The 143,859-nt window shown below is 46.4% G+C and overlaps 1 protein-coding gene across 2 annotated transcripts; it reads right to left on the bottom strand.

Moving 5' to 3' along the window:
• Window positions 1-26,729: 26,729 nt before the first annotated feature.
• On the bottom strand, window positions 26,730-121,992 carry Scn10a (sodium voltage-gated channel alpha subunit 10). 2 transcript variants are annotated; one of them, XM_041676945.1, is made up of 27 exons: window positions 121,723-121,992; window positions 119,068-119,186; window positions 115,140-115,220; window positions 94,583-94,711; window positions 94,043-94,134; window positions 92,701-92,892; window positions 92,261-92,324; window positions 87,830-87,971; window positions 87,009-87,206; window positions 85,863-86,033; window positions 81,741-82,034; window positions 78,793-78,907; window positions 71,154-71,392; window positions 69,588-69,761; window positions 57,262-57,618; window positions 55,442-55,894; window positions 53,733-53,873; window positions 51,725-51,848; window positions 50,343-50,497; window positions 47,339-47,512; window positions 41,162-41,284; window positions 40,019-40,303; window positions 36,620-36,673; window positions 35,615-35,759; window positions 33,701-33,801; window positions 31,481-31,751; window positions 26,730-27,946 (listed from the first exon to the last, which is right to left on the bottom strand). In XM_041676945.1, the coding sequence occupies exons 1-27, from the start codon at window positions 121,990-121,992 to the stop codon at window positions 26,730-26,732; spliced, it is 5,880 nt and encodes a 1,959-aa protein (XP_041532879.1). The 2 variants fall into 2 exon arrangements, with proteins under 2 accessions (XP_041532879.1, XP_041532880.1); XM_041676946.1 differs by having other exon boundaries at window positions 33,701-33,805; window positions 35,619-35,759; window positions 53,733-53,870.
• Window positions 121,993-143,859: the final 21,867 nt, after the last annotated feature.

Genomic DNA, 143,859 nt, shown 5'->3' with positions numbered 1-143,859 from the left:
GTGCACATGTTGGCACAGACTCACACACTTGCTTGTACAGCCAGTCGGACCCACAAGGAACAGGTCACTACCATAGACCATTGCAAAGGGCAGGGCCCCTCCCCCTTTGCTGCGGCACTGTGCAGGGCTGACACAGGAGTACAGAGGTGCACACACGCACACACACCAGAGGCAAGCTGGGACCATCGCTTGTTTGTTTTCTTTTGAGACAGGGTCTCACTAGGTATCTCTGGCTTGCTTGGAATTTGCAATAGGGATCAAGCTGGTCTCGAACTCACAGTGATTTGCCTATCTTAGCCTCCCAAGTGTGGAGATTAAAGGCTTGTGCCATCTTGCCTTGTCTAGCAACTTCTTTATAGGAATTTTGAGGTGGCTATGGGCCAGTGGTGTCTCCAGAAGTTTCTGGAGGACATATAAGAAAGTGATGTTCAAGACACAGGACTCTGGCTCTGAAGGGGTTGGGGTGTCAGGAGGGTCTGACTGCTGGACCACAGATCAATCTGCCATCACCAGCCGGTAGCTCCAGCCGGGTCTGAGGTTGGTCAGCAGCTCCCACTAGTGGTCAAAGTGAGAAGTGCATCCAACGTCCCCGTAGCAGATCCCACTGTGGGACCCGCCTTCCAGAGCTGAAGCCCACACCCATCAAGCAGGAGGCAAAAGCACTGACCCAAAGGTCCCTCTCTTCCTGAGATCTTTAACCACCAAGCTTTCAGATTCAGACTTCCAAACGGACTTGGAGAATGGAGAGAGGCTGAAACTAAAAGTGCTGGGGATGAGAGGGGAGACTCCCTTACTCCTAATCCCAGGCAGTTTTATCCTTTCTCCTCAGTGCTGGGCCAGATGTTGCCAGGAGAGGTGGGATACACAGTGACTCAATACACTAGGTTTAAACCGTGTGTGTGTGTGTGTGTGTGTGTGTGTGTAGCGTGTGGAAGGAGAAATGAAAATCTATACCCAGTGGAGATTTCACCAGGAACACACATCTGGAGCTCTGAAACAGGATGCAGAGTCTAAGACAGGGTAGCCAGTGTCTGGAGTAGTCACCCTCACTAAGGAACCATACAAAATCCAGGGCATTTCTTTCTTCTTTCCAGACCTTGTTTAGTGAATGAGGACCACACAGTGATCAGTCAGAGGCAGCAAGATTTTTCTTTGGCCCCTTTATCCCCCTCCCCAGGTTTAAAGCTGGAATTAGCAAACTGGCTTTAAGACTCATCTCTTACATGACTGTGTTGGCCTCTTTTCTCATGGCCAAGGCACAATACCTGATGAAAAACAACTTAAGGAAGGAGGGAAGGGTCCTATTCCCTCACAGACGGAGGATACAGCCCATGGGGGCGGGGGGAAGGCCTGAGCAGGGGCAGAAGGGAGTTGATAACATTGGGTCTGCCGTCCGGAAGCAGAGACTTGTGGGTGCTGGGGCTCAGCTCACCTCCACAGCCCATGGAATGATGCTGTCCACGCACTACTGAGCATCTCTCCTAACCTAAGGGAGCTCCTGAGAATGCACATGCCCCTGAAGGGAGGTGTTAGCACTCCTGTGCGTGCTACAGGCTTCTGTTTTGTTTCTCACTGCCCCAGGCTCTAAATTTTATGTGTCCTTCTATCAAACCTGCACATAGAAAAGTATACAGGTCTTAAACCTTTAATATCAGGGTTTCTCCCAAACATACCTTTAACAAGCACATGGAGACCAAATACTACCACATCCCTGAAATCCTGTCTCTCACCACCAGGCTTCCACCCACTCCCAGTGCTAGCGGCATCAAAGTCCCTTAGCTAGCTCACCCCCTTTAAATTTTTTTTTTTGGTTTTTTTCGAGACAGGGTTTCTCTGTGGTTTTGGAGCCTGTCCTGGAACTAGCTCTTGTAGACCAGGCTGGTCTCGAACTCACAGAGATCCGCCTGCCTCTGCCTCCCAAGTGCTGGGATTAAAGGCGTGCGCCACCACCGCCCGGCTAAAGATTTATTTATTTATTATATGTGCAACATTCTGCCTCCATATATGCCTGCACGCCAGAGGAGGGTGCCAGATCTCATTACAGATGGTTGTGAACCACCATGTGGTTGCTGGGAATTGAACTCAGGACCTCTGGAAGAGCAGCCAGTGCTCTTAACCACTGAGCCATCTCTCCATATTTTGTGTATGTGTGCATATACACATGTGGTATGCCATGCAAGAGTGCGTGTATGTAATTCAGAGCAATTTGAAGAGTCAGTTCTGTCTTTCTACCATGTAAGTTTTGGGGTTCGAACTTGTGAAACATTTTAACTGGGCAAAGATGTGTTACATTTGTTTGTGCTGCTGAATTTGTAAAGGTGTGTTACATTTGTTTGTGCTGCTGAATTTGTAAAGGTGTGTTACTTTTGTTTATGCTGCATTTGTTTAACAATGTAATGATATCTGTTTCATTATGTAAAGATGTGTTACATTTGTTTCACCTTCCTGCCTAAGGCACCTGATTGGTTTAATAAAAAACTGAATGACCAATAGCTAGGCAGGAAAAGGATAGGCGGGACTGCTAGGGGGAAAGAATAAATAGAACTCTGGGCTCAAGAAGAAGCAAGGAGAAGAAGACAAGGGACAGGCTTGGGCCAAGAAGTCAGGCAGCCACATCCAGCCAGACAGTGAGAAGCAGTTGAAAGAAAGATATACAGGGAAAAGAAGTAAAAAACCTTGAGGCAAAAGGTAGATAAAGAGAGGCAGAATAAAGTCAGTTAAAAGAGCTAGCCAGAAATGAGCCTAGGTTAGACAGAGCTTTCATAACTAATAGTAAGTCTCTGTGTCATTATTTGGGAGCTGGTTAGTGGCCCAAAAGAAAAAATCTGGTACAAACTCGGTTGTTAATTTTGGTGGCAGGAGACTTTACCCACTGAGTCATCTTGCTGACTCCACCTGCTTAAATTTTTTTATTGATGATGATGATGATGATGAAGTGGGAGGTGGGTGCTGATGCCATGGCCCACTCGGACAGCTCAGGAGTCTACTTTGTGGATTTGGTTCTCTCTTTCCACCTTTGTGTGGATTGGGTGGTGTGGTAATATTTTGTTTATGATCTAACAAATAAAGCTTGCTTGAAGATCAGAGTGCAGAGCTAGCCACATTAGTGAGCCACAGAGGCCAGGCAATGGTGGCAGACACCTTTAATCTCAGTGCTCGGGAGACAGAGGCAGATGGATCTCTTTAAGTTAAAGATCACCCTAGGTTACATGTGACTGAATCAGTCTAAAAGAGAAACAGAGCCAAGTGGTGGTGGCTCACACCTTTAATCCTAGTATTTGGTAATTACATGCCTTTAATCCCAACACTAAGGAGGTGGAGACAGGAAGGGATATGGCTGGGCAGAGAGAGGGATATAAGGCAGGAGGAGACAGGCACTCAGGGTAGGCAGTCTGAGGACAGGACTCCCCCCTCCCTTTGGTTTGAGCATTGGTAGAGGCTAGAACTCTCTAGTGGCTGGTTGCCCTGCTTCTCTGTTTCTTCAGCTTTCACTCCCCATAGCTGACTCTTGAGTTTTTTTTTATTAAGACCAATTAGAATTTGGGCTACAGAGTGGAATCAGCTGAGATTGCTGGCTTATGCTGCAAACCTTTGTTTACCCACTGACCCACCACCCTGGCCTTCAGTTTGCTTACTTTGTAGATGTGTCTAAAAAGGAATCACGAAGTGGAAACATGTTTATGTCTCATCTTTCAAAATTGGTTTTATATTCGTCAATCCATCCAAATTACTGTTTTGTTTTTGTTCTAGTCCATTGGCCCTTCTGTGAATATGTGAACATCGATTTGTTTATCCACTGTACTGCAGATGGACGTTTGAGTGGTTTCTAGTTTAGGGTGAACATTCTGGAACATGAACTTGGGTGGACGTGTGTGCCCCCAGCCTGACAAGAGTGTCTGCCTATGGTCAACGTTGACAGTTCCCCAGGCTGGTTCTACCAGCATTCACAGCACTTACTGGGAACACGCCAGTTCATCTCCCTTCTCTAGCACGGGGTATTTTTGTTATTTTTGCCTTAGTCGCTTGAGTGGGTGTGCAGAGGTTTCGCATTGTGGTTTAATTGACATTTCCCTGGTGACTAATGAAACGGAGCGCTTTCCCATGGTTTATTGGCCATTTGTGTGTTTGCACTTTTCATTTATATAAATGGGCATTGTTCAAGATTCCATTCTTTTCCTCCCCCACCCCCACCCTGTTCTACCTTTGAGCTCAATCTATGGCTGCAGTGGTGAGGCAGCCCACTCTTTGCTTTCGCTCAGCTGCAGCGCTTCCTGTGTGAAGACCCCGGCCTTTCCCTCCATTCCCACGGAGGTGGGCTTGGGGCTGCCTCGGGGATGATAGAGTAGTCTTGTGCCTCTGTTCTCTTCACCTTGTTAATTCGAGAGGTAGAGAAGGGCTAAGACGTGAGTGCAGCGGGATCTGAGAATCCAGAAACCTTGCCAGAGGAGATGGTGCAAGAAGCCAAAGCCAAGTTTTACAGACCGCATACAGAGGCCCCGCCCAGCCACCTCCCTCCTGGCGCTGATTCTCCCAGTTGAAGCTGCTGGATCTGAGCTCTGTAAGGGTTATCCGCATCTTAGAGGCAGGAGATGTCCTGGGAGGAAGGGGCTTTAACAAGACCCCTGAATCCTGACATTCTCTTGACATTCTCTTGTGTGCCAGAACCCTCTCCCCAAACCCCTCCTCCGTTGCGTGCGTGTGTGTGTGTGTGTGTGTGTGTGTGTGTGAACAATCTCCGTTGTTGTTCCACATGGTCCATCTGACTTTTAAAATCGTTGTTATTTTGAGACAATCTCCGACTGGCCTGGAAATCACGCCTTAGATGATGCTGGTTGGCTAGTGAGTCCCCGGGATCCGCCCACCTTTGCCTGCCAGGCCCTGGTTGGTTAGTGAGCCCACGGATCGCTCACCTCTTGCCTGCCCAGCCTTGGGATTCCGAATACACACCGCTACATCTCATCTGGGGATGAAACCTAGGTCTCCATGCTTGCACAGCACACTCAGTCACCTCCCCAGCCCCAGGACGCTGGTTCTTAACTCTGACTCCACTTCGCACTAAGCGTTCTGCCAGTCGGGAAAAAGCTCTTGAGACTGGACGACTCCCTCAGCAACAAAGCTGCTGTGTCTGGAAACTCAGTCCTGCTCCTCCCCATCCCCACCCTTCCTTCTCTGCCAGTGTCTCTTACGAAGGCTGCAGCATCTGCAGTTTGGCTCTCACACTCCCCTGGATTCAGAGTAGACGTGGAAGTTGAGGTTGGCCAAGGGTTCTAGCACACCTTAGCAGGGAAGGCAACTTTCCTCAGAAGAGCCCTTGAGCCATGGGGCTGGTTGCCATCCCTCTGCCATCCGTCCTGCCTCCAGCAGGGGCGGAGCACTGACAAAGCCTCTCTACCATGAAGTTCCTGCCAGGGACCTTGACTCCAGGGATGGTGAGCATGGAGCCAATGCCTGGACGCTTCTCTCTCTTCACTCTGGAGATACCAGCTCTCCTCTCCAGGCGTTTTTGAATCCCACTCAAACTTCCAGAAAGTTCTTCCCAACTCCGCTCTTGGTTCCTTTTCCATTTTTCCTTTATAGGCGCCTATACACAATGGAATTTTAAACTATTCACTATTAGTGTGTTTGCGGTGTATTGGGGGCCACCGTCCTACAGAGCATGTGTGGAGGTCAGAGGACAACTTGGTGGAATCAGTTCGTTCTCTACATCCATGTTCACCTGGGGTCCCAGGATAGACCTCGGGAGTCAGATTTGTGCAGCAAGCATTTTATGTTCTGAACCATCTCACCGACTCCCTCTTCCATCCCCATCTTTGTCCATATGGGGTGTGTGAGTTGCTGACATAGCTCACTGCCATCTTAGAGAAGTTTCTGGAGAAGTCATTGATTTTGAAGACTGCCCCTCCCATTTTGTTTCTGGTCCAGATAGTAGCAGGTAGGCGATGGATGCTACCCTCCTGGGTTATCACACTCCGCTTTCTTTCCAGTGCCCTGCCAGCCAAGGCCCTCTATCTTAGAGTAGCAGAGGTGCAGAGAGAGGGATAGGAACTCATGGCCAAGGGCGAGAATATGCCCTCCCGAGAGGGAGATGGTGATTTGATCCCCACTTGATGTCTAGTTCTCAGACACATGGGTGCTTTTATCTGAGGGACCACTGTCAATCAGGCAGCATGGACTATTTCCTGTGGACACCCAAGTCAGACACACATGTCCAAAGATGCCCATCTGTCCCAGAGGATGTCTCTTCCTCAAGACCTTCCACGGCCACAAGCTGGAAAACCAAGAGAAACGGAGAACCTCTGACTTCAGACGTGAACCATCCAGCATTGTGAGCCCCGACTCCTGCCTCGGTTTACCTACCTCCTCTGCTGTCCTTCACCCAGCAGCTGTGGCTGCCGCAGTAACCAGAGTGCAGAGCGTGGGGACAGCCAGAAGCTTAGGTCAGTTCGTCTCCTGCAGGAATGAGTTTACGTCAGACACGTGATCTTTCTGCATCTTCTACTCACTGAAGAGGTGGGATAATTGTCTGTCTGCCTCGTGAGTTATTGAGGAAAGCAGACAGGGTAACACAGTGAAGGGTTTTTAAGATGGAACATATGTTTACAGATGGAATTTGACCATCCTGGTAACCTAAAGCCTGTTCACGCAGTACACAAACACATAAACCCTAGGCTTTCAGGGATAGATGTGCTAGAAGTTTCTTCTCTTCTCTTCTCTTCTCTTCCCTTCCCTTCCCTTCCCTTCTTTCTTTCCTTCTTTTCCTCCCTTCCTTGCTTTTTGTCAAGGTCTCATGTAGCCTTAGCTGGCTTGAACTCCCTATATGAGGATGGGTGACCTTGAACTTCTTGTTCTCCTGCTTCCTCCTTTCAAGCCCTGGGATTACAGGCATGTACGACAATGTACAACACATTTATGTGGTGGTAAGACTCAAACCCAGAGCCTTATGCTTGCTAGGCAAGCACGCTACCAACTGAGCTACACCTCTAGCCCTTTACACATAGGCGATTTCTATTGAGTCATATCCTCAAGGCTGAGAAGGTAGCAGGGCTGGGGAGAGGAAGACACTGAACATGGATGCTACATTATACCAGTGGGTCCAGCAGCCAAGGTTTCAGGAAGTCCCTGACCCTTAGTGTAGTATGTAGAAGGCAAAGAGACGGGGCAGCCTTGCTGCCTCTCCCGCAGCCTGCACTTGACCAGGGGCAGTAGCGTTGGATGAGACGCCTTGTGCTGGGCAAGGGCAGCGTGAAGGAAGAGGTTCTGCTGTAAACCAGCAGATGAAGACTGCAGGATCAACAGCGTTTGGATCCTAACAAGAGTTCCGAGCATCTCCTCCAAGTCCATCCTCTGCCCTTGTTTGTGGTAGATTGAGCTGCTCTTGGTGGCAGCAATCTGAAGGAACAGGATGAGCCAGGAAATGGTTCTGGTCTGGCTGTGGGCAAAATGCACTGGATTGCTGGAGTGGGTTGCCAGCATGTCCCAGGGTCCCCTCCCCGAGCCAGCACAGCCCACAGAAGCCCACACTAGGCACCTGTGTCCCCGTGGTCGTCCCCATTGCACCGGGGACATAGGCCACCCTGAGCCCTGCCGCCCCCATGAAGTTCCGTCACCTTGTGGTCCTGCTGTACTTCACTTTAATGCAGTATTTCACGGAGAGAGAGGGTCAGGGTGAGAGGTCAGACTGCAGATGGAGTCCTGGCGCCAGAATTCAGCCCACAGACATTCTGGGAGCTAGTGGAGTGGGGGTTTCAGGTGTGTTGTATCATCACGAGACCAGCCTGAGCCGAAACAAGCTTTCTTCAGACTGCATTTGCTTCTTAGTAGGACTGAGTAGTGGTTGTGGAGGCTTCCCCCCACTCTGGATTAGGGTCAGCTGCCTGCAGGGATTCGGGAGCACCTAGTGTGGCATAGGAAGTAGGCTCAGCACAGGTGGGTTTCGGGAGGGAGGGTTAGGAGGTCAGAGCTTTGGGGATCTGGGTAGGACATGGGCAATTAGAGCTAGAAGATCGGAGCCGGGCTAGGCTGAAGATGGCTGGAAGGCGGAAGGAGTACTTCCGCTGGGCGGGGACTGAGTTCCCACCAGACTTTTCTTTTGTACCTTTAAGAAGCATTTGTTTTAGGGGTGGAAGGCTGGGGAAATGGCGCAGCCCAGAAAGTACTTGCCTTAAAAGTATAAGGACTTGAGTTTACCCCCAGAACCCATGGAAGAAAGCCTGACAGGGTGACTCTAGCCTGCAATCCCAATGCTAGAGAGGTAGAGACAGGCAGGTCCTTGATGCTTGCTGACTGGAGAGCATCATCTGTTCAGTGAGCTCCAAGCTAGTGGCAGATGGCGTATCAAGGTAAAAAAAAAAAAAAAAAAAAAAAAAAAAAAAGGAAGAAGGCAAAAGACTGACTTCTGTCCTACACACACAGAGATGAACAGGTAGCCAGAAGACACTCAGAGACAGAGGCACACACAGAGACACACATACACAATCACACACCATGTGTTCCTGCCCAAACACAAATACACACGTGTGCATATACACGGAAGCATTTTCTGTATATGCAGAACATACAAGAGTCTAAGAAAGATTCAGTGTGGAGAGAGAGAGAGAGAGTTCAGTTCTGCAGCTTTCAGGAGATGCAGGAAGTAGTTCTGTGATTGCCAGGGATTGAGGTAAAGGGAGGAGGACCACTGGCTTGAGGGAGGGGGCACCTCAGGGGGCTGGAGTTTGTCTGGTGTTGAGTGCACTGCTGTGTGTTTGTAAAAACTCACGGGCGCATATGCCAAAAAAGAATTTGCCTGAGGGCCAATTACAATATAAATAAATAAAAATGAAAATGTAAGCACGGAGGCATTTTTGCCTTTTTGAATGGTAACGGTGCCCCTGTTAGGAGTGTGTGGGTGCGTGGTGGCGAGTGGTCTGTGGGCATCAGGGAGGTGTGTCACAGCCCCTGCTCTCTAGGGGAGGTTCTGAAGGCAGCTGTTGTGGTGTGGTGACTGGCCCTCACGGGAGCCTCAGAGCTCTTGGGCTTTCCCAGGACCCACAATTCCCTGCAACACAGACATCATGGCTGATGGTAGAAGACAAACGGTACAGGCTAGCCAAGCCTTTGCCTTCCGTCAAGTCTCAGATTCACTGGAAGGCGACTGTGGATCGGTGTCCCCATGCCTATGGGAAAGCCGACTGATGGCAAAGTCCTCTGGAGAGCAAGAATGCCTGTCTGTCACCTTAACACAGACAGGAAGGTTCTCCATTGTGTCGTCCCTGTTCCAAGACCCCTTCCTTCATCTCTGCAGCTTAGTGCTGACAAGAGCCCCCAGTGTCCCCTCTCACCCCCCGGAACCTGTGTGCTCTGTAAGTGAATGAAGCCAGGTGCCGCACCTCTGAAGACTTTGCCCCCATCCCGGAAGTCAATGCTCAGAGCCAGAAAACACTCAGACTGGCATCGGATGACAAAAGCTGCCTCTTGTCTTGAGCACATCAGAGGCAGAGACTGGAGTGCAGGCTTCTCAAGTGAACACTGACAGGAGAATAGAAATGCTACCTCCCACACTCCCCGTACAGCATCCCATCCGGGCTCAGACGATGCTGTCACTGCAGCCCCCACCCCGGTATGAGAACCTGCCCAGGGCCTGTCAGGGACAGTGCAGTGGTGGGATCCTAGGGAAGGGCTGGCAGGGGCAGTTGGCATGACACGGGTGACGTAGAAACGTGGCGCTCCTTGTACCACTGCCTTGAATGCAGGCAGCCTGTTAATTTGGACAGCAGCGGGATGAAGGACCAGCTCTGGGTCCCTTTCTGGGAAAGCGGTGTTAGGGCCCAGGGTAGCCACATTTTTCTCCTGCAGGGCCACTCCATCTGCCTGTGCCTCTCCAAGGGACTCTCGGTGAAACCCTGTTCTTCATCTTTGCTCTTTCAAAAGTGCCTACTGAATAGTTAGTTCTCCCCCATCCTCAGGGCTTAATTCCCTTTCTCCAAAACCTGGGGCCCCATCTGGGGTGCCCCTCCAGGCGGATGACCTGGGGCAGGTCACCTCTAAAAACATTCCGTCCACTGCATGCTCTCCTTTAGGTTTCTGAACGAACAAATGCTCATCTTCCTCTTGGATGAGTTCCTGCAAGTAAAATGGCTGATCTGGTGAGAGATGTACGTTTAACTTTTAAAGAAGGGGTCAAACCGAACAGGGTGTAGTGGCTCATGCTTTCAATCCCATTGTTAGGAGGATGGGGGTGGGAAGATTGCCTTGAGTTCAAGACTAGCCTGCTTGGCCTATACAGTGAGTTCTGGAGTAGTGAGAACTTGTCTCAAGAACAGTGTTGCTGTGGTGACACGTGTTGTAGTTGGTTTGTTTGTTTGTTTGTTTTGTTTTCTCTTTGCTCTTGTGGGGAACACCATCCAGCTCCCAAATAAATTGATGGCAACTTATTCTTACTTATGAATGCCCAGCCTTAGCTTGGCTTGTTTCTAGTCAGCTTTGCTAACTTAAACTATCCCATCTACCTTTTGCCTCTGGACTTTTATCTTTCTTTCTTGTACATCTCTTTCTTCCCTTACTCCTTTGCTGGCCGTGTGGCTGGCCCCTGGTGTCCTCCTCTCCTCCTTTTCTCGCTCCTCATCTTCTCTTCCCAGATTTCTCCTTCTGTTTATTCTCTCTGCCTGCCAGTCCAGCCTATCCTTTCTCTTGCCTCCCTATTGGCTGTTCCGCTCTTTATTAGACCAATCGGCAAGTAACACAGCTTTACAGAGTTTAACAAATGCAACATAAAAGAATGAAAAACATCTTTGCATCATTAAACAAATATTCTGCAGCATAAGCAAATGTAATACTTCTTTAGCTAATATTTAACAACAACATGCTTTTAACCTCAGCACTCAGGAAGCAGAGGCAGGTGGATCTCTGTGAGTTCCAGGCCAGCCTGGGCTACTAAGTGGGACCCTGTACCAAAGAAAAACAGCCAACGTGGTTTTTTAAGTGGCTGTTCTCCTCCCATCAGAGAGACTCCTCTTCATTGCCCCCAACATCCACTGTGGTCAGCAATGAAAGATTTGAGCTATCTATGATATGGCCCGGCAGGCTGGTTAGTGTGCAGCCATTTGCTCTGCTTGTAGCTTTTACTTCCAGTGTAAGGAATGTTCAGATCCTTTGCCCACTTATTCTACTAGATTTTTATCTTTATCAGCGAGCTTTGAGAGTTCCGTGTGTTTTCTGCGTCTAAATCTTTTGTCAATGTGCTTGACTTGCCTTTTTGTTTTCTTCTCTCCTTTGTTCCCTTCCACCATCCCTCTGTCTTTCTTACTCATTCCCATGCCTGCTCTTTGACAAAGTCCGAGTCTGGTTTGATCAAGCTGGTCTTGCATATATGTGCAGCTCAGGCTGGCGGCACTGACCCCCACCTCAGCTTCCCAAGTGCTGGAATTAGAGATGTGCACCACCACATTCAATTCCTATCTTTTCATTTCCTTAGCAGTATGTTTTGCAGAAATTTCTTTTATTTGTTATTTTTAAGACACGGTGTAGTTGTGGCTGGAATTGAAGCTGTCATTTCTCCTGCTTTGGCCTCTTTAGTGCTGTGTATCACTACGCCAGGCTCTTAAACTTTTAATGAAGGACTATATATCAGGTATTTCAAAAATTTCTTTTAGATTTATTTATTTTATATTATGTGTATGAATATTTTGTCTGAATGTGTGTATGTGTCTGCAGAGACCAGAAGAAGGCATTGGATCCCCTGAAATTGGAGTAACAGATGATTGTGAGCCACCATGTGGGGGACAGAAACAGAACTCAGGCCTGTACATAGCTACACATGTGAAATTCACATGCATATTTACACATACGAAATTCACCAAGTATTTGATCACTTTTGGACCTTTAAAAGAAAATTTCTGCTAGTATGTCACCGTGGAGGGAATATGTTAAAATGTTTCAAATAAAGGGACCCCTAAAACTACTGAGCTATGCATACTTGCATTCTAATGGGTCTATCATCCATACAGTTCATCCTTTGGGTTCATATCTGTATTACTGATGAATCTAAAGAGTCTGATGAATCTTTGTCTTCAGACCCAATCACCATAATATAGAAACTAACACAATGGAACGGATGGGGTGGGTGGATGGGTGTCCTTGAATTCATGGAATTCAAGATAAATATTTCTTCTATTGTATCAGTGCAGAAACGGGTTAGTTTAAGGAGCACGGTGGCAAACCATTCAGGTATATTGCTGGTCACACCTGGTAAAGACGAGATACCTCTGGTGACCCGCACACGTTGATCAGAAGGTAAGAACATGTTTTAGTTACCTGTGTCCAGGTGCCAGGGGCTGTGTTGGTTTATACCAGCGAGGCTGCGCCCCCTGATATTGCTGCATTTGGATACACTACCTGATTAGACACTCTGAGGTCCTTCCACACAGGCCTCACTAGTGAATGAGATGGGGTGCGGTTCATATTGCAACCTCAGCAAGTTTAAAGTCTTGCTGGTGGCACTGACCTGTGACATTTCCTAGGCACACAAAACCACTGTCCTGATCAAGAGAGCCAGCTTGGGGGCTTCCTCTGGGCTTTTTCTACAGTAACGGCCCTGGCATCAAGCCTGAAAGAACCAACGTGGGGATTCTGCCTCTTGCCAAATACATCATTCCAGCGGTTGGGGCCTTGAATTGACCCTTCTCTGTCTACTTCCTGAGTGCTGGGGTTGCAGGTGTGACCCCCACACTGTTTATGTGGTGCTGGGGATGGATACTAGGACTTTCAGATCCTAGTCAAATGCTCTAACTACCAGACTGCATCCCCAGCTCCGTCCTCGCTTTAACTCTGTAGGAGGTAAGGGGTCCTTGATACCAGGCTGCTCAAAAGGAAAGTGGTGTTATAGGCCAGATTTATCATACTACAGTTTGCCAACCCCTAAACAGATACAATATAAATAAATAAAACTTTCAGTGGTTATGGAAACTGAAATAGTCTTCTGTTGCTGGTGGCAGATCTCGATCAGGAGGTGGGCAGGCAGTCTGACTATACATGTACTCCGCTGGGATTGGTCACAGCTCCATTTCCACCCTATCCTCACAGGGCCTCACTTTCCCACTTAGACTGTAGTAGAATTTGAGTCCTGTGATGTTTTCTGGGACATGGTAGAACATGTCTTTAATCCCAGCACTTAGGAGGTAGAGCTCTCTCAGTTCAAGCCCAGCCTGATCTACAGAGCTAGTTCTAGGACAGTCAGGACTACACAGAGAAACCTTCTCAAAAACAAAAAGCAGAGTCCCAGCCTGTTAGTCCATGAAGGGTGTTTCTCCTTCCCCAGTGCACAGATGCAAGAGTAAACGGTTGCAAGGCCTTTAAGTGGAAGACCGGTGGAGTATTTAGAGTCCATACCTGAGGGTCTTTATCAAGAACAGTTTGTTCCCCTCCAATCAAAGAAATTCCAGCCTGGGAAGATGGTGCATTTTAGGAAACAATTGAGAGCTTTGTTGCAACAACTCTAGGGATGTTCCTAGCTACTTCATCTGGAGCTTTATTTTGGGTTTCCAGTGCCCACACTGGACAACTCACCACGACCTGTGGCTCCAGCTCCTGATGCCTTCCTTGGGCTTAGGATTTACATCAAAACAATCCACAGAAGGAAAACTTGGAAAGTGGCTCCCAGCACTGTGAGACAGGGAAGGCTCTGCTGTGCAGCAGAAAAGGCAGACTTAAGATTGGGGGAGGTTTATTGCTGGTCACACCTGGCGACGGGCAACTATCTGTAATATCTGAAGTACTGTCAAGCCTCAGCAGTGAGCAGTCTCAAAAACGATCAGACGAGAAAATGGGTAGCAGATAAGAATAGGGTAACAACTGCTGTCAAGCCAACAAAACACTCATTGTTTTTAAAGGCTTCTTTAAAAATTTTATTCATGTGTTTGTGACTATGGGTGTGTGTAGGATATTATGTTAACTAGGTGAGATGTTACATTTGTTAACTCATGCTACATTTGTTTAATGATGTCAGGATGCGTGTGTAATTATGTAAAGATGTATTGCATTTGTTTCACCTTCCCTGCCCAAGGCATCTGATTGGTCTAGTAAAAAGCTGAACAGCCAATAGCTAGGCAGCGAAAGGATAGGCGGGGCTTGCTGGAGGAACCGCTTGTTCATTCCCAGCTGCCCCAGCTAGCTTAGACCCAAAATAACCACACAGAAATTATATTAATTAAATCACTGCTTGGCCCATTAGCTCTAGCTTCTCACTGGCTAACTCCTACATATTAATTTAACCCATCTCCATTAATCTGTGTATCACCACCTGGGCAGTGGCTTACTGGCAAAGTTTTGGCATGTCTGACTCTGGCAGCAGCTCCATGGCATCTTCCTGACTTTACCCTTTCTTCTCCCAGAATTCAGTTCTGTCTTCCCCACTATATACCTAGTCTCTGCCCTGCTATAGGTCCAAAGCAGTTTCTTTATTTGTTAATGGTAATCACAGCATACAGTAGGAAATCCCACATCAGGAGCTGTTGGGAAGAAAGAATAAATAGAAGGAGAAATCTAGACTTGGGGAAAGAACAAGAGAAGATAGGAGAGAACTAGGGAGAAAGAGGGGGGCATTCCTGGGGCAAGAGGCCAGGCAGTCACCAGTCAGCCAGACATGCAAAGCAATGAAGATAAGATATACAGAAAGAATGAAAAGTAAAAAGCCTCGGGGTGAGAGGTAGACAGACGGGTGAAATTAAAAGAGCTAGCCAGAAATGGGCCTGAGCGAGGCTGAGCACTCAAAACTATTAAGTCTCTATGTCATGATTTGGGAGCTGGTTGACGGCTTAAAAGGCCTGGTACACGGGTGTGCGTGTGTGTGTGTGTGTGTGTGTGTGTGTGTGTGTGTGTGTGTATAGATGCCATGGACATCAGAAGATGGCATCAAATCCTCTGAAGATGGAGTTATAGGCAGCCGCGAGCTGGCACAAAGCTGGGAGCTAGGCCCTGAATCTGGGCTCTCTGGAAGAGCAGGAAGTACTCTGGAGACATCTCTCCAGGGCAGAAATACCTTTGCGGCTGACAAGTAAAGGAATGCACACCAGTACTGTAATGGGCACATTGCTGCACACCTTTTGCGTGGCTAAAATGTGTAATAATGATAATAAATGCTAAATGGAACGGGCAACCTCAGTCAACAGGAACAATGAACCCAGGTAGAGGACTTGACTATTGGATGTGAAGGGGCCGAGTGTGTATTGGATGAATAGCACCTTAACTAGGAAATATGGATGGTGAGCTGGAGGCCGTGGCCTTGATGAACAAGCCTGTTACAACTATAATCCAGAGTTTATTAGTGGATCAGGACCTGTGATCATGGGGCCCAGAACAAAGATGAAGCACTCAAAGCGCTGTGGTGCTAATTTAAGGCTATATCATCAGGCTCCTGCAAGCTCAGAAGCAGTGTTTAAGAATGAGCATCCAGCTAGAGAGATGGCTTAGCAGTTAAGAGCACTGGCTGCTCTTCCAAAGGACCCAGGTTCGATTTCCAGCATCCTCATGGCAGCTCACCACCACCTGTAACTCCATTCTCTGGGGATTCGACTCCCTCTTTTGGCCCCTGCTAGCTCTGCAGGTGTGTGAGGTAGACATACGTATCGCTTAAATTTTGTGTCCATGTCTGTGTTTGTGGTGAGCGCTTCCCAGAGGGCCGTTCTCAGATCCCCTTCTCCTGCAATCCTTACACAGCAGTTTTACCTCCTTGGAGTCTCTTTGGGAGGCTGGCGTGTAGGTTAGCTTTTGGAAACTTGACACAAACTAGGGTCACTTGAGGAGAAGTAACTTCAACTGAGAAATTGCCACCATCAGAGTGGCCTGTGGGTGAGTCTGCAGGGGGATTTTCTTGATTAATGATTGAGGTGAGAGAGCCCAGCTCAGAGCAGACGGTGCCACCCCTGGCAGGTGGTTCTAGGTGCTATAAAAAACACAGACTGAGCGAGCCACAAGGAGGAAGCCAGTAGGCAGTGTTCCTCCATGGCCTCTGCATCAGCTCCTGCCTCCAGGTGCCTGCTTGAGGCCCCTGCCTTTGCTGATGGGCATTAAGCTGCAAGATGAAGAAATCCTGTTGTCCCCCCACTTCAAATGTTTTGATCAGTGTCCTATCACAGCGGACTAACCCAGAAACCTAAGGCCGCAGAGCAGGGTCTTCTGCTTCCATTGTGTGAGTGTCAAGGTTGTGATTGACAGAACAGAAGGCCTTGACTCAAACTGCATCATTCTTCCTCTCATCGTGGCACTTAGCCTATGAGCTGAGTGTGGACATCTTCAACTGCCAGGTGTTTCTGAGGCTCCCTGTTCCAAACACAAGAAAGCATCTTTACCCAGAACACACTCACACCCCACACACCTCCACACACACACCCTCAGGTCTACCTTATAACATAGTTACATCTGGAAGCAGGAAGCACAAACAACTGGGTTTCTCCTCATCAATTAACTGAGTCTCGACTCTGGAAAATGAGCCTTCTCCACACACAACCCTCCACAGTCGTTGTGGCAGGAGGAAGAACGGCAATGGTCAACTTTGCTGTTGCTTGAAAGGTCAACGGTAGCTGTGAACTCAGGAGCTGCATATCTGATGCCGACAGGTGAACCTTGCCTCTTTCTACCTGACTCACGGCAGATGACTCATGTCAAGCTCTTCAAGAGGACATACTCCAAATGGATTTCCACTTCAGAGGATGGATGAGCCACCTTCTGGAGCTAGAGTCCATTGCGGGGCAGAAGGAATGCTTATCTGCCAGGAAGTACTTGACTTTTACCACAGAAGAACGCAGGGGTGGACTTCTTTTAAGGATGTATTTTATTGTTTGTTATGCACATGTGTGTGTGTGTGTGTGTGTGTGTGTATGAATATATATGTTATGTGTTTCTGGAGGCCAGAAAAGGAGGTCATTTATCCTGGAGCTGGAGTTACAGGCATTTGTAAGTTCTAGGAACCAAACCCCAGTCCTTTGCAAGAGCAGCAAGTGCTCTTAACCACAGAGCCCCTCCTGCAGCCCCTGGCAGATTTCTATCACTTACAGCGAAGGCTGAGATTGGGCCAGTATGTACTTTAGTTTGCTTCAGTTGCTGCAATAAAATACCCTGAGGAAGACCAACGTTAATGAAGAAAGGTTTTTATTGGCTACAGGTTGCACCGTGGGAAAGTCAAGGCAGGAATTAGAAAGCAGCCAGGCACACCACAGTCCAGACCAGAGAGGATGCAGGTATGGGTGTACATGCTTGTGCTCAGTTTGCCTTTTTCCATGTTTCCACAGTCTAGGACCAAATCTGGTGGATGGTTCTACCCACTTAGAGACTGGCTCTTCCCGTATCAGTTAACATAAATCTAGATATCTCCCCCCCCCCCAGGCATGCCCACAGTCCAGTTTGATCTGGACAACCCATTATTGAGATTCTTCTGTGTGGTTCTAGACTGTGTCAAGTTGCTAAGAGAAGCTAACCATCTTAGTATGTCTAGGTTGAGTAAGATATTCCTGTGATCCCATCCCGGGTGGTGAATAGCCTCTCAGCATGGAGGCTTGTTGCAGCCACAGTGTTTGAAGTAACCCAGGGATACCAAACTTCATTCCCACCGTGAGCCTTCTACTGGTCTCCCTCCCTCCACCGTGGCTGCTTCACAATGGCTTGGACTGCCTGCACGTCTCCTGTGCCGTTTGCAATTGTGGTTCACTCTGCCCAGAGTTTCCTGTTTTAATCATCCACTCCTGAACTCCTACTCGCTCTCCAGGCACAGACGACCTAACTCCAAGATGCAAATGCCATGATGGAGAGCAGGTGACAGGTATTGCTTCTGTGAAGAGGGAGGGGACGCGAAGCTTAGCCACTTGAAGCCTCTTTCTTATTTTTACAATTGGGAGGTAAAACACAGAACGCTCACTAGACAAACATGCTCGACTTGCCGTAGCTATGAAGATGATCACAAAGAGCTCTAATCAGCGCGTGCCAGCAACCGGTCACCAACCCCCTCTGCCTGGCCTGAACTCCTCCCTGGCTTTCATAACTGATCTTTGTTTTTCTGTGTGTGTTCCTAGACAAAACAGTTTAATTCACCCTGTTTCAGAATCTGTTAGAGCTGTATAGCGTAGTTTTGTGTCTGGCTTCTTTCATTCAATATTACTCTTATAAGATTCATTTATAGACTTGTGGGAGGCTATTTCTCAGTCACTTTCATTACCACATAAGATTATATTCTTAAAAAAACGACATTATTAAATTACTCTATTGCCGATAGACATCAAATTATTTCTAATTTGGGTCTGTTTAATCCATAAGAAATATCTATTTTTGTTTTAAATTCTTATGTGTATAAATGTTTTGCCTGCATTTGCATCTGTGCATCACACATGTGCCTGGTTCCACAGAGGCCAGAGAGGGTGGAACTGGACATACAGATGGTTGTGTGTAGAGGAGCCGCATAGGTCTGGAAATCGAACCCAGGTCCTCCGGAAGAGCAGCAGGTGCTCTTGGCCCCGGAGCCATCTCTCCAGGTTATTTGCTTTTGAGACAGGATCGCAGATAGCTTAGGCTGGCCTTCAACCCTGCAGCTGAGGATGACCTTGACCTCCTGAGCCTCCTGCCTCAGTTTCCGAAGTGCTGGGGTTCAAGCATGCACCGCCATGCCTGGTTTCATAAGAAGCCATGGCGCACATGCCTCTTAGATCATGTGTGAATGGATTTCTTTGGATACATATCTAGGGACAGAAATGAACTACCTGCAGCTCCTCTAGATAGAGTGATGCTGTTTTCTAAAATGCCTGGATAATTTATGCTCTCCCCAAAAGCACACAAGAGCACTTGTCTTTTTTTATTTGCACAAAATTTAATTTTTGCTAGACCCTAACATTTTTGTAGATTCAGTCAACATATAATGGCATTTCACTGTGGTTTTAATTTGCATATTACTTGATTACTAATTAGGTTGTGTACCCTTTTATATGTTTATTAGATATTCAGATTTCTTCTATTGTGAAGGGCCTCTTCAAATCTCTTGCTATTTTTTATTTTATTAATTAAATTTGTTCGTTGGCAATTTCACACATGTACATAAAGCATCCTGGCCATTCTCGCCCTCACGCTCTCCCATCTCCCTACTCTACCCTGCCCCCCCCCCCCTTCCCTGCACATCTCTTTCTCACACACGTTTATTGGTTTTATTTTGCGAACCTCTGGGTTTAAGCAGGGCTGTCTGTGTGACCATGGGTTTGGAGCTATCCATTGGATTCTAGTGGGCTCAGTGGTGGATATGCAACAGAAGACAGATTTTCCTTTATCTACTGGGAACCAATAGCTCAGCAGTGTCGGGTAGAGCCCCATAAGCCACACCCCTTCTCTGACTGACTGTTGACAGGGTCAGCCTGTGGGAGCCTGGTGCAGCAGTTGTGTTACCGTGCTTGCAAAGGCCGTCGCGAGCCCAGAGGATCGCGCGTCACAGTGCGTCACAGCCCTTCGCGCTGACAGCCCTTTGTGCTGTTTTCTGGCTCTTTTAGTCGGTTGATAGTTACATGATTCCACTCATCTTTTATGTGTACCTTTTTGGAAACCTTAGACTTGAAGCGAGTCATTTGAGAGAGATCTTATGTTTGAAGTCCGAAAGTCCTGCCTGATATTGTCCGTCTTTCTTCTGTTTTTATTTAATGGGATTACTGGTGTATTTATATATAAAGCCTCTAAGTAATTGTTTGAGGAGGTAGCTCAGTTGGCAAAGAGCTTGCTGTGCAACCTTGAGGACCCAAGTTCCTCAGGACCCATGTAAGAGATGAGTGTTCCCAGTGTGCTTCCACAACCCAGCTTGGGGGTAGGGGCGTGGAGGCAGGAGGATCCTTGGGACTTGCTTGTTAATCAGCCTAGCCAACCAGCGAACTCCAGGGTCAGTGAGAGACCATGACTCAAAAGATAAGGTGGAGACAGTCGAAGAGGTACATGGGCTAGTTTTATGTCAACTTGACACAAGCTGATGTCATTTTGTCAGTTAGGGAAATCCTACCACCAGACTGGCCAGTGAGCAAACCCATGGTATATACCGCCCCCCATTGATGATTGATGTGGGCAGGCCTAGCACACTGTGAGTGGTGTCGCTCCTGGGCTGGTGGTCCTGGGTACTGTCAGGAAGCTGCCAACCAACCCATGGGGAGACGTTAATAAGCTGCACCCCTCCATGGCCTCTGCATCAGCTCTGCATCTGACTTCCCTCATTGACAAACTGTGGTGTGACTCTGTAAGCTGAAACAAACCCTCTCGTCCCCAAGTGGCTTTGGGTCACTGTGTTTATCACAGCAGTAGAAGCTTGAGCTAAGGCAAGAGGACATCCATGTCAACCTCTGGCCTCCGCACACATGCGCAGGTCCATGTGATCACAACACTACACAGCTGCTTCCTTTGTACTGGTTCCTCTCCCCCACCCCCTTTTTAACCATATCGTGTGTGCATACATAGTCATGTATGTGAAGGTGCATGTGTATATACGTGTGGAGGCCAGAGCTCTACCTTGGGCATCTTCCTCAACTGCTTTCCACCTTCTGATTTAAGATGGGGTCTCTCACTTCTACCACTAATTTGGTTTGGATAAGCTGGCTGATCAGCAAGTCCAGGAACCCCCTCTTCCCCAGCTCCCCCTCCTGATGGCTAGGATCTCAAGCCTACGCCACCATGCCCGGCAACGTTCTGATATATGTTCAGGGGGTCAAACTCGGGTCCTCACGCGTGCACGGCAAGGATTTTACTCACTGAGCTGTTTCCCCAGCCCTCTTAGCTTATCTTCTAATTGCTTCTTAGTGTAGCCTCTCTGTCCTATTTTGGAAATTATATACTCTCTCTGCTGTGTTAGTGGTGACTCCGGTAATTAAGGCATGCATTCTTAACTTGCCAGAGTCGAAACATAATAAAAACCTCTCTTCCTCCAAGCTAACACGGCAGCTTTCTGAGCCCGGCTCTCCTCACACCCTCCCAACTTGTTGCTTATCTGGTACTTGTCTCCCACCACCACTGTTTTCTGCAGCAGAAGTGTTTAAGGATGCCACCCTGTTGTTCCCAGAGTCTAAGAACTGCCCTTTACCTATGTGAGGCCTTCAGCCTGTGCCTACTCCCCACTGAGGATCTGTCGAATTTCGCAACCTCAGAACCAAGGAAAATGTCCTAACCTTTGTCTTAAGGTGAATAGCTATGCCTGGCCTTCCATGTTGGCAGTGTTCTTTGTTAACAATGTCTGTGGATTAATTGGTATAAAAATTAACAGTATTTTTTAAATTAAAAATTTTAAAGCCTTTTCATACCTTTCTTTCCCCATTCAACCTGCCCGTGTCTCCCCAACTCCCCTTCAGGCTAACAGCCTCTTGTTCTTTAATTTTTATCATCTCCCCCCCCTCCATGTATAGAAATACACCCTGCTGGGTCCACTCAGTGTTGTTTGCATATATGTTTTTAGATATGTACAAAAGGGCTGGTCCCCCAAATCCCGCTCCTCTCAGCAGCCATCAATAGCTCTTCATTCAGGGGTGGAGCCTGGTGAGATTCTACCATTCTTCCTGACGATTCAGCTGCTGTTGTCATTATGTAAGTCTTGCTTAGGAAGCCTATTTGTGAGATGCCCTGGTTGTCTGGCTCTTAGAATGTTTTCCTTTCCTCTTCTGAGATGATAGCCCCTGAGCCTTAGAGGGGCTGTTTTGTTCTGAGATAGCCCCTGAGCCTTAGAGGGGCTGTTTTGTTCTGAGATAGCCCCTGAGCCTTAGAGGGGCTGTTTTGTTCTGAGATAGCCCCTGAGCCTTAGAGGGGCTGTTTTGTTCTGAGATAGCCCCTGAGCCTTAGAGGGGCTGTTTTGTTCTGAGATAGCCCCTGAGCCTTTGAGGGGCTGTTTTGTTCTGAGATAGCCCCTGAGCCTTAGAGGGGCTGTTTTGTTCTGAGATAGCTCCTGAGCCTTAGAGGGGCTGTTTTGTTCTGAGATAGCCCCTGAGCCTTAGAGGGGCTGTTTTGTTCTGAGATAGCCCCTGAGCCTTAGAGGGGCTGTTTTGTTCTGAGATAGCCCCTGAGCCTTAGAGGGGCTGTTTTGTTCTGAGATAGCCCCTGAGCCTTAGAGGGGCTGTTTTGTTCTGAGATAGCTCCTGAGCCTTAGAGGGGCTGTTTTGTTCTGAGATAGCCCCTGAGCCTTAGAGGGGCTGTTTTGTTCTGAGATAGCCCCTGAACCTCAGCTGTAGGGCTGTGCTGAAGATACACTAGTTGGTATTGGGCTTCCCACAGTGGGTTGTTCTGTGAATTTTGACCGGGCGGAAACTTGTCTGATGGTCTTCCTCAACTGCAAGAGCCTGCATCTTTGATGAGAGCGAGAGATGTCTGTAGGATCCGCACATTACAGGAAACACACACTCTGGACATTTGCACACACAGCGCCATTATTCTGTGTCTAATCTCCCTCCAGTGTTGAAGGATTCTCACACATTCTAACCACAGCAGCTCTAGTGCTGTCTCTGGCGGCGTGTGTGTGTGTGTGTGTGTGTGTGTGTGTGTAGTGACTTCCATGTGGCTGCGCTTTTCACACCTGCTCCTCCAAAAGACTAACTCCTTTCTTGTAATGTGGCCACTAGGAAAACTTTAGAAGTGGATTGAGTAGCATTTAAAAAAACTACAATGATTTATTTTGAGTGTGTTGGGGTAGGAGTTCATGGGCCACAGTGCCCAGGGGGAGGTCAGAGAACAACCTGTGGGAGTCAGTTCTCTCCTTCCACCACGGAGGTCCTGGGAGCGTGTGCTCTAACCCACCGAGCCATCTTGCAAGTCCCAAGATTTGATGAAAGAGGTGCTCTTGCATTTGCATTAAGCACACTTCTGAAAACTAAGAGGAATGAGGTCCATGTGACATATCTTCGCTAATGGTTCCCTCTGGAACTTGACAAATGACTGTGTAGAAACATACAGAGCATATTAGTGTTCTAGGTTTGCTATAACAAATTATCACAGGTTAGGAGGCTTTAAGAGCAGAAATGCATTCCCATCCCTTCCATTTAGAAGCCCAGACATCTAAAACCACGGCCCTGGGGGTGCTATGCTGTCTCTGGCATCTAGGGGAGAGGCCTCATCTCCCTCATCGTCTCCTGGCTTCTGAGGAATGTCAGCCGATTTTTACACTCCTTTGCTAGCAGCTGGCTCTGTCTTCACACGGTTTCCTTTGCATGTGCATTGCCCCTTCGCAGTCTCCCCTCTGTGGATGTTCAAATCTCCCCCATGTATAACACCAGCCACAGTGTTAGGGCCTATGTGATTGAGTGTGACCTCATCTTGACTTGGTTATCCCTGCAAAGAACCCGCTTCCAAATAAAATATTCACAGTCTCCTGGGTTAGGATCTCAAGAGATCTTTTGGGAGAACACAGTTCAGTCAAATTGGGGCAGAAGATAAGATGAGAAATACTGTCATAGTTACTGTCAGCTGTCAACTTGACGTATCTGGGAAGTAAAATCTGTCTTCCTAAGACTGGCCTGTGGCCATGTTTGTGAGGCACTTTCTTGATTTCTAGTTAATATAAGGGGGCTTGGCCCATTGTGGGTGGTGCCATGCCTGGGCAGATGCCCTGGGTTGTGTAAGAAAGGAAGTGGGCAAGTCTGTAAGCAGAATTCCTCCCTGGTCTCTGCTTCAGTTCCTGCTTCCAGGTTAGTTTCTGCCTTGACTTCCCCTGATAATGGACTATAAAGTGTAGTATGGAATGAACTCACTCTTCCTCAATTGCCTTTTTGATCAGAGTTCTATAGTGACGGAGAAGCAAACTAGACCAGATACCTTTGAGAATAACACCATCTAGTCTGTAAAATCCAGTCTAATATTTGGGAACTTCTTATATTTTTGGTTGTGAGCCTAGCATTAGCGGCTGAGCCATCTCTTCCAGCCTGATACTCGGGAACTTGTAATTCTTTCACAACACACTGTAAAAATAAACCAGTCCCCAGGCTGTCTGTCTGCCCAGCTGTGTGTCTACCCACTGTCTCGTAAACACTTGTGTGAATATGATTTCAGACAGCTTCTGCCTTGACCGCATGGGATTCAGATGTCGAGAGTACTATGCAGTCAGTATCTGTGTTTCCATCATCACCTTGTTATCGTGTGTCTGGGGATGCCGGCAAACCCCAACAAGTACCTTGAAATGTTCTGGCCATTGGTGGCCTGATGGTGGCAGAGGAAGGAGGGATTTGCATCCGTGAGAACAAAGTCCCTGCGATTTGTGCCCATACAAACAGAAAATCTTACCAAGCCAACACAGCCAGTGAATTGACCTGAGCTCTTTGATTATGGCTAGGAATGTCTCGAGAGTTAACAGAAGATGGTAACTGTCATTAAGATTTCTCATGTCCTATATAGTCAGAGGATGGCTAATCTTCACTGTCAACCTGACAGGAATCAGAGTCATCAACAAAACACATCTCTAAGTGTGCTAGTAAGGATGTTTCTAGAGAGCTTTAACGGAGGAAAAAGACTTGTTCTAGGTGCGGGCAACACCATCCCATAGGGGAGACTAAGCTGGGCATCAACGTTCATCTCTCTCTGCCTCATGACTCTGGGCACGATGTGCCCTGTCTACTCATGCTCCTGCCACTGTGCCTTTTCACCACAAAGGACAGTGTACCCTAAAATTGTGAGTCAAAAGAAATCCTTCTGTAAGTGGCTTCTGTGGGGAATTTTGTCATGCCAACATGAAAAGTATCATGTAGTTCTGCTATGCTCTCTGTGGTAACAAACACCATGACCCAACATAACCTGAGGAGGAAAGGGTTTACTTGGTTTACTGCTTACATTCCTTTATTGAGGGAAGCCAAGGCAGGGCCAGGAGGCAGGAACTGAAGCAGAGACCATGGAGGGATGCTTTTTGCCGGATTGCTCTCTCTGACTCATGCCTAGCCAGCTTTCTTATAACCGAGGGCCCCCTGACTAATGATGGTTCTGCCCACAGTGGGCCTGGTGGCCCTTAGACTTTAACCATCAATCAGTGCAACTCCTCACAGCCATGACCATAGGTCAACATGACGTGGGCAGTGCCTCAGTTGAGGCTCCCTCTTCCCCAGTACTTTCAGTTGTGGCAAGCTGACAATAAAACCTCACCAGGATGCACCTTCTGAGCGCCAACTCGTCTATGGGGCTCACCTCACTTCATCTCCTGTTCTTGGAGGAATGGTTGCCGTATAATAGGAACTTCAGAATATATTTGCTGGATGGATAAAATCTATGGCCACAATCTTTCATCTACCAGATTTTTCTCAAAATATCCATTTGCTTTTAATTATACTAACTATGGGGTCCTGGCCACATGGGACAGTGATGTCCTTCTTAAAGTTCTATTATGAGCCACAAAACTGAATCTGCAATGTAATCAAAGTCTGTCTTTGTCACCTCACAGAAGGAAGACGTGAACATGCAATGTCATCTTCCCCATCTAATGGGGCAGAGCACATGTCATCTTCCCCATCTAATGGGGCAGAGCACCACCAAGATTTAAGCATGATATTTGAGAGCTGTACACAGCATCTAGTCTGTTTCTGTCTCCAAACTTTACGAGCAGAGAAACCGAGGTTCATGGGGGACCAGTCTTAGCCACAGCTAGCCAGGCAATCAGTGAAGAGGGCTGGAGAGATGGCTCGGTGGTTAAGAGCACTTCCTGCTCTTGCAGAGGACTTGAATTTGGTTTCCAGCACCCACACCGGGCAGTTCACAAGCATCAGTAACTCCAGCTCCAGGAGATCCAATGCCCTCTCCGGCCTCTGCACTCACATGTACTTATTGTATATTTTATAACTTATAAAAATTAGAACTAAGCCACCCAAGCCCTAGGACAGTGCTTCCTCTGGCCGTGGCCACAGTCAAGTTCTGATTGCAAATCATCAGGAGCCCTGAGAGCGAGGGAGAAGCAGCTCAGGCACATGTTAGTATCATACAATTAAGAGAAAACCCATACAGTGATACTTTAAGATATAATTCTAGGGGCTGGGGAGAGATCTGTTTGTAAACAAGCATGGGGACTTGAATTTGAACCCCCATGACTGATTTAAAAATAGCAGGCACTCGGAGTGCACCTGTAATCTTAGACAGGGGATGCAGAGGTAAGGGGACCCCTAGGGCTGTTGCCCAGCCAGCCACATGTATGTGGAGAGCATCAGTGAGAAACCTCATCTCAAAGAGTGCCCGAAGAGTGACATCCGAGACTGACATCCGACCTCCAAATGAACATGTATCTGTGTACACACTAACACACACACACACACACACACACACACACACACACACACATACAAAACATATGTTACTCTCGCCATACCTTTAAAAATATACATTTTTCTCACAGGTGTTGTCCAGCAGCTGTGACCATGCAATCATGCAAACCCAAATTAGTAACACCATCCCTACCCAATGTGGTTTCTCTAAGGCTACCTGAGACCATTGGAAATGTCCTTGCCCTTTGTCCCTAGAAGTTCTGGTTCTGAGAAGTTGGCTACGGTAAGTCACATCACTCATCACAACCAAAATAAACGGGGCAGTGACGTTTAATGGAAATTTGGAAGGGCTGTCAAAGCAGAGATGTATTTTTGTCTTTTGATTCCTGTTGGTATGGGGGCTTTCTCAAGGATGTCCCCATTCAGCTCTGACACAGTGACCAGAGGCATGCATTGGTGAGGCTGAGTGCCACCCCTAGAGGGAAGGAGTTCACAGCAGAGGAAGACATTTGAACCTGCCCCGTGCATGCCGGAGTGTCTTCACTGAGGTTCAGGGCTGTTCCCCTCCTTACTGGTGACTTCGTCTTCATTTTGCATTGAGCTGGATGTACTAATGTTGACCCTGTCACTCAGGCCCCTGGTGACACTATCATAGGATGGTGGGAAAGATGTGGCAGAAGCAGTTTCTGATTTGTCTGGGAGCCCTCCACCATTATTTGCTATGAATGGAACATAGCCTTCACCAGGGAGTGGTCCATCGTCCTCTTCAGCCCTGGGTACAATAAGGGGGTTGGAGAGCGTCAAGGAGCGTTGTAACACATAGCTCCGATAGGCCTTTTGAATGACAGTGGCTGAGATGGCTTCCTGCTTCCATCGGAGGGTGGTTGCTATTGGTTCATAGGACTCTTTGGAAAGATTAGTGGCCATAAATTTCTCTTCCATATTAGTCTTCAGAGAATCCAACTCTCCAGATTCTCCCAAGACATTCTTCGTGAAGGCAAAGAGGATGTCCAAACAGTGGATCTTATCTCCAGGGACCAGTGGCAGGTCCATCTGGATCAATATGTTCTGGTTTGGCTTTGGGATTCTAAGAGGGCCGGAGAGTGTGTCTGCAAAGTCCGAGAGGGCAGAAAAGGCAATGAACTGAGTGGCCTTGGGGTCGAACTTCTCCCAGGTCTCATAAAACATGTCAAAGTCATCCTCACTCAGGGGCTCTGTGCTCTCTTCCGTGGCCACATTGAAGTTCTCCAGGATCACGGCGATGTACATGTTGACCACGATGAGGAAGGAGATGATGATGTAGGTGGTGAAGAAGACAATGCCCACTGCTGGGCTCCCACAGTTCCCCCGGGAGCCATTGCTGTTGGGCAGATTGGGGTCACAGTATGGGGGCCCCGTGTTGAGGATGGGGCTGAGGAGGCCGTCCCAGCCGGCTGATGTGGTGATCTGGAAAAGGCACAGCATGCTGTTGCCGAAGGTCTTGAAGTTGAACATGTCGTCAATGCCAGCCTCTTCCACAACATTGGCGAAGCTGGCCATGCCGAAGATGGAGTAGATGAACATGACGAGGAAGAGCAGGAGGCCAATGTTGAAGAGGGCGGGCAGGGACATCATGAGGGCGAAGAGCAGTGTGCGGATCCCCTTGGCCGCTCGGATCAGCCTGAGGATGCGGCCGATTCTGGCCAGACGGATGACCCGGAAGAGTGTCGGGGAGAAGTAATTTTCAAGTGACGTAAGGATTGCAGAAAACACCAGACCTGCAACACGGTGGAAAATTATTAATTAGAGTCTCAAACCATGAGCTCTGGTTAAGTTGGCTATGAGCATGTGTCCTCCTCTTTTCTCAGTATAGACGCCCATATTTGAAGAGTCTGGGCCTTAGCCTGACCTGCTCGTCAGTAACTGTCCATGGTGGTAACCATTCCTCCCTCAGGCTATTTTTTTGACCTTTCTACTATGTTCTTATCATTCTCCCAACCCAGAACAACTTATTAGTCAGCCTCTAAAACCCTGTCGTCTTCAACACACCATGCATGTGTGGGAATATCACACAGTGAATCCCATTAATTTGTTCAGCTGATACATGTCAATCATCATAATAAACAACCGTCTCTCTTCCACAGCCAAGTTCAGCCGGAAATGACTGTATCTCCTCCACATGCCCACAATGCTTTGCTTCCAACGTGACATAGCCCACCACGTTCATTTCCCCACCCTGGTTCTGTGCTCTGGATAGGTTAGGACCCGCTCTGATTTGTCCCCTTATTTCCTACTGTGAAGATTGACTCAGTTCCTGGCACACGGTCCCACAGATAATTGTATGGAACTCACATTAATTATAAGGAGGCCTAGGAGTTGGGCGACTTGCTGACAGATAAACAAGAAGGTTCTGAATGGCCAGCTGTCTACACAATGGTTTTAATTTATCTCCTTCATTCCCAGCTGTACTTGAACTCTGTGTTAGGGTCTGGAGATAGGATTTTTCGGGGTCAGTTATGCCCTGTAATCCTAAGCATGAGAAGGGAAGAAAGATGAAGGATGCATGTACCACTACATGGCATCTAATATGAGATCATGTATATGTCAAGTGTGCATCTATGAATTTAATATGAGATCATTTATATGCCATGCATGCATCTATGACATCTAATGTGAGATCATGTATGCATCATGCATGCATCTATGTCATCTAATATGAAACAATGTATACCTCATGTATGCATTATATGACATCTAGTATGAGATCATTTATATGTCACATATGAATTTATGACATCTAATATGAGATTGTGTATGCACCATGTATGCATCTATGACATCTGAGATCATGTATAGATCATGAATACACCTATGACATCTGAGATCATGTATAGATCATGAATACATCTATGACATCTGAGATCATGTATAGATCATGAATAAACCTATGACATCTGAGATCATGTATAGATCATGAATACATCTATGACATCTGAGATCATGTATAGATCATGAATACATCTATGACACCTATAAGAGATCATGTACACATCATGTGTGCGTCTTTAGTTTTCTTGGGATTGTTCAGAAGAAACAGAGAATGCAAACTTCCAACAATAAATGTCTTTCTGGTGTGAAGGCAGGATGGGGGAAAAGAAGAAAGATGGGCAGGTGATTCTTCAGGTGGTTTCCAATCTGCGTCTATAGGGATTCCTGCCCAGTGCTATGTAGGAACCGGGAACTGTTAGCAAAAAGCCCTCACCATAGGGCATGTGGTTTTTCTGTATCGTCAATATGGATATCTATAAAGCAACTCCCATCAAAATGTCCTCTCGACTCTCTTCTTTTGAAAGACAGATGAAACAAAACAAACAAATGAAAACCAAAACTCACTAGCCAATCAACATCAGAAGCTTCTGTTGCACTCGGTCACAGAGAAGTCATAGAGGACAGATCTCCGTAGAGTTCTTCTCATTTGCTGCTGTCTACTTGATGTTTTTGAGGGAGTGTCCCTCCACAGCCCAGACTGATCTCAAAGTCACAATATTCATCCTGCCTCAGCATCTCAAGGGCTTAGATTATAGGCATGCAACACCATTCCCAGCCAATAGGGTGGGTCTCGCACTAACGAACCAATGAACTGATTGATTAGGAGAAGACTTTCAGAGGCAACTGTTATGTCTATGGTGTTGACAGCGGAAATGCTTCCGTGGACATACAAACCTCAAACCTGAAAGGTTGGATATATTAAATACATGTGTATTTTTTTGGTATGTCAATCTTAATAAAGACATTTTAGAAAATCCACCAGCAATACCAAGATAAAGCAAAGCCAGATTAAAGCCTCAAACAAAGGAATGCAACCCAAGCCTCTGTTTTGCCACCAGGGTAGGACAAGTGACGAATTGCTGTCAGTTGTCTGGAGATGCCATTAGCTCTTGATAGTAAATCAATGGGAAATTAAGCCCACTGCTGGCTGTGCACTGACACGAGCAGTAGGTGGGTCAGAATATAACTGGCAAAGATATTTTTATGATTCAATACAAAGTTGGTGAGTCAGGATGTGTCCTGTCAAGAGTCAAGCAGCAGCTAAACAACTAGTCCCAGGACAATGTGACAGTCTTCATTGTCAACTCGGCTGGATTTAGAATAACCTGGACACAGTTCAGACGTGTCTCAGGACCTTTCTGAGAAGCTTAGCTTTTAGACCAACCCTAAATGTAGGTGATGCCATCCCATGGGCTGGGGTCCTGGACTGAATGAATAGGAGGAAGTGAGATTTACACCAGCATCCATTACTCTCTGCTTCCTGACTGGGGATTCAACCTGATCTCACACCTCATGCTATTGCTGCTGGGTCACCCCACCACAGTGACCACATCCCTTCTTAAATCATGAGCCCAAAGTGGTCATTTACTCTTCAGTGACTAGTCGGGTATTTGGCAGCATTAGTTGGAAGAGTAACTGATACAGACAGTTTCTCAGTTGTTGTGGGAGGGAGCTAGGTCATCAGAAGAACACAGGCTGGTCTAAGTTCTGATCTGCCTCCTGCAGAGTGTGTTACTGCATAACATTCCTAATCTCTGAGGCTCCATTCTAAACGGGTAAGATAAGTCAACGGCACCTCCTTCAAAGGGGCTGCCAATCCGGGGCACCTAACCCAGCTCAGAACTCAGTAAGCAATCAGTAACAGTGACTCCATTTCTCAATCCAGATTCCGACTCTAGACACCACTGCACCCAAAATATAGAACCTTCAACAAGACCCCAGTGTCTTTACCCCATTGATCTCATTGCATTGAGCCCTTCACTTTTCTGTCACTCATGATCACACAATGAAGCCCACCGACTATCTTCTTTTCCTGAGAACACCATGGGGCATTACCACCTACTGCCTTTGGAAGACCACAAAAATTGGGCTCTTCTAACCCGTACCAAGTGTTTTGAAAAAGCAAGCTGAGGCTGGGGCGACGGCTCAGTGGGTAAGGTCCCACAGAGCCGGGTGTGGAAGTGTGTGCCTGTAATCTCAAGGCTCTTACAGCAAGATGGGAGGCGGAGACAGGAGAATCCCCCACAGTTTGCGGGCCGGCTAGCCTGGTGTACGAAGCAGAGGACAATAAGGGACTCTGGATCAAACAATGTGGAAGGTGAGGGCTGACACAGAGGAGCCCTGACCTCCATCATGGTACACATGCACCTGCACACATGCACACAGAGTTTTACAAGTGAGTTGGCTGCTTCCTTGGTTTTAAAATAATAGCTAAACAACCCCAAGCAGGAATGAGGCTTCCCCAGGCCATGGCTGCCACTCACTCCCAATGGACAGGATGACCACGATGAAGTCAAACACATTCCAGCCGTTGGTGAAGTAGTACTGCCGCAGGGCGATCATCTTCAGCACACACTCGCCCGTGAAGACGGCCACGAAGAACTGATTGATCCCACCCAGGACCTTGGTCTTCTCTTCACTCTGGTCGTCAGTCTCCACCATCATGGTGACCATGTTGAGGCAAATGAGGACCATAATGGCGATGTCAAAAGCTTGCCTGGTCACGATGTCAAACACAAAGCCCTGGTACTTATTCTGAGAAAGAAAGGGTAGTGTCAGGCCAGCCTGTTCTAGTCTCCTGAATCCAGCACCTCATTATGAGAGCTCTTTAAGCTCCAATCTTGGGCATCCTTGGCTTCTGACCCCATCCTTTTCCCTTGATCTCTCCAGCCTGCGAGTTGACATGTGTGTAGTGTTTGCTAATTATGTGCCTCTATCCCAAACTGCAACATCTCTGAGGGCGGGAACTGTGTCCATCTTGCTTACAGCTCTGATTCTAGCGTCTGCATAGTGCCTGCCATGGAATTTGTTGTGAATGGAAGATAGAATGAGCAGCTGCGAGTCAACCTCCCGACTAGCTTTACTAATCCTGTACAGAGTCACTTACAGAGTGGACTGACCAGGGTCCCTCATGTGTGGCACCAGGGGTGGGGCCAAAGAACCTGCTATAGCCTTACCAGGATGCTTCAGAAGCTTCCAAGTGGGCGAAGGGAAGCTGCCACAAGGCTGATGCCCCCTGCTGCTTCACAGCACAGAAGGTTTGCTGCCCTGCTGGGTTAGAGCAGAGAACCTGACCACAGAGGGCCTGGCTCTTGGCTTGACTGTTGGCTGCTGTCCTGGGAGGGGGTGGCTTTGCTGAGCCACTAAGCCCTTATGTGTCATCGTGAAAATGGAGAGAAAAGAAGAGGGCCATTCATGGTTACATGACTTCTAACTAAACCAAACAAGCCTCAGATGAGGGTTAGATATTCCAACGTTTGGCTGTTCCTGGCTCAGCCTGTGGGCGGGGCTCACATCTCGGCAACCCTCTGTGTGCTTAGAGACGATGGAGGGTGAATGATAACATGACAGACAGATGTTGAATTCCAGGAGCAGAGCCAGGCAGTGAGGTCTATTCTCCTCCTCACGGGGAGGACCGACCCAATGCCGTCACTGGAGGACATGGAGGGTCAGGGCTAAGACTTCATTGGAAGCAATGGTATCCACCTACAATTCCTATTCTGATCATGTTGCCTGGAATTCCAACACTAGCCCATGCCTTCATATCTATGGGATACTGTTTGAGATTGAGCACACCCTATCCCAGGGACAATGAGAAGAAGAAGCTCCAGTGACTTGTGGGCTGGAGAGGCCAGAGAAAAAAATATTAAAAGTTTGATTATTCTAAACAGAGTGGTCCAAACGCAGGACTCTCTGGCTCATCATTGCTGTGAGGTCAGTGAAGGCCACGGAACTCAGCACTGTCGTGGGGGCCAGGAAAGGCCATGGAACTCAGATGCTTGCTTCTATGAACCTTGACATGAACCCATTCACTGGGCACAGCCTTTATCCCGAATTGTTTAATTCTGAGCCTGCTCCCACCCATTGGAGTTTCTGCATGTGTGGGTGCTTGTGTGTGTGTGTCCTGAGAGGCCCGCAGAAAGCCTTGCACTCTCTTGCTCAGACTTATCCAAAAGCAGTTATTTTCATCTTACGGGATCTGGAAGGAACATTCCACCCTACAGAGCTGGAGCCGCCTGCCATTCCTGATCAGGGCTTCATCAGAGATGTTTGAACAGCCTCAGATCAACACACATTGTTTACAAATAAAGTGTGCTGAAGATGAGCACTCTCCCTTTTCCTCCTGCAAACGTTCTGACGCCTTGTACTCACCAAGCCTGGAGTAACTTATCTAAGGACCACCCTTAGAAAAAATTCTAACTACTCTTTCTATTCCATGATTGTTTCCAAATCCACAATAAAGCCTTCAGTTGTTGGGAGATGCAGAGCTCGTCAGACAGGCTTATTTGAGGCACTCATCGGAGCTGTTTTCACTTCATTTAAACTTCTCATCTTTGGGGGCCTGGGAACCTCATCACTTCCACCCCTGAACTTGTCCCGATCTCCTCCATACAGCGATGCTCAAGTGTCTACTCCGTCCGCTTCCACCCCTGAACTTCTGAATCAACAAACCTCCTCTGATACAGAGAAACTCAGGGGCTCACCCTGGGCCGCGGGATGGGCTTCTGGGGCTTCTTGGAGCCCAGCTTCTTCATGGCGTTGTAGTACTTCTTCTGCTCCTCCGTCATGAAGATGTCCTGGCCCCCTAGGTAGAGGAGAGGGACACACCAATGTTATTAAAAATAACGAGATCCCCCAGAGATGCCAAAGCCAGAGTGTTGAATAGCAAAGACCTTTTCATCTTCTCCGCAGGAAGGATCAGGGATGTCTGGACCGAGAGGGGATGAACCCGTTGCAGACTCCCTGCCTGGGTGTCTGCAGCCAGATGCTCTACCCAGCACCATGCCCACTAAACTCTGAGAGGAGCACCTGGATATGAGCCACGGGCTGGGCTTCTTGAGCAAAGCTGATTTCTGTCCTACAGTACGAGAGTGAAGAGGGCTTGGGAACAGGAGACTATGTAGGCACAATGAGAAAACCTCTTATACCTTTAGCATTCATATTTTATGGGTGAACCAAAGGAAAAGCATATAGTTGTCCTCTTGGCTATGGGAAGTAGACAAAATTGCCGGGGAGAAAATTGAGATCTTGGGGGTGGGGTGGGATGGGGGTAAGGAGAGATGGGGAGAGAGGGGGGATAGGGGGAGAATGGGGGGAGCTTGGGGAAGGGGGAGGATTGGGACGAAGGAAGGTTGGATGGGGGAGCACGGAAGCACGGTTCTTAGTTAAGGGAGCCACCTTAGGGTTGGCAAGAGACTTGAACCTAGAGTGGCTCCCAGATGCCCAAGCCGAGGTCCCCAGTTAGTTCCTTGGGCAGCTGAGGATGGGGAACCTGAAATGACCCTATCCTAGAGCAATACTGACGAATATCTTGCATATCATCATAGAACCTTCATCTGGTGATGGATGGAGACAAGAGACAGAGACCCACACTGGAGCACTGGAATGAGCTCCCAAGGTCCCGATGGGGAGCAGAGGGAGGGAGAACATGAGGAAAGAAGTCGGGACCACGAGGGGAGCACCCACCCACTGAGACAGTGGAGCTGATCTATTGGGAGCTCACCAAGGCCAGCTGAACTGTGACTGAAAAAGCATGGGATAAAACTGGACTCTCTGAACATGGCGAACAATGAGGGTTGATGAGAACCCAAGGACAATGGCATGGGGTTTTGAACCTACGTAATGTGCTGGCTTTGTGGAAGCCTAACCAGTTTGGATGTTCACCTTCCTAGATATGGACGGAGGGGGGAGGACCTAGGACTTACCACAGGGCAGGGAAATCTGACTGCTCTTTGGGCTGGAGAGGGAGGGGGAGAGGAGCGGGGGGAGGGGGAGAAGGGTGGGAGGAGGGGGAGAAGGGTGGGAGGAGGGGGAGAAGGGTGGGAGGAGGGGGAGGGAAATGGGAGGCTGGGAGGAGGAGGAGGAAATTTTTTTTTCTTTTCTCAATAAAAAAAAAAGAAAGAAATATAAATAAGTGTTTGGGATTAGGTTTCTATGAAGCCAAGGAAAGTATGGAGGCAAGAACCTTCTTTTCCATTCCAAGAGGGTTGGGACTCTGCCAGTGCCTGAGGCCTTGGCCCTTCCTGAGATGTCCTAACTCAGGCCACTGGGGGATTAAAGTTCTAGAGTCCCAGGTGCTGGAGCCTTTATCTCCCTGGTTGTACTTAATGAGGCGTCATCTGTGTGGGGTCACTCGGCTCCAGCTGAGAAGACCAAGGTCACTTTACTAGATGATGGGGAACCTTGGGGAGCATTGATGACACTGCAAATAGAGCTTCCCCAGCAGTGGCAGCATCAGGCACCAGACAGTGGTGAGGACCAAACCCAGGGGACAAATATCAGCTTGGCGCTACAGACGGGAAGCGCTGTTATCACTGGCTTTTAGCCACGAGGCCACAGCTGTCCAAGGGATCGGAAGTGCGGGATTCATCACCACGGCCGAGACACTCGAGCCCCACTTATCTTTTTTTTCTGTTGATTGAAGTTGTCAATTATGACCCCAACAAAGAGATTCAGCGTAAAGAAGCCACCAAAGATGATGAAGACGACGAAGTATATGTACATGTACAAGCTGTACTCCCACTGAGGCTGGCTGTTGATCATCTGTGGTCGAGACAGGGAGATGTGAGGAGGCACACGCCTTAGGTTTCCCCTGAGAGCCAACCCTGAGTCAAGGCCCCGGTGCTTTATCCTGTAAAGCAGGATTGCCTGAGGGGTTGGGAGAAGCAACAGATGATAAAAGGCTGGTGGGGGGGTATTATTTATTAGCTAGGCCACGCTGTAGGCAACTGAAGCTCCATCCTGACGAGAACACACCCCAGTGTGGGCCCACTAAGGAACAGAGAAGCTGTAAGCCTTGTCTATCAGCTTCTGAGACTTATTAATGAGAGTTGCCTGGAAATGTCCCATCCCCTGTCCTGCTGGGAGAAGCCACTGAGTAACATCTGATGGACTGAAGAATCGCTTCAAGCAGAGGATGGGAATCCCAGAGGACTCCAGGGGTTGAGAGGGCCGGTCAGTCGGACATCAGTTGTGCCTACCATGGCAGGAAGGGACCTTAGCCGTCAGCCACATTACCGCTTAGGACTGGAACGTGAAACAGCTTCCGCTTCACTAGTGTTTGGACACTGGGGCCCCAGTTGGTGCCGCCATTCCTTCTTGTCAGGTCATAGCAACAAGAAAAGTAACGAATAAAACCACCGCTGTCCAGCTGTCTGTCCATGTTCTCAACAGTGAGCGATAGACGTACTCGAGAAGCCTAAGGAGCCCACATGGAAGGCTAGTTGGGCTCAAATGCCCCAAAACGTAGCAGTTGGATGCTGCTACAGGGATAGGCTGTGGGAAGCTGTGTAAGCCTGAGTCTTCTGGCAGGACGGCTATTTAAATCTCATCCCAGATACAGTCAGCATCCCAGATATAGGACACAGAGGGGAAGGCTATGGGTGCCAGGAGCTGAGACTCACCTCTCTGGAATCCACAGCAGCATACATAATTTCCATCCAGCCTTTGAAGGTTGCCTGGAAACAAGAAGTGGAGGACAATTAGCATCTGTCCATCTAACTGGACCCTTCCTAGTCCATGGTGGCTCAGGGAAAGAGAGCAAGATGTGAAGAGACTTGGGGAGGAAAAAGCATAGGCAGAAAGGGAAGGAAGTCTCTGGGTGACTGGACCAAACTCACATGATTTTAAGTAACCCAGAGTAGTGTGGTATTAAAAACCCGGAACTTTCTAGAATATGGCCTCAGCTGGAACTCTAGTCACTATAGAGACACCTGGCACAGGCTGTTCTGTGCTCTGCTGGGGCTGCCATTTTCTCAATCAGTTTCCCAGATGATGTACATGACATAAGAATAGATACACATTTTTTAAAAAGTTCTCCTGGATTTTTTGTTTTTCCATATGAAGTTGAGTATTGATTTTCAAGGTCTGTAAAGATTTGTGTTGGGATTTTAATGTGGATTGTATTAACTCTGTAGATTTCTATTGTTAAGGTGGACAGTTTTCATGTTAATCCTACTGATCCATGAGCATGGGAAATATTTTTATCTTCTGTGTATTCTCCAGTGTTTTTCAAAGACTTAAAGTTCTTGTCATGCAAGTCTTTCACTTGCTTGGTTACAGTTATACTAAGGTATTTTATGTTATTTGTGGCTATTGTGAAGGGTGTTTTTTTCTCTGATTTCTTTCTAAGCCTGTTTATTGTTTGTATATGTAGAGGGATACTGATTTTTTTAAGTTAATCTTGTATCCAGCTACTTGACTAAAGGTGTTTATCAACTATAAGAGTTCCCTGGTAGAATTTTTGGGGTCACGTATGCATACTATCATCTCACTGTGAATAATGATACTTTGACTTCTTCCTTTCCAATTTGTATCCCCTAGGTCTCCTTTAGTTGTCTTATTGCTCTAGCCAGAACTTCAAGAACTATGTTGAATAGCTATGGAGAGAGTTGACAGCCTTGTCTTGGTCCTGATTTTAGTGTAATTGCTTTGAGTTTCTAACCTGGAAACAACCTAGATGCCCCTCAACTGAAAAATAGCTAATGAAAATGCTGTACATTTACATAATGAAGTACTACTCAGCTGTTAAAAACAATAATATCATGGAATTTGCAGGCAAATGGATGAAACTAGAAAAAATCATCTTGAGTGATGTTGTGGGATATTTGTACACTGTGTGAATATATATTGCTATGATTGCTTTAATAAAGAGCTGAATGGCCAATAGCTAGGCAGGAGGTATAGGCAGGACTTCCAGGAAGAGAGAGGGAGTAGAAAGAGGAATCAAGGCACATGAGAGAGATGCCAAGACATACAGGAAGAACAGGAACAGTCCCACGCCACGTGGCAGCATGTATAGAAATGGGTTGATTTGTAAGAACTAGTTAGGAACAAGCCATAGCTAAGGCCATGCTTTCATAGCTGATAATAAGTCTCCATGTCATGACTTGGGAGCTCATTGGTGGGACAGAGAAAGACTCACTATAGAGTGAGGTAGCCCAGATCTAGAAAGACAAACATGGTATGTACTCACTTATAAGTGGACTTTAGTGGTAACGTAAAGGAGGACGATACTACAACCCACAGATCCAGGAAGGCTAAGTAGCGAGGAGGGCTCAAGAGGGGACACTTGGATCTCCCCGGGAAGGGGAAGTAGAAATTTCACGGGTGGACTGGGGGGTGGAAACATAAGGGATCAGGCAGGGGAGGGATGGAGAGGGAGAGTACTGAGAGACATGACTGGAAAAGGGGGTCATTCCATGGTCAGGTAGAAGCCTGCTGCAAGGGAAACTCTTAGCAATCTACAAGGATGACCCCAGCCAAGACTCCAAGCAATAGGGAGTGTGGGGCCTAAACTGGCCATCTCCTGTGACCAGGCAAGACTTCTGGTGGAGAGATTGGGACACCAACCCAACTATATAACCTTCGACCTACAGTCTGTCCCGCCTGTAGGATGTGTCGAGGTAAGTGCGGCACAGAGATTTTGGGAGTGGCCGAGCAATGGCTGTACAGCCCGAGACCCACACCATAAGTGTGAGCCCACCCCAGCATTGTCTGGAGCACCAGGACATGGAGGCTGGATGGTCCAGAGCCCTAGGGCAGAGCCAAACATGACTGGAGAAGAAAATGTCAATGAAATGATGCCTAACGATATTCTGCTGTATTCATAGGTGGGTGCCTAGCCGTCATCAGAGAGCCTTCATCTAGTAATGGATGGAAACATGCAGAGACCCACAGCCAAATATTAGGCCCAGCTTCGGGAATCCTGCTGAAGAGAGGGAGGAAGAATTGTAAGAGCCAGAGGGGTCAAGGACATTACAAGAAAATGCACAGAATCAACTATCCTGGCTCAGAGGAACTCACAGAGACTGAACTGACATCCTGGACACCTGCCTGGAAATGACCCAGGCCCTCTGCATATATGTGACAGTTGTATAGCTTGGTCCTCTTGTGGGGCTCCTTACAGTGGGAGCAGGGGTTATCTCTGACTCTTTTACTGGCTTTGGGACCCCATTCCTCATACTGGGTCGCCTTGCAAGCCTTAATACCAGGATGTACTTAGTCTTACTGCAACTTTTTATGCCATGCTTTGCTGATGTCCATGGTAGGCCTGCCATGTGGTTGCTAGGAACTGAATTCATGACCTCTGGAAGAGCAGCCAGCACCCTTAACCTCTGAGTCATCTCTCCAGCTCCCCTTTTCTGAACAGAAACAAAGGAGGAGTGGTTTGTCCATTTTTCTCATGAAGCCACAAGTCCTGCTTCCAGTTCTGACTGTGATTTCCATTGGTTAAGCGCAGTGCCTAGTAGAGCACAGCTACAGAGGCTGTTTGTTCCCTGAATGCATGAGCAGAGGAGGATACTGAGGAACTCACAGGCAAACAGATGTCACAGATGTGTAAGTAGCTGTAACCACACTTCAACAAACACAGTGCTGGACGAAAATGTAGATGTAGACAGACGAGGTACAAATGAATAGGGTGAACGTGCTTCACTGCTATCACCAATATTATCCACCATTGCAGCAAACTTAATTAGCTATAATTAGTTATCGTGCAGGAGATAATGGGAAGTGAAAGATGGAGCCATGTGGACATGCCTGTTCTGGGCATCCTGTTGCTTGGATGGCTCACCTTTTAGCCTTCCATCTCAGGCAGACCTAGCCAGTATTAGCCCTGTGAGCTCACACTCCCCAGTGAGGGCCTCTAGTCTAGTGGTGTCCATGGAGATAGAGACTGACTCCAGCTTAAGCTCAGTGCTGACTCCTGTGATGTCTCTATGTAGCATCGCCAGGAAGAACCTGGAAGCTCCCTTTACTAAGCAGCCAAAGGAATGGAAATGATGGATTCAGGGTTGACTCACCACCTGAAGAAGAGCCAGGTAACCCATAGCAACATTGTCAAAGTTGACTTTCACGTTGACCCAGAAGTAGTTTCCGGTGTAGTTTTGGTTGTAACAGTCAGACTTATTTGTCACAAGGCTTGAATTCACAATAGAAAACGGATTATCGCTGGTGTCGATGCACTTTGAAAATTTCCCCGCAAAGAAGTTCACGCCCATGATGCTGAAGATGAGCCAGAAGATGAGGCAGACAAGGAGGACGTTCATGATGGAGGGGATGGCGCCCACCAGCGCATCCACCACTACCTGGTGGGACACAGAAAAGGACCTGAAATCCCCCAAATGTCACTTCTCTGTCATACATATACCTGTACACGGAGGCTGAAGACAGCCTGCGGTGGCATCATTTCACCTCCTCCTCTGAGGCAGTTTCTCCTTGACCTTGAACTCACCTAGTAGGGTAGGCTGGCTTCCAGTGAGCCCCACTTGACTCTGCCTCGCCAGCAGAGAGTATAAATGTGTGTCTCCATGCCTGCCTTTTAAAATTACACTTTTCACATGGGTTCTGGGTTTGAATTCAGATCCTCATGCTCATGAGGTGGGAACTGGAGAAATTAAGCTCTCTCCAGCTCACAAGCCAATTTGAAAACTCCATTGTTATTTGTGAAGCTATGGCCACTGCTTCAAGTCAGTGATGGAGGTGGGACAGGGAGGAGAAGCAACGGGGCAGGTGGCAGAGACACGCCATAGGATGTAAAAACTATCCAGAGAGATGCTGGAGCTGAGCTGAGGTTATCTCTGCATTTATTCAGAGTGTCAGGGAAGAGATTCACTTGTCACAGGGAAATGGGACAGTAGGTACTCTGTGTGTGCTCAGGAATAAGACTAGAAGCCAGGGAACAGCCAGGACCACGTCTCCAAGGGAGTGAGATCTGAGGCCTGGAGCCGGTGGTACTTGTGGGAGATGAGAAAAGAGGGTCTTACAGTCTGACGTGAGGGAGACAAGAGTCAGCCTGCGCAGTGTCACCGAGGAAGGGACAACACAGATCTGATACCTGGACATGTGGCCTGCCCCATGGGTCAGTGGTAAGGAGGACAGGGGTGGGGGAAGCAGGGGAAGGTTTGCCAAATGCTGTGGGTGAAAAGTTCTGAGATGGGTCTTACCCTCATGCCTTCGAATCGAGACAGAGCCCGCAGTGGCCGGAGAGCGCGGAGAGTCCGAAGGGCTTTGATGGACGCCACATCCGAATATTCGAGGATCTTGGCTATGAGGCTTGTCAGGGAGATCTGGTTCAGGCAGAGAGCATAGCATTATTCTGGATGTCTAGAATGTCAGCCGCTGGAAAGAGAAAGCACCTCTATTCCCCGTCTCCCAGGTCCTGCTCTGTCTGTCTAGCCCAGGCGAAGTTCTAGAAAGTCCTTTGCTTTTACTGAATTAAAAGGTTTATTAGTATATACTAATTATATACAATGGCTTCATTATGTTTTCATAAGTATATATAATAATATGGTTTATATGGTTTGGTCACATCCACCTCCCGTGATTTTCTACTGTCTCCCCCATCCTCCCCTGAACCCCTTCTCTTCCAATTAGGTACCTTTTTACTTTCATGCCATGTGTGTATATGTGTGTGTATTTGTATGTGTGTGTGTCTGTCTGTCTCACTGAGTTTCATTGGGTTGCCTACAAGAGCAAGAGCATCTAACTAGTGGCTACACCACTAAGAAAATGTCGCTCCTTCCTCTAGCAATCATGAGTTATCTATAGATCCTTGAGGATGGGGGGGGCCTCGCGAGCCCCTCCTCAATCATGACAGAATGTTGATGGGCCCAGTCTTGTGCAGATGACAGCTGCTCTGAGTTCAAGAGTGCACTGTTCACGACACGCCCCAAAAATGGCATTTCACAACATTCTGTTCCTTCCTCTGGATCTTATGTTCTCTCCTCCCTGTCTTCCGTGATGGACTCAAAACCCATTCTTTACTCACATGGACTTCTGGGTAAGTGTCTTAGTTAGGGTTTCTTTTGCTGTGAAGAGACACCATGACCAGAGCAACTCTTATAAATGAAAACATTTAACTGGGGCTGGCTTACAGCTTCAGAGGTTCAGTCCATTATCATCATGGTGGTAAATATGGCAGCGTGCAGACAGACATGGTGATAAAGAAGGGGATGACAGTCCTACATCTTAATCCACAGGCAATAGGAAGTGAACTGTGTCACTGGGCATAGTGTGAGCATAGGAGACCTCAAAACCCACCCCCACAGTGGCTCACTTCCTCCAACAAGGCCACACCCATTCCAACAAAGCCACACCCCCTACTAGTGCCACTCCCTATGGGGACCATTTTTTTCCCAAACCACCACAGCAAGAAAACGTATTCTCACTCATTGCTATCCCCAGAAACATGTGGTCAAACTTCATTTTTCCTCCAACGGTGCTAGCTGGGCCCCAAGAACCTTGATATTTTGATTGACTTTCAGAGATTTGGGAAGCTGATGCCCCTTCATTGGACCTATGATTAAAGCTGATTGTGGTGGTTTAAATGAGAAATGTCCCCCACAAGTTCATGTGTTTGAACACTTGGCCCCTAGCTGGTGATGTTGTTTGAGCAGGTGATGGACCCTTTAAGAGGTGGAGCCTTGTTGGAGGAACTGCATTGCTGGGGTCACTGGGGACTGGCTTTGAAGTCTTATATCCTTGTCCTACTTCTTCTCCCCACCCTGCTTCTCTCTCTCTCTCTCTGCTTCTTGTGTGAGGGTGAGAGTGTGACCATCTAGGTCCAGCTGCCGTGCTTTCTCTGCCTGTTGTCATGGTTCCCTGCGGTGATGGATTCTATCCCTCTGGAACCATAAACCAAAACAAACCCTTTCTTCACAGCAACAGAAAGGTAACTAATATGCTCATTTTGAGGGATCTAAAAATTAGTCTTGATTGTATCTGCTTAGAAAATTGGGTTATGAAGAATCCTGCTTGTGTGTATCTGTTTAGGTCCCTCTTGATTCCTGGCTTTGTGGCCTGCTGGATTAAGACACTTTTGCCCTTTTTAAAATATAAGATTCAAGTGGAAAGGAGGGGGTCCGACCCCAAGTCAGCTAGTTCTCGTAGCTGGGCAGTTGTCTGAGCTCTAGCTTCAAGAGACATCTGAGGTCCAGCTGAGCAGTGAGTCCCTGTTGCTCTGCCGGTTCTCTTTAGATGCTATCCAAAGGACATCAAAGGACACAGGCTGTCATGAAAAACAGCCACTTCTTGCAGCAACTCTCAAGATACTAGGGGGAAGCATTCTGGGGACAAGCTTAGCTTTATGGGACTGAGAGCCAGACCCACAACACCCTGGATGGTGCTGAATTAGGGCTTAGATTACTTACCCTGGCGCCAGTACCAGGACTCTAGAAAGCAAGGAGTTGACACGTAGGTCCCTGTGTCTGAAACAACACCCATCCTCTGAATGGGTGGCCTATTCTACCAGGCCAACAGCGACCACAACAAACAGGATAGAAAGGACTTCCTTCTTGCATTAACACAAGGCTCCAGACACCATCAGGCCCCCAGCTGTCTGCCTGGCTGAGGACAGCATGGCTCAGGGCCAGCTTTATGTCAGTCTTTTGCACATCCTTCAGGAAAAGCTGTTTCTTGTTCAAACTTTACAGACGGAGCAGACAACCCTGGCCAAGCCCACCTCTTGTATCTCTCAGAACACCAGCTCCACAGCTTACCGTCAGGACTAATACTGTGCCTGTCTCCTCCACACTCTACGGTAATTCCGGCTAAGACCCTGGCTCCCTCCCACTTCCACTCTTCTCTAGGACCTCAGCAGTCTGGGTCATGTGACCACAGCCTATCTTTCTAGCCACATCCTGCTCAGGCTGAATGGTTCTCCGTGTTGAACCTGTGGCCGTGCTTTCAACTCGGAATGGCCTTCCTCTGGCACCTCTCTGCTCTCACTTGTGTTCCTACAGGAAGCTTTCCGAGACACTCTGCTCACCGAGTGCTTCTGTTTCACCTCAGTGGTGACTGTCCTCAGCAGTGTCCACCACACCCACCCTTTGGATACATTTACTTCTCTGAGTATGTCCCGTCTAGGAAGATCAAAGCGTAAACTCCTAGAGGAGATCTCTCTCTCCTCCCACCCCTCCCTTACTTTCTGTACTCTTCCTTTCCCTTCCCCTCCTCTCTTCCTCCTCTCCCCTCTTTTCCTATCCATCTTCCACTCCCCCCCCATCTCTGTATCCTCCTTCCCTTCATTTCTTTATCCTCCAAATCACTCATTCTTCCTCCCCTTCCCATCCATTTTATCCCCTTTCCTTTTGGGGGACAGGTCTTACTATGTAGCCAGGCTGGCCTCAGACTCCCAGTATTCCTCTGCCAGCCTCTCCGGTGCTGGGATTCCAGGCATATAACACTGTGCCTTGCCGACTGTCTATTTCTTGCTTCCCTGTTTCCCAGAGCATTCCATGTAGCAACTTTGCATTTAAAAGATTTTGCAAATAAATATTTGATAGATGCAAGAAAAGAAAAAATCATGTCGGCATGGGTGAAAAGATGGGAGGAAGAAAGGATCAAAGGCCACAAAGATTGGTAGGATAGACAGCTGAGTGCCAGGGTCAGAGAAAGAATCAGAGAAAGGAAAAAGTATGGATGAAGGGAAAGGATGGATAGATGAAAGAACGAACGGCTAAGTAAAATGATGGACAGATGCATGATAGATGGAGAGCCATAGATGAGTGGAAGAAATTAGTGAATGGCTGAAAGTTTGGTTAGGTGGATAGCTGGAAGAAAAGGGGATGAATGGACAGTAGGGGGAACATGGTGGGGGGGGGATAGATTGTGCTCTGCTTTCCTTCTGTGGCTGAGATGAAGCATCTCAGGCAGCCAAGGCGAAGAAGGGTTAGCTTGGCTCATGCTCCAAGCCACAGCTCATCATTGAGGAACTCAAGGCAGAACTCTAGCAGCCATCACATCCCACCCGCAAGCAGAGCAGAGAACAATGAATAGCTGCTGCTTGTCTTCTCGCTGCTCCTAACCAGCTGTCTTCCCTGTTGTACAGCTCAGGGATCAGCCCACAAATGGGTGCAGCAGACATTCAGGGTGGGCCTTCCAACCCCAGCTAGCAATCAAGGCCATCTCCACCGACATGCCTACAGGCCAGCTAGCTGTAGATAATCCCTCAGTGAAGACTCTTTCCAGGTGGTCCTCGGTGGGGGGCATTTAAAACTGACAATCAGAGGTTGGCAAAGGAAGTCTGGAAAGATGGTAGACCACATGGATAAAAGGACGCATGCCTGGAGAGATGGTGAATGAGTCTTTGGACAGAAGGGTAAATGCCTGGATATTTGTTTAGAAGAGACATACAGGGGTTAAACACCAATTGGTGAGTGGACAGAGGAAGGCAAGGATGAAGGGTGAGGAAAAGGTGAGTGGAAAGGGATAGCTGGAAGGAAAAGGGCAGAGAGAGGACTCTTGGGAGGACGGAAGAAAGGAAGGAAAGAAGGAAGGAAAGTAGGAAGGAAGGAAGGACGAAGAAGTAAATAGTGGAATAGATGGGAAGACGGACACATGGAATGAAGGACAGACATGCACAATAAAGAAGAGTCTCCTCTTCCTTTTCCCTTTTCTTCTTTTCAGGACAGGGTTTCTCTGTGTAGCGTTGACTGTCCTGGAACTCACTCTGCAGACCAGGCTGGCGTAGAACCCACATAGCTCCACCTGCCTCTGCCCCCTGAGTGCTGGGATTGAAGGCATGCACCACCACACCCAGCTTAAGAAGAGGCTTCTTACGGAGATGAGGGCTGGAAACCAATGAAGTCTACACAAGCAAGAGCTCTTGGCAGAGTGCGAGACAGAAGAAAGCATTGTCTTCTTATTTGTGAATAATTTCTTGACATGCAGAGGACTGTCACTTGGGACTCAGATTCCAGGCTTCTCAGAGTCCCTATGGCACAGTGACCTGCTACCACTGGCACACTGGTATCAGGAAAGCAGGGAGTTACATGCAGGCCCATTGTGGAGATATTGCCAACTTAGGCTATGATGGAGGAGGGTCATCTTTCTATCTGTTGCTTTCATTGGTTAATTAATAAAGAAACTGCTTGGCCTTTGATAGGACAGAAAATTAGGTAGGCAGAGTAGACAGAACAGAATGCTGGGAGAAAAAAGCCGAGTCAGGCAGTCGCCATGATTCTCCCACTCCAGACAGACGCAGGTTAAGATCTTCCCTGGTAAGCCACCTCGTGGGCTACACAGATTATTAGAAATGGGTTAGATCAATATGTAAGAGCTAGCCAATAAGAGGCTGGAACTAATGGGCCAGGCAGTGTTTAAAAGAATACAGTTTCCATGTAATTATTTCAGGTGTAAAGCTAGCCGGGTGGTGGGATGCAGCCCCGCCGCTCCATCAACAAGGCTAGACAGAATATTCTGCACTGGACCCCAGCTAGCTTCAGGAGGCACATAGCAGACACAGACATGTTTCCTGACATCTCTGGTGTGCATGACCCTGGTGCAGGTGGCTGCGGGTGGAGGGAGACAGAGACAAAAGGGCTTGCCCTGCTCACAAAAACCCCCATCTAGACATCAGCGAGCAAGAAACACAGGCTGCTATCTTGAAAAGCCAAGGAGATTTTCACAGGGGGCAGGGCAGTGGAGTAGTTAAGATGTGGAGTGATGGCAGAATGTGTGGGGTACACATGGCCGATCTGCTGACGCAGAGGTTAGCAGTGAGCTTAGCAGAGTCCCCATGTATAAGCTCCAGCAGACCCTGCCGCTGCTTTTGGTGTCAGAGAGGAGCCGGTGCTCTCGGCCCAGAGGTTCACAACCACAGCTGCACCTGGGCAATGACTGGAACCATCTACAAATTACTGCCTGGAGCTTGCCTCAGACAAGAAGACCAGACCCTCCCAGTGTCCTGCTTGCCCAGGGTGTTTTTAAAGCTCCATGGGATATACAGCACAGCCGGGACTGGAGACCATGCAGTTAGCAGGCAGCTTCTTTTTGTAGACCACAAGGCCCTGAGGTCCAGAGCCCCGGCAAGGGGTGAGAATTCAGGGCAGCCTGGGTGCCTGTGCCATCTTGCTTTAGATATGAAGGCAGAAGGCTGCAGCAGTTAACCTGACAGAGTCTCCAGGCCTGCAGCTTCACCTGAGGTCACAACAGTGTACAAACTGTGAGCTTCCCGGTCAGGGCTCACCATTCACTGACATGCAAAGTTATCCTGACTTCTAACTCAGTGCTCAAAGCAGCCCCATAGAGACCATTGTGAGAGCCACATCGGTACCAGCTACGGCACCCGTGCATGGTGAGATCCCCAGCTCCACCCCCACGGAGTGCCTAGAGCCACTCACATTCACAATGAGGAAGTCCAGCCAGCACCAGGCATTGGTGAAATATCTTTTGAAGCCATAAGCTACCCACTTGAGCAGCATCTCCAACACAAAGATGAAGGTGAACACTCTGTCGGTGTACTCCAGCATAGCCTTCACTCGGGGCTTTTGATCCAGGTAGTTATCCTCAAAGGCCTGCAGGGAAGAGAGAAGAATGGCCCATAGCAGTGGGGTCCTGACCCACCGCAGGACCAGCCAGCCCTACCCATGGCCTCTGGGGAATAGCCTTAGTAGTCCTCGTGGCCAAGTTTCTTTTCTTTGCTCTGAGGATTAAGTGGACCGTGGAGGATGCACTGTGGGATAGGAACTAACACGTCGCAGCACACAGGGACACGCAGTCCTGGTGCCCCGTAGGGCTGTTGGGTAGAAGTGAGAAAAGGAACCTTGGGTTAGATTTTGGAAGCAAACCAAAGGGATATTCGCAGTGACTTATTTTAAAAATAAAAGCACAGAAGGATGACCACAGGCAGTCCACGAGAAAGAAAAGAATCAGCAAGAAACTTCTGAAAATGAGTGTTCCATCTCACAGGTAATCAAGGAAATTCAAGTTAAAAAGAGGTGCCAACTTTTCCTTCCACCAGAGATAAAGACGGCCCCAGTGTTGGTGTGTCTGCTGGGGATTCACTCTCTGGAATGACTGGTAGGAGTGAAACAACAGCCCATGTTTGGGAGCCAAAGGGCTGTCAGGTAGTGAGTCAACCTAGCTTTAAAGACACACTAAAGACGCTGGGTGCTCTCAGTGTCCACATGATTCTCTGCATGAGGCGTCAACACCCAGCTGCTGGTAGCAGTTCTATGGCATGGATCAAACTGAGTCCATTTTGGGAAGTGCTTCCTAGGTTAGATCCCCACCTCTGGGACAGTACTAGCCATTGGCGTTGGTCCCCAGTTTGCCTCCATGTGGGGCAACTCTATGGTGCCCCCAGTAGTGAGGGCTCCTGTGCAATCAGCTGAGGCTGGACATCATCTCTCAGCTGCTTTCCCTGACACCCTGCTGTCCTCCTCTGCTTCATCCACAAGTAAGCCCCAACAAACTGCTGGATCAAGAGACATGGCTCCAACCTCTGGATCTCAGACCAAACCTAAGCCAGGTAGGCATTCAAAAATCGCCAACAGTCAGTGTCTCCAACCATTACTCAATAGCTTTGTCTAGTATTCAATATTCTTAGCAATCATTAAATACCTCTGATCATCATTCAACATCTGTAATAGTCATTCAAAATCTCCAACCGCCATTCAATAACTCTGATAGCCATTCAACATCTCCGGTGATTATTCCACAGCTCTGAAACCACTCAGTATTTCTGACAGTCATTCATTATTTCTGATTTTCATTTAAAATTTCCAACAAGGAAGATGTGTGGTCCATGTGAGGTGTGAATGTAGGCACCAACTGAGTAAATGAGGGGCACGTTCCTATAATGAAGTATGTTGTGGCTGTTAAATGAGTTTGTATGAGCATATTTCCTGAAGAAATTTCTTGAGAAACCATAGAACACATACATACATTTATTTTTTAGAATATTTATATGTTCTGTGTATAAGAAAGCTGGGAAGAGCCACACCAAAGTGTTTTCAAAGTGAGTTTCTCTTTGAGTGACAGGAAAATGGTGGATTTTTTCCTTTATCTTTTTCTATAATTTCCAAGTTCCTTTTTCTCACTTCACTTTGTCAGATGAAAATCCATGTTGCTTTTTTTTAAGCACTCAAAGCAAAAGCATAAAGAAGACTAAATTTGGTGTCTGTTTGGTCCCATAGGAAAGGAGATAGGGAGCGAGGGAAGCTGCTGGGGGTGGGACTGAGGCAGAATGCTGCTTCAGGATTTGAGTGCTCCCCTGGGAATGGGGAGCTTGGCACTAGACTGTAGAGAGAGAGGAGAAGAGAGAAGGGAGCAGCAGCAGGGTACAGAGAACAAAGAAGGGCACCTTTTGGGGCAGGCCCATGGGAAGACAGAAGCTGTGGGTGCTGAGGAAGGCAGATTAGCTTGGACCCCATCTGAGTCTCTGACACCAGCATTTTCGTGTGTCAAAGTATTGGCTAAATGGGAACAGTAAGTCCCTTCCAATGCCTGTGTCCACTTGGCTTAATTAGACTGGGCACTTTCCCTTGTCTTCAGGGTCCAGCATTTGGCCAGCAGCCTCTGGAGTATTGCAGAGCCCCACAAGTTTCTATTCCCTAAAACCCTGCTGTTCAATGGCTGTCAGCTGCCCGTGTCTGTATCAGCCTGCAGCTTGTCGGAAATGCAAGCTCTCGGGTTCTGTCAACTGGACCCGTGTTTCCACACTCCAGACGACTGGACTAGAGAAAATGATGCCTGAGAAGACTGTGAGACCGAAGAATCAGCGGGCACGTGGTTTGCTAAGAAGGGGAAGTTGAACTTGGTCTTCCGAAAAAGCCAGTGTTTGGAAGACCAGGGGGTAGAAAGCTAAGGGTTTGGGGATCCTTTATGGGTAAAGTTAGGTACTGCTGCTTTCTAGCTGGTGGCAGTGGGAGAGTCCTCCAACCATCTGAGTCTTAGTTTTCCATCTATAAAGTGGGAGGCATGCAATCATTGCTGGAAAAGCTTGTATCTAGGTTTAGAATGCTATGGGAGGGGCATACTGAATACCTCCCATGTGGTGTACTGGGGAAAGCTTTCCCACCATCTGTGGCCTGGGGATTTTTTGCTCAAGTCTTGGGGGCAGCCCCACCGAGGCAGCTCTAAGGTCTTTAGATGAAAGCCCAACCCAGCTGGAGGCCACTAAACCGGTGGGTGTCCGGTTTCCCTTACCAGCGCCCAGCTGGAGGCCATTGAGCCCGGGAACCCAGGTTTCCCTTCCCAGCACCCAGCTGGAGGCCACGGAGCCCGGGGACCCCGGTTTCCCTTCCCAGCGCCCAGCTGGAGGCCACGGAGCCCGGGGACCCCGGTTTCCCTTCCCAGCGCCCAGCTGGAGGCCATTGAGCCCGGGACCCTAGTTTCCCTTACCAGCGCTCCACTGCTGAGCAGGATCATGAAGATGATGAAACTCTCGAACCAGCTGTGCTCCACGATGCGGTAGCAGGTCTTCCGCAACTGCCAGCCCGTGGCCCACGGAAACTTACTGGTATTCACTTTGCAGCAGGGGCAGTGGCGAGTGCAGCCTGGAGGGAGAGGTGGTGGACAGGGTCCTAGTTAGCTCCAACTGTCAATTCGACACATCAGTAGCCTTATGGGTGTATCTGTATTGTCGTGACTGCTAATTGATGTTGGAGGGCTCCGCCCACTGTGGGCAGCACCATCCCCTAGGCAGCCGGTCCTGGACTCTGTAAGAAAGCTAGCTAAGAGTGAACCTGTGGGTAAGCACACACAGCATGCTTCACGTTCCTGCTTGAGTTCCCTACTCTGACTTCTCTCAAGGGTGACGGTGACTTAGAAGCCAAATAAATCCTTTCCTTCCCTCAGTTGCTTTTAGTCATGGTGTGTGATCATAATACTGGAGGGGAACTGGACTATATCACGAGGGATAGTCCAGCAGGATGACAGCGTTCTGGCCTGCTGGGAAAGCCCGTTATGCTCCATGGGGAAGACTCCTTTCCTGGAGTGGTCCTCCCCTTTCAGTCTAGCTCATTAGGTGCTCCTCCCATGCTGGCCTTACCATTCAGATGCTTTCCCAAGGCTTCTTCCTTTTTATAAATGAACCTGGTGGTCCCCATCCTCATGCCCACACAACCCTTCGAAGACTGACAAACAGTGAGTCCTGAATCTGATGGTACCTGGGAGGCTACAGCCTTACCCGTGCTGGACCTGGAGAGCCACATGTCTGGGGCAGGGTCTGGGTCCAGCTTAACCCAGTTCAAATGGAAGCAGGGACTCAATGAAACGTGGTTCCCCATAATTCCTACTTATTTAAAGTTACTGAGGCCACAACTACCTTCGTGATAGGAAGTATTTGTGTATTCATCTGTCATGTGAGTGTCTATGGAGACTGTAGTGTGCCTCGCTTTTGTAAATGCCAAGGGGGGAAGTGAATCAGCACAAGCCCCACTTTTCAGAACGACACCGAAGATGTAACAGAGCAGACACCCCGTGGCCCTCCCTCCTGTGGTTCTTCACATCTCCAACCAGTTCAGAGTGATACCCTTTCAAACTCAAGAGAGCTGGTACACAAGGTGTACCCAAGGGGGAGGAGGGCGGACGGTACACCGAGTCTATCTTTGTGGCATAGACAGTACTTGTGTCTGGCACAGGTGCCTCAGGCCTGGAGCGAGCCTGTTTGTTTGGTTCCCCTGGATGCTGGTTCATGGTTCTGCTCACACAGGCGCTGAGGTGAGAGCTGGGGCGGGACTCTAAACCTGATCAATGCGAACAGAGGTCCATGCTCCTTATACCTTCTGTGAAGCAGTCATCTGGCTGATCCAGCTCGTCTGCCAGCTCAGGGATCTTCCTGAGGATTGCCTCTGGATCCGGGCAGTCCACTGTGCTGCCCTCAGAAGAGCTTGTGTCGTCCTCTCCCTGTGGGGCAGAGGCGCAGGGCAGTGAAGGTGGCTCTTTGAGGAACCTGGGACACCTGTCCCTTGCAAGGTTAGCCCCCTCAGGGCCCAGGCTCTGCTGTCAACTGCCTTGGCTTGGGACTCAGCAGAAAGGCCAGGACACGGATGCTCCGTGCGGAGCCCTGTGGCTTAGCTGGGGCCTGATGGAGAGCTGGCAATGGCCCGAGACACTGTAATTACACCCATAAAGATGCTCAGCTTTCAATGCACTTGAATATTTAATCGGGGAGCTGTGTTGTGGGGCCCTGCTGTCCTCCCAGCGGCACTGGCCTGTAATGTCTCCAGACGAATTCAATTAGGAGGCAGAGCAGCTCTCCTGTTAGTGAACCTGATCACTTGGCTAATGGAGCCAAATGGGAGGGTGGGTCCCCATCTGTCACCGATAGCCCCTCCCTGCCTGGCCAGGGTTATGGCCAAGAAAACAAAAACAGAATTCAAACATACACCCAGAAGTTATGTGCGAAAGCACAGAGGAGGGAAAGCTAGCCAGGTGGTCCATAGATCAATTTAGAAAGGGCATGATACCCACAGGCAGAATGTGACAACCCTCAGCCACCAGGGACTAAACGGCTTGTGTCCAGGGCCCCCAAACCCCATCGCAGCCCATGCCCTTCTTATCTTAGTCTGCTGTGGTCAGCCTTGCCTGGGCTCAAAGCCAGTCGCTGACATTCCTCACGCCGAAGGGCTCGATAAGCGTGTGTGTGGGTGAATTGTGTTTGCCTTATCTTGGCCTGGTCCAGTGGCTGTCACACAGCTGCACTTGGGGGTGAGGTGTGAAGTTAAAGTCTTGAGTTCCCTACAGTGGCAGTGAAAACTCTAAAGTTCTGGTGCTTGTGTGTGTGTGTGACCGTGTGTGGAGGCGCATGAGCACTGACGTGCGTGCTTGCGGGAAAGCCCGAGGCTCAAGTCAGCCATCTTCCTCAGCTGCTCCCTCCTACTTTCTAGGCAGGATCTCCCACTGAACGTGGAGTTCGCTGACTTGCCTAGACTGGAGGACCACCAAACACCAGGGATCCTCCTGCCCCTCCCCCTGCACAACACTGAGATTATAGGAGTGGACTAGCGTGCCCAGCTCTTTACTTGGGGGCTGCGGATACAGAGTCAGGTTCTCTGCATGCCCACCAAGTGCGGTACCAGCTAAACCATCTTCCTCGCCAGAGACACCGCCTCTTCACAGGTAGCTCTCTCCACAAGCCTTTCCCCCAGGCTTTGTAGGTGACTCCATGGTTTATTTTTACCTCCTCCCGCATCCCACGGCTGAGTGTCCTCCCTGCTTGGTTTCTGTGAGGCTGTCAGCTTACCACGCACCTGGAGACAGCCTCCCTCCACCCCAGGCTGTTTTAGGCTAGAGAGAATGATGCGGACAAAGGAAAGAGGGAGCGCCCCCCAGGAAGACTCTCTCGCCCAGGAAACACCTCGACTCTGGCTGTTGTCTCCGAAAGATTACTTGACTCTCTTTGTTCGCTGCCTTTGTTCCTTTCTTTCTCTTGGCTGTCATTTTCTGGGCACTTACTCCATTTCAGACAAGAACTGAACATTTGATGAGCAGTATCTCATTTAAGCTTCCAAATAACCTTACCAAATAGGCACTGCCATGCAGTTCTATAGAACGAAAATGCAGAGGTTTAGGGGGCAGGAGCTGGCCCTGGGTCCCGCAGCCTGGGGGGGAGCCACACTCTCTCGTCCCATCCTTACAGCTGGGGTGAGGTTCAGCTGCATAGCATCACGTGTGATTAACCAGAGTCTGGAGGAGGAGGCCCTGTGGTTGGGATGCACCTCTGGTCCTGCCCCCATCCTCCAAGAGTATCCATTCTGTCGAGCCTCTCCAGGGAGCGCACATACCTACCTCAGCAGGGACCTGAGGGGTGCAGTCACCCTTCCATCTGTCACCCAGGTACGGAGCCAGGTCCTCCGAGGACATCCCAGAGCCTGGGCTCTTAGGCACTTCAAGGCCTTCGTGCCTTTGTTCTTCCGGCAGCTGTGCCTGCTGGTGAGAGAGGGTCCATCTGGGTAACTGAGTTAATTTCCATTGCTCATTTCCGAATCTGAAGAGCTTTGGCAGCTGACAGGCCTCCAGAGCTGAGGCCCTCACACAAGCACCTCACACACATGTGTACATGTGTGTGAAGTAAGCATGGGGGTGTATGTAACTCCTGGCTCCATCTGCATCTGTATGACCTTAGAAAATATATCTAATTTTTCTGATCTTTTTTGTTCCTTCTGTAAAATCAAGAAGGTGAGATTCACTTCATTTCGTTCTTTTGATCACTAAATATATTAATACATTTTTAAGTACATTGTAGGAGATTTGGTTCCACAATAACAGCCACGGCCCTCAGTACCTTGCCAGAAGTCAAGCTGGTCACGAACTAAGGTCATCTGAGCACGCTCACCCCACGGACTCCAAACTAACTGAACATGCGCTTGAGTGGCAGACAACCATCAGAGAGTTCATGTCCCTCACTCCCGGGAGGTGACACTGTGGCCTCGGCTGTCACTCAGACAAAGGAATCTAGAAAATGATAGTTGATAGCAGCAGCTGCTGGGTATAGATGACAACTGCGGGGGAGGAAGGCGATGGGAGAGCTGTGGACACCAGGCATAGCTCTAGTGGCCTGGCCAGCAGCGCTGTGTGTCCCTGGGGATGCTCGGGGGCCCCCTGTACCCCTCGTGGAACACAATGGATGCCCCGGGTCACTGAGGTACCAGCTTATGGCACTAGGACCCTGTGCGTTATCAGAAGGCATCAGGGTGCCTTAAAGTCTTTGGTTCTGAACATTTCCTCCCGACATCTCTTGTCTGGAAGAACTCTGTAAAGGTGTCAGAACAGCCAGGAGGAGGAGCTGAGCTGAGCCTGTGTTCTGATGACACCTGGTTCTGCGGCATACCCTTAGCCACTCATGGAAGAGCACAGGTTGCTGGAGTGAGGGCATCATACGTGAAAGATTTGTAATGGAAAGCGCCTTGGAGTGGTCTGGGCTCACCTGCCCCTGCCCCCATTTGTCTTCCTAAGGATGCTGAAGCTTTCTCCTCGCTGAGGTGAAGTAGTGCCTCCTCTGGAATGCAGGGCATGGTTTCAGTTTCTGTTTGGCAGGGCTGCCTAAGCCTGGGTTGCCAGGAGCTCAGCGTACTGCCACCCTGATGTTGGAGAGCCTCTCAGAGGGTTAATCTTCCTTGTTTACTTGGCTGGATTTCGAATCACCATGGAAACACACCTATAGGTGTGTCTTTGAGAAGGAAAGCCCTACCCTGAATGTGGGCAGTATCCCTGTAGACTGGGGTCCTGGGCTGAATAAAGAAGAGACACCAGCCTTCATCTCTGTTCCCCAGCTGTGACCCAATGTGACTATGTCATCCATCCATGACGGAGCAGACCTTCAGACCAGGTGACAAAACGAGTTCTTCTTCTCCCTTTAAGCTGCTTCTATCAGATATGTTGTCAGAGTGATGGGAAAAGTGACTAACAGTCACTAACATTTCTCTTCTGCCTAGGGCCACTCTCTGCTAAGGCTCCGCCCACTTCCTGCGGCTGTCTGCCCACTGAGGAACACTTACCTCTCCTTTGGGGCTCTCTTCCTTCCAAGAGCTCTGAGAATTCTGTTCAATGTCTTCCTCGAGCTCCTCGAGATCAGATTCTCCCTCGGCAATGGGGACTGAGACCCACACGTTAGCATCGGTGATGAAGTCCCTGTGGTCTTCCTTGGGGCCGTTGAGAGCTGGCTTTGCTGGGCTCCCCACTGCATTGTTGACGGCATCAGCAGCAATGTGGTTCTCAGCTTTGGAGTTGGGGAGGGAGGGTTTTACCCCGAGCTGGGGCTCCACCTTTGGCCAGAGGAGCCAGCAGTGGCTCCTGAAGTAACTGGAAATGGCCTGACTGGACCGATGGCCAAATGCCTGAATCCTGGCCAATGCTACCTGCAAGTTGTTGACCTCCCCATCATCCTCCGGGGCTGTGAGATTGTCAGCACTGAAGGAGTTCAGCAGCAAGGCGATGAAAAGGTTGAGCACCTAAGGGAAGGTGTGGAAGGGGAGGCACATCCATCACTTTGCATTGGAAGCCGAGAAAGAGAGAGACGGATTCTGGTCCTTGGTCTTACTCCTATTCAGTGTTGCTGGCTAGCATGGAAGATAGTGTCACCGCATTCAGGTGGCTCTTCCCTCCTCTGTCAAACCTCTCTGGAAATGCCTGCATGGGCACACCTAGAGGTGTGTCCTAGGTGGCTCCTACCAAGTTACAATCAATACGGGCCACCACAGAGGCTCTCCAGCACCTCACTGGCAGAGTCTTGATCACTCAGGCCTCCTCTGCCCTGGGCTGTCCCTGCTCACCTGGAAGACTCATGTCTTCGCAGAATGCATGCCCTGGGTACCATGAGGAGAGTTTGGCGATGTCTTGGGAACCCTGCCTTGTGAGGACAAGGATTCCTCGCCACAGTAGGGGGCAGTGCTGCTGATGTCAAAGAAGCAACCAGAGGGTGGTGCGTTAGGTGGTCTGCCACGAAGAACTAGCAGAAGGCATGTGTGTCCCCGGGGAGCAGGGTGGGAAACAGACAAGTGTGAACGTGTGTTTATCCTCTCAGCGGAGCCTTCTCAAGTCTTTAAGACAGAGGCAAATTGACTGACTTCTAGAGGACAAGGTTCTGCTCTTAGACCATACCTCCCTCCCAGAGCCCGAGGCTGCGCACAGACATTCACTCACAGGTAGAGGGGGTGGAGATGGGGTGGAGAAGGAGGGCTGGGACTAATTGGTTCTCCCGAGGGACATCCCCTAAACTTGAGAGCAGATTCAAACAGTGTGACCATTCAGACCCAAGCGGAGAGCCCTTTACTCTCCTTTGAGCACTGCAGACCAGGGAAAAACTTCCTTTCCATGATGAAAAGCCATGTCTTTCACCCCCTGTAATTTAATTCTGCCCATCCACCCATGAATAAGCATTGCTTTCTTGGTTTAAAGCAAATTAGGGCCTAAGAAAGCCACTCTTCCGTCCCGAGTCACTCAGCTGGAAAATGCTGGAGGGGGGTTTTCCTCCTCGTCTACAGGCTTGTTCCTGGAAAGCCAGGTTGTCCCCTGAAAGCACACGCCCAGTGTGTGTCCTACATGACTCTGATGAGTCTGAAGGCCCTCCAATCATTCCAGAGTGTTTGTATGTCTGTATGTGTGAGGGTGTGCCTGTGGATGTCTGAGGACAACTCCTGCGGCCATTCCTTAGAAGGAATATACCTTGTTTTTGTGTCAGAGTCTTCCACTTGCAAAATAAATAATAACCCACTAAGTAGGCGAGGCAGGCTGGTCAGCAAGTCCTAGGGGATCCGCCCATCTCTGCCTCCCCAACACTGTGGGGGTGTCACTCAGCCTTTGTGGGGTCCCTACTCACCACCAGGTTCCCCAGCACCATCACAGTCAAGAACAAGATGAGGCAGATGGATTTCTCGCCGACTTCCATGCAGACCCACATGTTCTCAATCCACTCCCCGCACAGGATCCGGAAGATGACGAGGAAGGAATGGAAGAAGTCACACATGTGCCAGCGAAGCTTCTCGTCCTTCCACAGAGCGACGCCGTCCTTGCACCCGTAGTACTCCCCGAGAAGCTGCTTTCCGACCAGGGCGAAGATGAAGACGATGATGGCCAGGATGAAGGTCAGGTTGCCCAGCGCCCCCACTGAGTTGCCGATGATCTTGATGAGCATGTTCAGGGTGGGCCAGGACTTGGCCAGCTTGAAGACCCGCAGCTGTGGAAAAGCAGACACTGTCTCAGGTCCTGGTTGCTCTTCTCGGCACCTTCTAACTGAAGTCCTGACTATAAACCAAGCTTGTGGTACAAGCATCAGGTCATCGTACAAGTTTGGGGAGCTCTCCGGAGGCTGCTTTCAAAGACTTTCCTTTTATAAGTTACTCAGCTATGATCATCCTCCAGTCGTCCCTAAGTTGAATGTACTCCCCTGATCTAAGTGGCTCATATTGGAGAGGTCAGTCTGTCATCTCTAGTCTGTCTCATAGCCATAGACTGGACTCTTCCTGGACACGGGCCTGCTGTCTCTCTTGGCTTAGCTCTGACTGGGACTCACAGTAAGAACAACCTCACTCTTGACCCAAAGAGGAGCTAGCCTCCCTCACTTAGGGCACAGTCCACTGCCTCAGACACGCATTGGTTAACCATCTGTTGTGTCTTGGGATAGCTGACAGCCTCTGTTGTCCCTACCGGCTCCGAAACACTTAAGTATGGTTTCATGAATCCAGAATTCACACATTCGTTGGATTGACCAATCATCCTCCTTCTCTTACTGAAGTCCAGTTGTGCTTGGCATGGTCCTGAACTGGTTTGGGGGTGTGTGGAGAAAGGGGGTGGGCTCCTTCTTCTATGGAATTAGCGGTTAGGGACTGAGATAGGATGAAGACTTAAACTCTTCATGGCAGGGCATGGGGTCACAGCTTCGATGGTAAAGTGCTCGCCATAGAAGAGTAAGGAACTCAGTTCAGTCCCCAACACCCAAATGAAAACCGGTGCAATACTGGATGGTAGCAGTGCACGCCTTTAATCCTAGTGCTCGGAAGGCAGAGGCAGGTGGATCTCTGAGTTCAAGGCCAGCCTGGTCTGCAGAGTGAGCTCCAGGACTGTCTCTATAACTACTGAGAAACCCTATCTGGAAAGAAAACCCACAAAAAACCAACCAAACAAAAAGAGCTGGGTGCAGAGGTGAGCACCTCTAGTCCCAGCACCTGGGAGACAGACAGGAGGGTTTCTGTGGTTTGCGGGCCAGTCAGCCTAGCTGAACTGGTGAACTCAAGATTCAGCTGGATAAAAGAGTAACGTAGATCCATTAGACTCATAGGTGAGTGCCTTGCTCAGCCATCAACATAGAAGCTTCCTCCGGCAGCAGATGGGAACAATACAGAGAGAAGCTTCCTCCACAGGCAGACGTTATTCACAGAGTGACAGACCTTGGGACACTCAGTCTCTATCAAATTCCTCCCCTTGCCGGGCGATGGTGGCGCACGCCTTTAATCCCAGCACTCGGGAGGCAGAGGCAGGCGGATCTCTGTGAGTTCGAGACCAGCCTGGTCTACAGAGCTAGTTCCAGGACAGGCTCCAAAGCCACAGAGAAACCCTGTCTCGAAAAAGCAAAAAAAAAAAAAAACAAAAAAAAAACAAAAACAAATTCCTCCCCTTGAGTCAGGGAACCCTGTGTAAGAGGAGGCAGAAAGAGTGTAAGAACCAGAGGAGATGGGGGACATCAAGAAAACAAGACTCTCTAATTCATTGTGTTTAAATTTCATAGGAACTCACAGAGACTGAGGCAGCCTCTACAGGGGCCTGCACGGGTCTGCACCAGGTCCTCTGTGTGTATTGTTAGAGTTCTTATGGGATTCCTGTGTGAGAGAACAAGTGGGTCTCTGGTTCTTGTGCCTTCTCTTCTCCTTCTGTTTGTTTGTCTTGTCCAACTCCAATGTGATAGTTTTTGTTTTATTTTATATTTTATTTTGTTATGTTTCATTACTATACCTTAGAAGCCTGTTTGTTTTCTAACGAGAGACAGAAAAGGAGTGGATCTGGATGGGAGGGAAAGTGGGGAGAAGCTGGGAAGGGTAGAGAGGAAAAATTGTAATCAGGATATATTACATGAGATAAAATTCATTTTCGATAAAAGAAAAAAGCAGTAGTGTGGATAGTGATTGAGGAAGACACGTGATGTTGACCTCTGACATTCACAAACACATATGTGTATAGTTGCCCCCACAGGAACATATAGACATGAACACACACACACACATGCGCACATGCACACACACATACAGTATAGATCTAAATAGACCGAGGTCTACAACAGAGCAAAAGTACTGTGCACAAAGATGCACAAACATTTGAAAATCCATTCATGTGATCCCCTAGCTCTCCAGCAAGAAATACACAGGCTCCGCTGTCAGCAATCAGTCAACGTGTGTGCACAGAGCACCTACTAGGAGACACACTCAGGCCCAGGCGCTAGGATGGGGGGCTGAACAGAAAGCATGGCGGCCATCTCATCACCCAAACGCAAGACAAACCCTGAGACAGTAGGTGCTGTGTCCACACCGTGTCCGTCGGCTTGTCTGTGGGAGGAGTAGCCCCTCTGAAATGGACTGTCCTCCCAGTGGACCCAGAGATTAGAGGAGCAGCCCTGGGCAGAAGCAGTGATAGACACAAGAGAAGATGGAGCAGCAGTCATTCAGTGGAGCCCTTTGCGGAGGCGACAGGGAACCCCGACTTCCCAAACAGAAGTCTTCATTCTTAGTAAGTTCTGGACAAATGGAAATGGACAGGGAAGATAAGGCCCGACACTGGATAGCAGCCACCCACCACACTGCAGAGCCTTGGGGACAGTGAGGGACACGGGGAGGTGTTTATTGGCACCTGAGCAAAGATATCAGGTATCACACTCTAGTCAGAATAACTATGAACGAAAGAGAAATGGCAGGCCAGAGAGATGGCACAGCAGTTGCAGAAGACTAGGGCTTGGCTCCCAGCACCCCGCTGAATGGCTCACAGCTGCCTGCATCTCCAGTTCCATAGATGATGCCCACTTCTGAACTCCAGGGAGATTGCATTGACAAGTATACACACACGCACACACACACACACACACACACCCATCTATCTATCTATCTATCTATCTATCTATCTATCTATCTATCTATCATCTATCTATCTTCTATCTATCTATCTATCTATCTATCTATCATCTATCTATCTATCATCTATCTCTCTACCTATCATCTATCTCTCTATCTCTCTATCTCTCTATCTATCTATCTATCTATCATCTATCTACCTATCATCTATCTATCTATCTATCTATCTATCTATCTATCATCTATCTACCTATCATCTATCTATCTATCATCTATCTATCTATCTATCTATCATCTATCTATCTACCTATCATCTATCTATCTATCATCTATCTATCTATCATCTATCTATCTATCCTCTATCAATCACCTATCTATTTATCATCTATCTATCTATCTATCTATCTATCTATCTATCTATCTATCTATCTCCTATCTATCTATCTATCATCTATCTATCTACCTATCATCTATCTATCTATCTATCTATCTATCTCCTATCTATTTATCTATCTATCTATCTATCTATCTGTCATCTATTTATCTATCTACTTATCATCTATCTATCTATCTATCTATCTATCTATCTATCTACTATCTATTTATCTATCTATCTATCTATCTATCTACCTATCATCTATCTATCTATCTATCATCTATCTATTTATCATCTATCTATCATCTATCTATCTATCATCTATCATCTATCTATCTATCTATCTATCTATCTATCTATCTCCTATCTATTTATCTATCTATCACCTATCTATCTCCTATCTATTTATTATCTATCTATCTATCTATCTATCTATCTATCTATCTATCTATCTATCATCTATGTTAGGCAATGACACTCACCTTAATTGGACTTGGCTAAGAAAATTCATGGTTTCCTTAGGTAAAGTGAGAGGGTTAAATATTAATATTAGAACCTCCGTAGTGAGATTGTTAATTGCCATCATTAATCTCTTGTGAAACTATAAGCAAACCGTGTATTCTCCTCAACCCAGTACATGGCTTGAGTCATCGTCTATTACTTTTGGTCTTTATAAAGACAAAACAAACAATAAAAATAACCAGGACCTGCCTACTGTGTTCCAAACATATCTGGGCTTGGAGTTCCTGATTCTCAGCTGGTCAGTCAGTACACAGTAGGGAGTGTCCGCTGTGGGACTGTGGTCAGTCAGCATACAGTAGGGAGTGTCTGCTTCTGGGGCTCTGGTCAGTCAGTCAGCACACAGTAGGGAGTGTCCGCTCCTGGGACTGTGGTCAGTCAGCATACAGTAGGGAGTGTCTGCTCCTGGGGTTCTGGTCAGTCAGCACACAGTAGGGAGTGTCTGCTCCTGGGGTTCTGGTCAGTCAGCACACAGTAGGGAGTGTCTGCTCCTGGGGCTCTGGTCAGTCAGCACACAGTAGGGAGTGTCCACTGCTGGGGCTCTGGTCAGTCAGCACACAATAGGGAGTGTCCGCTGTGGGGCTGTGGCCAGGCAGCACACAGTAGGGAGTGTCCGCTGTGGGGCTATGGCCAGGCAGCCCACTGGCTCCTGCTCATCCTGAATGAGCAGAGATGAGCACTAACTGCCCTGTGTCCTCGCTCCCCACAGCCATCACCTTTGCCCCGCCCAGCTAATTATTCTCCACAGTCTTTGTCCAAAATATATTATGACAAAGAAATTCTTCACAGATCATGCAATAACTTATAAACAATCATTTTTGGCAGGTGCTGAATATTCATCTATAATTAATATACCACTTCTTTAATTAATCTCAGAATTAATATAAAAACTTCACTTTGAGGGAAACAGGCTAGAAAGAAGCCATGGTATTTATGCGGCTAAAAACTGACTTGAAGCCAATTTATCTTAAACTCCCCCTCTTCTTCCCTCTTGCTCTTTTCATAATTATCTCCCCCCCCCCCGTTTTTCTCTCCTTTTCCCCAACCCCTCTCTGAATCTCATGTAGCCAGTCTGGTCTCAAACTCACTATTTATCCAAGGAAGCCTTTGAATTCTTGATTTTCTTATCTCCACGCCACCAGCCCTGGGATCACAGGGCCACTATACCTGGTTTTATGTGGTACTGGGGACGGACCCGGCTCTTCATGTGTGCTAAGCAAGCACTGATCTACAGTTTTCTTTAATGAAGATCTTTTTTTTTTCTAGAATAGAATGAAAGGCAGATCTGATCTCCATGGAGGAAGTCACCATTTGATGATGAAACAAGTCTTATGGTTGTAAAAGAAATCAGAAGACAGGGCTACCTGATAGAGCATATTGAGTTCTCCTCCCACAAATACTGCAGAAAATGTAAAATCTTAATCACACCAATAACCCATAGGTAAAGTATGCATTTTATCTAAATATTAAACAAACGTGAAGGTTCAATTTACTTCCTTTTGGACTCAAAGGAAAGCAGTTTCCCGTGTCCCTGGCAAACACTCAGCGTTGAGATGCTGGGTTGATGCTCGGAATGGAGATGGAGGCAATTCAAAGCACAGTACTTCCGGGCCCAAGCGTGACACCCTCTGATTTTCTATGCCTCTCCCACAGCCCCCACAGAAGCCACCCACTGAGGTGGGGATATCATGAGATGGGATAATCCTGAGACCCGAGTTACCCTGGAGCAAACTCTCCAACCAGTGACAAGTATGCTATGCCACTTCACAGACTAATTGTTACTGAAAATAATTGTATTTATTCTGACTAGCATAGAAATTGGTTCATTGAAAAGAGATGACGCCATTTAAAAACCACACTGTGTGTGCCACTGGCTTTGTGGTTATACTGTGAACAACCGGAAAACTGACAGAAAAAGACTTGGAAAGTGTTATCTGTTATCAGCGACAAGCACATTGCTTGTCATAATTCCAGGGTAGACTCTGAGTTTCCTGAGCTACCATGAGAGAAGGGTTTGTACAACCCGAGAGTTGGGAGGCTGGGACTGAAGGCCGTTGGGTAGAGGGCTTGCTTAGCATGTTCAGGATGCTAGGCTCGATCCCCAGCATTTCGTAAACCGTGGTGGTGCAGACCCATAATCCTAGCGCTTGGGAGGTGGAGGATGGAGGATCGGAATTCAGAGTCATTTTCAGCTACAGAGCAAGCTGGAGGCTTGTACTACAAGATCCCACCTCAAAACCAAATCCAAAGGAAACATCTGTACTTGAGTATCAGTTTGTGGCTGACTATGTTTATCAAGATATTCTAAGACAGACATATGATTCGGGAATATCTTACCAATGTATAAGAAATGAAGGAAATAGAATCCAGACATTTTGCTCCTAGAAGATTTGGGGAAGCGCCTTGCTTTTCATAACTAACAATGAAATCGCGTCTTTGGGTATTAGAAACGAGATCACACTGATGATGACTCACCATTTCTATTGAGAAAGAAAGGCCATGGTGAAAGGAAAGAACTGAGGATCACGTCAGAGAATGCGCTTGTGGGTGCGTGTGTGCCATAATACAGCCCTGGAGCCAGCTACGTGGTTAAGGAAATGGCATCATATAGAAAATCAGGAGCTCTCAGGACTTACGAACCCTGCCTCTCGCTCTTCCTAAGAGGGAAGCAAACCATGAGGATGGCAAGGCTGTCTTCAGGGGCAGCAGATCCCATCTGCAGAAGCCCAGCTAGGGCCTGAGACTTGCACCAGACTGGGATATGGGTGAGAAACAGAACTTCGCTGGATTCAGTGGCTGAGATTTGGAGTTCTCTACTTAACTAATGTTTTCTTTTGGAGCTGAGGGGTGGAATCCAGGTCCTTGTGGATGCTATAAAAGCACTTTATTGCTGAGCACAGCCCCCAATTAAAAATATATAAAATCAAAATACTTGCTATGTAATGAGCTGAAACAAACAATTGTTATAAAATGTGGCTGTCCTGGGAGAAAGTAAAGATTTTAGCTAACTTTTAATTTTGCCTAAGCCAACAACTGAAGCTGTAATTTCAAAACCAACTGCTCAAAGAATTAAAACAGGACATTTAGTAAAAAAAAAAAAAAAGAGGGGGGCATAATCAAAGAGAGGTGGGGAGGGGAAAAAGACAGCTGAAAAAAAGGAGGGAGAGAGAGAGATCAAGTTAAGATAGATGTTCATTTACTTTGAGATGGATGTACTCAGTGCTTTGGCTCAAAGATGAAGACTGGCTTGCCGGAACTGAGCAAGGACCCGACGTCTGACTGTATGTGATCTGCAAGAGGCACACGAAGGTGGAAGTAGGAGCATGGATACAAAGATGCTGGGCGAACTCTAAAGCAGAAGAAAGCAGGCTCCGTAATTACTGTCAAGGAAAAAACAGACTTATAAAAAAAGGTAAAAACAATCTTTATAGCACAAAGAAGGTTATTCTTAATAATAAAAGTTTGATATTACCAGGAAGCTATAAAACTTAAAATATGTGTGCACTCGGTAATCCAGACTCAAGATAGAACCACACGAGCAACAGATACACCGTAATCACAGCAGAGATATTTTAAGCACTACTTTCTCAGTAATTGCTATAACAAGCAGTAGACAACAGTAAGCCAGGGTATAAAATGCCTCCTGTCATAAAGTTTCTCTACCCGCAGCACAGAGGCAGCGCTGCAGCCCGCGAGGGCACAAAGGCAGCGCTGTAGCCCGCGAGGGCAGCAGACAGGTCCTAGTTAAAGTGTAAGAATATTTCCAACATACTGAGCCAAAGAGAAGGGATGGATAAGATGTAAAACCTTAAAACCAACAACATCCATTCTTTGACTTTAATACAACAGAGCTAGAACCCGACCACACAACTGGAATCCCCCACGTTCTGAAATGAAGAACGGCCCTTCCTATTAACCCTTGAGTACAAGGATAAATTAAAGTTGAAATTAGGAAGCATTTAGAATCAAACAAGAAAAAAATCTACAGATTAAAGCAGTTCTTAGAAGGAAATAGAAGTCTTACATGAATATATAAGAAAAATAGATCGGAAACTGCATGTTGTGAAGTTAGGAAAGAACAAAATATGAAGGCTGGAGAATGTAATTAAGATGAGACGAACGATTAATTGAAATCGGAAAACATCAATGATGCAGAGAGGATCAATGGGCTACAAGTTGGTTCTTTGAAGAAGCTAATTAAATTGATGGCTCTTAACGAGACTAATGAAAAATGACGAGAGCAAACACGAGTAATCGTTGCTAAGAAAGGTACGGCATGAACGCAGCTGACAAAGACCCTTCACGAATAAGACAGCACCTTCAACTCCAGGACAATAACACTAGAAAAGAAGAGTCTGTCTCCAGAGTAAAAACAATTTGCCAAACAAGCCTGAGAAATAAAGCCGGACTCGGCTCAAGACGTCGGGAAAATCCAATCACTAAGGAAAGTCCTGATCCCAGAGACAGCTTCCCTACAGAACTCCTTCAAACTCCTAAGGAGCAAGTGATTCCAAAACCACATTCTGCATTAAAAAAGGAGATATTTCTCAGTTTTTTTTTGCAAAGAGTAGCATATGCTTGATATCAAAACCTAGGAAGGATTATGTAAAATTAAAAAAACCCAATTTATGAAAATGGATGCAAAAGCCTCACAGATTACTAGCAAATTGAACCTGTTCATTTAAATGTATTAAACTTATTCATTTTATTAAAAATGCATCACCAACAAATTGGGCTTGCTCTATGAATGTAAAGATTCAGCAACAGAAACTCAATTTTTAAAAATATAACGTGTCTCTGTGTGTGTGTGTGTGTGTGTGTGTGTGTGTGTGTATCTGTGCATCTGAGTCAGTAGCCAATGGAGGCCAGAAGAGGGCGAAGGATCCCCTGGAGCTACTGAAGGTTGTAAGCCATTTAGCGTGGGTGCTGAGAACCAAAAGGGTCCTCCGCAGGAGCAGCAGGTGATTTTAACCACTGGCTATCTCTCCAGACCCTATGGTTATCTCAATGTTATTTTCTCTTTCTTTTAGAGGTAGAATAAATCTGATCTCTCTCACTTTTCTGTTTTTCTTTTTTTGGTTGACGTGAAATATGGGACAGGAGGTGATGTCTCTGTTTGTGTATATATGTGTAAAGATCAAATTAGGTAATTAGCATACATGCTATCTTCACCATTATCATTTTTTCTTGGTAATAACATTCAGAATCCTCTCCTGGGCCACTTTGAAATTTGCAATGCATCATTATTAACTGTTAATGGGATTGTCTTATATGCAGAACAATGGTCTGATAAAATTAAATATCTATTCATGATAACTACTTAACAAAAGAAAGCTGGTAAAGGTTTTTCATTAAAGAAAAAGCTTCAGAAGCGTCAGGCTTGTTGAGCTATTGGGAGTATTGTCTTTGCAGTCAAGAAAACAAGGTTGTTCGTTATTAAGACTTCTTTTCAGTGGGTACTAGATGTCCTAGCTGGCGCAGTCACATAGTAAGAAGAATCAAACGGCACAGGGCTTAGAAAAGAAAAACAAAATGTATTGTTTGCACATGATATGATCATGTTGAAAAATCTAAAAGAATCCATGAATGAACCATCAGAATCAACAAAGGGGACTTCCGGGTACAAAAATATTAACTGTCAGAATACTGGCTCAAATTAGCAAAGACCACTTCAAAATATGTAAGATCTGTATGGAGAAATGGTGGGAAAATCATCAACTTGGAAGGCTGAATTGGATGGAGAGGGTGCTGTCTTTATAGATCAGCAGATCACATAACACAGTTTCAGTTGCTTCCCACACTGACTGCTAGACTTTATTGCAGTCCGGATGAAGAGAAGACTTAGGAGTTCTGTGTCTGTGTAGCTGTGGACATAGCTGCTTCTCAAAGCAGACCGGAAGCCAGAGGCCAGCACATTCTCAGAGTGAATTAGCTACTCTTCTCATCGCTGTAATCAAGCAGGAAGAATTAAGAGGGTTTAGGGAACACAGTTCATTATGCAGGAAAAGATGGTGGCGGCGACGTCAGAGGTCCCAGCCAGAGAGAGAGGATGGCTGGTTCTCAGTTTACTTCCTCCATTTTAATCTGCCCGCCCCTACCTCCCATGCCTCTCACGTCCAGGGCAACCTTCCCCTCTCAGTTAACCCTGTGGGAAGCACCCTCACAGACAGCCTCAGAAGTTGTCTCCTCTGTGATTCTAAGCTCAGTCAAGTTGGCAATGAAGGTAGACAGACCAGCACAGCGGGTGACTGGGTTTATAGACACAGCCATGTTCTAAGTGCAGTAATTAAGATGGCACAATACTAGAGCAAAGACAGACTGATAGACGCCTTAAATCATGACCAGTGGGGGTATTCGGGGAAGGGCAAGAATTTTCTTTTTTTCTCTCTTCTCCTTCCTTTTCCAAACCAATCAATTTTTTTTTTCTTTACCGAGTACCAACTTGTGCCTAGCATCTGGGGTAGAATGGCAGGAAAGAAAACCCTGATTTTAGCTCTCTGGACGACCACGATATAATAGTTAGAATCTGAGAAGAGCAGATTTGTTTGAAGAGCAAATCCCATTTCAGATACCGGAGTGTAGAGGCCCTCTGAGAAGCGGGGATGCACTGAACACAGAAGGCTGAGGACCTGTTGAACTAACTGAAGAACAGGGGGAATGTCTCCCAGGCAGAGAGAAAGCATGTGTGGAGGGGCAGCTGTGGCTGGAGAAAAGTCAGTGGGAGAGAAGGGAGAGGGTACTGGAGTCTTGTCTGCCCTGAGGACCTCAAGTTTTAGTCTCAGTGGAGAGGTGTCTGTGACAATGCCTCTCACCAGTTTAAGGTGGTCACAAGAAAGGAAATTGTTGTTTTGATGAGGAGGCGCTTAGTGCAGATTGCTATGCCATTTGCTTGACTTTTCTGAAATTTAAAGCAGCTTCGAAAACTAAGAGCTGTTCACTAAAGCTAGAGGACTACAAACCAGATCATCTTGGCTGTGTATTTTCTTCCAGGAATGCCCAGCGATCAGGGCCAGCATGGAGAGAGAAGCTGGGCTTTGCAGGACAAGGGGAGGGGGCTGGATTTGTCGTTGACGGGATGATAATGTGGACAGACTATGGACTCTCCGCCAGGCTGTGGGGACTCAGAAGAGATCCCACACATGCGGCTGGGCGATGTGGTTAGAGGCTTGTAAATTGATTGGCGTGTTAAAATCAAGAATATGGGCAGGTAGCAGACACGACCTTGCCTCTATCTCACAACAAGAAGAGAGGAGTGGGGTGCTACCCAGTAGCGTCTCCAAAGGACACAGTGTCCATGGGGTCTAGCTGTGAACAGACATGTCAAGTTTGGGTCACTCCTGCTCCATCATGACACTTCCTGGGGACGGTCACACCAGTTCTTCAAGCTCACCCCTTGCTTGTTTCCAGGAGTCAATGAAACTCCAAGCATCCTATGGATGGCCTGGGGACTTGAGGATGTCGGTGACCTCAGACTCTCCTCGGACTCTCAGGTTTGCTTGGCTGACAAAAGCAGACGTGTTCTGAGTGGCTGGCAGGCAATGGAGACTGGTGATTGAGTAAAGGAACGTCTCCGGTAGAGGGCGCCCTGGAGCTGAGTTTGGCGAGGAGCCTGCGCAGAGGCTAGGAGCATGGAGGCTTTTGTGGGTGTGCAGCACTGGGCTGTGATTTGGGGAGCCAAGAAATAAGAGAACGCCTTTTTGAGGTGGGTTGGGGCTGGGACCCAGCAGTCGGGTGGGCCATGTTGATTTGCGTTCCAGAACGGACACTAGCGCGGAGTCCTGGAGGCTGGGAGACACTGTGTTCATCATGAAAGCAGCAGTGTCTCAGGGTTGGGAGCATTAAATGAGGCCCATTCTATTAAGGGTGTAATGCTATGGCTTAGCCACATCTTCAGAGAATGTTAGCTATCGGGGCTTCATTACTGGGGCCGCTATTTGATTAGAGAATAGGGTGCCATTCAGAGGTCCCCTCCACAGATGAGGGACTGAGGCACCAAGAGAGGGAACGCCCCTACTTTACATCAGTGCAAAGCAGAATTTCTGACTCTTGAAACCATGCTCTGCTTTGCTCCCACAAGAACAGAATGGGAGTGGGGGATGGCTGGCAGAGTCCCCGAAAGGTACAGTGCCTTTCCCTAGGGGTCATCCTTCCTGGGCCTGCTTGGGAGTTTCCCCAACCGCCAAGCGATGACATTACCAAACGGAAGGTGCGGAGCACAGACAAGCTGCCCTTCTTGGCTATGCTCAGCTCCAGCAGGCTCACGGTGACGATGACACAGTCAAAGATGTTCCACTTCTTCTGGAAGTAGTAGTAGGGGTCGAAGGCAATGATCTTGAAGGCCATCTCCATCGTGAAAAACACCGTGAAGACCTGAGGAGGAGAGCAGTGTTCAGCACTGTGAGGTCTTTGGCTTGGGGACAATGAAGACAAGGACAGCAAGAAAAGAATCTTGTTTACAAGATAGCAAAGCATGCTGGGTGTAGTGGCACATGCCTGCAAATTAAAAAAAAGAAAAAGAAGAAGAAAAAAAGAAGAAAAAATAAACAGCCTTTAGGAGGCTGTGGCAGGAGGATCTCAGGGTTGAGCCCAGGCTGAGCTGTCCAAGATCCTGTCTCAAAATAGTGGCATTAAAAATAAAAATAGAAGAAAACAGCAAATCCTTTTGTTTTGTTCTTGAGAACTGTAGACAGGAGTTTCTAAGCCACTGATGTCCAGAGAATACACATTAGAACTCAGGTTTCTGTCTTCTCTCCAATGACCACACTGAAAGTCATATCCAGGGGCTGGGAAGATGACTCAGTTGCCCAAACACTGCCACGAAAGCAGGGAGGACCCGAGTTTAATCCTCAATATTCCTGTAAGAAGCTAGGTGTGGTGGTACACACTTGCAGCATCAGTGCAGGGGAGGTAGAGGCAGGATATCCCTGGGGCTCCCTCCCAGCCAGACTAGCAGAGCTGATGAGACCCCTGCTCAGTTAGAGACTCTGTCTCCAAAACGACAGGGCTGGGAGGAGGGGAGATAGGAAAGGAACATGATAAAAATATGCTGCATAAAATTCTTTTTTTTAATGTTTATTTTATTTATTTATTATGTATACAATATTCTGTCTGTGTGTATGCCTGCAGGCCAGAAGAGGGCACCAGACCCCATTACAGATGGTTGTGAGCCACCATGTGGTTGCTGGGAATTGAACTCAGGACCTTTGGAAGAGCAGGCAATGCTCTTAACCTCTGAGCCATCTCTCCAGCCCCAATAAAATTCTTAAAGAATATAGAAATACATAAAAACAGCAACGACAACAAGCGGATAGTTCCAAGGGACGACATCCGAGGTTGTCTTTGGCCTTCACACCCATGCAGACATGAACACACACACACACACACACACACACACACACACACACACTCCATAGATTGTCCTTGAGGGGGACATGACATGTGACCTCATTTCTGAGTAGAGACCAGAAAGACCGACGTGATCCAAGTGGCTAATTCCGTGTTCTGCGAAGGGATCTGAGCCATCCTACCTCAGAGTTCTCCTTATCCACTTTCCTTGCTCATCAAAGCAACTCCCTCCAGCTCAGCGTGGCTCCTGCATCTCCTCCAGCCTGAGTTCAGGGTCCACATCTTCTCATCGCCACCCCACCGCCAGTCTGCTCTCAGAGTGATACCAGCACACCACCCAGTGAAAGCATGCCGCACCCACCCAAATCCCCCACCGTGATGGATGGAGCAGGCCACCAAGGCTGCCAGGTCACTCACAATGTTGCCGGCTTGGAGCATGGCCTCGAAGGCCTCGGTCATGGGGTAGTACTCCATGGCCATGAAGACGGTGTTCACCACAATGCAGAGGGTGATGGTGAGCTCAGCAAAGGGATCGGTCACCAGCTCGAAGAGAACCATCTTGAACTTTATCCACTTGGGGCTGCACTCCCAGATAAGACACTTCTGAGCCAAGCTGAGCAAGCAGGGCGGGCACCTCAGTTTAGAATCTTCAAGTTCTGCATGACGCCAAAGACAGATGTCATCCACGTGTCTCCTTGGAGCCCCATCCTGTGGTCATGTTCTAGTCCCTTCCATACCAATACTGGTCACCTCCAAGGTCAACCTCACTCTAGCTCTCATTTCCATGACTCCCAGTTTCTACTTGTGGAGCGATAGGATTTTGGTCCTGTCACCCCAATCCACCCATTCACCCAGTCCCTCGGACTGTTGGAATGTCTCCACCTCCCTCTCCCCGTATATGCACGTTGATGTGCATACATGTTCACGTGTTTAAGTGTAGAAACAAGAGGACAGCCTCACTTGTCATTCCTAAGGCATTGACCCCTCTGCCTCCTCTTCCTCTCAATGTAGACCCGGCTAGCCAGGAATTCACTCTGTAGACCAGGCTGGCTTCAAACTCACAGAGATGGCCCTGCCTCTGCTTCCTGAGTTCTGAGATTAAAGGCATGTGCCACCATGCCTGGTGAAATAGTCTTTTCTTAGCCTGGAACTCACAAAGTAGGTGAGACTGGCCTGCCTGAAAGCCCAAGGGTCCCTGCCTTGCCAGCACAGGGACTGTGTGGGTACGCTGCATGTCTAGCTTTTCACTGCACGGTTCTGAGGATCAAACTCAGGTTTTCAAGCTTGCAAGACAAATTCGGGCTGAGCTCTCCCTGCAGGCTGACCTCGCTTACTGACTGCCCACTGCCTCTACAATACCCTTACTTCTCAACTTACCCCACCTGGATTTCACACCCGTCCTCTGCCGAATTCTTTGTGGATGCACTCAGTCCCTTCACCCACTTCCTCCTCTGCTTGCCTGGCAAAACCCCCTATGTATAAACCAGAGTTGAACCCAGCCAGCTGAACATGGTTGGACGAAATACACACTCAACCTTACCTGAGCCACCCTTGGGCCTCTGCCAGTCCCTGCCCAGGAGCTCTGCAAGGGTGACTGGTCCCCTAGAGTCAGAGACCCCATCCAGCATGCAGTGAAACCCAGTATGAGTTTATCTTATTAAAAAGAAATTATGAAAAAGATAAAAAATTAAAAATACCACATCTAAACCATATCTAAATCTGATCCTCCAGCCTTCCAGAATATTCACTATTCTGTACTCATGAGCTTCCTTTATCTCCCTCAGAATTGAGAACTATTCAGGGAACAGCTTCTCCTGCCTCCATGTCTACAGGAGCAAGAGCTGCGCCCTGTCTATCTCCTACTTCCATGTCTACAGGAGCATGGGGAGCTGTAACCCTCTCCATGACTACAGGAGCAAGAGCTGCACCTTCTCCATCTCCTGTCTCCATGACTACAGGAGCAAGAGCTGCACCCTCTCCATCTCCTGTCTCCACGACTACAGGAGCAAGAGCTGCACCCTCTCCATCTCCTGTCTCCATAATACAGGAACAAGAGCTGCACCCTCTCCATCTCCTGTCTCCGTGCTTACAGGAACAAGAGCTGCGCCCTGTCCATCTCCTGCCTCCGTGCTTACAGGAACATGGGGAGCTGCAGCCTCTGACTCACATAGAAGCCTTCTCACCTACTCAGCTCCCTTCTCCATCCCCGGGTAGCCTTCATGTGTCAGCAGGCCCGCATACTCTACCTGTATCTCAGCTTTAGAGAAGGTCCCTCTGGACCATTCTCTCTCTCTCTCTCTCTCTCTCTCTCTCTCTCTCTCTCTCTCTCACACACACACACACACACACACACACACACATCTTCTGCCTCTTCGACAGCAAACTTCCTGGGAAGTTTTCTAAATGCAATCTCCAATTTTCCTCTTTTCCCTGGAGACCCTAGTGTCTGCCTCTTACCCCTCCCAACCTCAAACAGAATGCAGCCCTGTCTCTTGCAGCACTGACAGCCTAGGCTAACCCCTGCGTTTCCTCTCCTCCCCATGGCTACTGTTTCTCAGCTTTGTCTCTGCTTCCTCTTCTGGCTTGAGGTGTTGGCAAGCACAAACACTCTGGACTCCATCTCCCCACTGTCTCGCTGGGTACCTTATTGAACCCCAAGGCCCTACAAAACCACTTCCAGGCAGATCACTCTTAAATTATATGTCCAGCTTCTGATCTCTCCCTTGAGTCTCAGGCTTATCCCTCCCACAGCCTCCATTGCATATCTGCCTGGCTGTGTAATTGGGGCTGTCTCTATGGAGAGCAATTCCAAAGCTTTGGGCTTGTCTATAAATTGTACTGCATGCTGTACATTGTGGAGATAGATGTACCAGCTGACGTGGGCATTTCCCCCCATGTTTTCTTACACACACACTTTGCATACGAAGCCTCTTCCACTGTGAGGCTTTTAAACACCTACCCACCTTTGCCTCTTTCCTTAAATCTCACTATTTTTCAAGTCAACCTTTGGTGCACTTGCAGTTTATTTGGGGTAGGAAGCTATGTATTGGTGTAGTTTCTTCTTTGATTGTTTATATTAACAGTATTTATTTATTGGATAATCTGGTTTCCTAAGAAGCTGAAACGGTGTTCTCACTGTGGTGCTTCCGTATGTTCCCACGTACACATGTCCATTCCTCTTGCACAGACCGGGCTATTTATTTCCACCTCCACGCTGTGCTAATTACCTACTGTGAGTTTTTCAAACTACAGATGTCAAAACTGGCAAGGCATAGTTTTGTACAGACGCTGATGTGTTCTGGGAGCAAAATCAATCATCCCTGTTTGGAACAAAAGTGGACCTTCCTGGACCCGTTTTGGCACCGAAAGGTAGACTGAGAACTGGTGTTGAATGAGGACATTTACAGATAACATTCTGCAGAAGCAGCCTGTCGGGAAGGCATAGTGCACAGGGGCTCAGCACTGTCGTGTGTGTGTGTGCGCACGCCGTGAGCCATGTGTGCATGAGAGTATGCTTGCAGATGCCAAGGTCCATGCCAGTGTCTTCCTCGCTCACTTTTTTAAAGACAGGGTTTCCCCCATGTGGTTAGATGGGCTGGCCAGAGAGCTCTGGGATCTGCCTGTCTGCACCCCCAGTGCTGAAGTCAAAGGCACGCTGAGATTAGTTTTTACAGGGGCCCGGGTATCGGACTGGCACAGTGTCTCCTTAGCAGTGCAACCACCTCTGCTCTGTAACCACCATGACCGATCTTGATTGACTAAGACCATGGAGACAGGAGCAATCACACCGTGACCAGCCTTGAGCGTGGTCATGGCCGCTTCTCAGCAGTCCTGGGAAAGAACTTTCCTCCTCTGAAGGGGAGTGTCCTCCATTGAGAGCCAAGGTCTCCACGTAAGCACCCTCTCCCACCACTTCCAGAATCTACTTGAATCTGTACCCTTTCCGTCTCCCCTGCTCCCCAAGATCTTTCTGGGTGTCCATATTCTCAAAAATAACCCCAATCCCAAGAACCATAATGGCTTCCTTCAGCCCCTACTGTCCTGTACTGTTTTTGTTTCCTTGTTCATGAGAGTTCTTGACAAAGCAGCCAGGTCTCTAACTTCTCACTGCCCACTTATTCTTCAAGAGTGGCCTCTGCTCACGGTCCAGCCATGATGATCTTGATGTGTGTGTGTTCATGTGTGTGCACTCATGCCTGTGTGGGTGCCCCAGCAGTGTGTGTGCACTTTTGTGGCCAAAGGGCCACTTTCACTTTCCAGGGGCTCTCCAGCCTGGCTTTTGTGTTTATGTGTTATGTTGTGTATGATGCATGCATGAGAACGTGCAAGCGAGTGTGCCCATGCACTCAAATGCAGAAGGCAAGGCAAGACACCGGGTGTTCTCCTTTATCACACCGCACCCTACTGCCATGAGACAGGGTCTCATGTTGAACTATAAGTTCACTGATTTGGCTAGACCAATTGTCCAGTGAACTCTTGGGATCCCCCTGTCTCTGACACATGCAGCCAGCACAATATTTTTTTTTAGTATGGATGCTGGAGATTTGAACTCAAGTCCTTGTGCTTGTAAGGCAGGTAATTTTACCCACTGAGCTCTCTCCCTGTCTCTTATGATCCTGTGCAGATCGCCAAAAACTCCCGTGTGAGTAAAGTCACAGTGCATGTCACCTGACATCGCCACAGCTTTGCCTCCGCTGACCTTTCTATTCCCGGAAGGAATCTGGACCCTTGTCTCTTTTTTTCCGCTTCAGAGTCCTCTCTTATTTTAGCTTCCTTCTGTCTCTTCCAATGGCCCCATCTCTTCTGCTCAACCATCACAGCTGTAGCTGCCTAAAACCCAGCCCCAGTTCTTCTCCTTGTTCTTACCTCATCCTCCTGCATATTTTGAAAGTCACCACCTGGCTTCAGCTTGCTTTGGAATATACATCTCTAGGTTCCTGGCCTCAGCTTAATTCTAGAACCATTGAGCATAAAGCCAGCTTCCTACCAGACACTGCCACCTGGATGTTCCCAGGGTACTTCACGCTCCACATGTCCCAGACTCTTACACATCCCCTCACGGCTTTCCTCGGAGGCCCTTTGGTCCTCCCTACAATGCTCACATGGGTCATCACTCCAGTGCCCTTCGGTGGCTTGTCCCAGAACCATGTGCACTGTGAACCACTGAATCTCACACCCCTCAGAGACCTGTGCAGCCCTTCCGATTCACGTTATCCTTGCTGCCACTGCCCCAGGTCTAAGCTCTTCCAGCTCTTGTATGATTTCTTCCTGCTTTCGCTGCCAACACCCTCCCACTTAAATTCCATTCTCTGCAAGTTTCAGAATAGCACTCTCATGCCTCCAGCCCTTTAATGGCATTCCACTGCTCTTGGACAAAGTCCAATGTCCTTTAGAGCCCAGGGGCTTTTGTGGATCTGCCCCAGCCTGCGACCCTAGCTGCATTTTGAGACTCAGGCTTTTAAATGACTGTTTCAGGATCTGCCTGCCTAGGGTGCTTCCCTGACCCCCGGCAAAGCTCCCCCACATCTCTTAGCTTCCTGTATTTCTCCACCAAGACACTCAGCACCCACTGATGACTTGTCCCGTATCCTTCTCTCCTGATGTGTGCAGTAACAACTGCACCCTTAGCTGTGAGCCTGCGCCTGGCTTCCTGGTTTGGATGACTGTCAAGTTTCAGCTTGCATGCCAAACATGGACGGCTCACAGGCCTTGAGTGAAGTTAGCAGCCAAACCTTCTCCCGCAAATCACCCTGAAAGAAGTGGTCCTGCAGATCCCATCACGATGCTGACGGCTTAGAGCCCCCTCCTGAACCCCATCATAGATGTAACACCCAGCTGAAGAAGATGATGCACTTTATCCTTAGATGCTCCGGCCTAACCTGGAGTCATCTTTACCCAACTTTAATATGGTGTCTCCTGACTTTCCCACCGCTCTCGTGGTCTTCTCTCCCCGCCCCGAGTTCTCTGATTACTCTACATTTTACGTTTTCGTCATTCAGTGCATTGCCAGCCGTTCTCCTCACATCTCCTGTGTACAGTGTACTCATCCACCAGACTTAGCAACTGCGCATACCGCGTGCCACACACTGCTTACCCAGGCACCCGAGATGCAGCTCCGAGCAGAGGGGTCACACCTCTTGCACTTGTGGGGTTTAAGTCTGGTGAATAACAGTAGGTGGTATCTGATAAGCCACTAGATCCTTGCAAAATCAGTACAGGGTAAATATACCACTGAGAAAAACTGAGGCACAGAAAGTCAAGAGAACCCTGGAGTCATAGAATATGCTGTAAACGGTAGAGCCCAGATGCAAACCCAGGCATGTGGGCTCTAAACCTTCTCTGGTCTAAAAGCAGGGTACACCTAGGGTCATATTTTCCTCACACCCATTTTCCTTTCTTTTCTCTCTCTTTTTTTGTATTTGTTTTCCAGACAGGTTTTTACTGTGTAACAGCCTTGACTGCCCTGTAGCTCACTCTGTAGACCAGGCTGGTTTCGAACTCACGGAGAGATCCACCTGCATCTGCCTCCTGAGTGCTGGGAGTTAAGGCATGCATCACCACCACCTGGCCCATTTTTCTTTTTGGGTCAGGTCATATGGTACAGCCCTGGCTGGTCTAGAACCCACTCCTCTTAGTTAATTCTCCCTAGTTCTGGAATTTAGGGGCCACACAACCACGGCCAGCCTCTGCCTTTTCCCTGAAAAATTGATTAGGTGTTTAAGTCTGAGGAACATCTCTCACAGTCTTCACATGCCAATTCCCTGTGCTTGGTTCAGATTGCTGGTCTTCCCAGGGATGCTTCCTTTTGCTACCACCCCTATGTAATATCACCCTATTAGAACCCCATGCGCTCCACTGCCTTCCTTTATTTTCCCTCCCATCCCTCATCACCCCTTGCTATCTCCCTGTGTTGATCATCTGTCTCCAGGGTGCACAGTCCATGGGAGCAGGTGTGCACCTTGCTCTCATTTAATCACAGGCTCCTGGGACAATGCCAGATGTCTAACAGATGTTTGAATAAATAAATCTTTTGAGGAGTTCCAGGGAATAATTGAAAATTCAAGCTGCTGGAATTGTACAGAGCACTCTCTGAAGCCAACTGGGGTTTCTTTACTGGATATCTAAGCAGATGGATTTGTCAAAAACAAGATTCTTCCCACCCCATGTGAAGTAAAAACTAGGCTAGAATAGCTCCATACCCAGAGAAGAGGTCACAACCTTGTTCTCTGGGGACTTTGTGTACAGACGGCCATCACCCAGTCCCACCTCCTTTCTTCTCCTGCCCCTCAGCTGGATCACAGGCACATCCCCCAGGAGACTGACCCAGGCCCACTTGAGTGGCAGCACCCAGGACTGGAAAGGATTTGGTGGAATGGATTGGCTAATCTACCTAAGTTGCCTTCCCATGTTTGGCACAATGAGTGCTTGAGACAGAAATGAAGTCACAATGATCAAAGTTATCGCTGTGGAGAACATGAAAAGTCACTTTGCCATGCCAGGCAAAGAAAGGCTATTGAGTTCCTTGCACACCCAGGAGGTGGTACTCAGACCTTGAAGAAGTCACGGTGAGAACAGTGACTGTTTCCTATGATTTACAGAGGTGTTTTTCTGAGGAGGTTTTGTCCATCCATTTCATGACTTTAGTTGCAAACCTACCCAGGCACACTTGGAGTGCCTGGCATTCTTGAGTACTGCCAACAGCACACAATAAGGACTAAGGTTGTGGACTGATGGTGTGAGGGTTTCCTTCAGATGATATCCAGAATAGATCAAAGGGGCTTTGGCAGGAGAAACTGGGTGTACCCCCAAATAACTTCGTGTAACAATCAACAGATAAGTCTTTGCACAGTTGTTAGAGGTTCAGTTCAAAGAAACTGTTCCTCCCTCCCGCCAGAGAACCTAGAATTACACTCTGGAGTGACTCTGCTTTGAACATCTGTGCAGCACGAAACGCCGACAGAGAGTATCTAGGATCTCAGGCCACAGCGAGAGGTCCTTGGCCCAGCTTAGACTCTCCGCAGCACGGAAGATGGGCATGTCAATAAGAACCACTTACCCTCAATGACAGAAGTCATGATACTGACAACGCTCATCGCCCTCTGTGCGCGGAAAGGCTCGTTCAAGTATTCTGCAGACAGATAATTCTTCTTCTGTCCTGCAGCCTCAAGTGCCTGCTGGGACATAAACAGGGTCAGGACACTTCAGCAGCAGAGCTAGGTCATCTAGTTTCTTATTGGCTCGTCTCATGTAGTTGTAAGCTGCCCTGGGAAGCCACGAGCCTCTCGGGTAGAGCTTGGCGAAATAGGGATGGTGTTTGAGCTCAGTTGTGAGGACCAGCAGCACACAGGGGCAAGTGTCAGAGCCCAGATGGGAGGGTATGAGCCCAGCCAAAAAGATCCTAGAAGTTTGTTAGGAGAAAAAGCTTGCTGAGCCTCAGGGGAGGCAAGGAGACTTGGAAAATTAGGGCACTTGCTAAAGACAACTGAGTGTAGGTCCTTGCGATACAGAAGGGCTTCGAATCTCCTTACACTAGCTGGGTATTTTCACCAGAATAAATTAAGGCTGAACACTCAGGAATGTGATGTCCCAGGAACAGACACAGGAGGGTAGGGGCTGCGTCCAGGAGAATGACAAAATGCTGAGCGGGGCATTTCCTGGGGCTCAGACTAACAGGATTCAAATGGCAGGAACACTGGGGAAGAGAATAAGAGGCTTCAATGCTGGACCATGAGGCAGCCATGCTTATCAGATACAAGGAAAGGCAGGGCTGGGAGAAACAGGAAACTGGTCTCAGCAGACCCTGGTTGTCTCTCCTTGGTCCCCTCCCTGAGAAGCACATCAAGACACACTCTTTTCCCTAATAAATCTACAGCTTTATGGGTAGTCACATTCTTATACACATCCTTATATCCAATGCATCTAACTATAGCAGAGTAAATCACGGGCAAAAACAACTTCTAAGAAAACCTCTGCTTACTCCAGGAAGGAAACCACCCCACACTGCCCCAGAGTGGACATGGGAGAAGGACCAGGACTTCCTAAGCCCTGATGTTACTTGCTGTAGCCACTTGGCTGGGACAGCTCCTAACCTGCAGGCTACACTTTCTGCTTCCCATTCCCCTGCTGAAAACAGGCTTTACTTTCTCTGGCTGTGCTTGGTACGGATTCTTCTTCCATTGAATCACGAGAGCTAGGATTGTGGCTGTGATCAGGATTAGAGAGAATTCTGGAGGCGATTTCTGGTCCAGCACTAAGACATCCCCAGAGAGCCCTGCAGCCTGGCTGTGGGTTGAGGACTCTGGGCTGGTGATTTGTTTGGCCTAGAGATATACTGTTCACCTGTCTTCCTGCTCTGTTGTCCAGAGAGGGCAACCTTGGCAACATATTGACCCTAGGGCTCTGATCAGGCTTGGCCCACAGGAAACAGGAAACTGGGCAGTAGGAAAGGAGAGGGGAAGGAGAGAGGGAGGGGGAGAGAGATATAGATAGATGATAGATAGATAGATAGATAGATAGATAGATAGATAGAAAGAAAGAAAGATAGATAGATAGATAGATAGATAGATAGATAGATAGAGAGTTGGCTGTCTGCACCCTGTCCCCTTCATCAGGCAACAGCATGACTCTCTTCCTGAGACCACGGGTCCCTCAACTACAGATCTCGACAAGTTGTGATCTTGGGCCTTTCCATTAGCTGTCAGCTTAGGCATGTTCAGCTTTCACTGTTGCTGCTCTCCAGGTCCTTCACTGCTCCTTAGTTCCCTGAGCCCAGCCCACACCTCTGTGAATACTTTCCTAAATTCCTACACTTGCCTGCTGAAGCAGGCCATCTACTTCTTCCTGGAATCCTCAGTTACATGGTATCCAGAGTCACAGACTATCCCAAGTCACAAGGTATCCTGAGCCACGTGGTATTGGACTAAGTTAGCACAGTTCTGCCGAACTCACCAGACTCAGTGGAAGCAACCACACAATGGTGTCTTAGATGTACAAGCCTCTTTGTATGTGTAAGTCTGGTAGCCAGCGAGGACGTGTGGGGACTGCAGAAGCACTGTTCGTGATGCTGAAGGAATCTCAAATTTAACTACATCTCCCAGCTCAACACAGAGTCCTAGGCTTGCTGTTATATCTCCTGCGGATATTTTCTGAAGGACTGGGGGACGTTAGCTCCTGTCTCTAGTCTTCGGCATTGCAATGAGTTATTCATCCTGTGAGTTGGACCAAAGCCACTGCCCTTTTATCAGGATCTGTCCTGAGATCCTCTCAGGATTTTGTCAAATCTCAGGGACAGTATCTCAGAGTGGTAAGCTTATATACAAAGACCCCTTGTGTAGACAGAATTTTCTGTCCCACCCAGTCCCACAGCCATTGAGTACCAAAGAAACACACAGAGGTTTATACTAATTATAAACTGTTTGGCCTGTTGTTCAGACTTATTATTAACTAACTCTTACAACCTAAATTAACCCATAATTCTTATCTGTGTTAGCCACGTAGCTTGGTACCTTTTCTCAGTGAAACATTCTCATCTTGCCTCCTCTGCTTCTGGATGATGACTGCATCTCTTACCTTTCCTCTTCCCAGAATTCTCCTAGTTTTGTCACTCTGACTATGCTTCCTGCCTGGCTACTGGCTGATCAATGTTTTATTGAACCAACACAAGTGACAAATCTTTATAGGGTACAAGAGCACTGTCCCACGCCAACCTTGTTTCCCTCATCAATCATCAAAGGAGCATGTGGGGCCATCTCCAAAGCAATGATGGCAACTAGGGATGGAAACACACATGATGTCAAATAGAAAACCAACCACCTGCATGCCTGATGGCATCTTCACCATAAACAATCCCAGTAGCTTTTCTGGGTCTAACCTGCCATGCCTGTAAAAGGAGAGTTGTGTGGAGGCATGGGACAAATATTGTTAAAGACCCTTCCATTGGTGACACTTATTGGCAAATGGCTTCTCTTGGAAGACAGTCAGAGTATGGTGCACGCACGAACTCACCAGGCCTTCGGGACCTCCAGCGGCAAGCTCACCAGTGGGCAGTGTGAGCGGTCCCTCTTCCCCATGTCCAGGACCAGGCTTGGGAGACCGAAGCAGTGGGCTCTTGGGGAGAGGACCTGCCTGCCCAGCACCCCTGCTCAGCAACAGGGAACCTCGATGGCCTTCTTGGTCCCCGTGAAAGACTCCGTCATCTGTGATCCCATCAGGAAATGAGACATCTTGGCCAGGTACTCGGAAGTGGAACACACTGCCATGGCTAGCCCTTCGTCTTCCAGAAGAAAGGCCTAGGAAAGACTGGGCATTGCCACCAGGAGAGCAGGAGAAAAGATAGGGTTGGAGTGATCCTCTTTGAATCCAGTATATGCTTCCCTCCACCCATGTCTGTGTCTCGTGACCTTCCCACAGCTATATAGACCTGAAGATGATCTGGGTAGACATGAGGAGGAGCCAGGAAAAGGGTAGCCTAGACAGACTTGGGGAAGGAGAAGAGTGGGATAGGGGGTGACTGACAGGGTGCCTAAGACCAGCATACAGGTTATCATTACCAGATATCACTGGCCCAGCCAGATGTTTGTCAGCCTTTGGCAACAGGCCCAGAGATGGCTGTTTTAGGTTCCCATCTGTGAGTGGAATGTCAGGACTCAAGGATATGCCTGGATTGGAGCTTGGAATATGGGTTTTGAATGACTATGCTTTGCTCTCTGAAAATTAAGATGTACAAGTCGCTGGATTCCATCTTTGTGAGTGTGAGGGTTTGTGTTGGGATAGAGGAGACAAGAGCTTCATACTGTAATGAGTTGGCAGGATCCCCTGAGGCCAGCTTTGAATAGGGAGATTGAAGGATGCGCCGCAGCCCAATTTCTTGGAAGAATTATGCCATTTTTCCAAGTCGATAAACATTTCCCATCAAAAGCTTCCACTGAGAGAGAGAGCAATGAGTCTTACAGATCCAGAGGAAGAGCTCAGGTTCCCAAATTCTCAGGCACAGCACCCCCACAGAGCTCTTGGATGGGGTTTGCTAGTTCTCATGACCATGGGGATCTAGTCAGAGCAAGTGGTCAGTCCTATGCTCAGATCAAACAATGGCTTCCTACTGAACTCTGGTCATGGTGCCCTTAATTTCTTCTTAATTCCTTTCGTTTACTAAGCAACTAAAGCAGGGCATGTTACTGCTGGAATTCTCCTCACTCATGTCATAAAACCGAGCAAGTGAGCTCTCCTTCCCTCCTCCCTCTCACACATGTGTCTCTGTGTGTGCTCTTGCCCTGTGTTCACAGGTAAGAGAACAGCCTTAAGGTTGTTTCTCAGGTCTCTCACTGCTCTGGAACTCACCAAAGAGGCTACCTGGCCAACAAGCCCCAGGCATCCTCTTGCCTCTGCTTCCCCAGTGCTGGGATTGCAAGAGCATAACCCCACCACGCCTGGAATGTTCTTTGTTTCAGTGTGGGTTCTGGGAATTGAACTCAGGTCCTCGTGACTTGGAGTCTAATCCCGTTCAGCTACCACTATTGCCAGCCCAGTGTCATACACAGAACATTCTGCCTCGGATATATGTCCCAGGACTGCGGCGCTCACACAAACCCATGAGTTCTTCCCATATTGTAGGTAAGAAAAGAATTAGAAACCCATATTAAAGATAAGAAGACAGAATAGTTTCCATTTGGGCACCAAGCGATGCTGTGGGACAATGGTCTTATATCCGGTAAAGATTTGTAACTTGTACTGATTTAATAAAATGCTGATTGGCCAGTAGTCAGGCAGGAAGTATAGGTGGGGCTACTAGGCAGAAAGTAGAGGTAGGGCAATAAGAACAGGAGAATTCTGGGAAGAGGAAAGAGTCAGTCTGCAGCCGTCATCCAGATGCAGAGGAAGCAAGATGTGACTGCCTCGCCAAAAAAAGGTACCAATCCACTTGGCTAACACAGACAAGAATTATGGTTTAATATAAGTTATAAGAGTTAATAAAAAGCCTGAGATAATAGGCCAACCAGTTTATAATTAATATAGACCTCTGTGTGTTTCTTTGGGACTGACTGTTGCAGGACCAGGTGGGACAGAAACCTCTGTAAACCAAGAGAAGCATCTAGGACCAGTGTTTGGCTGGCAGCATCTCCTCGTCACCATTTATTTTAAAAGCAATCTGTCTGTCGGGTGATGGGTGATGGTCTCTTTTCCGTTGTCTTAGTTCTAACATCTACACCATTGCTTCTGGTCTGAAAAAAAATTGAAAACTTTCAGAGATCTATTTACCAGCAAAACAAACATGGAGGAAGAGGATGGAGACACTCTTGGACGCTCGGGTGCTAATCTCTATGGGGCTGACTGAATGGGAGAAATTAAAGCCGAATTCCATGTCACTGGCATTTCCATGGAAGCTGGGATTCACCCTTTTCTTTGACTGTCAGAGTAATAGCCAAATTCTCTTTAAAACACTGATTGTGCCCTGTGCATTGCAGGAGCTGCTCCAAAGAGGCAGAGCAAGGTAAGAAGGGTGCAGGTGTAACAGGTGCTCCATCATGGGTTCATCTCCGAGGCTAAGTGTATGCAAGTGTGTCTGTGAGTGTAGGTGCCTGTGTAACTCTGGGGGCTGTCAACTGAGGAGAGCATCCTTCTGGTGAGCACACGAAGGAAGGTTAGAGGGATATGAATGGCGAGAAGCAGCCCTCAAAATCTGCCTTTATTCCCTCCTCATGTGATTAGCGTGAGGACTTCTCTTTCATGTGAGCTATTGGGATAGCTAATCAGGTTTGAGCCACCTGGGAAGAGAGAACCTCGGGCAAAGAACTGCCGCCATGAGACTGCCTGGAGGCATGCCTATGGGGCATCTTCCTCATTGCTAACTGATGAAGGATGCGCAAGCCCACAGAGGGGCTGAAGATGTGAGCCACAGAGGAAGCCAACTGTTCCTCTATGGTCTCTACTTCAGTTCCTGCCTCAGAATTGCTGCTTTGAGTTTCTGCCCAAACTTCCCTTAATAATGGATTGTGGCCTTGAAATTGTAGGGTGAAATGAATCTGTAATCAGAGTTTCCTATCCCGACCATCCCATCCCAAATAACCAACTTGGAGGCTTATATTAACTATAAATGTTCAGTCAATAGCTCAAGCTTATTGCTAGTTAACTCTTACCCTTAAACTGACCCATATTTCTATGTATGCTTTGCCACATGGGTCATAGCTTGTTACCTCATTTTCCACACACCCTGCTTGCACGGTGGTTGACTGGCATCTCTTCTGACTCTGCCCTCCTTCCCATCATTCTCAGTTTGGCTTTCCCATCTAACTTTCTGCTCAGCTACCGGCCTGTCAGCTTTGCTTCTTATTAACCAATGAGAGTTATACATATTCAGAGTGTAGAAAAGGATTGTCCCGCAGCATGAACCCTCCTCTCCCTAGCTGCTTGTGGTCATGGTTGTTTATGATAGAGACATAAAACAAAGCAGAGGCCTATGGGAAGGAGCTGCACAGAACTTTCCAGGTGGTGGAGAGGAGGAAGAAGAGACTTGGTGAGGAAAGTCAGAGTGGGAGGTAGAAAGTTCATTGTGGGAGGTAGAACTGCTACAGGGTCTAATGTAAGGTCTGAAAGTCATTGCTAGGCCGGGCTGTGTCTCAGAGACATGTGCTGGGGTCTTCTGTGTCAACAGCAAGTGACAGCCTGAGCCCAGGGACAGGGGCAAGAGGTCAGAAAGAGGAGAGCGGGGTTTTCAGCACCAGGCACAGAGCAGCAGATTTCAGAAAGAAGGGGAGCTGACGCTTGTTAGCCACAGATACCTCAAGGACAGCACACCCCATTTGGGCTCCCCCCCACACACACACCCTAGCCTCTTCCCCCACTGCCCTATCTGAAAAATCACAGCCCATTTAAGTGTCCCAGCCTGAAACCAGAATCACCCTGCCTTGCTTTTCCTTTTCCTTATTCCACAGCCTTAATTTTGACCCCCTCTACCTAGAAAGGTCCTTATTATTACTCCCATCCCCACTGATAATGCCCCTGTCCTAGCATAGGCCACCAGTGAGGAGCGGTGTGTATCTGAGTTACTAAAATCCTCCTCTTTCCATTCCACCCACGGCCAGAATAGTCGCTAAGCTGAGTGAGCCTTCGAGCCAGTCCAGAACGTCTTACCATCCTGCGCTGATTGTAAGGCTCAGATTGGGGTGACCGGTTGTCATCTGTAGAGCCCTCTGACACCCTTGATTTCATTCTGTGTTTTCTCTCATGGGAGTTTATGGGGGCTAGCGGTGATCCATTGTGGGAAGGGAGTGAGGTCCTGTCGATCCCCAGGGCTGCCAGTACCTGAGGAAAGAGCAATAATTGCAGACCATGGAATCAGACTGAGATTGGCATTTGTATGTCCCCCAAACAGGTGTGGGGGTGAGGGATCTGAGAGCACAGAGTCTGAGGGTTAGGATATGCACAGTGGTGGGGTTGTGCTATGGCAGAAACTGGGGTCACCTCCCTCCTCCAGCCCTGCCGTAGGTGCTGATACATTGCCCAGGCCTTTGTGACCAGGTCAGGACATCTGCCCTCAGCTGCACTGCAAGCTGAGCAGCTGATGCTCACATGTAGCGCTGTGCAGAGAATTCCGTTGGCTTCCTGCCCCGGAGCCAGATATGGGAGCATATGCAGCTTGGCCCTCCTGCTTCCAGGTCAGGCTAACTCTGGTGTAGGATGCTGCCAGAGCTCCCTGGGGATCAGACAATAGCTGACATCTATCTGAGTCCCACCTGCCAACTGATTTTGCTCTAGTTTACTCTCCTTGTGTCCAAAACACTCCTCAATAGCTCACTTGGAAAAAGCTCCCTCGTGTAGTTTCTTTTGCGTGTAGATGCATGTTCATGTAGGAATGTGTGTGTGTGTGTGTGTGTGTGTGTGAGAGTGCGTGCATGTGTGTGTATTGTACATGCCTATAGAGGCCGGAGGACAACTCAGGTGTCACTCCTCAGGATCCATTCACTTCATTTTTGTGACAAGGACTCCTCAGGACTCTCACTGGCCTGAAGGTCACCAACTAGACAAAGCTCCAACGATCCACCCAAATGTGCCTCCCCAGCACTGGGATTGAAAGTGGGTTCTGGGACTTGAACTTGGGTCTTCCTGCTTGCACGGCAAGCACTTTGCTGACAGTTATTCTCCCTCCATGGGTACTCTTTTAGGTGACCCAAGACAACGCTCAAAGTAAAACTCATGTTCATAAGAGCCTCTAAAGGAGTCTGTCCACTGTCCCAGAAGCTCCTGGGAGGTTGGCTGCATGGGACTGCCTCCACCCACCTCCTGTTCCTTCTGCAGCACTTCAAGGGCTTCCTGGAACTTCTTTTCCTTGGCTTCGATTTCCGCGATTGTTGCCTGGTTCTGCTCCTCATACGCCATGGTAACCACAGCCAAGATCAAATTGACCAGGTAGAATGATCCGAGGAAGATGACCAGCACAAAGAAGACCATGTACATTTTCCCAGAGGCCCGGAGTGTCTGGAGATCAAAGCAAAGAAGGTTAGCCAGACACTGTGCGTGGAACTCATGGGCACTTGAAGGTCAGCCAGACACTGTGCGTGGAACTCATGGGCACTTGAAGGTCAGCCAGACACTGTGCATGAAACACACGGGCCCTTGAAGGTGTGGTGGTGTATGCCTGTAATGTAAATGGAGATTACCTATTGTTTCCTGGCTTCCCTGACCTGAATAATCACACAGAAACTATATTAATTACAACACTGCTTGGCCAATGACTTTGGCATATTCCTAGCTATCTCTTACCTCTTAAATAACCCATTTCTATCAATTGTATATCACCACGGGAGTGTTGCCTACTGGTAAGGTTCCAGCATCCTTCTCCTTCAGCAGCTACATGGCTTCTCCCTAGCTCCACCTTCCTTCTCCTAGCATTCAGTTTAGTTTTCCCTGCCTACTTCTATTCTGCCCTGCCATAGGTCAAAGCAGCTTCTTTATTAACCAGTGGTATGAAAACATATTCACAGCATACAGAGGGTCATCCCACATCACTGTAATCCCAGCATGTGAGATGCGGAGGCAGGGGGATCACCACAAGTTCCATGTGAGCAAAGGCTGCATAGTGGAATTCTGTCTCAAGATACCTGCTGGTACAGACGCTCCCAGGAGTCTTGTGTCATGAGGCGGAACAACGCGAGGAAGGCCCACGCGAAGGAGTCAAAGCTGGTGTAGTTAAAATCCGGATTTTCGGATGTTTTCAGGCAGATGTAACCACTGGGGCAGTGACTGCAGCAAGAGGGGAGAGGAGACATCACACGGCCTTGCTGATTGGATGCAAGGAAGTTTGGGGTGGTAAGAAAGTGACGGGCTTGAGGTCAGAACTGAGTTCAGAGCTCGGATTTAGTGTGGGACTCTAATGCTTTTGCTCAGTTTGCTTATCCAGAGGAGTAGTCTGGAGGAGAGAAGATAACAGCCCTGACTTGATTCTACACGGCGTCAATAGGATTCTATATTTTTGCCGGCATGTAGCAGGAAAAGGAAAGGCAGGAACCACAAAGCAGACTAACTCACAAGCCTGCAGGCACCATTTCCAGAGTTAACCATCTAGGAGGACTTACATCAGCCAAGTTCAGCGACAGATTACACATGACAATGAAAACATCACCTGCCACTCGCTAAGTGTTCAGCGCACGCCTCTCTCCTCCTGGAGTGCTGCACGGACAATATAAAGCAATCATCTCAACAGTCCTTACTTAAAGTGAGGAAGTCCGGCTCAGAGAGAAATCAGTTGCCTGGCCCTACAGAGTGTCGGGGTAGTCACTAAAGATGGAGGCAAGCATAGTGCAGGCGCATCATGCCAAGAGTAGTCAGCCAACACAAGGGGACCCATTTTTTGTTTTGTTATGTTATCTTTGTCTTATTGAGGTTCTTTTTGCTTGTCTGTGTTTTTGTTTATTGTTTTGAGAGAACATATATATATGTGTGTGTGTGTGTGTGTATGAATACCTATATACATACATGCACACATACAATGCACAGAGTTGGGAGGAATATGATCAAAATATATTATAAAAAATTATTTTTTAAAAATAAAAATTTTAAAGTGTAAGAGTATAAGCAGTGAGAAACCCAGCACTGAGCCTGCTTCTCCTCCTGGTGGGGGAAGGAAGGCCAGGATAGTGACATCTAATGGATGAGTGGGAGGGGCACCAAGTTCCCCTCCCTCTATTCCTGGTCAAGGGACGAGAAATCCTGGCATCATCCTCCAACGACAGCCTCTGGGCTTCTCCTTATTCCAGACCTCCACATAAACACATAACCTCAGGACCCATTGAACTGCTTAGAGCTCTGATAATTATAATTAATTCCAATTTTATCTCCACTGTGACTGAAGAGTTGAAACTCCCCCGGTTCCCATGATTAAAGGAAGCCCTTTGGTGTTCTGTCCTGCGAGCGCCATCATTATCCCTGAGGACGAGTTTCTCTCTGTCTAGCACTCCACATACCGACTGCTAGTCTCTCATTCCAGCAGCTCAGCGCATCAACAGTTAACTGTCTGCGACAGCCCTTACATAGCTTCTTCAGCATAGACAAACACTATACACAAAACAAATAGAAATTCCTGCTCTGGGGGCTTGCGACAGGGCAGTAAAGAAGGGTGGGTGCCTTCAGATCTCTGGCTGAATGTGGCAGAAGAGTCCAGTGGTGGCGAAGTCAGTTGAGACAGGAGGGTCCCTGGAGCTTGCTGAGCCAGCTAGCTAAATCTCTCTCTCTCTCTCTCTCTCTCTCTCTCTCTCTCTCTCTCTCTCTCTCTCTCTTGCATATGCACACACACATGAAAACACAAACATAGACACATACACAAAATTCCTGCTTATTTTCACCACCTTGGAAACCTTACCAAAAGGAAAAGCTGGAAAAATCTTTATGGGAAAAATGGTAAGAATCACCAGCTGTTTTTTGGTACTCACTCTCCACCTTGAGACCCTGGACCTAGGGTTCCAGGTTACCTTGAGCTATCCCAAGGCCTAGCTCTGTGACCCCAGGGGACCCCCTCAGACCTCACTCTGTTACTGTCGGCCCCTCCCTTCTACCCAAACTGCCTGGCTGCATCTGCCTGATGGGAAAACTGCCTCTCTGATACTTGAGATGGGGGGCATACGTGAACTCCATAACTTTGTCATGGAGAGTTGTGGGTCACTCTGGAACCACCGGCTTCAGAAATACAATCATCTAACTGAGAAGACACGGCTTCAACTTAAATAGGAAAGTGAAAAGCGATGTTCAACAATACTTTTCTGAAAGCAAAGACGCAAAGACTCAAGTACCTTTGGGAATAAAGAGGTTAGGAAGGCTGACGGTGACTAAGATGCTGACTGAATTCTGTTTGCCTCTTCTACTCAGCTCTATCTGAGATTACTCTTCTCGAGAGATGGTTAAGGCCTAGACGCCTCATGATGGCTAATACTGACCGTCACCTCAACAGAATCTAGAATTATATAGGAGACAAACCTCTGAGCTTGCCTGAAGGAGATTCTAGATTTGATTAGCTGAGGTGGGAAGGTGCATCTAAAATGTGGGTAGCACCATTCCAGGGGCTGGGGTCCCAGGCTGCATAAAAAGAAGGAAGCTATCCGAGCACTCATCTACTTCCTGACTGTGAGTGAAATATGACCTCCTGCCTTGCGCTCTTGCCTCCTGCCTTCCTCACAGTGAACTGTACCCTGAAACTGAGAGGCCAAATAAGTCCTCCCTTCCTGTGTGTGTTTCTTCTTAGGTATTTGGATACAACAATGAAAAAGTAACTTCTGGATTGGGTCCCGTTTGCCTCCGCATAGGCCACAAAGACTACTGGTCACTTGGGGAACAGCTACCAGTGAATTATGATTTTTCAGGTGATCAGCAATTGAGGTAGGGAAAAATGGGCCTTTCTGATCTATCACCTGGACCTCTCCAGCTCTCTCCACCCCAGATGTCAGAGCAGGAGGCAGAGGCGAAGGTCTGAACCCCTTAGCTTGATTTCTTACTTTCTGGGGTCAACCAATCAAACATCACTTTTTCATCCAGCCATACAGCACCAACCACACCTGTCCTTCAACATCAGCTCAACTGCTGCCTCCAGGAAGCCCCCCCCCCCATGTCTATCTGGCCTTACAACACTGTCCATCCCCAGTCTGTGGAACTGTTTCCCCAGTCTGTGGAACTCCTAACACCACATATGCTTTCTATAACATCTTTATGCACATACAGAAGAGACCAAAACACAGCTGGCTTATATCCTGAATTCAGCCTGCTGAAACATGTTGTCTGGCCAAGAAGACAGGTAGATATTTTGGGGAACGTGTAACTAAATTTCTGACTAGGTGTTAGCACATAAAAATTGGAATTTCCTGTCTCCTTCTGTTGAGCTAGCAGAGCTAGAAGCGGACACCCATTTTCACATGGCAACCAAAAGCTGGGCTGAGCAGCATCTGCCCCTTTCAAAGGGGCACGAACTCCCAGTTGCTATGGTTCCCTCCTAGCCCTCGCCATTCACTTGTTGTTATGTGCCTGACCTCTGTAAGAATTTGAAATTGCAAAAATATCATGCATGTATTTCTTCTACTGTTACAAAAATAACAATACCCAAAGATGGAACGCGCTATGATGCTCAAATGTAGAGCTTCAATACAAACACACTTGTTTTTTTTCTGGGAGTTGATCATTGTGTACACCCTTTTGGGATATGACCCTGCCACTTTTAATTGAGAGGCAAGGTCTGTTTCAGCCCTTGGATCTGTGATGACTTGTAACTTGCTTTGGTGAAGGGGACAGAAAGAACACCACTGTGTGTGAAATCAAGACTTTCACGCTTCCACTATCTCCCTTGGAATAGTGTCTGTACAAGGACAGCTCAAGCCAGACTGTTGGGGATAAAACATCAACGGAATGCACAGACACCTTGCAGGAACTCCATCTGCTGCTTGCAGATGCTGAAGAAGCCAAATACCAGCTGGTCTATGCTCCTGAGCGTTGAGCCACAAGCTAAACGGTTCTCGTGCTAAGTCATAAAATCCGGCAGTCATTTATTACACACCAAACCCTGAGTAATACACTTACTGTCTGTGAGGCTGTGTGTGTGTGTGTGGTGCTCATATGTGGTGTGGGTACATGTATGTGGAGGGCAGTGTTCACATCAGGCGCCTTTCTTGGTTGCTCTCCACTTAATTTTTGGGACAATGTCTCTCACTGAACTTGAAGTTCGCTGGTTGAGTTAAAATGGTTGTCTAGCAAGCTTAGGGATCTGCTTATCTCCAGCTCTCTGTAAAGACACATCGAGATGCTGTGGTGCTTTAGGTACAGAACTGCACTGATGTGCCCGACTTTTCATGTGTGCACTGGGGATTCACACTCAGGTCCTCAGCCTTGCATGGCAAGCACCCAACCAGCTGCTCCCCTCACCGTGAGTTTTAAGATGGTGTCTGTGGTATTCATTAATACTATTTCTTCAGGACTCCACTCTCTCTACAGAGAATGTGATGGACACAGGGAGGAAGGATGTGGGACATCGGTATGGTCAGGGGATGGATACTCACCCGGCATCAGATCCATTGCCGCATAACAAAGGGTCAGTAGTTCCATTCTTGATGTAGTAGTTGTCTAAAGAAAGGAAGAAATGAAACCTCACGGTGTGTTCTGAAGTCATCAACCTAGGCCTTGCGTGTCTCCTGTCTAAGTGAGGTCAGTTCCTCTGTCTGCAAGCCTTCCAGGGACACTCAGGGAGCCACACACTCTTCCAAGCCCCTTGGAGGCTTTACAGACCCAGGAAACCTTGCTTCTAGGCTGAGAACTTGTCCAGTGTTTTCCTTGCCAAAGGGGACACTGGTCAGCAGGAAAGTGGGGGAGAGGGGCTCAGCCCCACTCAGGAGCAAATCATTGGAAATGAAATGCCAGTATATCCACACAAGTGTGCAGGGCTTTCGGCCTCACAGTCCCTGGTACCCATGCTGGTCCCTACAGCAGAGTGCCGGCTCACCTGCCATTTCTGCTGAGAAATTATGAGCCTTGTGGGGATCCGTGCCGTTCCTGATGCATTTGTTCTTCAGGTTCCCCTTGAAGAGCTGCAGGCCCACCAAGGCAAAGACACTGAGGCAGAAGGCGGTGAGGATGGTCACGTCAGCCAACTTTCTCACTGAGTGGATCAGGGCTCCCACAATGACCTTCAGTCCTGTGGGAAGGGGACAGACACTCCCACATGGGCAAAGTACCACACAGGGGTACACCTTGGCTATCCTCACTATGCACAGGGGTACACCTTGGCTATCCTCTCTATATATAGGGGTACACCTTGGCTATCCTCTCTATACACAGGGGTACACCTTGGCTATCCTCTCTACGCACAGGTGTGACACACTTACGTACCGCAGGCAGTTCCAGGCCCAGCTTCTCATCTGCTCCTTGTGATCGCCCAGAGAGGCAAGTAGGTGCGGCCTGTCTGTCATCCTCATCATCAGAGCAAGCAGCCGAGGCCTTGCCAGTGCAGCTCTTACAGACTCAAGACTAATAAATGATTGACTAGTGACTCATCTTAAACCCTGTTTGGCTGCCTGGGGATGTATGTGGCTCAATGGCAGACCTCTTGCTAGCACGCACAAGACCCTTTCTGTCGCGTCTCAGCTGTGTCCCCTGCCCCGTGGTTGTGAGGTATGCTTTTTGCTCTAGTTATTTGGTGTTTATCTTTCCAATTCATCTCAGTCCAGGAAAGCAATTCCAGGCTTGAGAAAAATGAATTTCACTCAGAGAGAAAGGAAGACATGAGAGAGAGAGAGAGAGAGAGAGAGAGAGAGAGAGAGAGAGAGAGAGAGAACTGGGCTGTCCTGAGGAAGAACAGGTCAGAGCCCAGCACAGCTGGCTGCAATGATGGGGCCCCTGCTCCTTTGAGGAAGGATGCTCGTCAATGGAAATGCCTCCTTCGGGGGAGCAGTGTCATAGGCAACAGGAAACCTTCTGACACAGTCTAGGATCGATCTGTGTCATTTTGTTGGAAAATTAACTTTGTTGGCACCACACACACGAGACCCTATACTGGGAGCAGAGAGACGGATATAGTGTTCTGTTTGGCATGTGGTTTGACAGCTGAAGGTTAAAGGTCACGGTGTTGAAGGGAATATCCTTCCTCTGCGTCTTACTAGGGGTCAACCCTTAGTTTATGTTTCTCCTAGGCTTAAAGTCCCAGTTTCTTTATTAGTTGGCCAATAGTCAATAGTCCCTGTCCTGGAACGTGTGCGTGTGCGTGTGTGTGTGTGTGTGTATCAAAGAAGAACAGAAAGAATAAGCATTTGTTCCGTTGAACAAACCTGCGAGTTAAAGCTGCTCACCTGGGATCACAGAAACAGTTTTCAGGGCTCTGAGAACTCGGAATATCCGTAGGCCTGAGATTCCTCGGAGGTCTTTTGCTGCCCCGACATACCTGCAGAACCGAAAGGCACTTAGCATTTTCTCAGGGAATAGGTTCCAGGGTTCACAAATCACACACAATGGGAGCCTTGGGAGATCAAAGACAGATGGGCATTCCCGGCGGCATTACTGTCTACGGTTGGCATGGATGCCCACTAAAGTGTTGGATTCAAACACATAGGCTTGATGAACCTGCCTCCTCAGATACAGCTCCATATTGGGTAGGAATAACACTGAGCCTTGCCTTGACCTGTGTTGGCCAGTTATTAGCACAGGACTTTGGCTTGTTCCCAAGGGCGTGGGATGAGCCATTATATATTCCAATACCCAGGTCACAAGGTTCCACCAGAGGAAGATGAATTGAGATGAGGAGGTAATCCGGATTAAGAGCATGGACACCCCCAAAAGTCCTACAACCCAAGGTCTACAGGGACACCCAAGCCAGAGAGGGAAACACTCACGCTAGGGTAATGACGCTGAAATCCAGCCAGTTCCAGGGATCTCGCAGATAAGTGAACTCATTTAGACAAAATCCGCTTGCCAGTATCTTTATCAGAGCTTCGAAGGTGTAAATGACAGTGAAGGCGGTCCTGGGGAGGAGGTGGAGAGGGACAGTAACTGTGCCACAGAGGGACCTCTGTGCTTCCTCTGCCGGGAAGTGAATTCCAAGGGAATGCATACAAAGACCATAGCCAAGGCGAAGGGGGCAGTAAGGAGCTAGGAAGCACACTGAAGTGTCACACATGTGGATTAGGTTTTAGGAGAGAGGGAGGGAGAGAAGGAAGGAGGGAGGGAGGGAGGGAGAGAGAGAACAGCAGCAGCTTGTAAGCAGAGGACAATGTCAGGCGAAGACGGAGGCTCTCGTTCTGTACAAGGCCCCCATCCTATGGATGCTGAAGTTTCCTTTCCCAACCTGTGGGTGTTGGAAGATGCGGAAGAGGCACAGGTCTCTGCTGTGGTGCTCTTCCTGTACGTCCCCACTTCCAGCCCTCTTTTCTTTTCTCACCATGCCTGGCCTGGTGTAGCTGTGTTCCTGGCCTTCTTGGCATGGAAGGGAGGTGTTTTATCAACAGGGTGGAGCCTGATGGAATTGACTGTCTCAAACCAGCCCCCTTGTTCTGCAGTGACTTGTTGGGTGTAGATTTGAAGAGCTAAGGTTGGAAATGAGATGATGTTTCTGGAATGTTCAGAATCTTTCGCCCAGTAGTGGCGATAGCTGTCACACTCTGGCTACTATCAGATCTACCTGAAGGCCTTGCTCCAAAATGTTACTGGGCTGTCCTCACAGTGCCTGGCTTAGTAGGTCAAGGTGGAACTCAAGGACCGGACTTTCTAGCATGTTCCCAGCTGATGCCAATATGCTGGCTGGGGAACCATGGCTCTGGGGATTCAGATGCACACATAAATCTCCCATGACTTGTGCTGGGGAGATAGCTGGTTTTCCATGTAAACATGAGATCTGTTAGATTACATGTAAAAAGCCAGGTATGGCAGCATGTGTCTGTGTTTATAGTCCCAGCACGAGGTAAGTGAGACAGGAGGCTCCCTGGAACTCACTGGCCAGCCAGCTCAGCTGAATCCATGAGCTCTAGGCTCAATTAGAGACCCTGTCTCAAAAACTAAGGTGGAGAGTAACTGAGAAGAAACTGTACACAAGCCTCCACCTCCATTTGCATACATACCAACCCATACACACACACATATGCATACACAGAGACACATACACACACATGCACGCACAGAGACACAGACACACACACAGAGACATGCACACACATGCACACACAGAGACACACACACACGCACACACAGACACATACACATACAGAGAGACACAAGCACACACAGATACATACACACCCATACACACACAGACACATACACACAGAGACACAATTAAAACTTTAAATTATAAATGTGCTTTTGTGTAAAACATGGGCGAACTCTTGACTAAACATGCATTTACCCCATCCTACCCGAAAGTCCCTTCTGGATGAGAGAGGGTTTTTCAAAGACATAAACCCAGTAGGATAAACACAAGCTACCCCACAGAACATTGAACAGTTCGGGATGGAGAGATGCTCAGGACTCCAGAGGATGGGCTGTGGGAGAAGGTGCAGACAGGGCTCAAGAAAGTCTGTCCCAGTCTCCCGGAGAAGCAGCTGGGCCTTCTAGAGCCGATGTCACCGCATATTCTCCGCCTGCTGCAGAGGTGGATCAGGTGCTTACATTCAGGAGGGGAACAAGAGGGAGGGCAATGCAGCCTGAGGTAGGAAGGCGGAGTTTTCATGGAAAGGCAGGCAGCTCCCACTTCTACCTTTGCTGAATTCCTAGCCATCGGTCAGATTCACAGCGCACGAAGATCTTCCCTGTTCTCTGTCTATCAGGGCCCAGTTATGTAGCTCAGGCTGGTCTTGAACTTGTGATCCTCCTACCTAGCTTTCTGAGTGCTGGGATCACAGGAATCCAACACCACCAGCTGCTGTGGATGCAATTCCTTTAATAGAAAAGCTGGCAAAGGAGTGTTGTGAATTCGAGGGGTACTTGGAATCAAAACGAAAACAGGAGCCAAGCAAGGTGGTGCATTCCTGTAATCCCAGCACTTGAGAGGATAAAGCAGGAGGATTGTGATGATCTACAGGCCAGACTGGACCGTATGCATGAGTATCAGTGCTATATACAAGGTCCTGTCTCCATCACCATCACCATCACCATCACCAAAATAAAACAAAAGCCCAAGGCAACCAAAGAGGGTGTAAAAAGACAAGAAGAAACAATAAAGAGAGAACTAGAGAAATCTAGAGAAATAAAAAAATCTCTGCTATTGATATTTTTAGAATGTTAAAAGGTGAGATAAACATTTCTTAATGCAAGAATAGGAATCTATAAAAAAATTAAGGAACAAAATAGAACTTCTGAAAGCAAGACTGCAAACAAAGATTTAGAAATCTCAGAAAATAGAACACAAAGCAGAAATGACTAAAAGGAGATGGAGAATCAGGGCTCTGCTTGCTCCCACACTAAGAGGAAATCAGGAAAGAAACAGGTTAAAGTATCACAGGAATTGTTCAAGGAAAAAAAAAACCTCCCCAAATTGAAATACCTAAGTCTTTAAAATGCAGGCAAGCATTCAGTAAAACAAGCGAGAGAGTTAAAAAGCCTCATCATGGCAGAACTCCACCAAGGTTCAGATCATTCTCCACAAAGACAAACCCAACAGCTCTGCTTGAGAGACAAAGAGAAAACAAACACACAGGCTCTCTACAGAGGATTGATGTCTCAGTGCTGCCCTGTCACTGTGAAGAGGCTCCACAACCAAGACAACTTAGAAGAGGAAGCATTTAACTGGGGGCTTGCTTACAGTTTCAGAGGCGAGTCCCTGACCACCATGGCAGGGAGCAGGGAGGCAGGCAGGGAGGAATGGGGCTGGAGCAGTAGCCGGCAGCTTACATTCTGATTCATGGGCAAGAAGTACGAAGAGAGACTGGGTTTGGCATGGGCTTTTGAAACCTCAAAGTCTGCTCTCAGTGACACAACCCCTCCAAGGAAGTCACACTTCCTAATCTTTCCTGAACACTCCACCAACCAAATATGAGAGCCTCTGGGGCCATTCTCATCCACTCCACCACACACTGAGAATACAAACACCATCAGATACCTTGGCTCGGAAAGAAGGTCAAAGCCTCCAAGTTTGGAGCCATAAACTTTCCCATACAGAATTTGTCAGGCAAATTGTCAGAAATGAAGTTAAACTAACATGTAGGAATATGAAAATCCACAAACATTTACTTCCTGGCCCCCTGCCTATGAAAACCTAGACTGACTGTACCAGAACAACAAGAAAGCTACCAATAAACACTAGGATGTGGGATCCCAGGAACAGAGAAGGAAAGAACTCCAGGAAAGAGCTCCGCTGGGGAGCTGTGGGTCCGGCTGAGGCGAGAAACAAAGGGCCCCGTACGGTGGAACGATATTTGTACACGGTAAATGTGCATTGCTCTCATGGATAATAAAAAGCCGACCGGCTGATAGCTGGGCAGGAAGAGATCAGGCAGGACAGCCTGACACAGAGAGGATTCTGTGAGGAGGAAGAAGGGTGGAGTCAGAGAGCAGCCTGCAGACACAGAGAGAGCAAGATGGGCATGCTGTACTCAGAAAGGCACCAAGCCACGTGCAAAGCATAAATAAAAACATGGGTTAATTTACGCGTAAGAGTTAGCTAGTAATAAGCCTTAGCTATCTGCCAAGCATTCATAAGTAATATTAAGCCTCTGAGTCAATTATTTGGGAAGCAGCTGCCAGTGGTGGGCTGGCAGGCTGGAGAGAAACATTCTTTTCCAAAGTTACTCTGAGAGTTAATGTTCTCAATTCTCCAATTAAAACACACAGACCATGGGCTGGAGAGACAACTCAGTAGTTAAGAGAACTGTTTGCTCTTCCAAAGGACCAGGGTTCAGTTCCCAGCACCCACATGGAGACTGAGAACCATCTGTAACTCCAGTTCTAGAGCCTAGGACGTTCTCTTCTGGCCTCCATGGGTACTGCACATGTGTGGTGCACAGACATACAAGCAGGCAAAACACATGTACACATAAAAATAAGAATAAGCCTTTAAAAAAACCACACATATCAGTAGACTGTATTTTAAAAAACGACTCAACTATTTGCTGGCAACCAGAAACTCACGTCACCAGCACAGTTGAACACGGGGTCAGGGGGAGTTGAAAAAGATGCTATAAATGGAATCTAAAATCTAACCAAAGCAGCTGTACTCATATCCAAGAAAACAGACTTCAGGCCCAAATTAGAGGACACCAAGAAACTCACTTCATGAATAATAAATCTAAAGGATATAATAGTTATAAACATACATGGTCTGAACACTCAAGCAAGTTTAAACAAATAATAAACCCCCAAATTTTCTTGTATGTATCATATCATATCAAAATAAAAGTGACATTCAACAGCAAGAGAAAGTACAGAAAACAATAAATATGTGGAAATTGGACAATATACTTCGAACAATTAGTGGGCAACCAAAGAAATCCAATGAAGGGGTATAAAAATCCTAGAACCAAGTTAAAATTAAGATATGACATTCTAGAGCCTGTTGGGTGCAGTGAAAGCAGTTCTAAAATAAGTTTACAGCTATAAGTGCCTATGTGACAATGAGGGATATCAGAACCTAACGGCACATCTCAAGGTCTTAGGAAAAAAGGAACAAGCCTATCTCAAGAGTTGTAGGAGAAAAAATAAAGATCAGAGCTGAAATTAATTAAGTGCAAACTGAAAAATTTCCAGAAAAACAAATGAAACCTATTTTGTTATTTGAAGTGATAAAGCTGACAAAAGCTTATCAAAGCAATCAAATGAAAGGCCATAAGATAATAAAGTCAGAGACAAAAGGATATTACAGCATGGACCACAGAGACCCAGGTGATCACTAGGGATTTTAAAATATTTATTTGTGTGTACGTGTGTATGTATGTAGGTGTGTGTATATATGTGTTTATGTGTGTGTGTGTGCATGTGTGTGTGTGTGTGCATGTGTGTGTGTGTGTGGACAGACATGTGGAGTTCAGAAGACAACTTGCAGAAGTCAGATCTCTCCTTTTGTCATGTGAGTCACATCAGACTTGGTGACAAGCGTCCTTACCTTCTGAGTCAGCTCAGCTCCACGAGGGAATATATTCAAATACATTGAAAACTCTTGAAGAAATTGACATATTTCTAGAAACACAAAATCTAAAAATATAGAACTGGAAAGTTGTAAAACCTAGACAGATCAATAACAAGTAACGAAATTGAAGAAGGATTCTCCCAACAAAGCAGCCAGGACCAGATGGAGTCACCACGTGTTTATAGCTGAATTTTTCCAGGTGTTTAAAGAAAGAGAAGGAACGCTTCCAAGCTCATTCCACAAAGTCTGATTTACCCCGGTACTAACACTAGATAAAGACACAATAAACAAGGGAAAACTATAGGCTGGCATCCTTCTTAAACAGAGAGCAGAAATCCTCCATAGAAAACATGCAGAAATTCAGCAGCACATTAACAAGATCACACACAGTCATGTAGCTGGTGTGTAATGATGGCTCAACACCTGCAAGTCACTAAGTGCAACACAACCACCTCACGGATGCAGGAAGAAAACAACTCTGACAAAATTAAACATCACTTTGTGACAAAACTCTGTGAAGAACCCAGGAATGGGAGGCGCACTCTTCACCAGGGTAAAGGTACTTGACATCCCTACAACTAAAGCTATAACGAACAGGGCAGGGGATGGTGAGGGGAGGAACATTCCTTCTAAAGTCAGGAATGAGACAAAGCCAGCCACTATCCCCACTCCTAGTCAATGCATTTTCTATTTAAATTTTATTTATTATTATTGTGTATATGTGTGTGTGTATGATACATGTGTGTATCACAGTGCATGTGTTTGGAGGCCAAAGGACAACTTTGAGGATTGATTCTCTCCTCCCATTTTGTGGGTCCTAGGGATGAAAACTCCAATTGCCAGTCTTGCACTGCAAGTGCTTCTATCTGCTGGGCCATTTCACTGGCTCCTTAAGATATTTCTTGAAAGCTTTGCCAGAGTGATATGACAAGAAAAAAATAGAGATAGAAATACAGAATTAAAAAGTCACTCTATTTGCAGATGATATGATCCTGTATCTAAAAGTCCAAAAGATTCCGCTAGAAGCCTTTAGCTCTGACAGACACTTTCAGAAAAGGAGCTATAAGCCAGCAGACAGATATCACTTCCCTTTATACACAGAACTGACAAATTCACTGAGCAAGAATCTGGAGTGAAAATCCATTTGCAATACCCTTCTCAATAAAGTACACAGTAATAAACCTAAGCAAACATGGGAAAGACTTCTATAATCAAAATTAGAAAACATGGAAGAAAGAAATTGAAGACGATATTAGAAAGTGGAAAGACCACCCATGTTCATGATTTAGCAAAATTTATACTGTGAAAATGGCCATATTGATGGATGATACCCATGTATTCAATATCTCTCATCAAAATTTCACTGATGTTCTTTCAGAGCTAGAAAAGGAAATTCTTGAAATTTGTTATGGAAGCACAAAAGGTCCCATATATGTAAGAAAATCTGGTAGGTTGGGCCAAGGGAGGATGCTCTGCCAACAAAAACAAAAGCAACCTTGTAGGAGGAGACACTTGTTCGTCCTAGCCACCCAGAACTGAAATAATCACACAGAAACCATATTATTTAAATCACTGCTTGGCCCATTATCTCTAGTTTCTTATTGGCTAACTCCTACATCTTAATTTAACCCATTTCTATTCATCTGTATATCACCATGAGGTCGTGGCTTACCAGCAAAGTTTCAGCACGTCTACCTCTGGCTGTGGATCCATGGCAACTCCTTAACCCTGCCTCCTTACCCCAGCATGCCATTTAGTTTTCCCTGCCTACCTAAGTTCTGCCCTATCAACAGGCCAAGGCATTTTCTTTATTCATTAACTAATAAAAGCAACACATAGACAGAGGACCTCCCGTAGCACAACCTGGGAGGTATGACTTCAAATTATGGAGCTCTAGTAACAAAATTACAACATAACACTGACAGAAAAACAGGCAGACCAATGGACTCAATTAGAAGACCCAGGAACAAACCCACATAGCTCACACCTACTGACAAAGACACCAGAATTGTACACTGGAGAAGGATGGTACTTTGAACAAGCAGTACTCAAAAATGGCAACACACAAATGTACAAGAGATAAACTAGCTCTCTACATCTCACCCAGTGCATAGATCAACTCAGAATGTACCAAAAGGTCACAAGGGAAGACTAGACCACTTGAAATTGCTACAGGGAAACAGGGTAAAATGCTCTAAGATACAGAAGAAGGCAAGGACTAAAAAGAGCCCCACCGATGGCAAGCCGTAACAAATGGGGTTAAATAAAATCAAAAGACCCCTGAATGCAGAAGAGAATGCCAACAGACAGAGAGACAGCTGAAGGATGGGGTGAATCTTTGCCAACTATAAATCACACACAATAACATCACCAACAATGAAAACTAAAATAACAGGAACTAGCAATTACTGGTAATTAATATTCCTTAATATAAATGGGCTCAACTCACCTATAAAAAGTCACAGGCTAACAGATTGTATATGAAAACAGAATCCATCCTTCTGCTGCATACAAGAAACACACCTCAACTTCAAAGGCAGACATCGCCTCAGAGTAAAGGGTTGGGAAAAATTTATCAATCAAATGAACCTAAGAAACAAGCTGGTGTAGCTGTCCTAATATCTAACAAAATAGACTTCAAACCAAAATCAATCAAAAAATACAAAGAAGGCCATTTCAATTAGTCACAGGAAAAATCCATCAAGAAGAAATCTCAGTACTGAACATCTATGTCCAAAATACGAGGGCACCATCACATGTAAAAGAAACACTTCTAAAGCTTAAATCACACATTAAACCCTACACACTAATAATGGGAGACTTCAACACCCCACTCTCACCACTGGACAGGTCTGTCAGACAGAAAATTAAGAGAGAAAAAAGGGAACTAACAGATGTTATGACTCAAATGGACTTAACAGACATCTATAGAACATTTCATCCAAACATAAAAGAATATACCTTCTTCTCAGCACCTCATGGAACCTTCTCAAAAACTGACCACATACTAGGTAACAAAGCAAATCTCAACAGATAAAAAATTGGAATAACACCATGTATCTTATTGGATCACCATGGCTTAAATTAGAATTCAACAGCAACACTAATTCTAGAAAGTCTACAAACACATGGAAATTAAACAATGCTCACTCATATCAATGGGTCAAGGAAGAAATAGTGGAAGAAATTAAAGACTTCCTAAAATTCAATGAAAATGACCATACAACATACCCAAATGTATGGGACACAATGAAAACAATGTTAAAAGGAAAGTTCATAGAACTAAATGCCTACATAATGAAGTTAGAAAAATCCAACACTAGTGAGTTAATAGAACACCAGAAAGCTCTAGAACAAAAAGACGCAAACTCACTCAGGAGAACTAGATGGCAGGAAATAATCAAATTGAGAGCTGAAATCAACGACAGAAACAGAAAACAATACAAAGAATCAATGATACAAAGAGTTGGTTCTTTAAAAAATCAACAAAATAGACAAACCTTTATCTAATTAACCAAAAGGCAGAGAGAAAAATATCCAAATTAACAAAGTCAGAAATAAAAAGGGGACATAACAACAGACACAGAGAAAATTCAGAGAATTCTTAGGTTATATTTCAAAAACCTGTATGATGTGGGACAATTGTCTGTATTCTGTCAATTATATTTTAAATAAATGCCGATTGGTCAGTAGCCAGGCTGGAAGTATAGGCGGGACAACCAAACAGGAAGTAAAGGTGAGTTGACAAGAACAGGGGAATTCTGGGAAGAGGAAAGCTTGGTCTGCAGTCTTGGCCCAGCCACAGAACAAGCAAGATGTGCCTGCCTTGCTGAAAAAGGTACTGAGCCATGTGGCTAACATAGACAAGAATAATGGGCTAATAAAAGTTATAAGAGTTAATAAGAAGCCTGAGCTAATGGGCCAATCAGTTTATAAATAATGTAGACCTCTGTTTGATTTCTTTGAGATTTAACAAATGTAGGAACCAGGCAGGACAGAAACCCTGACAACACCTGTACTCCACAAAATTGGAGAACTTAAAGGAAATGGACAATTTTATGAATAAATAACACTTAACAACATTAAATCAAGACCAGATAAGCAAATTAAATAGACCTATAACTGCTAAAGAAATAGAAACAGTCAGCAAAAGTCTCCCCAGGGGGAAAAAAAAAAAGCCCAGGACCAGATGGTTTCAGCACAGAATTCTACAAGATTTTCAAAGAAGAAAATACCAATACTCCTCAAATTATTCTACACAATAGAAGCAGAAGGAACACTGTCAAACTCTTTTTATGAGGCCACAATTACCCTAATACCCAACCACACAAAGACATTACTAAGAAAGAGAATTACAGATCAATCTCACTCATGAATATTGATGCAAAAATACTCAATAAAATACTGGCAAACTGAATCCAAGAAAACATCAGAAAAATCATCCACCATGATCAAATCAGTTTCATCCCAGAGATACAGGGATGGTTCGGCATACGAAAATCTGTTAATATAATCTACCACATAAACAAGCTGAAAAATAAAAGCCACATGATCATCTCATTAGACACTGAAAAAGCCTTAAGCAAAATACAACATCCCTTCTTGAAGAGAGCAGGGATACAAGAAACATACCTAAACATAATAAAGGCAATATACAGCAAGCCAACAGCCAACACCAAACTAAATGGAGAGAAATTCACAGTGATCCCACTGAAATCAGGAACAAGACAAGGTTGTTCACTCTCTCCATATCTATTCAACATAGTTCTTGAGGTTCTAGCTAGAGCAATAAGACAACAAAAGGAGATCAAGGGGATATAAATTAAAAAAGAAGAAGTCATACTCTCACTATTTGCTGATGATATAATAGGTTACATAAGCGACCCCAAAATTTCTACCAAGGAACTCATAAACACCTTCAGTAATGTAGCAGGATACAAGATTAACTAAAAAAAAAATAAGTAGCCCTCCTGTACACAGATAAAAAATGGGTTGAGAAAGAAATGAGAGAAACATTACCCTTCACAATAGACACAAATAGCATAAAATATCTCAAAGTAACTCTAGCCAAACAAGTGGTAGACCTGTATGACAAGAACTTTAAATCTTTGAAGAAAGAAATTGAAGAAGACACCAGAAAATGAAAAGCTTTCCCAGGCTCTTGTAGGTAGAATTATCATAGTAAAAATGACAATTTTACCAAAAGCAATCTACAGATTCAATGCAATGCCCATCAAAATCCCAGCAAAATTCTTCACAGACCTAAAAGAACAATACTCAACTTTATATGGAAAAGAAAAAAAAAACAGGATAGCCAAAACTATCCTGTACAATAAAGGAACTTCTGGAGGCATCACAATCCCTGACTTCAAACTCTACTACAGAGCTACAGTAATGGAAACAGCCTGGTATTGGCATAAAAAGATAGGAGGACCAATGAAACCAAATAGAAGACCCAGATAGCAACCCACACAACTATGAACACCTGATTTTTGACAAAGAAGCAAAAAATATCAAATGGGAAAAAAGGCATATTCAACAAATAGTGCTGGCATAACTGGATATAAACATGTAGAAGAATGAAAATAAATCCATATCTATCATCATGTACAAAACTCAAATCCAAATGGATACAAGACCTCAACATAAAGCCAACTACATGGAATCTCATAGAAGAGAAAGTGGGAAGTACACTTGAACACAATGGCACAGGAGACCACTTCCTAAATATAATCTCAGCATCACAGACACTGAGAGAAACAATTAATAAATTTGACCTCCTGAAACTGAAAAGCTTCTGTAAAGCAAAGGGCATGGTCAACAAGATAAAATGGCAGCCTACAAAATGAGAAAAGATCTTCACTAACCCCACATCGGACCGAAAACTGATCTCTAAAATATACAAAAAATTCAAGAAATTTGTCATCAAAAGAACAAATAAGCCAATAAAAAATGGGGTACAGACCTAAACAGAGAACTCTCAACAGATGAATCTAAAATGGCTGAAAGACACTTAAGGAAATGCTCAACATCCTTAGCCATCAGAGAAATGTAAATCAAAACAACTGAGATTCCATCTTATACCTGTAAGAATGGACAAGATCAAAAGCACTGATGACAACTTATGCTGGAGAGGTTGTGGGGTAAAGGGAACACTCCTGCATTGCTGATGGGAGTGCAAGCTGGTACAGCCTGTTTGGATATGAGTATGGCAATTTCTCAGAAAATTAGGAAACAACCTACCTCAAGACCCAGCAATACCACTTTTGGGTATATACCCAAAGGATTCTCAATTGTACCACAAGGGCATGTGCTCATCTTTGTTTATAGCAACATTGTTTGTCATAGCCAGAACCTGGAAACAACCTAAATGTCCCTCAACTGAAGAATGGATAAGGAAAATGTGGTACATTTACACAATGGAGTACTACATAGCAGAAAAAGATAATGACATCTTGAAATTTGCAGGCAAATGGATGGATCTAGAAAACATTATGTTGAGTGAGGTAACCCAGACCCAGAAAGACAATTATCATATTTATTCACTCATAAGTGGCTTTTAGAAATAAAGCAAAGAAAAACCAGCCTACAGATCACAATTCCAGAGAACCTAGACAACAATGAGGACCCTAAGAGAGACATACATGGAGCTAATCTACATGGGAAATAGAAAAAGACAAGCTCTCCTGAGTAAATTGGGAGTATGGGAACCATGGGATATGGTAGAAAGGGAGTGGAGAAGAAGGAAGGGGAGCAGAGAAAAATATATGGCTCAATAAAAACAATTTAAAAAATTTAAAAATTAAAAAAACAATAATCATTTGTAACAAAAATCTTAGTGCAAGTCTGTCATCTCAGTCCGACTTGCACTAAGAACCCCGAGTGTGCCTGGAAAATCATGCTTTCTTGCAAATGAGGAAATACTTCTTCCAAAGTCTTCCCTGCAACCAACTGTTTTCCAGAACATGGGTATAGCAAGTGAAGGTCCAGGCTATGAAAGGACTCCTTCAGTGACTGTGTGAGCCTGGGGTTTGAGAGGAGGGCGAAGACGGGTATAATACTTTTCCTTGGTATGATTTCATCTCCTCCTGATTCCTCTTCTAGCACATTCTTCCTCTTTAGTTTATTGTAAACATAAGAAGAGATTTAAAATGGGCTCTGTGTGTCTGTCTTGCCCCAAGCAGACAGGCAGGCAGGCAGGGAGAGAGGGAGGGAGCTCCCATTAGCCCGCAGAGACTAGCACATAGCTGATGTTACAAAGAGGCACAATGGGAAGCTAAGAAAAGAGAAAGGCTTGTGTCTACTGGGCAGATTGTGTCAAGGACAAGGCTAGTCCCTTGGCTTCTGAGTCTTGACTGGCTACAATTTCTTTCCTTCCTAAACAAATAGTGTGATCTGGAGGAACTGGGTCTATCTCAAGGATATGCATTCCTTTCCCTGGGTCCTTCCAGCTCACACCCCAAAGATCAGAGCTACTCTGTTGTTTCCACAAGGTTGAGGGTACTCAGCCTTGCTTTGGGCTAGAACAGGGAGAGCTTTGTATCTTTGCAAAGTGTGTTTATAAAAGAAGTTGTGTCAACAGTTCAGTGTGTATGGAGTCTAATAGAGAATGTTCTCAGTGATTCCTGGGAATGAAAACTGACATAGCTTTGGAAAGTGATTTGGCAATATTCTAAAAACTAAAACTGAGTGACTGAGTAGCTCAGTTGGTGGAGTGATTGCTTGGCATGCAGGGCCCCAACTGAGCTCAATCCCCTGCGCTGCATAAACAGGGTGGGGTAGAAAGAACATGCATTCAATCCCCAGCACTCAGGAGTTGAGTCAGGCCAATCAGAAATTCCAGGCCATCCTCGTCTACACAGAGGGTTCAAGGCTATCCTGGAATGCATGAGATCCAGTCTTATAATAAAATAAAATAAAAAGGTGTATGTTCCTTGGCCCAGTAACTTCTACTTCTAAAAACTCATCTCTCAAATTTTGTTGCATTAGTTGTACAAAGATATGTGCACAAGGCTATTCATCAAAGAATAAATCATGACACAAAAATATAAGGATTCTTATTATGATTACGGTTATCATAGAAAATAGTTCAATTTCACCTCTTTCATGCTGGTAAAATCTATCCATTCAATTTCTACTAACCAATTGCTGCTGAGATTTTTAGTGAGATTTCATTGAATCTATAGATAAATTTGGGCAGCACTAACAGTTTAATAATAGTAATCTTCTCATCCATTATCACAAGATATATTTAAATTTATGTAAGTACTTTAAAATTTCTCAATAATGTTTTTTCATTCTTTAGTACAGAGGTCTCGGGAATAGATTTCATAGCACCATTTGAATCTATTAGCCCCATTTTGTGATTTATCTCTTCTCCAGTTATTAATTTTTTCTTTCTGCTTGCCTTTCATTTATTTTATTCTTTCTCTAGTTCTGTGCCAGACGTTCCTACCTTTACTGATATTAAGATCCCACACTGTTCAACTGTAAATGACCTCCTGAGAACTGTTCTTCCCCCTCTAGGCTCTGATTAAACTCATTTGTCCCCAGAGATTCTGCAGTTTTACCCTGTAGCTGCCTTTCGTTCAAGAGCTCTTGAAGAACAGCTTTAGCACAACCTAGTGAAAGGCTTCCTCCTTTCCTTCCAGTTTCCTGCCATTTTCTAACTTTATGGCAGAATGACAAGAGAGTTCGCTATTTGTTATTGTTATCTGTGGAACCAATGGGATTGGGTTTTGTGGTTGCTGTTTGTTTTGTTTTGGAGTGGGGCTAGCATGAGGTTAATGCTTATGGTCTTCTGGCTTAATCTCCGAGCGACACAGTGTGGAATGCATTTCTCCATTCCTATCCCCTCTCCATCTTTACAGATTTTTTTGTACTTCATCAATTACAGGCAGAGAATGCGACTTTCAGATCCTCCAATAGCTCTACATACGCATGCCCACATTCTTCAGTTTGTAAATACTGTTCTTGCGACATTCATTGCGAAGCTCAGTCTTGCTGTTGTATTTAGCGTTCAGAGTGTCATGCTTGTCTGGCCTCCTGCTCTTTGGTGTAAGTCTACTTTCTCTGATTCCAGCTAGCTTTCTGTCTGTCCTTCCTTACATCTTTGCCTGTTCTTTGTACTGTTTGAGACAGGGTCTTATGTAGCCCAGGCTGGCCTTCAACTCTGTGCTCCCTGCCTCTGCTTCCTGAGTGCTGGGGTTTTAGGCATATGTTACCAAGCCTAGCATTTCCCTATTCTTTTATTTAAACTTTTTATATCTTTGTGTGTGTGGGGGGGTGTATGCCTATGTGTGCAGTTGCAACATGTGTACATATATGTACACCAAGGCCAGAGGTGCACCTCAGCTGTCCTCCTTTGGGAGCCACTCAATTTGTTTAGAACAAATGCAAAAATCACTAAACAAACAGCAAACAGACAAGCAGTAGGGCAGAGATGGTACATGCCTTCAGTCTCAGCACTCAAGAGGCTAAGGCAGGAGAATCTCTGAGTCTAAGGCCAGCCTTGTCTACAAAGTGAGTTCCACGGCAGCCAGGGCTACACAGAAACCCTATCTTGAAAAACAAACAAAGCAAGCGTTTATTTTAGCCATACTTGCTCCCCCTACCACTCCCCAACTTGCAGAAGTGTGTTTTCTCTTTCAACTGAGCAGGTTCTGGGATGAAGCTCAGTTCACGGGACTTGGCACCAAGCATCCTCCGCACTGAGCCATCTTGCAGGCCCCTAGAACTCTTTGGAGTTTCTCCCGTTAGAGAAGCAGGCTTACATGGTCTCTCCCCCATGTCCCGTCTTCTTGCTCCTCCTGGGATTTTACTGTTTATACCTTGTCAACTCTAGAGCTTTCCAGGGGTAAAATGCCAGGATCTCATCTTTCTCCACCTTCGAGAAAGCCAGTCTGTTCAGGGCTTTGCCATTCCTTTGCCCACTTCTGGTCTCCCAAGCTTGTTGTGACATCATTGTCTCTGTATTTCCTTACCTTCTCCCTTTGTTCTTATGTTTATGCTGCTTAAATCAGTGCTGTCACCGCACTGGCATTTTGAGGGTAAAGCACATGCAGCCTGTCTTCCATATTTAACCACAGTCCCCAGGTTACTCCCGAATGACTCACATTGAGAAGGAAAATGCTTGCCTTACAAATTCTGAAGGGCAGAAAATCTAATGCAATATCATCTCAACTATATACAATATGAGTCTCATAAGTTACTTAGGCATTATATTCTGGTTTATATTTTTCAGTGTTTGCCATTTTACGCAGTACTCATTTATTTTTGAATTATTATTATTATGATTGCTACTATTTTGTTTTAAGACAGGATCCCACTCTAACCCAAGCTGGCCTGAAACTCCCTATGCAGACCAAACTTGCCTTGGACTTATCACCATCCTCCTGCCTCAGCCTCTTGAGTGTTGGGATTACAGGTTTGTTTGTGCTCAGACTTCAGGTTATAAATTGTGTTGCTTTTAAAATGTCTCACATGCACATCACAAACAAGCATTACCGCGTGGGCAGTGACGTAGTCCCTGGAAAGCAAAGGCTTCGCTAGTCCGGCTAGCTGCAAGGCAATGCTGTCGGCTGGATGACTTCAGTGACAGAAACTAATCCCCTCATGACTGGAAGGCTGAACAAGGGAGGCCCTGGTAAGGGAAAGACTGGAAAAGGTCCCCTTCTTGCACTGTAGGTGGCTGCCTTCTCCTGTATCCTCCCAGGGCATGGAGAGCAATTGGGTTTTTCTTCCTTGTAGAGTATAGAAGTTCAATAGCTACGCTAACCCTAACCCTGGTGACCTTACTGAGGCTCTCCTTGAAGGCTCCCATTTCAACATGGTAACACAAGAGGTCAGGGCTCATACCTTATGAATCTGGGGACAGAGCACAGATTCTGTATGACTGTTTATGCCCCCAATAGAATGTCTTGACTATGTGCAGTCCCTACCCGATAACATTCTCCTGTCTCGGAGCTCCTCTCCACATATTTTGCATTTTCACAGTTATTATTTCTATTTTGAACGCCTATTATGCTACGATTTGAATGTGTCTCTTCAAAAACGTGTGTTTCGACCAGGTGTGGTGACAGAAACCTGCGATTCCAGCACTGACCCAAGGTTTGAGGGGTGCTGCCAGGAGGATGAGGGCTTCAAAGCTAACTTGAGGTACATAGCAAATTCAAAGCCAGTCTGGGCTTCATGAGACCCCGTCTCAAGACAAAACAAGACCTATTTTGCAGACTTAACTGCCCAGCTCATATATTTAAAACCCTTTCTTACTTGTTTACTCATTATCTTTTGTGTGTGTGCACCCATATACACACATGGGTGCACGCATGTCGTAACTGAGTGGAGGTCACAGGACAGCATACAGGGGTCAGCTCTCACCTTCCACGGTGTGGATCCCAGGGACTAACCCTTGTCGGGCTGGGCAGCGAGCATCTTTTAAACCCCAAGACACGTCACCAGCTCCTAGTTCATATATTTTCAAGGTGGGTCTTTGGGAGGAAACTAGGATTAGACGAGGTCATGGGAAGAGGCCTTTGCAGCGGCTTTACAAGGAGACCGAACTAGGCTGCTATGGTTATCATTTCTTACTGTACTGTAATGCTGCTGATGGCTCTTACCAGAGGCCATGCAAGTGCTGGCGCCATGCTCTTGGATTCCCTGTTCTGCATAACTACTAGTCGGTAAATATGATTTGCAAATTACTAAAGCCTCTGGCACTTTGTTATAGCAAGAGGAAGTCGACTAAGTCAGTTCCTAAGTAAAATTGCCTTACTGACCTTCACATTTTGTGTAAATGGAATCATAGTATAGAATCCTTTAGTTTGGGTCAACAATCTGTGCGTAAGACTGCTATGGGATAATGCTCTTGTACACTGTAAAGATTTGTTGCTCATGTTAGTTTAATAAAATACTGATTGGCCAGTAGCCAGGCAGAAAGTATAGGTGGGGCAACCAGACTAGGAGAATTCTGGGAAAAGGAAAGGCAGAGACAATCATCCAGATGCAGAAGAAGCAAGATGAGAAAGCCTCACTGAGAAAAGGTATCAAGTCACGTGGTTATACACAGATAAGAATTATGGGTTAATTTAAGTTATAAGAGCTAATTAGTAATAAGCCTGAGCAACAGGCCAAACAGTTTATAATTAATATAAGTCTGTGTGTTATTTGGGACTGAAGGGCTGCAGGATCAGGTGGGACTGAAACTCCATCAACACAGGACTCATTCCTGTTCTCATATGGACTCATGGTTCATCTACATTCATTGCTATAAATTATCCAATTAAGAATATAGCAAACATTTAATACACCGAACAGTTGCGTATGTTTGAGTTATTTCTGCATTGCTGCAGGTTGTGTCCGTAGGCTTCCTCAAAGCTGGGTTTTGGGATGAGTGTGGGCACCTGAGTGCAATAGAAGAGCACAGAGTGTGCACATCCTTCCCTTTATTAGCAGCCACTGGTATCAAAAGTTCTCCAAATCTGAACACTCCCTACCACCAGCATAACTGCTTCCAGTACTCCATATCTTTATAGATACTTGGAATGGTTGCCGTACAAGCATTTTCCTTACGTGATGAGTGCCTAGTCATCTCCCACCTCAATAATTTTAATTTTGCCCTCCTCAATAAATTTTTTTTTAGGAATTTCCATGAGTTAATAAACCACTTGGAATTTTGCCTGTTCAAATTTTATCTTGCTCAAAATGCATGGACTGCCATATTTTTAAGTCTTGAGTTTTGGAGAGGGTTCAGAACTCTGGTGGGAGTTCCTTAGAATTGCGCTGGTACTGGTGTCTTTGTTCTCTTAAGAGCTGACTTCCAGGGACTGGAGAGATGGCTCAGCCGTGACAAGCCCTTGATGCTCTTACAGCGACCCTGGGTTCGGTTCCCAGCACTCACATCAGGCAGCTCACAACATCTGTTACTGCAATTTCAAGGGATCCTTTGTCCTCTTCTGGCTCCTGTGGGCACCACACTAGGGTGTACATATGTATGCATCTACATGTATGAAATAAATCTCAAGTAGTTACCTGAAAAAAGTTCTTAGTTTACCAAAGGGCATCTGTCCTTTTCCCTACTTGGTGTTTCCTGTATCATCTGTAAGAAAACTTTCCCTCCCCTGAGGTCATGCAAGTTTTCCTCTGGCCTTTGTTTCCCTTATAAAGGTTTTATACCTTTGTATTTCACAAGGAAAGTTGGGGGCTAATCTACCGGGAACTGACTCTGGGGTTCGGTGTGCAGTTAGCTATGAAGTTTATTATGTTAGGGTCAACTAACTCTTCACACTCTTACCACAGACTGACCTTCCCTGCTGTTCTGTGGAGCCACCTTCATCACAAATTCAATATCAGCACGCATACACACATGTGCACACACACATGTGCACACACACATGCATAGTACGCATGCATGCACGCACACACTGCTCTGCTTTGAGTCTGGCTAGCCTCGCAGCAATGGCTTTGAAGCCAATTTGACCCCAGTGGGGCAATTGCTCCTCCCCTGTTTTCCTTCCTCCAAAGTGTCTTGGCTATAATTTACTCTTTGTGTTTCCACGTACACTTTAGAGTCTAAATGCTTGTTGAGACTGATTGGGAATAACACTACATTGATTACTCATCTGTGCACGTTCTTCAATATTGAGACCTGCAGTCTAACAACATAGCATTATCTCCCCATTTGCTGGGTTTGTTTCTGTAATTTACTCAACGCCCTGGTATTTTTATTTCTAGAAGCTTGATATTTTGAAATGCCAGTGTAAATGATAATTTGAAAATTATTTTATTTCCAGCTTGTAGAATGCTGTTACATACATACATAATTGGTTGATGTATATTAATCCACACAGCTATCTCGATGCACAGTCTTATTAATTCTAGTAGACTAAGATCTAATTCACTAATTATTTATGTGTATAGATGTGTGTCTTCTGTGTGTGTTCAAATGCACATAAATGCAGGTTCTCCTGGAGGCCACAAGAGGGGGTTGGGTTCCCTAGAGCTGCCCTCCATGGGCGCGTACACTCGTGCATGTGAGCACAGACTGGGCAGTTGTGAGCTGCCCTTGTGAGGACTGGGAATCCAACTCTGATCATCTGCAAGAGTGGCAAGGTTCTTAGCCGCTGGGCCAGCCTCTGTCTTTAATAGATTCTCTAGGCAACACTGGATATTTTGTGTACTCTGGATCATGTTCTGTAAAGTGTGACATGTTTGGCAGGCTTCTTACTCATGTACTTTTCTTTTCTTATTCTTGCCTTACTACACTGGCCAGAACCTCCTCAATGAAGCTGAACTGATGAGACTAGAAGTCTCTGATATTTATTTTCTTTCTTTCATCTCAAAGAGAGAGATTTCCATGCTCGCAATTACGTTTGATAAATGAAAACCCTTTTTGGAGGATACTGCTTTTTGAAGAATTAATGCTTTTTTTTTTTATCAGAGTGTGATCATTTTTTTTCTGTTTTGACTTCTCTCAGAGTTTTGACATCATGAGCAGAAACTGAACTTTATCAAATGGCATTTCCAGAGTCAGTTAAAATGGCTACACGATTTCTCTCCCTTTCCTAACAGAGATGGGGCATCGTTTTTATTGTGGCATGTGCTACTTTTAAAGATAGCAAGAATGTAAGGGGGGAAGAGAGAGAGAGCTTTTCAGAGACCCAGTTGTTACGTCTGAAGGCTTGAGCAAGGGCAGGGACACCTTCCCAGCTGTGGTGCCACATCTGTTTTCAGAGAACTCTTCTGTTCTCAAGCAATAGAGGTTTCATGTATCAACCAGGGACACAGGCAACCTAGAAATGCTGCAGTCCTTTTGAAGCATCTGAGCTGGGATACCTACCCACCTCAGCCATGGATCATTCTGTGAACAGATCCCAGAGCTGCCATTCATAGCCCTTTTTTCTTTTGCCCCGCCTCTTCAAGTGTAGGCCTTCCCTGCACCCCATTCTCACATGCTTAGCTCATGTGTGTCATGTGTGTGTGCATATGTGTGTGCGCACGCGTGTGTAGCCGGGAGGACTCATCTGCCCAGGGCATTGAAGTCTAATGACAACAGACCTTCTTGGCAACAGAGTTTTGAATGGCATCCATAAAGTTCCACTGTGGAGTCAAGGTTGAGAGCTACTAATCTACACTGTCCTGAAGTTCAAAACTACACATGTGCTTAGGAAAAAGGCACGCCGAAGAAACCTGACCATTGCAAAGTCAAGTAGGCAACAGAATTCAGACTTATCAAGGTAAAGACTGGCGAGACAAACAAACAAACAAACAACAAACAAACAGAGGCCGCTAAGAAAGCGAGGACAGCAAGAAAGCACAAGAGAGGTGGCGACTTTACTCACTCGATTTTCTCCGCAAGATCGCTTTGGGTCATGCATACACAGTTGAACAAAATCGTGATGGTAATGAATTTGGAGAACCAGCTGTGAGGCCACGTTAAGGACAAGTGGGAGTCTCCATCTGCCCTCAGCCCCCTTGGGTCACCTTGCTGCCGGACGTGAAGCTCGTGACTCAGCTAACACCGGCTTTCACGAGGGCTGAGTGCCTGCCCATCTGAGAAGTCTGTCTTTATTATCAATAGTAGAAGCAGCTCTGATAGCAATAACGAGGGCGTGGAATATTGAACCCAGGGCAGCTTTCATCACTTACAGCTAGGATCTGAGCAAAAGGCATGATGAGTCTTCATAGCCTTTCGGAATCATGCTGTGTCATGCTGCCCGGTAACCATAGTTACCAGGTAGACGTTATTACTGCTTATGAAAATCACTTTAGTTAGATTGTTTTCCTAAGCTGAGCTCAACCACACTGAAGTAGTGGATTCTGGGTTGGGATGGCCAAAGCAGGCCCAGGAAGTGAAATGCTGGCTCTGGAGGGATATTCCAAGGAGAATGAGATGATACACGCCAGAGAGAGGCTCTGAGGAGTGGAGCCTTGATAAGGGATACTCAAAGGGGAGGGCGGCTTTGAAAGGAAGAAGAGTGCGCAGGAATAAATAAACGGAGTTAGAGTGAATCTAAGGCAGACCTCTCCTGGGCAGACGGTGCCTCAGGACTGGAGGAGTTAGTTAGACTGGAGAGTTAGAGAGAATCTAAGGCAGACCTCTCCTGGGCAGACGGTGCCTCAGGACTGGAGGAGCTCCTAAGTCCCTTCCTAAGGAGAAACCGCCGTCCCAGAGAGAAGTGTTACCCACAGGGTAAGGATGGAATTTGTCCCTCATCATTTCAGCTCAAGCAGAAATATTTAAACCCATCTTAGTTTTCTGTAAACAGCTTTCACGTTGTTATTCTAGATTTACTTAGGAAGACATTGGTCTGAATAGGGACGTTCTACCAATGAAACCACATTTTCCTGCTGATTGACAACTAAGAATTATGTTCACATGGGGGAGACTTAACTCGGGATGGAAATTTAAATTATATCTTCAGTTCTGCAGATCCTTACAAGTTGCGTGATATCGCATGTCTGTGAAGGTATTCACAAAAATGGGATTGGAATTACAATTTTGATCGAATCTTGCTTGGGGCTGTAGTCACCAAACTGATTAAAATTAAGTATATCTGTGCTCACTTTGTGAGGGGGAGACCCCTCACCAGACCTCTGTCCAGTGTGACTCCATCGGGGAATTAGTCATTCGTCAGATCTCAAGACGAAAGACCATGCATTGTCACTTGGCTATTAAGAGAAATTTAGTTTCTAATTATCTGTTATTTACTTATCTCAACGTAATTTAGCTGTAATCCATGGAGGATGGTTTGTGCGTTGACTAATTCTCTTTATTTGAGATTTCCGTGACACTGTTTTGATCTTCCTTTAGAAAGTAAGAAGCAGTTTTGATGAACAGTGCAACTCTGACAGAGCTAGCTGAAGGAAGAATGTTTAAAATCTTGAATCTCAGATACTACTATTTTAAAAGTAAAAGCCCTCGCTTTGTTTCACGCAGAACAATATAATTTATATAGTGAATAAGCAAGCGATCATGATATGACTTGATATAGTTTTAAACAGAAGAAAATCTGGAGAAAATTCAGGTTACCAAACCCCAACCTGCAACAATTTAAAAAAAAAATCACTCTATAAAATGGGTGAAAGCAAAAGATGTTTCCAGTGACCAGTCACCTGATCACTCATGCACTGAAGGCCAGTGGAAATGAACAGAAAGCCCAACGTTCCCATTCATTGTCTCAAAGGAGGAACACGCTGAGGTCCTTCAGATGCAAAACTGGGTCTTGCTGCTTCAATGCCCAGAATTTGAATTCAGATGTGTTTTCCAAAAAGAAACATTTTACCCAAGTAGAAAAGGCCCACTGAGAGAATTATTACCTTACTCTGTGTCCATTCACTTTCTGTCTGCCTCTACGCTGAAGACCCTGCCCCAGAGATGCCGCAGGCTGGACCTGTGACCTCGGGACATTTATCAGATGCCTCTGTGTGTTGGTTTCATTATCTGTAAAATGGGGTTCTAATCCTTCATCAAGGCTTCTGTGCCCATGACAGTGTTGACACTTGGGAAGTAGTTAGCCACTGGGGGCCTGCTATTATCATGAAGTATTCTGAAGAATCTAAAAAATCTAAGATTCAATTCAGAAAGCAGAATTCCTGTTGGATAGCCACAAAGATAACCACAGCAAGAGAAAACGGGCTGTGCATCCTCAGGTGGGGTAGTTACAGAGTGAGCATGTAAATGGCTCTGTACCAGGCTTCCTAGCTCAGGTACCGTCGGCAACTTCCCAAACTGTTCCACAGTGACTGGGGTGGGATAGAGGAAGACAGAATCCCTTCAGGGGGCTACTGTCTGCCACGCAACAGGCCAAGGCTCTTCTGAACATGAATGTCCTGGAAGCCAACGTTGGATTTGTCATTGAGAAATACCAGTTTGAGAGACGCCTGGACGCCAAGCTCAAGTCCTCCTTTGTCTTACTGCTTTGGCTTGGATTGAATAAAAACACAGAACATAAACAAAACTGGAGGTGGCATCTGGTGCACCCCAAAGCAGCCAAGGTAATGCAGACCTGGGGACTAAGATGTTTGATTACGTTTCTCTGTGGCAGGATCCTTGGACAAACTGTATCTTTAACCTGCTGGCACTAAGAGTAACTCACGATACCGGCAGCGCCTCATGATTGGTGAGGTCCCATGGAAGATGATCAGGGCTCAGCTTGTCATGGCATGTTCTCTTTGTTGTCTGGGAGGCATTTCTTTTTTGTGTAATGAGCAATCTCCCCAGCATGGCCGAGGATAGTGTAGCAACTCATGCCTGTGCCTCTGGTCCCAAAGAGCCTGACATCTTATTACCTCACAACATAGGAAAAGCAGGCCATGTTTGATGGTAAGGCTGGGCCTGGGGCATTGGTAAAACTCACCTCATAAAGAAGACATTTGGTGAGGCTGGAGACATTTGTTCAGCGATTAAAAGCACGGGCCGCTCTTCCAGAGGACCCAGGCTCAATCCCCAGCACCCACACGGCAGCTGAACTGTCTATAACTCTAGTTCCAGGGATCTGATATCCTCACACATACATGCACACAAAACACCAACACAGCACATAAAATAAAAATATTTCTTTTAAAAAAGAGGACATTTGGGGTTGGATGTGGTTTTATATATTTCAGTCTGGTATCATAGTCATTCTGTTGCTGAGAATGAAGTGGAATTAGGATCCTCCAGTATCCTGGTTGATACTGAATGTTGGGATTATAGTCACGCACCATCATGTATGGTTTATATGGTCCTAGGGATTTAACTTAGGACTTCATGCATGTTAGGAAAACACTATCAGCTGAGCCTCGCAAGAAAAAACATTTCAAGTTGTGTTTCCACAGCTGTACCCAGGTGAGTTGGCAGTGACCCTGGTCTGTGTGAGCACTTCTTCTGTCTGGAGACTATTGGGGTGTGGGGGGGGGGAGTCATTGAGAACACAAAGATCACACACAGGGGCCGGCAAGATGGCTCAGTGGTTAAGAACACTTGCTGTTCTATCAGAGGGCCGGACTCACATCAGTTGGCTCACAAACGTCTGTAACTCCAGCTTTGAGGGAACGGAAGCCTTTTCCTGGCTTCTACAGGCACCTATGCACACAGGTGTGCACACATACACCCAACACAGACAAGATAGATTAAAAAACCCACAAACAATGCTCTCAGTGTGATGACGTCGCGGTCTCGGGATTCGTTGGCGGAAAGCTCCACTGCTAAGCTCTAAGAAAGACGCCAGACGTCACTGGCAGAGCCTGCGTCTAAAGCACGGAGGCGCACGCGCGTGCAAAGGATACGAGTGGACGGACACCTTGATGGCGGTTCTTCTGATCAGGTTGAAGGGACTGAAGAGAAACAGCGCCCGAGTGGCACTGAACCTGGAAATGGTCCTGCCTTTATTCAACACCATGAATGTCTAGAACAAAAGCAAAAGCGGACTGCGGTGAGAAGCCAGATCCTGGGCGGCCTCCTCTCAGGCTCAAGAGCAAGACCTGTTTGAAGAACCACGACCCATTGGCCGTCTAGTGGAGGTGCAGACAGTTAGAGAGGGCAAGAGAGTGGAGCCACATCCTCACCCACTCCACGGTTGACTGAGTACAGGGGAGAGCCCATTGAGAGGCTTCATGGACAGGCTGCTGATTCAAGGGCTGAACGTACCCAGCATTCCCGGAAGAGAATTCTGACCTCAGATGGCTGAGCTCAGTTGCATTTAATTCATTGTGTGTGTGTGTGTGTGTGTGTGTGTGTGTGTGTGTGTGTGTGTGGTGTGTACGCACGCATATGCATGAGTTGAGGGGGCAAGGGTCAACCTCAAACTCACTCCTCGGGACCCTTCCACTCTTTTTATTTTTGAGACAGAATCTCACAAGAGCCTTGTGAGGTGAGGTTTGTCAGCCAGTAAGCCCCAGAGATCCACCTGCCTCTGCTTCCAACATGTGTCCTAGGAATCAAATTAGATCCCTACGGTTGTTCAACAAGCACTTCACTGAGTCCATCTCCCCAACCCCAACATTTAACTCACTTCTGTCTAGAGGACCCTGATCCTGTGAAACCCCTACTTTCCACTGCCTGAACCTCGCTCTAAAGCATCTCTCAGTCCCTCCTCTGTTCTTGGGGAGAGAGAGGAAGGAGAAAGACATTGCCAAGTGCCTTATCTATTTACAAACTGCATTTGCAATGGCTTGCTCCAGCTCCTTGTCGTTGCTAAGCATGGACTTACCATGTGTTGGCTGCACAGAATGCCTAAGATGCAGCACGGGAGAGGAAACGGTCATTGGGCATCGCTGTAGACTGTTAGCTCTCAGCTTTTTTGATTTAAGACTCTAGTTTAGTGTGTGTGTGTGTGTGTGTGTGTGTGTGTGTGTGTGTGTGGTCAGTGTTCCCTAGCTGTAACAAAAAAATCATGGGAAATAAACCTAAAGGGAGGAAAGGTTTGTTTCCATGCACAGTTTCAGAGGTGTCTCTTCATTCATGCTTGCTTGACCTTGTCACTTTGGGTGAAACAGTTCATCACGTAGCAAGTCCACACAGAGGAAAAACATCCACCTCACAGTGCCAGGAAGCCAAAAGAGGAAGAGGAGGGGTCTGGGAACACTGACCCCCCCCAGACACACATGTACATGTATATATATCATGTTTGCATGTGTGTATACACCCTGTAATGGCCAGTATTGTCAAGATGACACAATCTAGAATTCCTCGGCAGAGTCTCAGTGAGCGGTGGTCTAGATTAGAGTCACCTGTTGGCATGTATGTGGTGGGGTTATCGTGCTAGTCAAGGCAGGAAGACCCAATCAGTGTGGGTGGTACCATCAGCAGGCAGAATCCTGGGCTGTGTGAGAGCAGAGAGAGAAAACTAAGTACTAGCATGCATGCATGCATTGCTCTTCTCTTCAGACTACAGGCATAATGTAGCTCCCTCGAGCTCCCGCTGCCATGGCTTTGCGACCATAATGGAGGGTAGCTGGGGTGAGGAGCTTTAGGGAAAATTTAGGGAAATCTTTCCCCTAAATTGCTCATGTCAGAGTATTCTATTACAGCAACAGGGCAGAAAAGTAGGAATATGCCATATTCTTTTCATTTTTTTTTTTTTGAGACAAAGCCTCTCTGTGTAACCCTGGTCATCATAGAATTCACTTTTGTAGGCCAGGTTGGCCTCAAACTCACGGAGATCTGCCTGTCTCTGCCTCATGAGTGCTGGGGTTAAAGGTGTGCACCACCCCCACCAGGCTCACATACCATGTTCTTTTTTGTGTGTTTTTGTTTGTTTGTTTTTGTTTTTTTAAGACAGGGTTTCCCTGAGTAACAGCCATAGTTGTCCTGGAACTAGCTCTTATAGACCAGCCTGGCCTTGAACTCACAGAGATCTGCTTGCCTCGCAAGTGTTGGAATTAAAGGCATGCTCCACCACTGTCCAGCAACATGCCATGTTCTTAAGAAACTTTAAAAGCCAGAAACACATAGGCACACCTTCCAGTGGCTGTTGTTGATGTTACTCCCTTGGTTACCACTCACAAGACCAAGGAAGAAAGACATGATAGCTGACTATTATTTCAAGACAGTTTGTCTTCATAACCCAGGAGAGAGACTGGAAGACTCCAGGGGCTCCAAGATTACACTTTAGAGACTCCTGGCTTAGGGCATTCCTCTCTCGACTTCAAAATCACCGCTCTCATCTGCAAAGAGAGCCACCACCTCTAGAGGCCCTAGGCTAGGACTCGCCTGTGGGAACAAGCAACTTTTCAAGCCTGTTCTGCAGCAGCCGTCTGCTTTGGGGGTTTGGGTTTAGTTTGTCCCCATCACAAGTTCTTAAAGGTGCAGAGAGAAGGGTTTTGTCTGCCCATTCTTTAGTAAACAGCCACTTCTCTGGGGGTGAGGACTTCCTGGGCTGTGTGGGACTGAGGCCGGCTTGCCAAAAGCTAAGCACAGATGTTCCCAATGGCAGTTCTTACCCGGTGTGTGCTGTAGAACGGGTCTAGGTCCTCCAGGGGCTCCCCAACCAGTTCCGCAGGGAGCTCACCATAGAACCTGGGCAGCTGGTTGCAGGCTTTCAAGTCTAGCTGAGGCCTGGGCTTCTCATCCTGGCCCTTCTGCTCTCCACGCTTAGCTTTGGCCTTCTTGGCCGCACGGTGGGCCTCAATTTGCTTCTCGATCTCTGCCAGCGACTCCGGAGTGAACCGCCGGAAGGTAGTAGTTTCCACGGACCCAAAGGGGAACTCCATCTTCTCATTCTTCTTGGAGGAGAATTCACACTCTTATGGGAGGAAAATAACCAGAGAGGTGACAAGTTGCCCACTGGAATTCTCCCTTCAGTCACCCTCCTTGATTGCTGAAACAGCCCCCATCCTCGAGTCCAGCTCCTCACGTACAAGCCCGCCCACCATGGCCAACAGAATGCATCCTCTGCAGACCCGGCTACAGAATCCAGTCTCTGCTCCATATGCCCGAAGTCATTGTTCCCCCATCACTTTGTAACAAACCTCAGTCTGTTTGTTTCCCCTCAAAGCAGCTTTAGACCTTTGGTCATCTTCCCGCATCTCTAGGCTTGCCCGGCTACAGCCTGCCCCTGGCTTCACCGAAGACTCCAGCTCTTGATCCTCACCCTAAGCCTCACCCTTCTTTCTGACCACACATTTTATCTGCTGGTGTTTTTTTCTGTTTCTCACTTTCTTTGAACTTCTGTGAGCCTCAGTGCCCACAGCAGGAGAGTTTTTCCCATAACCACGTTAGATTAGACTTCCCCACTTAAACCCCAAGCCCAGGTCAATTTATGACCGTTGGATTCAGCTTTCTTTGAAATCTGGCTGCTTTAGCTCGAACCTGACAATAAAGATGTTCAGAAGTGTGGGGATCAGCTGGATTCCCTGGCCAGCAGTTTCCTCTAGTCTGAGATTTTAACTCTGTGCTCACTATCTCTGTCTCTTCATGGAGAAAGCCAATGGCCGTATCTTCTTGTTGCTGGAGATCACCAAATCTCTGGTTTACCTGTTCACAGGCTCTTTTCCTCCTGTTTTATGAGAGTGTCGCCCTCATCCCAGCCAGGGTCAGCTCCTGCCTTCCCCTTCGGTTCTTATCTCCTCCCCTTCCCTGTCCCTCCTTTCCCTGAACCTCTCCTTTCCCCAACCAGTTCATAGCAGCAGTTAGAGATGCTTGACTCTTTTTTTTTTTTCACTTTAACAATATATGTTTGGGGCTGGTGAGTCAGTTTAATGGATAAAAGTATTTGCTGAACAAACCTGGCAACCGGAGTTCCATCCCTGAAACCTATGTAAGAAAGAGAAATAACCCCAGAAACGTATCCTCTGACCTCCAGATATAGGTCATGGCATATATGCCCACACACATGCATTGTGCACACATGTATCCACACACAAATTAAATTACATATTTGAAAATATTCTCTGGGGGCTGGTGAGATACTCCGTGGGTGAAACTGCTTGGTGTACGAGTCTGGAGACCTGAGTTTGGTTCCTGAAATCCACAAAAAGGAGGAAGGAGAGAAGGGGTTCCACACTTGTTCTGCAACCGCTGCACACATAGACACACTCTCTCTCATACACACACAATAATAAGCAAAAATGTAAACATTTGCTTGATGCACAGCAAACACCGCCCTTGTCTCCTCTCCAGCCTCACTCTCTGCTGCGTTTCCCAGAGGACTTGCTCCCACTGGGGGTCTCCTGTCACTCCAATGTCCCTGCACCTTAGCTTTTCCCTCATTCCACAGAAATGCATGCTGCCAAGGACACCAGAGACCCTGGAGGCTAACTCAGGAAACTGTTCTCCGTCTCGGCTTGATGGTCTGGTTGGTTGTCTTAACCACCTCCCTCTTGACATACTCTCTTGTCCCAGTTGCTGTGACACCTCTCAGGTTCTCTCCCTGATATCTGCTCCTTCTTAATCCCTCCTCCTCCAGCTTTTCCTGCCTATTGCTATCAGTCTTTGGGGTCTCCACTATGCCGTGATACTTTTAAGAGTTGCTGCCCCTGCACCACTGATAATGACCAACATTTATGAAGATGCCATATGTTCCAGAGTGTGGGTTCAGCAATTCACACACTTTATTACCTAACCACCATGGGACCCTCTCAGGTATTAGCTTCAATGTATGAACAGAGAAATGACATCAGACGTTCCAAGATGACATTGCTAATAAGTGGTGGAACTTGGTTCTGATCTCCAAAGAGCAGCTTGTCCCTTCACCAGGTCAATTCTCACTTCTGTACAACAGATTCTGAGTCTTTGTATCCAGCGCTCACTTTTGCAGGGCCCAGGACCTCATTTGGCACATCCTCTTGAGGGTCTCATGGGCATCTTAAACTTAGCCTGCCTCAAACTGAGCCCATTATCATCTTCGACCCTCTCTGACCCTTTACCATCTCCTAGGACTCTCTGGCCCCAAATAGCCTAGTCGTGTTCCTGCCCACAGCCTGGTCCTTCTGTCTCACGCCCGTCTACGGCTCCTCCTTTTAGTAACCCCTCGCCAATGCTGGAGCCCCAGTCATTCTCTTCAGTAGCTTCTCCTCCAAGTTCACCCCCTTTCTCCCCAAGATTATCTGTGCTCTGTTTCTCTCAGCTGCTGTTGTCTGCCTTGTCTTTTCCTGGGTAATCCTCTCAGCCTCGAATTCTTCACTGTAAAACACCTTCCTCCTCCTTGCGTGGAGTCTGTGCTCAGATTCCCATTCCATGCTTCTGTCGCCTCCTACGTTCCTAGAATTGCTTCTTGATTCTCTGGTTCCCCTACTGAAGTGTAAGTATGGGGAGGCCTGGAAATGCAGCTGTTCTGCCCGGCAGTTGCTCCCCTAGAAGGCTTGACATTTAGAATCTGTCACTAATAGGTATTTGTTGAACATATGGCAGGAATGATAAAATTGAACAAGTTTTGCTTAGAAAAGTAGAGCCAATTATCAGAGTCCACAGAACCTGGGAAATGACCAAATTTATTTATTATTTATTAATTCATCAATTAAATTAATTTCCCCCAGCCCCATCACCATTCCCCCTCCATCCTCTCCTCCCAGTCCCTTCCCCCAGCTCTTCCATCCACTCCCTCTCCCTCCCCTTCAGGAAGGGGCAGTCCTTCCATGTGTAGCAGCCAGCCATGGCATAGCAAACGGCAGCAAGACATCTCCTCTCCTAAAAAGGCTAGACGAGGCAACCCAGGATGAGGAGAAAGAGTCCCCAAAGCAGGTAACAGAGTTAGAGACACCCCCGCCTGCTCCCACTGCTAGGAGTCCCACAAGAAGACCAAGATACATAACTGTAACATATGTGCAGACGGCCCAGGTCAGTACCATGTAAGTTCTCTGGTTGGAGGTTCAATCTCCATGAGCCCCCAGGAAGCCAGTTTACTTTGTGTGTTTTCTTGTGATGTCCTTGGTCCCTTTGGCTCCCATGATCCTTCCCCTCCCTCTTCCACAGGATTCCCCGAGCTCCACCAAATGTTTGGCTATGGGTATTTGCATCTGTTGCCATCAGTTGCAGGGTGAAGCCTCTCTGATGACAATTGAGCTAGGCAACAATTTGTGAGTCTAGCAGAATATCATTGGGAATCATTTCATTAATTTTTTTTTCTTTTTGTTAGTTATGTTTGGTTCTATCTTAGGCCTCTGGACTGTCCAGCCTCTGAGTCCCAGTCATCCAGGCGCTGCCACGGTGACTGCCTCTCGTAGTATGGGTCTCAAGCTAGACTACTCATTGGTTGGTCACTCCCATAATTTCTGTGACACCTTTTTCCCACCATATCCTGTAGGCAGGGCAAATCCAATCCCTCCACTGGAAGTATTTCCTGGTAGCAGGAGATGGCCACTTCAGGCTCTGTTTCTCCCATTGGTAGGAGTCTTAGCTAGGGTTGCGCTCATCAGTTCTCAGGAGTTTCCATTGCACTGGGTTTCTAGCTCATCCCAGAGACGCCCCTGATTCCAGTTGTGTTTCCCAGCACTTGCTCCCTCCATTCTCCCATCATCTGATCTCTCCTGTCCTCGTCCCCACCCACCCGCATCTAGACCTCTCCCTGCATCCACCTGTGTTGTCTATTCTATTTCCACTTCACAGTGAGATCCAAGTGCCACCTCTCCCACCCACCCCTGGAACCTTCCTTGTTACTTAGTTTTTCTGGATCTGTGGATCCTTTACTTTACAGCTAATAACCACCTGTAAATGAGTACATACTACGTTTGTCCTTCTGGGTCTGGATTACCTCACTCAGGATGATCTTTTCTAGTTCCATCTATTTACCTGCAAATTTCATAATGTCATTATTTTTATGTCAATGGAAATGAGTAATACTCCATTGTGTAAATGTACTACATTTTCTTTATCCATTCTTCAGTTGAGTAGCATCTTGATTGTTTCCAGGTTCTGGTTATTATGAATAAAGCCACTATGAACATAGTTGAACTCAGGTCCTTGGGAAATGGTAGAACGTCAATGGGTATATTCCCAGGAGTGCTATAGCTGAGTGTTAAAGGAGATTGAGCCCCAATGTTCTGAGGCACAGCCATATTGGTTTCCAAAGTGCCTGTCTGTACCAGTTTTCCCTCCTACCAGCAGTGGAGTAGTGTTCTTGTTCAACATTTTCTCCAGTGTGAGCTGTCACTTGAGTTTTTGATCTTAGCCATCCTGACAGGTATAAGATGGATTCTCAGAGTTGTTTTGATTTGCATTTCCCTGATGGCTAAGGATGTTGAACATTTCTTTGGGCATTTGTTGGTCATTTGATATTCTTCTGCTGAGAATTCTCTGTTTAGTTCCGTACCCCATTTTTAAATTGGGTTATTTGTTTTGATGATGTCTAGTTTCTTTTTTTTTTATCTTTAAATAAATTTTATTTTTTTAACTTTTTTTTTATTGAGAAAAGAGAAAAAAAACAAATTTCCTCCTCCTCCCAGCCTCCCATTTCCCTCCCCCTCCCCCCACCCTTCTCCCCCTCCCCCCACTCCTCTCCCCCTCCCTCTCCAGCCCAAAGAGCAGTCAGATTTCCCTGCCCTGTGGTAAGTCCTAGGTCCTCCCCCCTCCGTGCATTTCTAGGAAGGTGAACATCCAAACTGGCTAGGCTCCCACAAAGCCAGCACATTACGTAGGTTCAAAACCCCGTGCCATTGTCCTTGGGTTCTCATCAGCCCTCATTGTTCGCCATGCTCAGAGAGTCCAGTTTTATCCCATGCTTATTCAGTCACAGTCCAGCTGGCCTTGGTGAGCTCCCAATAGATCAGCTCCACTGTCTCAGTGGGTGGGTGCTCCCCTCGTGGTCCCGACTTCTTTGCTCATGTTCTCCCTCCTTCTGCTCCTCATCGGGACCTTGGGAGCTCAGTCCAGTGCTCCAGTGTGGGTCTCTGTCTCTGTCTCCATCCATCACCAGATGAAGGTTCTATGATGATATGCAAGATATTCGTCAGTATTGCTCTAGGATAGGGTCATTTCAGGTTCCCCATCCTCAGCTGCCCAAGGAACTAACTGGGGACCTCGGCTTGGGTATCTGGGAGCCACTCTAGGTTCAAGTCTCTTGCCAACCCTAAGGTGGCTCCCTTAACTAAGAACCGTGCTTCCGTGCTCCCCCATCCAACCTTCCTTCATCCCAATCCTCCCCCTTTCCCAAGCTCCCCCCCATTCTCCCCCTCTCCCCCCTCTCTCCCCATCTCCCCTTACCCCCATCCCACCCCACCCGCAAGATCTCAATTTTCTCCCCGGCAATTTTGTCTACTTCCCATAGCCAAGAGGACAACTATATGCTTTTCCTTTGGTTCACCTTCTTATTTAGCTTCTTTGGGATCACCAAGTGTAGACTCCGTGACCCTTGTTTATGGCTAGAAACCAATTATGAGTGAGTACATCCCATGTTCATCTTTTTGGCTCTGGGATACCTCACTCAGGATAGTGTTTTCTATTTCCATCCATTTGCATGCAAAATTTGAGAAGTCATTGTTTTTTAACGCAGCATAGTACTCTAATGTGTAGATATTCCACACTTTCTTCATCCATTCTTCCATTGAAGGGCATCTAGGTTGTTTCCAGGTTCTGGCTATTACAAATAATACTGCTATGAACATAGTTGAACAAATGCTCTTGTCACGTGATAGGGCATCTCTTGGGTATATTCCCAGGAGTGGTATTGCTGGGTCCAGGGGTAAGTTGATCCCGAATTTCCTGAGAAACCGAAACACCGATTTCCAAAGTGGTTGCACAAGCTTGCATTCCCACCAGCAATGGATGAGTGTTCCCCTTCCTCCACAGCCTCTCCAGCAAAGGCTATCATTGGAGTTTTTTATTTTAGCCATTCTGACAGGTGTAAGATGATATCTCAAAGTTGTTTTGATTTGCATTTCCCTGATTGCTAAGGAGGTTGAGCATGACCTTAAGTGTCTTTTGGCCATTTGAACTTCCTCTGCTGAGAATTCTCTGTTCAGTTCAGTGCCCCATTTTTTAATTGGGTTAATTGGCATTTTAAAATCTAGTTTCCTGAGTTCTCTATATATTTTGGAGATCAGACCTTTGTCTGTTGCGGGGTTGGTGAAGATCTTCTCCCAGTCAGTAGGTTGCCTATTTGTCTTGGTAACAGTGTCCTTTGCTTTACAGAAGCTTCTCAGTTTTAGTAGGTCCCATTTATTCAATGTTGCCCTTAAAGTCTGTGCTGTTGGGGTTACACATAGGAAGCGGTCTCCTGTGCCCATCTCCTGTAGGGTACTTCCCACTTTCTCTTCTATCAGGTTCACTGTGTTCTGACTGATAGTGAGGTCTTTAATCCATTTGGACTTGAGTTTTGTGCATGGTGATAGATATGGGTCTATTTTCATTCTTCTACAGGTTGACATCCAGTTATGCCAGCACCATTTGTTAAAAATGCTTTCTTTCTTCCATTGTATACTTTTGGCTCCTTTATCAAAAATGAGGTGTTCATAGGTTTGTGGGTTAAAATTCGGGTCTTCTATACGATTCCATTGGTCAACTTCTCTGTTTTTATGCCAGTACCACACTGTTTTCATCACTGTAGCTCTGTAATAGAGTTTGAAGTCAGGGATGGTAATGCCTCCAGACAATCCTTTATTGTATAGGATTGTTTTGGCTATCCTGGGTTTTTTGTTTTTCCATATAAAGTTGATTATTGTCCTCTCAAGATCTGTGAAGAATTTTGATGGGACCCTGATGGGGATTGCATTGAATCTATAAATTGCCTTTGGTAGAATTGCCATTTTTACTATGTTGATCCTCCCAATCCAAGAGCAAGGAAGGTCCTTCCATTTTCTGGTATACTCCTCAATTTCTTTCTTCAATGCCTTAAAGTTCTTGTCAAATAGATCTTTCACTTCCTTGGTTAGAGTTACCCCAAGATATTTTATGCTGTTTGTGGCTATTGTGAAAGGTGAAGCTTCTCTGATTTCCCTCTCTGCTTCCATATCCTTTGTGTATAAGAGGGCGACTGATTTTTTGGAGTTTATCTTGTATCCTGCCACATTACTAAAGGTGTTTATCAGCTGTAAAAGTTCTTTGGTGGAGTTTTTGGGGTCGCTTATGTACACTATCATATCATATGCAAATAATGAAAGTTTAACTTCTTCCTTTCCAATTCGAATCCCTTTGATCCCCTTATGTTGTCTTATTGCTATTGCTAGAATTTCAAGTACTATATTGAAGAGGTATGGCGAGAGTGGACAGCCTTGTCGTGTTCCTGAGTTTAGTGGGATGGCTTTAAGTTTCTCTCCATTTAATTTAATGTTAGCTGTCGGCTTGCTGTATATAGCTTTTATTATATTTAGGTATGACCCTTGTATCCCTAATCTCTCCAATACTTTTATCATAAAGGGGTGTTGAATTTTGTCAAATGCTTTTTCAGCATCTAATGAAATGATCATATGGTTTTTTTCTTTCAGTTGATTTATATGCTGGATTACATTGATAGATTTTCGTATGTTGAACCAGCCCTGCATCCCTGGGATGAAGCCTACTTGATCATAATGGATAATTTTCCTAATGTGTTCTTGGATTCGGTTTGCCAGTATTTTGTTGAGGATTTTTGCATCGATGTTCATGAGTGAGATTGGTCTATAATTTTCTTTCTTGGTTGAGTCTTTGTGCGGTTTTGGTATCAGAGTAATTGTAGCTTCATAAAAGGAATTTGGCAATGACTCTTCTGTTTCTATATTGTGAAATACATTAAGGAGTATAGGTATTAGGTCTTCTTGGAAGTTCTGGTAGAATTCCGCATTGAAACCATCTGGTCCTGGGCTTTTTTTGGTAGGGAGGTTTTTGATAACCTCTTCTAATTCTTCGCGACTAACAGGTCTATTTAGATTGTTCACCTGGTCCTGGTTTAACTTTGGTATATGGTATTTATCTAAAAAAGTGTCCATTTCCTTTACATTTTCCAGTTTTGTGGCATATAGGCTTTTGTAGTAAGATCTAATGATTCTCTGAATTTCCTCTGTGTCTGTGGTTATGTCCCCCTTTTCATTTCTGATCTTATTAATTTGCAAATTCTCTCTCTGCCGTTTGATTAGTTTGGATAGGGGTTTGTCAATCTTGTTGATTTTCTCCAGAAACCAGCTTTTTGTTTCATTGATTCTTTGGATTGTTTTCTGTGTTTCTATTTTGTTGATTTCAGCCCTCAGTTTGATCATTTCCAGTCTTCTACTCCTCCTAGGTGAGTCTGCTTCTTTTTTTTCTAGAGCTTTCAGTTGGGCTGTTAAGTCTCCAATGTGAGCTTTCTCTGTTTTCTTTAAGTGGGCATTTAGTGCTATGAACTTTCCTCTTAGGACTGCTTTCATAGTGTCCCATAAGTTTAAGTATGTTGTTTCTTTATTTTCATTGAATTCCAGGAAGACTTTAATTTCTTTCTTAATTTCTTCCTTAATCCAGGTATGGTTCAGTAGTTGACTGTTCAGTTTCCATGAGTTTGTAGGCTTTTTGGGGGTAGCATTGTTGTTGAATTCTAACTTTAATCCATGGTGATCTGATAAGACACAGGTGGTTACTAATATTTTTTTGTAACTGTGGATGTTTGCTTTGTTACCGACTATGTGGTCGATTTTTCAGAAGGTTCCATGAGCTGCAGAGAAGAAGGTATATTCTTTCCTATTTGGGTGGAATGTTCTATAGATGTCTGTTAAGTCCATTTGATTCATTACCTCCATTAATTCTCTTATTTCTCTGTTAGGTTTCTGTCTGTTTGACCTGTCCATTGGTGAGAGATGAGTGTTGAAGTCTCCTACTATTAGTGTGTGCGGTTTGATGGCTGCCTTGAGTTTTAGCAATGTTTCTTTTATGTACGTGGGTGCTTTTAAATTAGGGGCATAGATGTTCAGAATTGAGACTTCATCCTGCTGAACTGTTCCTGTTATGAGTATAAAATGCCCCTCTCCATCTCTTCTGATTGATTTAAGTTTGAAGTCAACTTTGTTAGAGATTAGTATGGCCACACCTGCTTGTTTCTTAGGTCCATTTGCTTGATAAGCCTTTTCCCAGCCCTTTACTCTGAGTAGGTGCCTGTCTTTGTGGTTGAGGTGTGTTTCTTGTAAACAGCAGAATGTTGGATCCTGTTTTCGTATCCAATCTCTTAGCCTGTGCCTTTTAATAGGTGAGTTGAGTCCATTGACATTAAGTGATATTAATGACCAGTGGATGTTAACTCCGGTCATTTTTTTAGTCGTAGAGTTTGTGTGTTTCCCTTCTTTGATTTGTGTTGGTGAAGGGTCTCTAGATGTCTGAGTTATTGTGGTCATTGTTGGACTCCTTGGTTAGTGATTTTCCTTCTATTACTTTCTGTAAGGCTGGATTTGTGGCTGCATATTGTTTAAATTTGTTTTTATCCTGGAAAATTTTATTTTCTCCATTTATAGTGAACGAAAGCTTGGCTGGGTATAGTAATCTGGGCTTGCATCCATGGTCTCTTAGTTTCTGAAGTACATCTATCCAGGACCTTCTGGCTTTCATGGTTTCCATGGAGAAGTCAGGTGTAAGTCTGATAGGTTTACCTTTATAAGTAATTTGGCCTTTTTCCTTTGCAGCTCTTAATATTCTTTCCTTATTCTGTATGCTTTGTGTTTTGATAATTATATGGCGAGGGGATGTTCTTTTTTGATCCAGCCTATTTGGTGTTCTGTATGCTTCTTGAACCTTCATAGGTATATCTTTCTTTAGGTTGGGAAAGTTTTCTTCTATAATTTTATTAAATGTATTTTCTGGACCATTGAGCTGCACTTCTTCTCCTTCTTCTACTCCTATTATTCTTAGGTTTGGTCTTTTTATTGTGTCCCATATTTCCTGAATATTTTGTGATGAGAGTTTGTTGGACTTGCTGTTTTCTTTGATCAGAGTGTTTATTTTCTCTATGGTATCTTCAGAATCTGAGATTCTTTCTTCTATCTCTTGTATTCTGTTGGTTATGCTTGTTTCTGTAGACTCTGTTTGTTTACTTAAATTTTCCATGTCCAGCCGGCCCTCTGTTTGTGTTTTCTTCTTTGCCTCCATTTCAGTTTTCACGTCTTGCACCGTTTCCATTATCTGTTTGATTGTTTTTCCTTGGTTTTCTAGGGTATCATTCACTGATTTATTCAGTTCTTCAAACTTTCTGTTATATTTCTCATCCATTTCTATAAGGGCATTTTTTACATGCTGTTTAAGGGCGTCAATCACTTTCATGAAGTCAACCTTTTCTACTTCTTCTTGATTAAGGTGTTCATGTCCTCCCGTTGTGAGGTCGCTGGTTTCTGGTGGCTTCATGTTGCTTTTCAGCTTGTTGGGCGAATTCTTGCCTTGGCGTCTACCCATCTCTTCTTCCAAATGCTCCCTTATGGATCTTCTTTACCGGATCAGGTCTCCTTGCCTACCCAATGCTGGATCTCCCCAACGTTGTCTCTCCCCAATGCTGGGTCTCCCCAAGGCTGGGTCTCCTGGCGCCGAGAGATCAGGCCTCCGTGCTGATCGGCAGGTGGCAAACAAAGCGCCTACCCTGCTTGGTGCAGGCAGGCCAAAGAAACAAAGGAACTCCCGCCCGCTTGGGTGCCCCGAGGATTCGGACCCAGTGCCCAGACAGGCTGGGCTGGGTGATGTTATGTGCAGAAAGAGGGCGGTGGGGCAAATCGGGGAGGGTTCTGGATGGAAGCTGGGTGGGCTAGGAAGAAAGAGGAGGTATGCAGGGAGTGGGGGCCCTGCCGAGAGCTCAAGAAGGATAGGGGGCCAAGGAACCTCTGAACTCCCCTTCCCGGGCTGGCGCTGCAGGGTCAGAAACTCACCCCAACGCTGGGTCTCCTGGCGCCTAGAGATCAGGCCTCCGTGCTGGTGGGCAGGTCGCAAACCGATGTCTAGTTTCTTGAACTCTACATATTTTGGAAATTAGTTCTCTGTTGAATGTGGAGTTGGTGAGGATCTTTTCCCATTCTGTAGGCTAATGTTTTGTCCTTTTGTTGGTGTCCTTTGCCTTACAGAAGATTTTCAGTTTCATAAGGTCCTATTTATTCATTGTTGATCTTAGTGCCTGTGCAACTGGTGTGCTGTTCAGAAAGTTGTCTCCTTTGTCAATGCATTTAAGGCTGTTCCCCACTTTCTCTTCTGTCAGGTTCAGTGTATCTGATTTTATGTTGAGGTCTTTGATCAACTTGGACTTGAGTTTTGTGCAGGGCAATAGATATGGATCTATTTGCATCTTCTACATGATGGCATCAGTTAGGCCAGCACCATTTGCTGAAGATGCTTTCCTTTTTTTCATTGTATACTTCTGGCTTCTTTGTCAAAAATTGGGTGTCCATGGGTGCGTGGATTTACACCCTTGTCTTCAGTTCAGCTCTGTTGATCAACCTGTCTATTTTTATGCCAATACCATGCAGCCATGAATTTTTTTTTATTACTACGGCTCTGTAGTAGAGCTTGAAATCAGAGATGGTGAGACCTCCAGAAGGACTCTTATTGTATAGAACTGTTTTAACTATCCTGCCTTTTGTTTTTCCATATAAAGATGAGTATTGTTTTATCAAGTTCAGTAAAGAATTTTGCTGGAATTTTGATGAGAATTGCATTGAATCTATGGATTGCTTTTGTAAGATGGACATTTTTACTATGTTAATCCCACCAATCCATGAGCGTGGGAGATCTTTTCATCTTCTGAGAACTTCTTCAATTTATTTCTTCAAAGACTTGGAGTTCTTGCCATACAGGTCTTTCACTTGCTTGGTTATAGTTATCCTAAGATATTTTATATTATTTGTGGTTATTGTAAAGGGTGATGTCTCCCCAATTTCTTCCTCAGCCCATTTATCATCTGTATATAGAAGGGATACTGATTTTTCTTTTGAAATTATCTTGTATCCAACCATTTTGCTAAAGGTGTTTATCAGTTTCAAGAGTTCCCTGGCAGAATTTTGGGGATTACTTATGTATACTATCCTATCATCTGTGAATCAGGTACTTTGATTTCTTACTTTCCAATTTGTATCCCCTTGATCTTCTTTAGTTGTCTTATTGCTGTAGCCAGAACTTCAGGTACTATAATGAATAGATACGGAGAGAGTGGGCAGCCTTGTCTTGTCCCTGATTTCAGTGGAACTGCCTTGAGTTCCTCTCTATTTAATTTGATGTAGGCTATTGACTTGCTATAAATTGCCTTTATTATATTTAGGTATGTTCCTTATATATTAACATCTTCAAGACTTTTATCATGAAGAGGTGCTGGATTTTGTCAAAGACATTTTTGGCATCTAATGAGAAGAACACGGTTTTCTTTCAGTTTGTTTATAAGGTGGATTACGTTAACTGATTTTCATATGTTGAAGCATCCCTGAATCTCTGGCATAAAGCCCACTTGATTATGGTGGATGAACTTTTTGATGTGTTCTTGCCTTCAGTTTGCAAGTATTTTATTGAGTATTTTTGCTTCTTTTATCATAAGGAAAATTGGTCTATAATTCTCTTTCTTTGCTGAATCTTTATGTGGTTTGGGTATCAGGGTGACTGTGGATTGAATGAATTTGGCTGGATCAAAGACCTGAACATAAGGCCAGTCACACTGAACCTCATAGAAGAGAAAGTGGGAAGTACACCTGAACACATTGGCACAGGAGACCACTTCCTAAATATAACCCCAGTAGCACAGACACTGAGAGAAACAATTAATAAATGGGACCTCCTGAAACTTAAAAGCTTCTGTAAAGCAAAGGGCATGGTCAACAAAACAAAATGACAGCCTACAAAATGGGAAAAGACTTCACCGACCCCATATCAGACAGAGGTCTGATCTCCAAAATACACAAAGAACTCAAAAAATTCGTCATCAAAAGAACAAATAATCCAATAAAAAAATAGAGTACATACCTAAACAGAGAGCTCTCAACAGAGAAATCTAAAATGACTGAAAGACACTTAAGGAAAAGCTCAACATCCCTAGTTATCAGAGAAATTCAAATCAAAACAACTCTGAGATGCCATCTTAAATTTGTAAGAATGGCCAAAATCAAAACACTGATGACAACTTATGCTGGAGAGGTTGTGTGGTAAAGGGAACACTCCTGTATTGCTGATGGGAGTGCAAGCTGGTACAGCCTGTTTGGATATCAGTATGGTAATTTCTCAGAAAATTAGGAAACAACCTACCTCAAGACCCAGCAATACCACTTTTGGGTATATACCCAAAGGATTCTCAATTGTACCACAAAGACATGTGCTCAATTATGTTAATAGCAGCTTTGTTTGTCATAGCCAGAAGCTGGAAACAACTTAAATGCCCCTCGATCAAAGAATGGATAAAGAAATGTGGTACACAGCAGAAAAAAAATAGTGACATCTTGAAATTTATGGGCAAATGGATGGAGCTAAAAAAAAAAAGTCACATTGAGTGAGGTAATCCAGACCCAGAAAGACAATGATCACATGTGCTCACTCCTAAGTTGTTTTTAAACATAAAGCAAGAAAAACCAGCCTACAAATCACAATCCCAGAGAACCTAGACAACAATGAGGACCCTAAGAGAGACATACATAGATCTAATCTACATAGGAAGTAGAAAAAGACAAGATCTCCTGAGTAAATTGGGAGCATGGGGACCATGGGAGAGGGTTGAAGAGGGGGGGGGGAGGAAGGGGAGCAAAGAAAAATGTAGAGCTCAATAAAATGAATTTTAAAAAAAGAAAATTAATTTGACAGTTTTCCTTCTGTTTCTAATTTGTGAAATAATTTGAGGAGTATTGGTGTTAGCTCTTCTTTTAAAGTCTGGTAGAGTTCTATGCTAAAACCTTCTGTTCCTAGGTACTTTTTTTGCAGAGACTTTTAATGACTGCTTCTATTTCATTAGGGATTTTAAGTCTACTTAAATTGTTAATTGTTTGTCTCATTTTGATTTAGCTTTGGAGAGTGGCATCTATTGAGAAAACTAGTTATTTCTCTTAGATTTTCCAGTTTTGTGGAGTATAGAATAGAATATAGATAGAATAGAAAGTGGGGAACAGCCTTGAAGGTATTGAATGTATTGGCAGAGAATGCAACTTCCTGAACAGAATACCAATTGCACAGGCACTAAGATCAACAATTAATAAATAAGACCTCATGAAACTGAAAAGCTTCTGTAAGGCAAAGAACACCAACAAAAGGACAAAATGGCAGCCTACCGAATGGAAAAAGGTATTTACTAACTCCACATCTGGTATCTAAAATATATAAAGAACTCAAGAAACTAGACATCCGCAAACCAAACAATCCAATTAAAATGGGGTACAGATCTAAACAGAGAATTTTCAATAGAGGAATCTCAAATAACTGAGAAACACTTAAACTAATATAAAACATCCTTGATCATCAGGGAAATACAAATTAAAATATCTCTGAGATTCCATCTTATACCTGTCAAAATGGCTAAGATCAAAAATGCAAGTGACAGCTCATGCTAGAAAGAATGTTGAGCAAGAGGAATATTCCTCCACTGCTGGTGGGCATGTAAACTTGTACAGGGACTTTGGAAATCAATATGCCTATGCCTCAGAACATTGAGGACCAATGTCCTTTAATACCCAGCTATAGCACTTCTGGGAATATACCCATGGACATTCTACCATTTCCCAAGGACCTGTGTTCAACTATGTTCATAGTGGCTTTATTCATAATAGCCAGAACCTGGAAACAATCAAGATGCTGCTCAACTGAAGAATGGATAAAGAAAATGTGGTACATTTACACAATGGAGTATTACTCATTTCCATTGACATAAAAATAATGACATTATGAAATTTGCAAGCAAATAGATGGAACCAGAAAAGATCATCCTGAGTGAGATAACCCAGTCCCAGAAAGACAAACATGGTGTGTACTCACTCATAAATGGATATTAGCTGTTAAGAAATCAATAGTCATAATACAATCCACAGATCCAGAGAGGCTAAGTAACAAGGAGGGTTTGAGGGAGGATTTAAGGATCTCACTGTGAATGGGAAATACAATAGATTTTGCAGATGAACTGGAGGCAGCTGGGGATGAGAACAGGAGGGATCAGGTGGGGGAGCTAGCCACCAAGCCCAATGAGCCAGAGTTGAGGTTGTAACTGTATTACCATGTCTGGCTGGGCGCTGTCTGTCTACACGGTTTTTGGGGCATCAAACTCAGGCCCTTGGGTTTGCAAAGCAAACATTTTACCAAGTAAGCTACCTCTCCAGCACTCCACCTTGCTAATTTCTTAAACACACAGTGTATAACTTTGAGTCAGGCTCTCATTAGGTAGCCTGGTCTGGAGGTCATTAAGATGCCCAGGCTGACCTCGAACCTGCAATCCTCTTGCCTCACCCTCCTAAGTGCTGGGACTGTAGCTGTTTGGCCACTACACTGGGCTTATAAAGGACATTCTGCATCAGCCTTTCCCAGCCTTCTGCTCCCTCTGCCTGATGTTCTGCTCCCAGTTCCAACCAAATGCTCCTTCCACTAGAACCTGACTAGTCAAGGTTCCCTCGGTGCCCTTTCCACAATGGTCCTTGTCCACGCTTTGTCCCTCTTCCTTCCCTGATTCTTAGAGCATTTTCACCACCTAAAGTTAAAGTTCTGCTTGCTCTTTTTTTTATCGCCCTCAGTAGGAATGTTTTCTCCAGAATATAGATTTTTTTTCTGTTTGCTTAGCTGTGGAACCCTAACACTGAAAAGAAGACCTGGTGCATTGTAGATCAACAAATATTTGTTGAATAAAATGGATGACTAGTCAAGGGACCTGAAGGGGTATGAATAAAATATTTATGGGCTAGAATTTGTCATCTGGCTCAGGATTTAACTTTGGGAAGTCAGGAAAAAAAATCACAAGTGTTTTTGAAATGTCAGTCTAGGGTGATTAGGAACTGCCTCATGTTTCTGTAAAAAAAAAAGTATCATATTCAATAAAAAATTAAAATCTACCCTACTTGCATAAATATGAATAAATAAAAATGAATGAATAAAATAATATTAATAAATAAAAATTAATAAAGAGAATAAATATCCTCCAAACAGAAGGAAGAACGAGCGAGGCCTGGGGATGGAGATACCGGACAGCAGGCGGCCAAGCTTTAAGAATGAGTCAGGCTATGCTGGTAAGGCGGTGATTTTAGTGCCGACAGTCATGGGTGAGTTAGCTCCCCAGACCAGGGAACCAAATTAGCATCAAGAAACGGAAAGGACACAGCTGGATTGCTAAGTCCTAGAGAGGGTAGGATTAATACATCATACAACATAAATATGACCGAACTGACTGTAAGAGAAGCCCCACAAATGAAGCCATATGCAGCCGCAAGTCCTGCTGGCCAATGGGGCGGTGTGTGCGCTACGAAGGGATGAGCCTGGGGACCAAGGCTGCTGGGACCTTCTGTGTCTCTGTGAGAGCTCTCTGAGCTGGTGTCAGGAAACAGTAGCTGGGTGTAGGCATGCCTGAGCGAGAGTGATGTGCCTGACGCTGGGGAGGGCGGCGTTGTGTTCTCTAGTTCATAGAGCAAATAGCAAAAGTAGCCTGAGCACTGGCTCACACTGGGCTTTTCATTGCATTGGGAACGTGGGGTTAAAGGTCCTGGGTTTGGAACTGGTGGGCAATGGGGACAGGCTGATCAAGACTTAGAGATTGTTTCTGAGACGTGCCTGTGTGTGAGGGGGCGCACAAGTGCATGTGTGTGCGTGTACACATGTGCACATGTATCAAACATATGATGTTTGTCATGAAAAGTTTTATCTTCAATGTGTCATTGCAATAGCAGGGTTTCTGGGTAGATGAACTGTTCGGGTAAGAGATAGAGCAGGAGCAGCTCTACTCTGTGAGGAAGGCAGACAATGAACAGTATGATCACGGCAATGAACAGGCGACAGCACTAGCCATGACCCCGTGCAGTCATCACAGATGGAGCCTCGGATATCCATGGCACCAGAAAGAGCTCACCTGTGGGTCGGGAGAGAGCCCAGTGGTGTTCTAGCTTGCTACCTGACCCCTTTCTAGAGCAGAAGGAGCCCTGCCGCCAGGCCCTGCTCTGTCCGTGGTGCTGAACCACAAACAAGCACCGAGTCTAGGGGGCTTTCTGTGAACCTCTGGTGCAGCAGCAAACTGGCGGGATGAGGTTAGCTGCATCTCTGTGTGAATACAAAGATGGAAGTTAATTTAAAGAATTAAACAAAGCTGGGTGTTTGATGCAAGGTAATTTTATTCTCCAGAATAGAAACCCAAATGAAGTTGAAGAAAAGGAGTATTGATTCTCAAGAGTCTTTGTTCCCCTAAACTATTGAAAATTAAAAAAAAAAATTGCTCACCAAGAATAAAAAAGACATTCCCTATCATATGATCTGGAAACGCCATTGGCCCAGAAACTCAGAATGAGTCAGGTCAGATCCACATACTTTGAATTTAATAACACAGAGAGTCAAGAGATGACTTTGTTGGTAGATCACTCACCTTGCATACAGAAGGAGCCAGTGCAATCCCCAGAGTCCATGTTTAAAACAAACAAACAAAGCTAGGTGTGGTGGTGTGAGCTTGCAATCTCAGCACCAGGGAGATAAAGACAGAAGGGTCCCTGGAGCACACTGGCTAGGCAGCTGAGCCTGCTTGGTGAGTTATAGACCGGGAGAGACCCTCTCTCAAAAGCAACAGGGTGGGTGGTGTCTGAGGAACAAATCCTGAGGTTGTCTCTACACACATGCATACACACAAACACACACACACACACACACACACACACATCTAAACACACACGCATGCATACAAAATACAGAGAGGTCTCAAGGTTTTGTCGAGATAGCTACAAAGCTTGGAGACATAAAGTATGAATGTGAACCCTGACTAGGTCTTTTGAAAGCCCATGGCCCTCACTTCTGTTTCCAACTGGAATTGATTACCCTCCGCCCTGCTCTTCTGACACTGCTGTTGAGGGGCACAGCTAATGTATGTGAAAGCACTCGTAAGCTAAGTGCTGTGCAAATGCAGAAGGCTAGCATCAGCGTTCCCATTACACATGTGATTTAATAGCCAATGGCCACTTAGCCTATTTCCATACCATACTGCTGGCTCTCAGGCACACAAATTAAATAAACATGTGGGCTCATTCGCATTTAAATTCAATATGAAGAACTTACAGTTTTCTACTTTATTTCTCAACACCCCATCTTTAGTGTGTGAATGCCTTTGAATATGATTCAGCTGCCCAAAATAAAAGTACTCATTCAATGAGGTAATTTAAATGACAATAACCCCAAAGAAACTGAAGGAGATTCATGCTATGGGTGAGGTGGGTTTTTTTTTTTGTTTGTTTGTTTAAAACATACAGAATCTACTTTCTTTTTCTTCTGTCCCCAATCTGCTCCCCTCCACCCAACTCCTATACTATGCCACAGGACCAATTTGAACCCATCACTTACAGAGTTCTGGAGGGTGGCTGGCAAGAGCTGAATTAGTATCATTTTAAGACCACATCTTTCCATTGTCAAGTATATTTAAATAATCCAAAGATTCTGAGAGGATGAAGCATGGGCTTGGTTCAGTGGAATATTGAAATGGCCAAGGCAAACTGTTCTTAACTGTTTATAAAGTTCTGGTGATCAGTAAACTTCCTGGTAAAGAACTGATTAATAATTGATTAATGTATGTGTGTGTGTGTGCAAATAATGCGTGTACATATGTGTGCATATGCATATGGAAGCCACAGAGCAAGCCCTGGGTGGTATGCATCTTGTTAGCTGTTTTGTTTTATTTTGGTCAGGGTCTCACTGTGTAGCCCTGGATGACCTGGAACTTACTGTATAGACCAAGTTGGCCTTGAACTCACAGAGATCACCTGCCTCTGCCTCCCAAGTGCTGGGATTTAAGGTGTGCGCCACCACTCCCAGCTCTCCTTGTTGCTGAGACTGGCTTGGCCAGAGCGCCCCAGAGATCTACCTGTCTGCCTTTCTAGTTCTGGGATTGCAAAAGTTCACCACCATGCTTGGCACTTCAACACACGTCCCGAGGCTCACATTTAGGCCCCTGTGCTGGTTCAGCAAGCACTTTACCGACCAGGCCATGTCCCCAGCTTTGATTAAGCTTTTCTAGGGAGGTGGCATCACTGGTTCAGTTAGGGGACCTGTTATTGCAGAGGACATATGTCGAATGCATCCATCCATGCTGTGCCCTCAGTCCACTCCCCTGTGTCTCCATGGCCCCTTTCAACATGACTTTTACCAAGCTGCAGCAACCACCAGGGTGCCAATTCCAGGCACACTCTCGGGCCTCAGTTTTTGCCTGTCTTGGCAGGATATGACATAATCGAACACTCCATTTTCCTTAAAATCTGCGTGTTCTGTATGGAACTTCATTAAAGGTTTCTTTTTTGCCAAGCCATTAAATATCGGAGCCTCTTGGGATGCTGTCCCAACGCTCTTATATATGTCCTTTCTCAAAGTAACCTATCTTTCCTCCTTTGGTTTCAACAGCCACCCACACCTTTCTCCTATGCCAGCCGGACATTTCACCTACTTACTCTTGCTCTATACCGATCGCCACTGGATTGGCTTCTTCTTCTCTATCTTCTACTACATTAAATGGTGGCAGCAAGCACCCAGTGGCTTTATCATAAACCTATAGATGTTCGTTCCTTGCTCCAATCACTCTCTCCCCTGCTTCAGTCACCAGGTCCTGGTGGTCATGCTGTGTGGCTTCTGTGTTTGCTCACTCACAAGCCTGTCTCCACACTCTTCCCCCTATATTTTCAGCAACCAATATCATTTTAAAGGTACATTTATTGATTGATTTACTTAAGTGTGTGTGTGCATGTTTGTATGCACTCACATATGAATGTGCACCCATGCTATGACATGTGTGTTGAAGAGTCAGTTCTCTTCCTTCACCATGTGGATCCCAGGGATCAAACTCAGGTGGTGGTAGTCAGTGCCTCTACTGCTGAACCCGCTCATCAGCCCCCATTTTCAAACATTGAAAATGGAAACTGAATATTTTTATTCCTCTGATAATACCTTTCAAAGGCTTCTTCTCATCAGCTTCAGACCGCATTCACTCACTTGGCACAGCCCGGTGTGTGCCAGCCCCTCCCCATTTTCACCACCATTTTCCTGGTCTCCTTCCTGGAAGTTCGCAGGGTTTCTCAGTTGTGAGAATTCTCCACATTCCTTTCTGCTCGGGTCCCCTGACGCTTGGGCCATTCCCCGCCACCATTCCTCAGCACTGCCCTTTTTCTGTTCTCCGGGCTGACTGCTATTGTTCTTTTATTTTGGTTGAAGCATCCCTTCCTCGGAACAGTCTTCCCTGGCCATCTTCAGTGTCCTTTCATGGCAGCCTCCACCACGGTGGCACCATTTCATCAATCCCCTGTTGAGATTCATAAGACAGTGACATCTGGGAAAGTCTGTATCAGGGCTGCGTGGCCATGCATCTGGCAGGAGTACGACTCACCAACATTTTTAAGGTGTCACTTTCTGGATGCAGCTCCTGAAGGAATAGAGACCACCGTGTGCATCCATTTGAGTAAACACAGACCTCTGTGTTCCCATCTACAGCCTGATGTGGACACAGCCTCGTTTCTTATTTTTTTTTTTTTTTTTTTTTTTTTTTTTGTGGTTTTTCGAGACAGGGTTTCTCTGTGGTTTTGGAGCCTGTCCTGGAACTAGCTCTTTAGACCAGGCTGGTCTCGAACTCACAGACATCTGCCTGCCTCTGCCTCCCGAATGCTGGGATTAAAGGCGTGCGCCACCACCACCTGGCGACAGCCTCGTTTCTTGACAGCCCAGAGCATTTCTCTGGAAATCATCACAGCCCGGAGGCGGGAGCTCAACTGATATAAGATGTTGGACGATTCTGAACGCAACTCTTTCTCAATCTGTTACTTCATTGTCATTAATTGCTGGAATCCAGCTATGCACTGGATGTTGTTAGGCACCAAGGAAGGAAATATTGAGAGGAAAGAGCACTAAGCAGGAAGGTGGGAGGCTGCGGCCCCAGACACAGGCTCTAACAAGCCCGGCTCAGCTTTTGGACAACTTCTGTGTCTGGATCTTTTCTTTCTCGCACGTGCAATGAAGGGACTGGTCTAGGTTGTACGCTAAAGTCTTCCATCTCAACAAGAGACCATGTTCTATGTTTTGCAGATTTATTTTGTGGCCTATTCAGAGAAAAACAAATCCCTGATAGTCAGGAGAGAACAGTGAAGAAAAGCCAGCACGTGGCTCTGACCATGCAGTTTGAAGAAATAAAGTAATGCGTGTGAAAGAAGTAACAGGGGTATCTATGAGTGCCCTGGGTGAGCTGTCGGTAGAGAGCCCAAACAACAAAGAAAACCAACACTGTGAATGTCTGTGTGACTGTATGTGTTCTTGTGTGTGAATGCAGCATACATGTGTCACGGCATGTGTGATGTTACAGGACAGCCTCTGGTGTGGCTTTTCCCTTGTTTGAGGCAGGCTCTCTTTGTCATTCATTGTTGAATATACCAAGCTAGCTGGGCTGCAAGCTTCCAGGATTCTCCATCTTCTGCCCCTCATCTCACTATAGGAGCGTGGGAATTACAGGTGCTGGGTGGTGTGCAGCTTTGCACAGGTTCTGATGGTTTAAAATCAGGTTTAAAATCTGCATGGCAAGCACTTACCCACTGAGTCATTTCCCTAACCTGGGTAGAGTTTAAATGACAGCTATGTTG

The sequence above is a fragment of the Microtus oregoni genome, unplaced genomic scaffold, assembly GCF_018167655.1.
Source record: "Microtus oregoni isolate MIOR12 unplaced genomic scaffold, Mior012 000028F_ref0000031, whole genome shotgun sequence".
Classification (NCBI taxonomy): domain Eukaryota; kingdom Metazoa; phylum Chordata; class Mammalia; order Rodentia; family Cricetidae; genus Microtus; species Microtus oregoni.
The sequence above is the reverse complement of the archived record's forward strand: the minus strand, read 5'-3'. Positions and strand labels throughout refer to the sequence as shown.

Bases quoted from the DNA above. Each gene is read 5' to 3' on its own strand.
- Scn10a (XM_041676945.1), bottom strand. From the start codon at position 121,992: ATGGAGTTCCCCTTTGGGTCCGTGGAAACTACTACCTTCCGGCGGTTC. The intron at 119,187-121,722 runs GTAAGAACTGCC...CTTTTGTTCTAG, and splicing joins CGTTCTACAGCACACACCGG to ACATTCATGGTGTTGAATAA. The intron at 87,972-92,260 runs GTGAGTATCCAT...CTCTTGCTGCAG, and splicing joins GGCAATGGATCTGATGCCGG to TCACTGCCCCAGTGGTTACA.